Raw genomic sequence first — 124,806 nt, 5'->3', positions numbered from 1 at the left:
CCAGCCGCCGCTTTATTAAGCTCTCAGTTCCGCAGCAGCATTGCTAGAAAGGAGAGGCCCTCTGCACACTGAAGAGGTCAACGGCACGCAGACGGGCCCGGGACCAAACACAATGGCACTTACCTTCTAAACTATGCAGCATCTACGCAAGGAACTCCCCTGAGACATTAGGTTTTGGCACAACTCATTAGTGTATTGAATAGTGCTAGCACTAACATAATACCCCATACGCAGCGAGGAATCTCCCCGACTCGACAGGAATTCTCGAGCTCAGGAGCCGAACAATAGGACTCCGAGAGGGACATGTGGGCGGGGCGGACTGGCCTCGACTTCTGACGTTCGATCGACGCTCGACTCTACCTCCAGTTACGCCCTGTTATCCAACCAGCACTCCCAGCTGTGCCAAAGCATGTCACGAATCCCTTTTGCTCCACCAGTGAGGGATTAATTCAGGTGGCAGGCTGAGTCGAACTCACAGGAAACTTGACATGAGGGGGTTTACCTGAGGAGGGGGGGGGGGGGTTGCTCTTTTAGTGTCGAGCTTTGCAAGAGAAAGTCAAGACTGGCAACGTGAGACTCTCCTTTGTGGTTGAGTTTGACTTGTCATCACATCTGGGCGAGAGGGGATGACACACTTCTCAGAGGGCTGATTATGGGAATCTGCAGGTATCTCTCAGCACTCTGTCTGCCTGTAATCCCGCTCTCAGTCTAACCCAGCCCAGTAACTCCCTGCCAGGAGCACAACAAATACTGAAAAGCATTACCCGAATTATCCCCGAGATATTTAAAAAATGCTTTGCTGGCAGACATGAATGTCAGGATGAGTCGTGTTCGCGGTTATGTGCTCCTGCTCTTCCCTGGCTTTATTTAACTTCACTGTTTGTAGTGTGGAGTCAAAGAGAGTGGGGGGGGCCCCCGTCACACGTTGCTCATGTGCACGTTTTGGAGGGAATGTTCAGAATGCAAGGAATTATACACCAAGTTTCAGGAACAGGTCGCAGTTTGAACTCTGTGGTCCAAAATTAGCTCGGTCAAACGTATACAAGTTACATAACAACTATATACACTTGATGCACACGGATAATAAATGCATGGGGAAATATGTATTTATTTGGCACTTGACGTAATTATTTGCATTTTTGTTGAAGAGCCTAACAGGTGTTAGTCTTAGAGCATTCCAGATGGAGTAATTCCGCCTGTCGAACATTCATCAACGTCTGACAAGAGAAAGCCTGCGGGTGTGCTATGTAGGAGTACAGTTTAACCTCAGTGAAAGCTTTAAAACAGCATCATTAGAAGGAATAAATAGAAAGATATCTCAACATCTACTCCATGGATTGGCTAAAAATGTGAGAGTCATTCATGGTTCCCAGACGACCTATCCTAGTGACTTTGATCCTGACTTTTCCTCTAGCGCCACCAGCAAGTTGACAATTTAATGGAAATATCTCGACAAGAATTGCATGGAACACATGTTAATACGAATGTTTGTGTCTGTTTTGCTCTCCTTTATCACTGTGTTTGTGTACATTGCTAGGAGATTAAGCTCTTATTCTGTCTCTTTTTGTCTTGCTCGGCCTCTCTCAACACAGGATGAAAATCCTTTCTAAAGAATGCATAAGGTCAACGTTGATAGACATTGATGGTGTGTATGAAGCTGTGAAGTCTTTTCTTTTATGTGCAAGCCACTTAAAAAAAAAGGACATTTCATCAGAGATCAATGCCATTATCTCAGTTTTCATTTGTTAATGCAGGTAAAATATCAAAGCAACGCACCAGTCTTTAGAATGAGTTTGAAATAACGTTTTTTTGGAGTTTTAAATGTTTGAGTTATTCAAGCAATTTTCATCTGGCGCAGCTCATCCATCAGCACACAAACCGTTTCATAACACATCCTGACTGTCAAAGCCAACGCTCTTTTAAAATGCTATAGGTTACTGTGCAGTTAATAGCTTCGGTTTCCAACATGTTGGTAAGAAAGAAAAAAAAGCCTCGTTATTTACTTGATGGGTAACTCATTTTGAAATGATCCAATAGGTTCAACACAGCATTTAACATGTAACTGTTGAACTAAAATCAAAACTTGAAAATGCACCAGAATCTGAGTTACACAACTTTGAAACTAATGCAACTTAAAATACAGTAGTAGTTTTAAAGTAATATTTATACATTTGATAAGTACACTTACTTCTTTCTTGATATCAATCTTATTACCGTGCAATAAGGAAGTGAACATTTTGGAGAAATAAGTAGTAAGTGTTATTGTTGGGAAATACACTTATTCCCTTTCTTGTCTGGAGTTAGATGAGAAGATAAATACCTGTACGTTAAGTATGAAGCTGGGGATGATTGGTGACAGCTTAGCTCCCGGCCAAGAAAGAGTCCACATTGTAATTTTACATTTAAATACAGTCAAGGCCATAAGTAACTGGACGGTGACACATGTTTTCTAAATTTGCCTTTTTACATGACTTCAATGGATTTACATTACATTACATTACAGTCATTTTTATCCAAAGCGACTTACAATTCAGAGTCTATCACATTTCTACACCGTAGGCACAACTACGGGAGCAATTTTGGGGTTAAGTGTCTTGCTCAAGGACACATCGACATGTGACTAGCAGAGCCGGAGCCGGGGATTGAACCGCCGACCGTCTGATTGAAAGACGGCCCTGCTATCCATTTAGCCACAGTCGCCCCATTGATTTGAAATCAATATCACATTAACCGTTTAGGATTTACGGTCATTTTTACACAATCAACCACATTTTCAGAGGCTCAAAACTAATTGTGTTACAAACAGTTTCATGGCCAGGTGCGCTCACTATTTCATGACAAATTAAGCAGATAAAAGGTCTGGAGTTAAGTCAAAATGTTAAAATTGCATTTGGTAGCTGCTCCTTGGAACTCACAGCATGCACCAAATAAACACTTTGGTACATTCTTAAAAATAAGGAATGCACTGGCAAGCTCACCAACACACACATCGAAAGTGGATGGTTGCACATTTCTTTCCTTAGTGAAGAAAATCCCTTCATAACATCTACTGAAGTCAAGAACACTCTGGAGGAGGTAGGCGTGCCATTGTTAAAGTCTACAGTCTAGAGACGCCTTCATGAATCTACATACAGAGGGTTTACAACAAGGTGCAAACCACTGGTTACACTGAAGAACAGGAAGGCCCGATTAGACTTTAACAGAAAAAGCCGGACCAGTTTCGGGAAAAGATTCTTTGGACATGAAACCAAGATGAACTTGTACCAGAATGATGGAAGAGAAAAGAGTGGAGAAGGAAAGGAACGGCTCATGATCCAAAGCAAACCACATCATCTGTCTAACATGGTGGAAGCAGTGCTTTGGATGGGCATGTATGGCTGCCAATGGAACTGGGTCACTGGTGTTTGTTGATGATGTCACAGCTGAAGGAAGTTGCAGGATGAGTTCTGAGGTGCTTAGGGCTAAACTATCTGCTCAGATTCAGCCTGATGCTACAAAACTGATTGGATGGAGCTTCACAGTTCAGATGGATAATAAAAAAGAGGCAAAATGAATGTTGTATGTATGATATAACATGTTAATAAGTAAACTTGTGCATTTTTTTACCCTTGGACAGAGCCAACAGTTTCCCATTGTTTCTAATCTTTATGCTAAGCTAAGATAACCATCTGCTCGCTCCAGCTTCTCACTCAAAGTAAAAATATGTGAGTGGTACCGAAATTCTCATCAAACTTGACAAGAAAGGGAATAAGTAAATTTCCCAAAATGTCAAACTACTGCTTTAAGCACGGAGTTTGAGTCAGGAGATGGTTAGCTTAGCTTAGCATGAAGACTGGGTACAGGGGGAAACAACTAGCATGGCTCTGTTTAAAGTGAAAGAATACACCTACCGATACCCTTTAAAGCTCACTAATTCACACATTGTTTCTTTGCTTAATCTGTAATGTAACACAAATGTATTAATTCGTTTTTGGTGTATTTTCTTTACGAACCAGGCAAACGGTTTCCCGCTGCTTCCAGTCTTGATGCTAGGCTTGCCTAAACACAACCTGATTTAAGCTCCACACACAGCAAACAGCCTTGACAATGATATGTTCTCATCTTACTCTCAGAAAAAAAGCACACTTGTTTGAAGTGTTGTGGGTTTCTGTTTTTGGCATACTGTTTTGTTTACTTTGGACAGAGCGAGTTTCCACCTGTTTCCAGTTTTAATGCTAAGCTAGGCTAAACACGTCCTGACTTTCGCAATGCACCCACAGACATTGACATAATTGGATCTCCTAAAATGTTGGGAGTATTCCTTCAACAACAACCTCACACCCTAAACACACCTAACCCCGTCTGTTAAGACCTGAATGATCTGAGCGAGTATCAAGCGCCTCTCTGCCGTCTAGCTTCCAGTCAGCAGCCAACCCCGGCTGGGACACCAGCACCAAGAGTCCGGGTTGCTGTTTTGACAGGACGACTGCCAAGTAATAAACTTCTGGGTTTGACTCATTGTGTCAAGTCTTTTTATATGCTCCATCATCGTCCTCTTTAGCTCAGCCTTTCATTGTATACGGTTGTGCCAAGACAATTGTTCATTCCCCTCTATTGTCAACACCAAAAGAAAAAAATGTGGCTTGATCCGACAGCAGTCACAGCCGAAACAATAACATGCTGCTGCCCACTATGATTCACTCTGCACTCATATCACTAATATCTCTGGAGATATTTTTATATCCTCATGACTAGAGTCGCGTTTTTTTTGTGTTGATACAGTCTCATGGAAATCAGTTAAAATGGAAACAATCATCATTCAATCATTTTTCAAGGAGTAACTGGGCCGATCAGATTACATAACATACTGACATTTTTGCTTGTAATTAATGTTGTTTGAAAGAGTCTGAAGTTTCCCCAAGCCTTTGTTGCAACAGGTACTCACTTTGTTATACTATCACAGGTTAGCTGCCGTGTTTGAAATAGAATTAACGGAACACATCAGCTGGTTGCTGCAGCCTTCAACATGTATCGTATTTCTTGTGTTAAATTGGATTGATGTAGTTCAGTGGAAGTTCAGAGATTTAATCCCATCCCGAGGCGGGAAATAAGGGAGTAACAACCATACGGGGCGAGCTGCAGAATGTGCTCTATAAATACGGGAGCGCACAGGAATGAGAAGACTGTTGACATGTGTGCACTGATACTACATGGATGCAACCCGGGATGTAAACATTGTGATTCTTTGAAGTGCAGAGCCGTGCAGGCCGACAGGTCTGTGCAAAGAGCCATGGCTGACACTCAGATGGGTAGTTACCAAGGTGATCTGGTGTACATGATGGATTTCTGGGCCTATTTGGAGAGTATTCTAAAAACTTATAAAAGTCATGTAATCATAAGGTCTCCTACACCAGTCATTCCCAACCCTTTTAGCTTGTAACCCCCCTTAATGCAAATAACCCATAGAGAGATTTACATAAGAAGACCCCTCTCATACCTGTCTAAATGAAAGGCAACAGTCCAGCAGCCAGTTAGCTTAGTTTAGCATAAAGACTGGAAAACAGGGAGGAAACCGCTATCCTGGATCTATCCAAAGTTAACAAAAACAGCTTACTCGCACCTCTAAAGATCACTAGTTAACAAACATACATTGTTTAGTCTGTATAAGTGAAAAAACAACAACAATTTGTGGTTTTATAGGGCTGATGTGCAGGACTGTTTCCTGCGAACTGACTTCCTCTGCTAGTCACCTGGCAACCTCAAGGCCATCACACGTAGTACATTCACGTAGTCACTGCATCCGGCCAAAACATAGTCCTGCATATAAACACCTGGAAAAAAACAACTTGCCGTTTATTTACACTTTAGAGGTGCTGGTAGACGCACTTCTTACGTTTATCTTCCCCTAAGACTAAGACAGGCTTGCTGTTTCCCCATTGTTATTTAAGATAAGCTTACATAATTCACATAATTCTCCACCACATATGAGGATTTGAAGTAGCACAAACCAGAGAATGAGCTGCATTATAAAGAAGACATGACCCACAACCTTGATCCCAGTTACCTGACGTAAATTACTAAACTAAATTACCGCACATACTGATGTCAATGATATCCAGAGCTTGGCCAATATCCTTGAAAATTATCTCCAAGGCTGAGGGGTCAAAGTGGGAGATTACCGCGCTGTTACCGTTACCTTCATTTGGTTTGGTTATTAAAGTTATGGCTCTTTTTTTCTCTCTCTCTCTCCTTGTTGCAGCATTCCAGACATATCTCCTGCAAGACTTTGTCCCATTTCCCAAAGCATCTGTCAGTCTGCACCGAGGCCCCACTCAACACTGAACACCACGCTCAGACCGCGGGCCCCCAGTGCAGCTGCACCGTCTGCACCGGTGCTCCGACAGGTCCGGAGGCCCCATCACGTGAGAGATTGTGCATCACAGACTGTGTTTGGTACAGTGTGGAGCAATTATAGCAAAGACTAAAACTTATAAGGGCTTATAAGGTGCTTTTATTGTGAAGGAGTCACAGGAAAAACAATGTTTGATTCATTGATCAATGATTCTTTTATTGATCTAGAACTGTCATTTTGGTATCTTTTGACAATTGATGTGATTCATAAATTTTTTTATAATCTCACCACCTTTAATTTTCACTGTGATGCATTTAACAGGACATAACAGCTGTTTTTCATTGTAGCTTAATGTGCAAATGCAACATTATTACATTCATTCATTCTTCAGTGCATACTTCATACTACTTTTGATTGTTTTACGTTTTAAACATTAATTAATCCCCATAATACATCTCCATGCACTTTCCTGTTGTTTGCACTTCCTGCTTCGATGCCAAACTGTACTTTGTTGCTCTGGGATGTCGGCTAAACCACTGGACAAAACAAAAGGACGAGTAGAGGTATTTATTTTGCTTCTCTCTGCAGTTTTGTGGTCAGAGCTGTTCTTCTCGCCTTAATTTGTGTAAACATCCCAGTTCCAGCCAGCTAATTTGATTATGTGACTTTCTGCATGCGTTGGCTGTGACCTGTCATCAGAGACCATCACTCCATCCTCCTCCTTTATAACCGGGCTGCTGCCGTCCATGCGCGGCTCTGAACGCGTCGCTTTGCCCCGTCGTTGAACGTACCTTCTCCCTCACTTCTTTGGCGCTAGCTCCCTGAGGCTAAACAACATTGGGTGCACCTGCGGCATGTTGAGGCAGCCGTTCCAAAACAAACCTCTGACTCTGTCAACAACGGGTGAGCCAGCTGCCACCCAACACACAGGCATCTCTAACCCAAATAACATGGATTATCTCAGCCCAGAGTGAACCTCCGCCTAAACCCATGTATCTAACAGAACATTATTTACAGTATCATCAGTGAGGGATATTACATAATGTGCTAACAATGAAGCTAGGATGATAATATAGAAATCTTTTGTCTACAACTGTCTTTAAAGGGAAAAGCTTATTCCTGGAAGACTTGACGTTGCAGTAAGGTTGGCGAGCAACCATGGGCATTCCAGGAAGTCACTGCTACCGGACAACAAATGTTGTGAAACAGCAACGTGTCGTGTCTGTACATCCCTTTTTGAATGGATTCAAAAAATTGGATATAATGTGTTATTAATGAGCTTTATTGGTTTTGGTAGGTAGCCAGGCTAGCGATTCCAATCTTTTCTAGTCTTTATGCTAAGCTAAGCTAACCCGCTGCAGCTTCATATTTGCCTTACAGACATGACAGTGGTTCAAATCTTCTCATTTTCTTGACAAGAAAGCATATTTTCACAACACCTAACTAAGTATTTTAGCAGGTTCATGTAGTGAAGTCTGAATTAATGTTTAGTTAGTTCTCTCCGCAAGACGACAAGCAAATCACTTTTAAAATACTTGTTTTCTCAATGGAGCTCGGATCGATCAGTGCTAGGCTAGGCTAACATTGTAGCAGCTCCATCAACACTCAAAATAACGTTATCTAGGCGTAATAACGGCAGCGTTGTTTTCATTGTTTGTACCATATGGTTTACACACATACATTTATAATCCGGTCACTCCTAATGAGATATCGTAGAGCTCCTGGTGCCCACCTACAGCTACAATATAGGTACGACAGAACCTCAGCGATGACAGGAGGAGCATCTTAACGCTGATAGGCTATCGCGACACAGCCCAACTTAATTTTGCGTTTACTCACGTCCATTCACGTCTTTGCATTGACTTTGCATGTAATCTGGGAGCGACTGTGGCTAAGTGGAGAGCAGGGCCATCCTTCAATCAGAGGATCGGCGGTTCGATCCCCGGCTCTGGCTCCGCTAGTTGCTTGTTGATGTGTCCTTGAGCAAGACACTTAACCCCAAAAATTGCTCCCGTAGCTGTGCTTACGGTGTAGAAATGTGATAGAATCTGAATTGTAAGTCGCTTTGGATAACAGCGTCTGCTAAATGACTAATGTAAATGTAATGTAATCTACTGGTGAAAAATTCCCACCACGTTTGGTGTGGACACAGCATAAAGCTGTTAGCCAGGCCTGAAAAGTAGCATTTTCATCCTCAAAATGTATCACAACTTAATGAAAGAAGATAAAGAAAAATAAATATAACATAAATTAGTCCTACATATATTTGGTCTGAAAAAACAACCCTTACGGCACCAGTTTCCTGCTGGAGTGAAGAAAGATTTAAACGTTATTAACATTCTTGTGACTCCAGCGATCGCAATGATAGAAGTTCTCGTGTCGCCAATGCAAGAGTGGTAAACCCTTGTTTGTTTTTTTAACTACATGTAGTGATTGCCAAAGACATTATGATACATTTCAAACCTATTTATTTTTCAATTTAAAACATGTCTAAGTATTAGCATTATACTTGTGTCAGTCTTGTAAATGCCTACGACTGTGCTGATTAAGCAGTTCCATGTGAAGCTTTGAGCCCCACATTTAACTAACATAAGGTTTCCTCATTTGGGTCGGGGCCGAATTCCTTGACCATGAACAACAGTAGGCTAGGTTTAGAATACGACATTTACATAACAATGCCACATTAGTAATGCAACTATAAATGTACCTTTCTATTGTTTAAAAAAAGATATTGTTTTATTCATTACTTGTGTTTAGGTTGGCGATTGTGAGGCCTTTTTATTCACTGTTTGGGGATAATTTGAGCAGGGGAGATTCTCTGTTCGTATAAAAAAAATGCGAAATTTTAAGACAAACAGACCAGACAGGCAATTCAAAGATGTCACATTGAGTATTGCGATACTCTGTTTGGGCTTGGTACTCAACAGATAACCACATTTGGCTCGGCTTAACCTCCGGTTTCCTATCGAGTGTGACCATTGGAGGGTCAGATCTCACCCTCCTCTCCTGCCAAATGTGCTGAGCCCCGCCTCGTCTGTGGGACCCCCAATGTTCTACCTGATCCTCACAGAGGTCTTGCACCCACTAAGCCTTTATGAGGGCTATTTGGGACGCCATTCAGGCCGTGATGACCCTCCCTGCGGGGATACGGCCTCGGGGGCAGAGAGGGAGTGGCAGGGGAACACTGAATGGCCTCCATTTGAGCAGGCTGCAGAAAAATACAGCGGCCACCCACTGGCAACGGCTATATATAAAAGACAAGGATAACTTCTAATGGATTCCAACAGGGCGAACTAGACTCAAGTCTCACTGTATGTTGAATTCAAACTGCTTAGCACTGCTTAGCACCCGGCAGCTGCAATATGCAGAAACTATTATTGTACAACCTGCACATCCACAGATGGACTAGTAATGGTTAGCAGGTGTGACCCCGAACAACAGAAGATGTAATCTTGTTTGGGTGCTGTAATAAAAATCGAATATTGAAAAAGCACACTGCTTTCTAGTAACCGTCTGACATCGCACGCCGTACCAAAAACACGGCTCTTTTTGATGAAATAAAACTCATTGTCAGCTTGAAAACACTAGGCAGCATGTTCCATAATATTTAACTCAGTACACAGTTGTAAAAGTGTAAATAAGAAAAGTGAAAGACCAAGTCAAAGAAGCTCCGATAGCGGCCCCATGAGGCCACGGGGATAATTCTAACCCACAATACAAACCTGAGTCCTAATTTCAAACTACAGAGTACACAGTAAATAATATTCATATTAAAAGGTTAAGGTGAAGCAAACAACAAATCAATTTACTTTTCCGGCTTGTACAATCAGGAAAATACTACATAACGCATGGAACAAATGTCGAACTGCAACTTTGGAGCAGCTGCTCATTAAACTCCACAAAAATATATATATGTATATATTTTTTTCTAAGGATGTATTTTTTTGTTGCCGTTCTTCCTTGGGCTGTCTCAACATCATCTGAAATGTTTGTTTCTGCAGCGATATGTAGGCTCGTCACTTTATTTGATACGGTCGTGGTAATCTACCTGCTAGATTCTGAGATGGATCATTTGAATTCAAGGTGAATGATACAGGAAAGATGTCAAATGGAGAGGAGACCATCCTCAGGGAAACTTGAATGAAATCTGCTTATTTGATTTAGAGAGAAAATTTGGCCTGAAAGACTAAAAACAAGAAAAAAAACTGCTTCTTCCAGTTTTGATCAGATTTCAGATTCAAGATGCCAAGTCATGGACAAATGTGTTTTAAAAAGCCGAGGGATTTCTCACCTGATTCTGAACATCGTGAACAACAAAATGGTCAGAGGTCACCAAAATCATTTTGGTTCTTGTGGTCTTGTAAAATAGATAAGTAGAAGTAGAAACAAGTGTGGAAAATTAAATTCGGTCCATTGTGTGTGGCTCAACACTGTTTTTGTTGGCTCTGTGTCAGACAGTTTATTTACTGATAACAGCACAGACAACTGGCACTGCTCGTTGTCTTCCTTTCAGTCTCTGTACTTTGCTGAGTGACACCAAGAGATAAGTAGTAGCTCAGCCACTGATCAACACTGATATTCACCTCTGAGTGAGACATTGAAAAACGGTCACAACAGAGTGCTTCCTCTTTTTTTTACTTCCAGATACCGACACCTGAACTTGCATGTCGGCGGACACCGAGTACCGATCCGATACCAGTGCATTAAAAACAAAAACAGTTATTAAACAGGTCATTTCATTCCTCTCTAATATGTATTTTATATTGCTGTGAAAACATTGCCTTCAAACAACTATCTATTCAAGTTCTTCGCCCAAAACGTACAAAAAAGATTACATTTGAACACGTCATGATAATGTTAGAATTTACTTAATACTAATTGTTACTATATTTTTTTAGAGCTTGAACGCATCGTAATGTAACTCAATGCAACCTCTGCACGTTCGCTGTTAGCTCCGTTATTTAGCCAAGCAGGGCTGTGCTGCTAACCTTAACTAGCTTGCCTCCTTCCGAGTTCAAGACAGATTTCTTGATCACAATGGAGCATTATCAGGGAAAAATAGGATGCACAAGAGTGTTTGACCACAGGTCTGACAGTGTGTATGGTTCGGGTAGCGAGTGGCACGTGTTGTTGTTTCTGTGTAGCGTAAATGAGGTGATAAATTACATGAAGTTGTAACTGATCGGTGTAACGTACTCGCCGATACCCGATCCAGCATTTTAGGCCGTATCGGAGGCATTTCCGATACTGTTATCGAAACAACTCGAACATAAGACAAATTAGTCAAGGAGGAAGATCCTTTTGCCTCACCCAACATAAAAGGTTATTAAAGTACAATGCCCACACACTTCTTATAAAAAGATGTTACCAAACTTGTTTAGCTGGTTATAAATGATCATTTAATTAGGACCAATGTGTCATATCACTGACACTGTCTGCAAATTGCACATTTAACTGTGTTGCTTTGCTCTCAGACAAGTGACTCAGCAGTTTTCTCACAGTGCGACCCGCTGAGTCTCTATTTCAACCCCTTTTCCCTCCGTTTGCTTGACTTCTCCGAGTTTCTCCCCTTGGATCCTAACTGGCTGTATAAATCCTTAAGACTTTATGGTTTCCCCTGACCCCGACATTTCAGACCGCACAGGTCATCACCAGCATCACCAGACCACCAACAACGAGGGAGTGAGAAACCAATAGAGGCTGAGTAGAGGCAGTAGTTTAAAGATTTCCCACATTTACCGGTATGTCGGATTTTGTTTTCCAAATGAGGTGGGTCATATAGAAGGCTAATTAAGATCGATCACAACCTTGTGCTGTTGTATTCTTAAGTTGCCACACCGAACATTTCAATCAGATTTGAATATGAAGAACCGTACAGGAGAGGTACATGCTGTACTGGAGACGTGAATGAAAATGCCTAATCCTAATTTTAGGATTATTGATCAGATGAAAAGAAGCAACCACACACTTACCTCCATTGCTAACACCCAGTTTATTGTCACGCAAACCTTTGTGCACGAAGAGCATCTCTTCTTTGGGATTCTTTTAAATATGGCTCTGCTCTACATTAATTGATCTTTGAACCATGCATCTGAACATTTGTCCCTCCTCTGAAGCATGCGACCACTAATGACTACCGGTTGCACCTGATAGAAACTAGGTGTTTAAACCACGTTTACGGCTGACAAAAGATAAAATTGCACCAATTAAAAGCTGAATTGTAACTCAGCTCACCAGTTCCAGTCTTCCTTATGCATTACTAAATAGCCTAAAGGTGTGGTCAAAATGATTGCGAAAGCATATTTCTGAGGTGTGGTGGCTGCTTACAGAGTCAAGGAAAAGACTATAGTGGACAAGAAAGGACATGTTTTCACATCCACCATATTTGTTACAACAAACGGTGGGGCATACAGCAAAAATGACTCGACTTAAACTAAAGATTTGCACTCGTTTGTGGCACAAAAACATGGAGTCTCATCCCAGACCTGCATGATCATGTGCCTTTTATTGACCGTAACCAGGGATGGACTGGCCATCTGGCAGATTGGGTAGTTTCCAGACAACTGTCTTTCTTTTTTGTTCCATAAAACAGGTAGTTCAGCGCCTGTTATTTTTCTTCTAAATTGGTGATGATGGTAGAAAATGTGCCTGTCTGTTTGAGGTGTGTTATCAATGCCACAGAACATACATAAACAGCGGTACGGCCCTTCAATGCCTTTGTTTGTCATTCCGAGATTGTAAAAAGGGAAAAATGGTGTGTTGTCCATCAGAGTGAGCGGAAGTGATAATAGCTTAGTGACACATCTCTCAATGCGCAGGTCATATTTGTTCAGCAGAGTGTATCCTGCCCGATGCTGCCCTCCAGTCCTGTTGCGTGGCCGCTGGTCCGGCGCTTTTATCTCCTCAGTAAAAGCCCCTCATATCAACGTTCTGGCCGGTGCAATGCAGACATCCGGACAAATCTATGTAAATTTCCCTTTCATGCTCACTTGCCAAAAGCCACAGACAGGAGGACGCAAACTGGGCGAGTGTTTGTGTGAAGTGAATAAAGCAGAAGGACAGCTTGCTTTCTACACCCTCTTAGTCTCTTGACCCTTTATCTGCTCAAAGAAAGGCACTGCGAGGATGACAGCAGTATGATGAAATGGCAGCCTTTAGAATGGCGAGTAAGGAAAACATGGCATGATTTATCTTGGCAGCTTGTTTGTTATTCCTAACAAGGCATTTAGGGACCACGGAGTAAAAAAATAAAGAAATCTAATGTCCCTTTGTAGATGGGAGCGATTTCACCGCCAGAAATCCAAACAACCACTTTTCAAAAGGGACTGCTGGGAGATCTGCTGCTGCACGTCGGCGTCTCGCCTCACCTGAGTGACTTGTGTTGTTTTTGGAGAGGCGGGAAGTAAAAGACTGATGTTTGGGGGGCAAAGGAGGACTGGTGGTTCAGTGGAAGAGCTCGAGCCCCTTAATGTCGCTGAAGCTTTCCACATCTGTCTGCCTCGTGGCTGCTTCCCAGGGAGGAATTGTTTAAATGTATTAGCTTTTTAATCAGACAAACTTCTATTTTGTTACAATGGATTCATTCAGCCAGACATCTCAAGACTTTATTTCGTTACAGGAATTTGTTGTTGCAAGAGGAAGTTCTTCTATACTGGTTAGCCTTCAACAATCATTAGCTAGTGACATCTTTGAACTGCAGTTGTGATTTCTACAAGGAAGCGGTGGAAGAAATATGCCAATTTAACAGCTGTTATTTCCGTAGGCTATAATTGTTTTTCCAACCGAGGAAACTGCTTCACTGAGCACAACGCCAGAGCGATATGAATCTCGTCACGAATCAAAGATTTGGCCGTTTGGAACCGGGTAGGTCTATAGAGCGCCGCAAGAATGAGTCCTAAAACTGTGAAATAAGTCAGCATTGTTGCACTTCTGGTTACCTCCCTTTGAAGTCAGTTTTTTGCATTGTCTCGTTAGTGAGATGACTGACATAAGGTCTGTGGCTAAGACAAGCTTCAGACATAAAATACTTATTGGATGTAAAGAGAGTAGCAAGCCTGCAATGGTAGAGCTTTGAATGGGTTGATTGGGTCTGGAGGTGTGGTTGGTGTGGCCTGTGGTGGTGGGGCCCAATGCGATACCTTTTTATGGGGCCCAAAGTCTGCAACTCGCATTAAAATGTTTCAAAATTGCGGTGAAAATATAACTTGCAATAATTCGACAACATGTACGTGTGCATATTAGCTATACATTTCCTTTTGAATTCAGAACCGGATTAGAATAAATATTGAATTATAGCGAGCTAAAATGTTTCTAGAGCAGCAACAGTAACGTTTAAAGCAAAGTCACTGTATAAACTCTAAATATAAGTCACTGAAAACAAATCTAAAATGTCAATAAAATAAACAAAATTCCTGAGGGGATTTATAAAGAACACAAACATGAATCGGTATCAGTCATTCCTCCTGTCCTCTGTCCTCCCTCTACTAATTCACGGCCTGCAGGCGCGAGAAAGAGGAGGGGTGCTGTCTCTCAGCAAGGAGACAAATATAGAAGGATTTGCTAAATTTGGGTTAGAAATTAAGTTGATTTAGCCAGGCCGGCCTCGCTTGCTTTTAGTGCGTGTTAGGTCATGTGAACGTGCCCCATTAGCTAGCTCACGGTTGCTGCTGTGCACTGCTCTAATACGGCAGTTACAGCTGATAATGCCGTCCCAACCAGGCGACAACCTCCGGGTTCTGTAAAGTGAAGCAAAGGCGGATAAACGTGCATTCTCTCTAATGGCCATCGGGGGGCGACTCCTCTGGTTGCACAAATAGGTCAGATTATATGGATTATATGAGAAAATGACTACTTCTCACTTGATTTATTACCTCAGTAAACATTGTAAACATGAGTTTATGGTCTCAATCGCCAGTTTCAAGTCTTCTTCAACACAGCATGTTCATTTATTAAATTATGGTCCCATTTAGTGAACAATAGACAATAAGGCAGGGCATGCTTTAGGGCATAGCTACATTGTGTTCACAATTATATATTTTATACTCACTTAGTTCTAAAAGGCTAAGTAATTGTCTAAAACATCTTGGCACTATAGTTTTTAGCAAACTTTAGTCAAACCGGATTCAACAGAGCATTTGTTGGGGACTATTTTCAGACACGGATTAGTGAGTATTTCCAGCAGCAGGGCGGTGTATATGGGATTGACTCAAAATAAACTACTTTGGTGATTGTTCATTGTATTGAAGGAACATGTCACCCAGTGCAACGGTGTGGCTCATTCATGTGTTTTTGGACAACAATGGAGCAATATGGCACAGATAAATAAGCTGCACAGGCGATACTTGTTAGGTGGAACAAATCATTATAGGCTTTGAACTCTTCATGGGATTTATTGACAATAAGAACAACGCAGGATAACACCAGACTTATCCCTTAATAATTGGGTTGCCACCCCAATGACATTATACAACGCTGTTAAGAAAACAATGTCTATTTTCTGTCATTTACAAACTGGAAAGAACCGGGTTGCTCTGCACAAGAGCCAAGTCGAACCCGATTTTTCAGACTCAAAACTGTTGTGTTAAATGCTTGTTGATCACTGAACCTGAAAGGAACACGCTCTCCTGAAAGGCCAGAGGAAGACAAGAGTCAGGGACAAAAGGCTGAAAGGAAGAGATGAATGAAGAGTAGAAAGAAAAAAAGAAACTTGTCCAGGAAGGACAGAGCACAAAGTGGCGACATGGGGTAAAGTAGACTCAAGTGGGCTCAAAGCAGAACTACAGCGCCTTAATATGGCGTTACAGCTACATATTGCTAATTATGAGTGAATATACAGTGAGCATGCTGTGGTGTGAGTTTAACACCTGACATGCTTCACTTTCTAAATACTTGTGTGTGGTGAGATCACACCAGTGCCCTGTTGTTTTTTCCAGCACATTTCACCACGTTGATGTTATCGCATTGCTTACGATATACCAGAGTGAGGTCCCACCTGATCTTGAGATACTCGAAGGCCTCAGAATTCACTGTAATCGTAGCAAAAGACAAATAGGGGCGATAGAGACGAGAAGATATAGATAGTATCAGATGAGGCGGATACCTTGAATTCTTTCTTTTATCCTAACACGCCTACAGAAAACACATTTAAAATAAACATGACTAACAGTCCTTCCACTCATGTCCCACTCATCGTAATAACGGGCATGTCCAATGATGCAACCTTCACCGAATACATGAATATACCGTAAACTAATCCAACTTAATTGAGTCGCTGAGCTTCACTTCTTCCAGCTCATTTGATTTGGTGAATAGAAGCTGATGCAGTGTTTGTTCAATACAGTTCACCTGTGGAAGAAGAGAACAGTTCTGTTGCTATCGCCACTGCTAACAAGTTTTGTTTATTAGATACCGGGTAGTCCTTCAAAAGTAGTTGATTAGCTTAGCATAGTACAAAGATTTGAAACAGGAGGAGACCAAAGGGGGCATTTGTCCATCAGAGCCTCTAAAGCTCACTCGTTAGCAACGTCATATCTAGTTTGTTAAATCTGTACAAATATGGAAGTGCAAAAACAACACATTGCCATTCATTTGGGGTTATGAGCCAGACTATGTCTTGGCTGGTAACAGTCTGGAGAGTGGTGCTCTGAATATCAGAACTCAAGAGTGACTATTTATGAACAAACCCAGAACCATACACACTAGGAAGAAACTTGAGATATGAGCAACTTATGATCATGATCTTTATCCTTGTTAGTATTTTTGGAATTATATTTGTATGTGTATATTTTGGATATCTTTTTATTTTATATTTGCACTCTTTCCTACGTTGTACTGCAACTGCTGCACAACAATTTCCACAACAACAAGTTCAGTCTTATCTTAAAAGTGAATTCACTATACACATATATCATTTTATATCAGGGTCATGAAGGAGAAAAGCTCAGAAAAACTGAGCTTTGGACAAACTTCTGCTGATGAAATCTGTGTGATACGACTGAAAGCACTAAACAGCTACTAAAGGGAGTTGAGATGGTTGTCAAGTAAAAAATAGCATGTTGATAAAATCAGATTCTTGTCCATATTTCCTCCTAATTCTGCTCTAACAACAATTATAAACCAAAATACATGCGTGTCTATAAAATATTGATGCCTGGAGATAGAATGTTTTCACCCGACAGCATCGTCATGTCAGTGTGTTGTTATTGGCGACAGGAGGAATCAGCAAATCCCCGTTAACACCTGTCGAAAGACTTAATAACTCCATTTGGACATTCGTTATTTTAAATTCCGTATGCAGGCAGATCCTCACAAACAGCGTTATCCACATTCTCCATCTTGGCCTGATGCTGGTGTCACTGGCAGCACCCCCCCCACCCCCCCACCCCCACCTCGCCTTACTTAGGTAATGAGCTTCGGGGGAAAGCCTGGCGAAGCGTGAAATATTTTGGCAAAGTGCTGGTGACACCGCCTGTTTGTAGAAGGATCCTAACTCTCTCCTAATTCCTGACCCGTCCCTCAGAGAGCCCGGGCAACAACACCATGGATCAAAGCTGGACCCCAGGGGTCACAGAGTTCAGGCCCCTGGTGGGCCGATTAGAGCCATCAAAAGACGCAGCGGAAACAATGGCTGCACGAACAAATGCAATAAACTTCACGGTTTCTTGCTCTCTGACATACCGTGAGATATTTGCTCGTGCTGCCGCGGCGAACGGGAAGGCTGACGGTATGCAACGTGTCTCCTGCGGACAATGAGGTCACCCAGTCAACTCAAATACGAAGGAAACAGAACCTTCTCCCCTCTGTCACGCTAATCCCAGAGCCATGGGCCTGCAGCATCCAGCGCCGCCTGACAGATACACGCCTCTTAACTGCTCCATTACCTCGCCGCCACAGGCCGCAGGCGTCGACAGACAGCTTCTCACTGGGCTAATCCTGCAGTGGGTTCAGGGGGATGAGGGGCATGTGGGCCTGTGGGGGGGGGGAGGTTTAGGGTGAAAGAAGTTAAAGCACCAGCGTTGCCCAGAGGGAGCAGGGATGACTGACGCCACTGAGCTTCTGACAAGTTTCACCCAGCATTGTACATGACCTCTTTAATACTAATTATAAAATAAGTCTCAATTCATTAAGCACATTTGGGAACAAGTTTTGTTGAACTTGCAACAGAAAACAACGCTCAATATTAAGCAGAGCCTAAAGTAATGTGATTGATATGACTTGAGGCTTAACTGTCCCATTTTGTCCATTTCTGTCCAGATAAAATCTTTGGTTGTAAAAAAAACAAAAAAAAGGATGTCCTGGATGTGGTCCGATGTTTAATCTGATACAAAATGAGCAGGATTTTGTTCAACCCATCTCCCACATGCAATGAACTTGTGGGATTGTTTTTATTGCACCATTAGACACCCGACACCGTTAGCTGCTCTGACACTGGACTTGAAAACCATTAGAGCCTCACAGTTTTGGCCCAGTGAAATCCTTAAATAATTAAGAAATACATACGACAGCTGCACGCACTGAGGACACTGAGGAAATGCAGAAAACACGGTTGATACAGCTTTAGAAGTAAATCGTTATGGTCAGCATTCAGTCTATTTTGATTGAAGCAGACTACAGACTACCTCCCAGTACTGATCCCAAAGAAAAGTTGGCGGAACACGAGGAAGAGAAGCAGGAGGAGGAGAGAGAGAGAGAGAGAGAGAGAGAGAGGTGCCATTAAACAACAGGAACTGTGGCGGTAATGCCTCAGTCACATAAACAAGCTGAATGTGAGGACAGAAAAGAGTGGGAAACTTGTGGGGGTCTGTCCAGTGCAGGTGGCACCTGGCATCATTCATTCACCACCACCACACTGTGAGCAGCATCCCCTTCCTCAGCTCTCAGCATCATCTTAATGCATCCCAGTTTGTCTGTTCGCTGGTCTGACAGCTGACAGACCTCCCTGTAGTTCTGCAAACTTTCCAAAAACCGCCGTGAAATCAGCTGAAAAACGTGGACGGCTTTGCTCGCATGACTCTTTTTAAAGTGTCACACCGATCGTTGTGAACATCTTATGCTTCGGCTTCAGTCCCAAAAAAACGGCTCCTCTGGAACATTTTCCACGTGGCAGGTCGATGTGATGGCCGAGCTGTTTTTCCATATTTCAGGACTCCCAGGTGGCGCCTGGAGAGTTGAATATAAGACAGAGTTGTACAAGTCATCCTGAGGTTTAGTGTTTTGCACGAAGGTAGAGCAGACCCAGACTGATGTGACTAAGAAGTCGCACGGAGACCTGCGTGATATCGGGGGCGCCACGGTTCCCTCAGGGAAGATTACATGTAGCTACAGTAAAGTGTGCTTGCAGGCACCTGTTAAGGATTTTGGAAAAATAAATTCCTCACATTCATGTTCTGCGTGCTCCGCAGTGACCCCTCGGTTCACACAACCAGCATTCCTGAGGTACTGGAGGAAGGAATGATAATTTCTTTCCAGCTTCGCTAATGCAACAAGCACCTTTGTGCTGCACACATTCCTCTGACACATGGAGCAGATTTGGCTGAGCGACGGCCTGACAGCTGACGTTCGGAGACGCGGGCGAGTGTTGCAAGTCAAGAGAAAGGTTGATAGACTGTCAATGTTCTGCAGCCACGAGCGGCACAGTTTGTGATGGAAAAAAAGATAAAATCAACTGAAACGTCATGCAGAACTCACTTTGATCAGCTCTTTTGCCATGTACGAGACAAATGAGCTGCCGGGCGGTACGGTTACGTCACGGCAAAAAAGGTCCCCGAGTAGGAACCTGAGCCGGCCGGCTGCAGCTTCTACCATGAGGAGACTGCAGAGTCAACTGTCCAGAGACATATGGCTGACCAAGACGATCTGAATCGCCCAGAGATGTGAATGTCTGTCTTGGGGTTACCTATATATGACAGTGAAGACAAATAGGAAGAATACCCTTCCACAGCCAGAAATCTAACTCTGGATGTTGCAGTAAAATGGGACGTTTCCTCGATCACAGAGGAAACCCCATGTTTATCTGTTTTTTAACTCCAGGTTGCACCCTGCCTCTCGCCCTGGGATTGGCTTCAGGACAGCATAACTTCGTATAGAAAAGTTGAATGGATTGTAGAGTACTGAGGCAGTGACCATAATTTACGGTAATTCGCTGTGCTTAAGAATTTCTACAAATACATACTTGTCCTCACGTAACACATGACAGGACCTCCATTTAAAAGTATTCATGGGAAAGACTGCAAATCTTTGGCAGCAGAATATGATTTTGTTTCTTTCTTTACAGGGAGTATTTTTAAAAGCCTGCTGTGCATATTTGGCAAGATTGATCCAGAAGGGATTTTATATGTAGCTCTTTTACACCGACTCAGCAATGCGTCGTACCACATATCCTTCCTGGATGCATGGTCACAGATCCTGGACATTTAAATATTCATACGATTCATTACAGGAATGTGAATAGCGTTTTTTTTTTTTTTTGTGACCTCTCAGGTGGAAGCAACGTACATCAGTCAGTAGAGGTTTCATGGTGCATTGTTGTAGACTAACCTTTTATCTGTGGTTCGGTGCCAGCCTGTCCAAATGAGCTTTGCGCCACCCCCAAATTCTCTAAATCAGTTATATTATAATAATGAAAATGGCATTGTTTTCCGTGCTCAGATCGAAAAAGGGCTGAGCGGAAGCCTCCGGAGGCTGCGTTAGGCATGGGGTGACAGAGGAAATGTGCTACTTATGATACGAGTAATAGAGCTGGATTACGGCTATAGATAATCCAATTGCTACATATTTATCTAAATTAGAAAAGTAATGTCTTCGAGTTAAAACAGCCTCGTCCAGAGAGGTCCTTTCTTATTTTTGCATGTCAGTCTGTGAGTGACTGAGCTGGCATGTTCACGGAGATCACGCGACATTTCTGAGCGGTCAGATCACTGTTTGTTTAGGGTTGAAATATCTGTGTGTAGCTGCAGGAGGTCTGCGCTCGGTGTCGGGGCGAGACCAGAGAGGGCCCACCTGGAAGTACTTCTCAAAGGTCAAAAGGTCCATGCTATTGAACCTGAGTGACAACATCTGTATGTAAACAAAAAACACTGAGCGTAATGAGAGAAATGTTGGGTTCACAGGAACAAAAGGAAAATGTAGTCTTTCTTTGGCACATTACTCTTTCACTCTACAGTCAGTGTCTTAACAGCACGAATAACATGGAATCTGATCTATTCAATTCTGATTTGGACCACTTTCACGTGTGAATCTAAATCGGACACAGATTAGATTTTTTTTCAATGCAACCTCAGTTTGAACAGTCATATCAGAATTCATGTATTTTCCGTCACAGAACGACATTCGTCACAATTCCGTGCAGACAGGAGTCACTCTGTAAAAAGACATGGAAGACAGCCGCGATGGAGGAAGTCAGTGGAGGGACAGGGAGGTGTTACACCTCATAAGTATTTGGGTAACCCTTCGCTGGCTTCCACTGAAAAATGTACTTTTAAATGAAACCAAAAACAAGACTTCAATGGCCTAAATGTTTATTTCTGCGTGTGACGTCCATAGACTGTATAGAAGAAGTGGACGGAGTCATCAAGACCCATTGGTTTGTGGACTGCCGTCTTGAAGCCGCCGTTATTTTGTTACTTAAAGCCAACCCTAAATCAGGGGACGTTGGCTTTTCATCAGCAGTAACTCAACAGCACTCAGACAGCAGGTCTCAGCTGGGCTCCAGGCCCGGTTTTCCTCCTGTCTTCCCTTTGCTCTCCTCAGGAGAGGAACTCTCGTGTGGGGGGGGGAGATGATGGAGACCTACGTTTGATAATTTGTCTAGATTTTGCCCACATGCTGTCCACACCTCACTGAGATCTGAGTTTAATGTGAGCCAGGCCACCTCAGCATGTGGTCTGACCGATCGGATCCCAATGCGAACCAGATCCGACCTTGTCTTGTAGACTTGACAGTCAATGTGTCCTGGGATGATCGGATGACAAAAGTTGCATTGAAAAGACAAGTGTAACCACGGCCTTTGTTATTGATCTTCTGAGCATGTGTCAGGACCGGGACCAGTTCACACTGGAATCGGATAATGGCCACATTAAAAAAATGATGTGAACAGACAAACAAAAAAATCAGATCTGAGCAATAATTCAGAATTGAGCACTAAGGCTTGCAGTGTGAACGTAGCCTCGTTTTCTTTGACATCTATATCTATTGGCTGATTAATGTAGTCCAAAGAAAACTATTCAGGCATGAACCCGATATCAGCGCAATTCTTTCGATTCAGTTTTTTGCGGTGGGATTCCACTGAAAGATTATTATTAAATATTTCAACATGTCTCCCAGTAGCCAGGTGTCATGCAATGAAATAAATGATCTGTTCCCTTTATAAACAACATGAGACTTTCCATTAGGAGTTTGCATATTGTGACAGAGAAAATAGGAAGTTTGATTGATGGTTCACTTGAATTGAAACAATCGATGTATCAATCACAGGCGAACATTTTATCTTTTTGTCTGCGCTTTGACCTTAATGTAGCCGAATTCTTTCACACAATAATAGGAAGCATTAAAGCTCTAATATCAGGAGAGGCATCTCTTCAGAGGTTGTTTATCACGAGGGCAGGAGCAAAGAAGCTGACAGCCACAGGAAGGCATCTGCAGGAGGGGTTCCCTCGCATGAGCAGAGAAGAATAGGTGTCACTTTGTTTGGTCGCTCTGTTGTCAGGGTGTAGAGGATGCCAGCTAACCTCAGCAGTAGAAAGTACCCGACTGACACACACACACAGCTGCACGCTGATGCCAACTGTGCCGAAACAATGTGATGCCACAGGGAGTGCAGGAAAACCTCCAACTAGGAACAACATCAACAGGATTTCTTTCACAACAACAACGGCGCACATTGCCGCAGATCAAAACTTTCTTATTGTCTGTTGGAGGTGATAAGATCACTTCCAAGAATCCATCCTCTGTCTAATTCCCAAAGCAAAAAAGGCAGATAAAACTCCAGGACCTGTGTATGTGAAAAAGGTCATGATGGTTTTTCCTTTTAGTCAAAATCATGAAGACGCAAGCAGCACTTTGGCCCACAAAGAACATGAGTCCAGATTTGGACCAAGGTCACAGAACCATCTCAGCGGGTATTTAGTCTATTCAGCGACTGCTCTTCATAACATCCACAGGGGGAGGGGGGGGGAGCTGGGTAAGTGGGGGGGGTTTTGTAGCCTTTGTGGGTCTTGCTTATTGAGGCATGTCAGACATTCCCCTCCGCTGTGTGCGATCGTGGATGTGTTTGTGTTTGCATGTGTGCATGCTCTGACCTGAGCACGGACGTGAACACAACATGTGAATTCACCTCCGCCAAATTCCAAACACTTGTAGCGACCACGAGCCAAAACAACGGGATGGCTTCCTGTTTTGTTCTCGGTCCCTTTTGAAAGGGGAGACTCCCACCTTTCCACCGCCCACCTACAGCCCCCCCCCCCCCCACACCCTCAAACAGACACACAGAGTGTTCAGTTTCATAAGAAAAGGATGGAACGTCTGGAGAGGAAAGCTGAAAGGCTTTTTAAGTCTCAATCAGTAAGTAGTTTTCCATTTTAGACGGTGTCTCTGCGGAGTGATTGAGTTCACAGCTTTTCTGTGACAAAAGGCTCCGTAACATCTGTAAGTTACCTGCTCCATAAACATGCAGCTCAGCTTCCTGTTGTTCGCTCCAGACTTTCCTAAGTGGCGCTAACCCCAATGAAAGAGCTAGTTGTTAAAAAAACACAGTACACTGTGAGGCGACGGTATCAATCTTTTCATACTGTGCACACCAGCAGTGTCTTTTTGTCAGTTGCCATTGGTAATTTCTTAACACAGAGTAAATGGCTGTAAACAGGACTGAAGGTGCACTTGAATGTATTTTGAGTCAGAAGAGGCCATCTCCACCGAAGACGTTGGGTTGAGGGTGCCAGAAGTAGGGGCTCCAAGGGGCCATTGCCCCCCCTCTTTACACCCCTGCTCAGCATTGAGAATGAGAGTAGATGAAGAAACCAACGTTATATTTTATTATATTACATTGAGAGCAGATCAGCTCTTCGGTGATCGATCGAAGCAGAGAGGACATTGGCAGTAAAGTTGTCTTGTGTTATTATTACCCTTCTGAAATGAATCCAGCACCTCTGGTCAGGATTGGGCATCTTACCAGAGAGACGGGTGGTGGAGTGATTATCTCTGACGCTGGCATGGCATCTCAGGGACAGGTGGAACGTGTGCTGCAGCATTTCTCTTGACGAAAACACGTCAACAGTTCCTCTTCATTTTGAATTACCGCAATGTTGAAAAGGTTGCGATGTCGCCCCGAGGAAGAACACAGGGCGCAGTTTCACACGTACACCAATGAAGACGGGTTATAATCTGCAGTTCAGGTTGTGATTCAACTGTATGATTATTTTGGAGGCTGCGGTTTGAGACCTGCCTGTAATTTAGCCTACCCTCATTTATATAAATGATTAAAAAAAGGTAACGTTAGTCAGACAGCTAGCTGGAGCTACATTTGCCAGCAACAGCTGTCATTTAAGCCAGCAAATTAACGACCACCGGCTACAAATTAGAAGTCTGCTTTTGTCTACTTCTTTCTGGAATCAAGGACTCCCACGAATTTGCACGGATAATCTGTCAGTTAACATTGGAAACTGCATACGCACCGTCCATGCACAACACAAAGCATGCAAAGTGTGGCAACAGCAACAAACGGGGCGGGGCTTAGACAACCGTCATTGAAGGGAGGTTTAAAAATAAAGCAGTCACCAAATGAGGACAGTCAACTACAATACAATTACAACGAATGTATGACGTGCTGAGAGTCCCATCCGCATGACAGCCTTCCAGGACGTTGCTATTCAACACACTTGTGGTTTGATGATGCCTTTCCTTCCAGGCTTACGCAAGACGCCTATAAATCATTATCTAATTAATTAAGACCTACTGTTGACAGTTGTCAACACAAGAGGAAAGTCCTTCTTTGAAAAGTAAGAAGAAAAGTAAAGAATAAGGACGGTGACATTTTTAGAGCAACCCGTGCTGTAAATAAACAGGGAAGGGAAAGGGGGGTTCAGAGGGGAGCTGCGCGGGGGAGGCTCTTTTATTGCAACAGTTGATTGTTCTCAGAGTCAAAACAACGCACGCTCCAGCCACTGTAGACTGGCATTGTGATAACAAACAAGCCTCATTTTCTGCTTTTATACAATCCGAAATTGTCGGGCGGTGGAAAAGGCGAGCGCTCCGGCCGCAGCCAGACTTGGGTGCAAGTATCTGCCTGCACACCGCGGGATCGCAATAACAGGAACCTCAGAGTGGCTCCTGCAGAGCTGCAGATAAGAGCCCCGCCAACGGAGGGACCGAGGCTGCTCGAGCTGCCTCGTTAGAAGAAGTACCAGTAATGAGTAACGTGGACAATATGCTGCCTGGAATCTGAGAGGACGACGCCAAAATGTTGACACATCAATACACCGTCCCATGTGCATCATGGAATCCCTGCTCGTTCTTTAAAAAGACAAGGCCCTTGTCTCGCTAAGTGACAGCAATTCTCTCCCCTTTATGCCCGTCAGACAGCTCTGATGTAATCGAAAATGTAAAGCCACTTCTGGAATGCTGCTCACTTTAAATCCCACGCCCTCGCACACTCAACAGGAAGTCGTTGTGAATGTAAAAAGGTGAAAGGATCGAACGCGCTGATTTGGCAGCGTCCGCTGTTTTGGACGAGAGTCCAGGACGCCTTCGAATTAATGTCAAATGTCTCGGCGGTCGGTCTCTCCGGTTAAAAATATTATGAAAATACTAACCAGTATCTCCAAAACAAACTTATCGTCTTTTATCATCAGCGAGCAGAAGAGGCCCGAGGAAAGAGCCTCCCACTGTGTTATGCAATTAAAATGTTTTTTAGGTGAAACGAGGTTAGGCGTTGCATTTATTGAATACCGTGTTCACCAAATGATATGCTCTGGGCGTGCTCCTGCTCACAAACTGCAGAGCTGCATGTAGACACAACACACTGTGATTACGAGAAGCAAAATGAACCTGTTCCTTTGAAGGATATAGCCCACTTGTCATAAACAAGCCTGCGGTTTGCGCCGACTTGCGCTGCAAGGCCCCGCAATCATCTGCCGTTTAAGATTAATCATTTTAAATACAGATACCGGCTCTTGCATGAAAAGCCTCTTCTCGCTGCATAGAAATGACATGATATGAGTAAAAGGAGGATACAGCAGCTATATCTGGAAATTGCTGGAACGTAAATGTAAACATCAATTAACGCATCATCGCAGCCGAATTTGAGATTTGCGGTGTAAATGCTAAAATTGTGGAGATATGGACAAAATTTTTTAATTATATGATACTAAATGATTTTGCGATAAACATTTTGAAGGAAATGTAATTGCTCCCGGGATTATGCTCACTGACAACATTCTTACCAGTCTTTTGCAATGTCAGTTTGTCCCGTTTGTGGTTAAATACACTTTTACTGAGTGATTTAAATCACTCTCAACTGAGTGTCAGTCTACCCTGTTTAATGCAACAGAAATTATCTGCCTTTTTACAAAAATAATCCAGTCATTTCGTGCATTAGACCAAAACATAATCTGTGAAATGACGTGTTAATCCACACCTCAAACTGTACGAGGAAACAGGAAACTACTGTGAGTAAATGTCCTTTTGCCTCTTTATTCCAAAAAGTAATACTTTGACATTTTTGGAAACATTCTTTTACACTTTTATATTTGCCAAGAGTGAGATGAGAGGATTGACACCACTCTCAGTGAGTGTGCATTAAAGCAGTTATCTTAGATTTAGAAAACTTGAATGTCCCCAAAGGGGTCATTTGTGGTACAGCACATAACGATGAACATAATGCAGACGCAATCAAAACACAGAACAACAACAAAAGTCTGTGATCATGATCTATCAATAAATAAGATACATCTTGCACATCTCTATGTATTGCACGCCCCCCAGTCTGTGAGTTAACATAACATCCTACTGAGCCCTCGCCGTCAGCCTGGTCATGTACAGGTGGTGCAGATCAGACTGCTGCACGTCCATGATCGTCCCACAGGAAGATAAGCCCTGAGGAAATACATGCGCTGTCGGGCATGGGCACATTGATCCCAGGAAAGCTTGGTGTCCAATGTTCTTATCTCAATCGCCTCTGATCTGATCTTGGATAGAGTGGGTGGGAGGGGGATCACGTCTAAAACCAAAGATCAGTTCTTTGGTCTTGGATATGTTCAGATTCAGATGTGGCTCCAACTCCAGAGTGTCTACTCATCATTACACAGGATCCTTCAGATCCCAGACCTGTCGCTCGGCTGATATCCACACCTCTCTCCTTGAGACAATCCACAACGTTATTGTAAATGTTAATGCACAGTGCTGTCCCCTAGTGAACGTCATAGCTGCCCAGGAAACATGCATCGGTCCTCCCCTCTTTATCCAATTGTATTTATGAGCTTTTTGTCTACTGTAATGTGCACAGTTTCATCAATTATTTGACCGAGACAGTCACTCCTCTTGAGTTTGTCATCTAGCTCCTCAAGTGCAGTTTTCTACAGGAAGATTTACATGTTGGTTACTGAAACATTTGTCGCTTTCGAAATCAGGTTTTTTTTCCGAGAAATCAATAAATCTATCACTCTGACGACTGACGGCATGGGATGTAGTTTTTTTGGTCAAGTTTCAAACGACTTTCAGCAAAGAGACAAGCTTGGTTGCGTTATCACCGTCCACCTTTGTTTTTGTTTTTTTTACGTCTTAACCATTTTAGTTTTGTTTGTGTCTATTGCCCCATCCCTACTTCCTATCCCCCTACTTGCGAGGCCTTTCCTCAGACCAGATCCATCTCTGAACTCAACCTCCAGAGACGGACACACACACAGAGACTCCTGAGGGGAAAACGATGGTGCTGCCCCCTCTTAGTCGATTAGTCGACTCATCGGTTGTTTTGGTCTTAGTTGTCGAAGATTTTTCACGCTGAATGACTTATTTCCAAGAAACTTATGGTTGGTAAACACAAGATTTAAAGTGGTGCTTTTGTTTGAATCTTTGTGGAGAAACGCAGTTTTACAGATGTGTTGATTAAATCAACTAGTCGATTAGATGAGAAAATTGTAGGATTTTTACTCGACTAAGCATTTCTTTGGCCAAAGACGGTGCTAAAAGTGTCGCAGTGCCACAGTGCCACAGTGCAGCGCCTGTTAGCTTAGCATAAAAACAGGAAGTAAGGAGAATCGGCAAGCCTGGTTCTGTCTTAACGCCCAAAACTCGTCGCTAGCGCACAAATCTGGGAGTTGTATCAATTTCCTCATCTAATTCTTGGCAAGAAAGTTAATAAGTGTGATTTCCAAAATGTCGAATAATTCTATCAACATAACCCTAAAAACTTAAATAATGGTATTTTTCTACAAACAACGAGCAGACGAGCCGGTCACTGCGATCACTCCGAGCAGCATGCATGGGAATGAATGACATGATAAGTGTCTGATTAAGTTAGTTGTTCCAAATGATTTTAAGGTTCTTCCTCCACAGCTTATTTTGGACATGCTGGCATTACAATTTGCAAACTTAATGTCTACGTCACTGAAGAACTCAGTCACCAACGACATGTTTTGTGTGCGTGTGTGTGTGTGTGTGTGTCGTTGAGTCATCATCATTTCCCTTTATGCCTCTTGGCATGTAGGGCAGCAACAAAAGTCTTCCACTCCTGTCTGCCCTGGGCAGACAGGAGTGAGTGGTTTAGGCTCTGCATCTCCTTCCCCACAGTTCTTCTCCATGTGTTTCTTGGTCGGCCTCTTTTTCTTTTCCCTTCTGGTGTCCAATGTAAGGCTGTTCTTGTAATATCAGCAAGATCTTTTCTCAACACATGTCCTATCCATCCCCATCTTCTTCTCATTAGGATGGTCTCCATGCATTCTTGTTGGCATTTGTCATACAGTTCTTTATTTGAAATGGTGTTTGGCCAGAAAATGTGCAGTATTCGTCTTAAACTCTTGGTGTGGAAGGTTGATAGTCTGTTGAGGTCTTCTTGTGTCATTCTCCAGCGTTTCGTTCAGTACCGACGTAAAACTATCACGAGACACACAGGTGTAAATGTGATCCGGGGGAAAAAAACTGAAATATGAGACTGATCCGCTGAAAATGATTGCTGGCCGATTGATTGGTGCATCTCTACAGTCTTCCTTAATCCAGGCAGTGTTACATTTCCCTCAAAACATGTTTGCTGCAAATGATCTGAAGACATTACAAATGTTTCTAGGATGTGGGTTGGGACTTAACAACAACTTTAAAGTCATTTCTTCTTGAACAGATTCCAGAGAGGAGATTTCTTTCTCCTGAACAATGCCAGCACGTTGCAACGTGTTCATTGAATACCTCTTAATATGAATGTTTTCCACAGAAGCATCTATTTTAATCCTGAACAAAGCCGGTCAATCATTAAGCTGGTGAGAACCTCTCTGAACTATGGATGCCCTCAGGAGTTTGGCATTGGAGCCAGAGCCACATTCTCACCACTCCTCACGGAGGAGTTCCCAACCATGCAAAACAAGCTAATGTGCTCAGAGGGAAGAGGGCTTCAAATGAAGGGGCCTTCGAAGAATTTAGGTAAAAAAAAAAAAAAAGAAATAGGAACCCAATCATTGTGACTCAGAAACACAAAAGGTCTTCCTAACACTCGAAAACAATGAGCATTTCCACCACTTTCCTGCTGCCTCGCTCTCACTCTCTGGCTTTGCTGCTGTTTTGCCGTTCGCTGGTTATTCAGGTCCGACTGGAACACTCGCACGAGTTCCTCATCGCCGACTCTGCAATAAGGAGGCCGGGTTGTTGTGATCGGCAGACAGGTTCTGTTGTGTTTGACGTACACGGCCTTTGATCTGACTGCTACTGTATTTCTCATTTGGATTGTGTGAAAATGTGTTGCTATGGGCGAAAAGGTTTTCACAACAAAACACTCCCTCTTAGCGCCGTCGCTGAGCAGCTACGGTCTTAGTTCAAGTTGCGTTCCAGTGTAAGTTCAGGTGTGATTCAACGCTTAGATCGTCGCTGAAGATAAACCTCAAAGCGAGAATGTAGACTCGGTGATGCATCGGTTGTCTGAATGCTTTGAACCGAAGGACTTTTACCACAAACCAATAATTGCTCAATTTCACTGCAATACTGCTTGCATGTCATCTTGTCAGTTAGCTTTACACATACAGATGCATAAGCTCCGAGTGCAATGAAAGTCTTACTGCCCATTTCTTTTTTATTAGCAAATACAGATGTGCAAATCATGCAGGTAATCATTGAGCTACATAGCAAATACATATTCTATCTGCTAAAACCTTTAGTTCTCTAAAAAGCTATATTTTACTTACAGTTCCCAAATATTTGTTTTTTTCTTCTTCTTTTCTCAGTTTATTGGGTGTTTTGTTGCTTCAAATTATTGAAAGCTAAACCTAAATGGCCGGCATTGGGATTCGTCAAGCAAATTCAACACTAATTTTAGATTTGATAAAATGCTTTCAAACCCCGATCCTACTCACAGCAGTAAATACATTTGAATTTAACTTAAAATTAATGTTGACTAGTATTTATTACTTATAAAGTTGTAGAGAATAAAAAGCCCTACATTTAATTTTGGTAATCAATGCAGTGGAAAACTACATATTAACCTTAACTAAATGGATATATACTCCAGAATACCTTCACACCAAATATAAGCAGTTTTATTTAAAATGTTAACTGATAAAGCTTTTGGACCTTGATGATTTGTCTCTTACACGTCGTCTTTTTCATATTTTGTTGCATCTTCGACCTGAAGAATCATACAGCTCATGTAAATCCATAAAGACGAAGCCCACAATATGTGGTGGAGCCATCTTCATCGAGGTTCTCACCTGATGAGCAGCTCTCCTTACTCCACATGTAGGCCTGTACAGCGATGGTAGCCAGGTGCAAACCATTACCTAAATCTAATATAAAGTATGCAGTGTGTGAGAATCTAAATACTGTATATAATAATATATCACTGTTAACATAACAGTGCCTCATCAAGTGCTCCGTCCACGTCAGCTACAACAACTTTATAGGGTGATAACATGTCAGTGTTTTGTTTACAGATTTTTACTCTGAAAAAAATTATTTAATTTAAAAAAAGACCAACGATAATAATGTATCACGGTCATCCTTCACGAAAGCATCGCCCAGATATTGTGGTGTTTATACTCAGTTTCAGGTCAAATATATCTAGATATCACTGAAACTTGTCTTGTCATTTAGTATTTAATAAAGGCTTATCTTATCTGAGAAAGAATTGGAGAGCTTGTAGTCATGACTGTGATTGACGCTGGCGATGTGATGCAGTAATTGTTGACAATTCAACTTAATATCAGTTGACAAAAATCTCACCACAAGGTCCATATAGTAGCTGTTATTGATCTTTCAATCATATTACATGATCTTCATGAGCAGATTGAGTTTGCTTATGGAATATCAAGAGTATTTTCCTGATGAAGATTGTGTGATATGATTGAAAGCTCCAGACCAAGATACTAAAGGGACCTTGTGAGGCGATTATTTTGTTAACCGCTGGATCCGAAGTCAAGAATTGACTCTGAATCACGGTTTGATTTTAGGTTTCGGACAATTTAAAAGCAAACTGCCCACAAACCAAAGCACAGCGGTTACATTTAAAAACTCAGTACCGACTCACAGCAACAAGAGAAGATTCCTTCACGAGTTCTTACAAACACTTCTTAATCTGCATTGATCTCGACACACATCTGCACCTCTAATAAAATACCTTCGGGAGCTCTCAGACAAATCTGTTCCATGTCTGCTCTCGCACCCTCACACACACAGTACACATGCACACTCACGCCGCTTCATTAACAACATCGCGTGCCGGCAGTTTTCCTTTCCCCGACTCTCACGCCATGACATCACAGGGTTTAACATATTCGCAGTGTTACAGAGCGGCTGGCTTTAAGTCCGACTGACAGCCGGTGACATTAAGCAGCATTCCTTACATGCTGCCCTGTTGGTGGAAAGCAGTTAGAAGATCATAGCATATTTGTGTGAAGTTTGATGAGGGCTGAGGGGGAAGAGGCTTAGACGGGATTTCGGTGATCACGTTAGAGCCAATAAACAGCGCGGAGCACATTAAATAATATGCAACATCGAAAACATGCATCAATTTTATCTGTTTCAACACGTCAGCCTGGTGTTCAGTTCTTTGCCCTCCTCTGGCGTGATTCCATCTAATTTTACAGCAGCTTGACTCATGTCTAATTGCTGAAACTAAAAGGTATGTAAAGGTAATAACACTTCTGACTACAATGGATGCGTGCCAGAGATGATTTTCATTGTGAGAACGGTCCCACACTCAAAAGATTCAGAGTAAAAAGTACTCGTCACTAGTACAATTTAAATTCACTTTAATAACTTTAAACTCCATTGAAAATGTTCATATTTTTATTTTTGTTTATTGTTCTGCACAAATGAAAAGTCATATTCCTTGTATGTGCAAACACACTTGGCATTGAACTGATCCCTTTTCTGACTCATAACTGGACTACAACTATGTCTGCTCGAAAAAGATCTTGTCCTGAATCCTTTAATCAACAGTATATATAATATTCTTCATTACACTGAAGCATGCATGAAGAAAGCTTATGAGAACATTTGTAAGTGATGCTCATCTGTTTGACTATTTAACTATATGCTTAAATTGTGTCGGTTTTTTCCAAAATAGAGAGCTCGCAACCTCAAAATTAAACATTTATATCAAAGGTTTACCTGGAATACATAATTACAGTTTTCGTAAATCATCATTTCTATGTTTTTGTTATTTGGGACTCGAGACCCTACATCGATACATTCCTGTTGCTGCGTTAAAACGTTGTTTGTGACTGTTTGGGATCGGTCGTGTAGGGGCATTTCAGATAACAACCCGATCTCGAGAATATCCGTGCGTAACTTCGCCCTCGTCGAGACGCGTGCATCCGGTATGCCATCCGATACGGCGAATCCAAAAAGGCGTGAAAACTGCTCGGCATGACGAGATACGGGGATGAATCGTGAGGAAAAGTGTACGGTCACGAATACCCTCATCGTCGCCTCAACGTTACGGCTTTCTCCGCCAAACGTCACAATCTGCTCCACTCAAATGTCAGCAGTGTGGTGACATAAGTGAAGAAGCAACTGTGTGAAATGAGGGAGCAAAGAATTCACTGTAAGAGGTAAAGGTTCATTCCTCAATCCCAGCTGCCTGCTTGATAAAACAGATTCTGCACATTCCTGTGCTAATGCACGGAGAGCCGGTGTCAGCCATCATGTTCACAGGCAGCAGGCGGAGGCGTGGCCTTTAGACTGCTGGTATACGGGCGGGTGGAGGCCTTCCTGACGGATGATGTCATGGACCGCCACCTCAGTCCGCTATCTCTGTCGTCTCTTATTCGGCGGCTCATCCTCATCCCATCGGGGTATGAGGGCTTGTAACATCCCTCCTCTGCTTTCAAAGCTAACGTAAGGTGTCAAGATATTTGCACGTAGGGTTTATGTGGAGAGACGATAAAAAAAAGAAAAACAAGGCAAAGAAATCATCTAAATATGATGCAAACGAAATCTCCGACAAGTCCTTTGACCTGCTAAACTTCCCTTCAAAAGGACCGTAGCCAGTCTGATTTGGAGGCAGTGCAGGAAGCAGAATTGAATGCATCCCTCCAGGGTCAGTCTATACCCAGGAGAGCCTGCTTGCTTTCCTTCTTTCTAACAAAGCAGGATGAAAGTCTGGCCAGGACTGTCGAGCTGGAAGCTGACAAATGAACGCTGTTCTGGCAGCGAGAACGTGATTATGAAACACACCAAGCTCTCATCCAAAAAATAAATACACAGTATGCAGCTTTTACAGGCTTCATAATAGTGAGCATACGGTCAACGTGCCTCTGTGTGTTACTGCAGGCAGGCAGTATTTCAGTCAAATTGGCCAGGTATAGGTCTGCTATTATACTTTTTTCCTCCTGTGAGTTCAGTGTTTCCAGCTAAGCAACACAACAAGAGAAGTTCATATCACAACCGAACACTACGCAGATGTACTATGATGATGACTAAGATGATTTTAACAACAGTAAACTTGTAAAGGGAATCGAACAAGAAAAGGGATGTCAGGGGGTTAAAAGACAACAACTAGAACCACTATTAGTGGTCTGACTTATATTCACAAAGACTGCAATCATCATGCAAACATGTACCGTACTTTTAATTACCCACATTACAACGAATTTGCAAACTGATGCCAACATGATCCAACTGATGCCACATCTCTTTACCCCACAATTATCCAACCATTACCTGCTAGCGTGCCAGCTAAGCATGAGCACGGTGTTTGAGTGGCCATGGCAACGCGGAATGACTGATTGAGCCGCAGGAAGTGCCGCGAGGACAACAGGATGTGCCCTGGCTCCGCCGTCGACGGTCGAAGAATTCAAGGAAGTTATTGTACTTTGTGGAATGGGTTTAGGAATGCAAGATGTCTGCCACTTTTTTTTCTTTTTGAGGTCTCAGCCGTATCACATGTTGGAGGCGACAGGCTTCGAAGATAACGTGAGGCCGTGCGATACGTGTGTAGCACTGTGCTGGCACACGGATGTTTGTGGTCACCCACCTCGACTTTCTCCTCCGGCAGCCTGAAGGTCTCACAGGCGGGAATGAAAAGACGCCCTCGGCAGTTATTCAGGCGGAAGACTCCAGACGTTTGGTCACATCAGTAAAGGTAGATGGGAAGCTTGTCACCTGAAAAAAAAAAAATCAGATGACCAATGTGGACCTCATAACCTCACTGGAAGGTAGTTATCAGCAAAAACAGTAATAAATTCAGTGAGCCATCAAAAGCTGGTGGATGCAGAGCTCCAGATAAAATAAACAGCAATGTAGAAGCAGGAACCTTGACCACTTCAACCCCAATGTTCCCCTGAAGCAGCTTGAGCTTTGGCCTCAACGTTCTTTCCATATATGCTCTAAAGAAACAATTAACATGCAATGTTTCCCCAAAACAAATCCAGGAAAAAGGCGGCACTTCAGTGACAGGCAAAATAATCACCTCACGTCTTGAACTTGAACTCAATCTACTGCAAGCTTAAACTGATTAAATGGCATAATGGTAAATGGTTTTGTGTGTAATTTCATGAATGTTTTCCAGTAAGCGCAGAATATTTGGCCTCTCTAGAAAGTCTGCAATATGAACAGCTTTGGGGACGTTCGTGTGCTGTTGAGCTTTAGGCTGAGAGAGTTTATGACCCAGCCGCCATGTTGAAAACAGTCGCCCCACCGGCCGGAGCCATAAAGGATGGATTTAACTGTTTGTGCATTGGGTATCGTTGCAGCTGGTTTATACAACTTGAGGAATAAATGTGCGACACAGTTTTTCCGAAGATTGAAGAATTATTATTGTATTACATTTTGAATTATTGCCTTTTATGTACCCATCATTTCTTTAATTACCTGTTTTGAGGCAGATCCTAACCCATCAGCCTCGAGTGGAAAGCCCTTTGGGTCAACCCCTGTTGTCTTTAAATGTGCTACAATAATAAACTTAAGACAATTAATGCCAACTTTTACTGTCAAACATATTGCAGGTGGCATACTACAAAAATAGCAAGCTGTATTTTCTTCTACCCAGCACTTGACCCAGTGATCTCTTGTGGATGTGTACATAACTACCTCGGCTCTGCACTGCAAAGTTAATCAGTCATTCAATCTGCTCACTGCTCACATCACTTGCTGAGCTCTTAATCCCGACTCTCCTCTCCAGCCTGTGGCATCTTTTTACACTTTTCCTGCAGACAGATTATGTATCCGGTAGCCCGACACTCCCGGTGGTTTTGATCCTGTGTTAGCCACACCAACCCCCTAATTGTCCCTCCCTCCCCATCAGCCCTGCCCGTGCTCTGGATGTTTCCGTTATGTGACAGCCCCTCTCCCAGACGCGTGGATGGAGCTGTCGTCCCATAGGTCAGAGGTCAGCGGGGTCATGGGTTAACACCACAGGCTGCGCTCCAACAACAAACAAGTAGTCCCAAAATCCCAAAACAGGGGCTGAAAGGCTTCACTTTCTGGTCCTATAAATCCCGTCGCACCCTAAACACACAGCTAATATCTCAATTTCAACACCGAAGTCACCGCCATGAATGTCTCTTCTGAAGCGGTGTTGTTGTGGCTGTGTGTGTGTGTGTGTCATCTTTCAGGAGATAAATCTCACCTCCATGTTGCCATCTACTCTATTGAATCCGCACACCGTAAAAAACAAGCAATGGAGTGAAACACGTCGAGCCAATAGGGGGGGGTTAGTGTGCTGATCCGCTGTCGGATCAAATGTTTGCTCAGTGCTGAAAGCTACGTTCTGCCTGTGGGATCAGGGTGTCTGTTTGTGTGCCTGAAGGTGTAGTAGTTGTACATCGTCCCCCGCTGATGATGTGTTCTTCAATGGAGAGGTTAACAGGTTTGACCCTGCATCCACCCCCTCCCCCTCTCCCTCCCCCTCCAAGGCAGGATGGTCAAAGACAGAAAGGTGGGCCAACACATAAACATACAAGACGCCAGGAGGGAAAACATGCAGCAACTTTAGCTGTGATACAAAAAAGAAAAATTCAGCTTGAGTTTAATAAAACCGTTGATTTATAGAGAAATTATGTAAAAAGATAACGATGCAGTCAAACATTCCATCACATCAGCATGTCAGTCATACCGGTCTCATTTTATCGGTTATTTCCTCCATTATTTCATTAAATGGTTGGTTTTTAAAATGTCAGAATAAGTGACGATGTTAATTACAATTTTTCCAGAACCAAAGGTGACATATTCAGGCAGTTTTGTCCCACTAACAGTCCAAAACCCAAAAGTATTGAGATTAATGACAAAGAAGAAAACCAGCAACTTGGTTTGGGGTGGAACTATAGAAGTTTCGGCATAATTGCCAAAAAAATAACTTCAATTAGTTATGAATTATCAAAAAAGATGCAGATTTTTTTTCGTCAACCGATTAATCGACTAACTGTTTGAGCTCTAGGAAGGACCGCCCTTTGATAAAACGGTTTATCTGACTTATTGTGAACTTATAAAACACTTCTCAGTATAGATGCAGTGCAGACAAACATGACTGCAGTAGGGATACATTCTTGTTATTTGTCATGTCGCTGGGGGACCTCCTGACTTCCCCCAAAGGCCCCTGAGGGCCCGGGACCCTAGTTTAGTTCCACTTGATTAACATATCAGTCACTCTGGTCAGTCACTTCCCGGGATTTGTGAGAATGTATTTGGCCTCTACTGCTGTTCATTTGTGATCCCAACTGTAATATTTATGAACAACCAGCTCATCTAGTGTTGACCTTTTGGTACTGACAGGCCTATGCTTAATGTGGGACATTCAGTTGAGTTCTACTACTGCTGCCGGGTCCAGTGCTACTTTAAAAAGCATTTAGCACCCTGCCAACACAGGTTAGGTCCTTACTACACTGTCACTCAAGGATTTAACATCAGTCAATGTACAGAGAAGCAAAGGATTGCAGCAAAGGGGATAACAACAAAACCACGTGGATCGACTGCCCTCTGCTGGAGAGTAACTGTCAAAGACATCAGGTGTTCAAATTCTCCACATTTCAGTTTTATAAAGCCTTTGAAGACAATTCTACATCTTATTTAGTAATTATAATAACAATATGCTACATTAAAGCCCTTTCCACACTGAAATTCTGGTGGAGAAAAAAAGCCTCCTTTGTTTAAAAGAAGTCAAATTTAAATAGAATGAATCTAAAATGTGCAAACTGCACCATCAGGATCTGATCTAATGCTCATTGACACACACTCACATATATGTGGCACTGCCTTCTGGAGCAATATGGAGGTTCAGCATCATGCCCAAAGACACTTCGACAAGCCGACAGGAGGAGCTGGGGATCAAACTGATTTCCAATTCTAGGAAGACGCACTGTACCTCCTGAGCCACAGCCACCTGGAACACACAGCAGTCAAATGATATATTAACCATCAAGTGGTGTTAGTTTACAACAGTTAGTTTGCATGATGTTGCAGAAACCACCATAGTACAGGAAAAACAGAAGGTCCAGTACTTTCATAATTCGTTAATCCGTCAAATATTATCTGGATTAATCAAGTAATTGTTTTGTCTATAAGTCATCGGAAAAAATGTGGGAAATGCACATCACAAATTAAAATGTGTTGTTTTGACTGACCAACAGTCCAAAAACCACAGACATCCAGTTTAATGTAATGTTATGGTAAAAGAAAGAGGCAATTATCAAATTTGAGAAGCTGGAACCATCAAATGTTTGAAAAATAAATGATGCCATTATTATATCTTGAAAGAAGTTGCCCATTGAGCATCAGTCATTCGATTAATCGATCAATTAACTAATAGCTGCAGCTCAACCTCGATGCTACTCTGTCTCTGATCTCTTATTATGTGCAACACCATCAAAAGAGCACATTCCTGTTAGGATCTTGAGCCACAATATAACATAAATGTAGTTTCTGGTCATAGTTATACAACGTAAAGTATGATACAATACCGTAAAGATCCAATAGAGCAGGCATGTCCAAAGTCCGGCCCGCGGGCCAATCACGGCCCGAGGTCAGATTTTATATGGCCCGCACCTTCTGTCTTAAAATGCATTATTTATGGCCCGCCAGCACAGTCAAAACGGAATGAATAAATCATACAAATTCAACATGCAATTCCTCTTTTTACCTCATGGTGGCAGCACCACTCTGTAATTGTCTGGCTGTTTGAAATTGGCTCTGACCCTTGACCTGTCATGTTACGGCAAGTAAAAAAAGGAAAGTCGATAATGAGAGGAGAGGTGGAGATCGCAATATTTTTTTCACCGAAAACCGAAACAACTGTGTCTGCCTAATTAGTCATGAGACTGTTGCCTTGTTTAAGGAATATAATGTAAAGAGACACTACGAGGCCAAACATGCTAATGCTACAACAAGCTATCAGAGCGACCGAGCTAGAAAAGTGAAGCAACTCCAAGATAACTTGGCCTCACAGCAGCGGTCCTTTTCACATGAAAACATCATCAAAGTAAGCTACCAAGTGGCCATGGTAGTTGCTAAACATGACAAACCTTTTACGGAAGGTGAGTTTATCAAAGACTGTGTTATGAAAATAGCAGAAAACATAATTGCCCCGAGAAGAAGAGAGTTTGCTAATGTTTGCCTGGCTCGTAACACTGAAGAGCTATCATCAGATACTAAGAGACAACTTGATTTGTTTCGTTAGCCTGTTTCATGTGTGTTGAACTTAAATGTGAGACAACTTTTCATTACCCTCACTAATCATATTTAAGATTGTCTTAAGGTGAGAATATTGATCGGTTTCTATGTAATGAGCTTTTAGATGGCTTGTTCTTTGTGTTATCTGACTTTCAAGATGTGAAAGAAAGGCAGAATAGTTGTTGAGATGTGTTCATACATGAATGCTTACATTTGGTTACATTGCTATTTGCTGTCATTGAAAATAAAATGATTAAATAACAATGTATGTATAGGCTACTTGTATTGTTTAAAATAATGTCAGCAGGGACTGTTGGCCCTTGGGCATTTTCACATTATCAAATCTGGCCCTCTATGAAAGAAGTTTGGACACCCCTGTGGTAAAATAACTGTCAGGAAGTAAAGTGACATTTTTTATCAACCTGACAAAATTACGTTCTTGTGGGAAGAAAAGGCAACAATGTAACTTCTTTACATTCTAATAGAATGTAAAGAAGCTACATTGTATCATAATGTAACTGCTTTACATTCTAATAGAATGTAAAGAAGCTACAGTGTATAGAATGATTCTATTGAAGTTATTCCTTTTTTAAATGTTTTAGACGAGTCACTAATCACTTTAAAATAGTGATTATAGCTGCTTACATTTGGTTACATTGCTATTTGCTGTCATTGAAAATAAAATGATTAAATAACAATGTATGTATAGGCTACTTGTATTGTTTAAAATAATGTCAGCAGGGACTGTTGGCCCTTGGGCATTTTCACATTATCAAATCTGGCCCTCTTTGAAAAAAGTTTGGACACCCCTGCAATAGAGGTAGTAAAACGGCTGCAGTTCAGTTGGACTTTAAGAGGTGCAAGAGTTGCAGTTAAATGCCTCCAGCACACCAAAACCACCCAACAGTGTAATGACTTAGATTTAGTGTTTTGAGGTACATTTTACTTAAGCACATTTTAAAGGTGTGAAATATGTAAACCAATGAAGCTAGCAGCAACAGTTAGCAAAACTAGCTTAAAGCTCTGTTACCTGGATGAACTCTCCTCCTCCTGTGAGCGACAGGTGGGCACGAAGAGTTAATTCATTACATCTCACGAGCTCTTCCGTTTAGCTGTGGGTTGCTTTGGTTAATTGCTCTCGCAACGAAGCGGTTATGTTTTTAGTCCGCCGTGTTTGTTTGTTTGTTTGTTTGTATGTCAGTTAGCACATTGTTTTACAAAGAACGCCACGAGATACCCCCACCATGCTAAACACACGGGTCTCGTGCTTAGGGAGTTGGCTGATAGTGCACCCCTGGCAGCGGGAGCGCGCGTGCGTTCAGTGAAGTTGGAACTACTTTACTACGCTTCGTTTTAGTATTATTTCATCAACGAGGTTCTGCTATTTTTCAGTAGCCTTCGTGTTGTCAAACTTCGTATTGTTCAGTGCAATGTTATACATGCCCCCCTCCTTAAAAGGTAAATAATAATCATAATTCAATAAAGTTATAGTCATTCTTTCACACTGCATTTTAAACCTGCCACAAAAAAAATGAATGCAGTCTCTTCCAGCACAGACAACGTAGACTTTAATTGTCCACTAGAGGGCAGTATTGCCACATGTATGCAGAACGATATTAGGCCACAAAGTAGAGTGAAATGTAGTTCTAATTTATTCAAACAGATGCAACGAGTCTTAAATCATTCATAAATGTGTGCACTTGTATACTTCTTTGTTTGTACCTTGTAAACTCTGTATAGTCCATCAAATGTAATTGTCTGGACAAACAACTGATTGTCAAATGAGTCAGCATCCCTGCAACAGTGCTGATCAGTGCATCAGGGACGTCCGTCAAGTCAGCAGTGGACAATAAATCAGGTCATTATTTGATACCTGATAAAAGCCTGAAACTGGCCTGAATCCTCATCATGTAATCCCACGGTGGTGTGCGTTGTCTCTCCCCTCTGTGTCGTCCCTGCAGGTCTTTATGAGTGAGATTATGATTCTGGGTGAGTCAGACAGACAGATGTGTCATCAGGTGAACCTGCCTGACTCCAGCAGCAGCCACAGCTGAGCTTATTGTCCCTCCCCGCCCCGTCCCGTGGCCTCGATATTGTCTCGTCCCTCTCACTCGTTCCCCTTTTCCCCGCAATTTCTCTCCCCCTGCATCTCTGTTCCCCTCTCTGTCTGAGTCCTCCTTTCACCAAGACCTCTTTCTTTCCCTCTGTGAAGTCACTGCCCTGGTTTTCTCTCATCTCTGATGTCTGACATCCTGTTTCTTGCTCTTTGTTTTCTTGTCTTCTTCTTGATGCAGTTCATCATTTTCGTTTTGATGCTTCAATTAACCACAACACTGTCACTTTACCTGGTCATTTTGTTTTAAATTGCTCTTGTCTGGTTCATATTTTGAGGATCAATAAAGGCACATCTTGTCTTATATTTAATATGTATACAAAGCAACAATGTCCATATGCTTGTCAAGTGTTTCTGTAAATTGTAAACAAATAGTGTGAAGAAACAAATATAGAATTTATATATATATATATATATATATATGAAGTAGCTCATGTACAAGTATATGCATGTATACTGGATGATAATTATGTATCAAAAATGTCAAAATCACTCTGAATGATTCTAAACTGTAAATAAACAACATATAATGTGTGGCTGTTTCAGTGTTACAGGGATACTGACACCATTCATAAACTGTCCAATTTAAGGCAAACAAGACAAGTAAAGCTCCATTACAGCAGCTACTGCATATTCATGAAGGCATTACAAATAGAAGCCATAATTACACCATAGATAAACAAACATGAATCAGCTGAGGAATCAGGAGCTTCTTCTTTCAATTCAGTGCATTCATGCTGATCTGTTTTCAAAAAAAGAAAGAAAGAAATAAAATGGGATTCGTGGGTGTGTGACAGAAAGGCAAGACGGATCCACTGTGCGTTTTGGATGTTGATGAAAGTGATGAGAGCAGAAAAAAAAAGAAAATGCAGCTGCCGGGCCTCATTTGTAAGCCCTGGTTTAAAAAACAAAAACAAAGCAGGAAACAATTTGTTTTATCGACTGCACCAGTCATCTTCTCTTGCTGCTGAATGTGGGACATGACGGTACAAATCGCAATTACATAATGCAACTAGGTCAAACAACAGCAAACAATACCAAAAGAAGATTTATGAGCCAAAATTAGGAGCTGAAAACCAGAGGTTGTGGGCCAAAGAATTCAGATCCTTCATAAAAGTAAAGTGGTTATTATACCTATATTATACAGGATCATTAGATTATTATTATTATTATTATTATTATCTCCGCCGGGAGATAATGAGATTGGTCATGTGTGCGTGAGTGAGTGAGTGTGGCTCTCTGTGTCTCTGCATCTGTACAAGACGTTTGGGACACTATGAGCAGCTTTAAATATCAGTTGACTCAGTTTAACAAACGCTCAGAAGTAGTTTCATTCATCCACTTTTAATCTCAGGATTTAAAAAATAAAATGTCAAGATGGGGATTATGAAGACACCAACAGCCATCAGTGCTCCTGTTTCCTGCTTCAGGTCTGTTGCTGCAAAGTGGTGATGTGCATAATGTGTGTGTCTGTGTGTGTGTGTGTGGGGGGGGGGGGGGGGGGGGGGGGGTACAACAGCTCTTTTGATAGGCGACAGTGTATCCGGATCAGCTGTGCAGGAGATGCTGGGAGTCCTGCAGCTGTTGGTAGGAAGACCAGCAGAGAGAGTGTGTGTGTGTGTGTGTGTGTGTGTGTGTGTGTGTGTGTGTGCGTGTGTGCGTGTGTGTGTGTGTGTGATGAATGAGGAGATCTCCCCTATACAGCTCGGCCGGCCAATCAGCCAGCTCACGCTGACGTAAAATCACCTAAACAGAGGAGAGAAACAAAGATGGTTTATGCCAGAAGAAGAGTGCCTCAGCTTGTTGTGTCTGCATCTTCTCTGCTCAAGCTGGAACTAGTCATTCAGTGTTCTAGTCGGGTTCAAACGAGAGAGTTTAAACATGTCACTCGAGTAATCCACACAGTGTAACACCGGACGAGTAAATCATTTGCATTTCACAAGATTTAGGGCAACTGTCATACAAATACAAAAATTAAACTAGAACTTTGTTGGGCCAAGCGACTTGTCATTTTGTATACTATGCTATGCTTGTTAGCAATTGACATACAGTATGCTCGTATCTTGTCTTTATTTGATCACCAGCACGTATAATCCATCAGTCTTTTGTTTCTTTTCTTCTTTGTTTTTTCTTCATTGATGAATTTTGATTTTAGATGTTTTTTTGGTGAGATTACTTTATATGGCCTTTGAGCACGTTTGATCCTTCTTACTCACGTCATGCATTACTACGTCAGTCGTGCAAATAAAAACACTAAACTTAAAGAGAGTCTCTTAACTCCCTGAATTTATTTTTGTAGCTCATACGTTCATCAGTTGAAGAATAATGTGGACACAGTGTCACACACGGTCAAACTATTATTGTTGTTGTTGTTGCTTCTGGAGGATGACACACTGATAAAACATGCATGCAGCTGAGTCTGACAGCTTTTTTTGAGAAGCCGCCAAACAAGCTTTTAGTTGTATTCTGTGAGGGAATACAGTGATTCGTGACCAACCAGATGATTGGTTTTAATCAAAAAGGCTCCTGATAAAGACACTCTTGAGAAGTCCTTTGTTGTGATTCTTATATTTGATAAGATATAAGAATCTTATTTCATCTCGTATTTTATTTTGGAAAATATCGTCGTAATCTTTTAGAGTTTTACTGCATAGAGAGATCGAGACAGGCGTGATGAGTACATCTTCCTCCTCTTCTGTCTCAGGGGTTTTTCTGTCCTTCACATTTCTGTGGGAGGCGTATGACACAGAGACTCTCTGACACGTGTCAATGTCTGAGTTCTTTGATCAGGATTCCTTTAGACGCTGCTTGCTGATCTTTCACAAACAGGAGAAACCGTTTCTGGCGTGTTTGCACAAGTTTACAATCTGTCTGCCTTTAGATGGATGATACCACGGACTCTGCGGCTAGATTTACTGGAGTTAAGTTTATTTTTGGACCTTCTTCGAAGAAGAACCAGATCAAGAGTCAAAGGTATCGATTGGACCTCTTGCAGCCAGAAGACTGGAATTTTATTATTCTGAATTTACTAACAATTGGCGCTGTTGAACAAGTAATGTGCTCTGTTCGTGTTTCATTTTTTGAATAATACATACTTTGTCAAAAATGAAACTTTCACATTTATTTACACATTTCTCTCTATATGTTTATGTCTTCTATTTGCCATTCTCTGCACACCACCACCCTCCTTATCTCATCCGTCTGCTCTCCTGTGTTTATTCTCTGGTTTCCCACAATTTACCATCTTAGGGGAATTCTTGAGACGCAATCAAACAGCTTGTCCTCTTTTCCCTGACAGTCAAAGTGCCGGTGAAGACCACAGAGTCTTTCTAATGATCAGTTATAAGGTTGGCTCTTCCTACTTGACAATAATTCAGTTATAAATGTTTATATGAGGTAAATTTGTCGCATATAGTTGCTAATACTGTTTTTTTGTATGTCATATGTGGATTTTTCATCTGGCAACCCAAAAGTTCTTCTTATTAATAGATGATCTAATGATGGATGAAGCATTAGTAGATCATTCATTGAGCGTTAATTAAGCCATTCGTTTAACTTATGAACTTATAAACCACAACAACTTTGGTTTAACAACACTTATGCTCAATGACAGATGGAGCACATGGCCAGGACACATGTATTCATGCTAATATACTGTCCACATCAGTACACTGAATACCAGAATAAGTCCCACAGACAGATCTAAAGCTGTAATGGACAGAAGACGGGACGACCTACAACACAGGATGGACGTATGAAGACTGCTGTATGATAAGACCCACGTGACGAAGGCTCACTCACTCCGACCTGCAGTGAAACCCTCCCAGGTGTGGGTCACTCACCATCACTTCCTCATAAATACATATTTCCCTTTTCAATTGGATTTGATTCATCAAGTTTTATCAGTCCCTAAGTGGTGTTACAGACACAAAAGCTTGCTGCTTACTTGGCCATACAGCAGCACAGGGACGGCACAGCAACAGTGAGTATAATAAAGATATCAGGGAGGCGTATGGGCAGCTCATGAGTCTTACAGGACATTTAATGTGACATTTGCGTGTTAATGTTCTTATAAATCAACCTGAAGCTTGGTTCTACCTCCCCGTGTGCTTCTGAGACAATATTGCACAGCTTCTTTCAAGCCATCATCGCCGTCATCGTGCCACATGCATTCTGCACCATGTGCAGTTTATGTTGCTGAGAGCGTTCATCAGACAAGTTTGTGCAGAGCTGGTGTAAAGATTCGTGCAACAGTTTTTACTCGGCAAACAACAGATACTGTTCTGCTGCCAGTGCACTTAGCAGCTTCTCACTGGTTTTAACAGACGACATCACAAAAACCCCCAATCCTGACTTCTCTCCACTGGCTCCCTGTTCGTTTTACAATAGATTTTAAGATTTTACTCATCACTTTTAAAGCACATATGGGTCTGGCCAAAATATGTAGAAGAAATGTTGACCGCCTTATGAGCCAGCTTGGAGCCTTCGATCCTCAGGTGGGGCCCTCCTGGCTGTTCCAAAGTCGAGGCTGAAAACTAAAGGTGACCGTGCTTTCTCCATCAGGGCCCCTCGGCTCTGGAACCACCTGCCTGAGGAGATGAGGCTCTTTTATTTAATCTTGTTTATTTATTAGTCGATTTTTTTTTTTTCCGTTTCATCTATTGTAATGTTTTATCCGGGTCTAACCTTAGTTGTCTTGCTTTGTTAGGCCTCACTGTTGAGCTTTCTGTTATTGTTATTGTCCCAGTGGGAAGTTTGTCTTGATAATGAATGTCTGCAGTATAAAAATCACTGCAAAAACGACAACAAATACATTCATCCATCAACTAAACGAGCCCATGTTCATCAGGAAAAAGTGCACACATAGTACAATATATAACAGTCATTTGTGACAAGAAGACAGATAGGGCATTCACATATTTCATCCGTTCTGTTCCCTCTTGGCAACACTTAATGATGAATGAGTTGACGTTGAGCTGATTCAGTGTGTTCAGTGATATGTGGGGCTGCAAGGTGTTAAATGCGGGACAGAAATGAACAAACCACAGTCTTAATTCATTACACTGGTGCATCGTCACTGCCTCTGTGGTGTCTGTATGCAAATTGGTATGGGTCTAACTGTGGGCCCTCCTCAGCCTGCTCACCATAATTCTTTCCATACATTTCATCACCACAAGGGTCAAAGCAACCGCTCTGAAATCATTATGTTCTTTAGAGCAGGGTTTTTTTGTGAGGGGGGGGGGGGGGGGGGGGGGGGCAGGAGTGATGTCTGCATTTGAGAGAGTGAGAGTGTGCAGACCTCTGGAAGGGGCAGGTGTTAATTCTTCTTCATATCTTTGATACAAATGTTGTTAACGGGGACATTTTAAAAAACAGTCTGTACCTCTTTGGAGTCGATTAAGAGCCTTTCGCCCCAACAGTGGAAGTGCTTTCTCAAACGCTGCTTTATATAACCCATTCGGTTAGCAGTGTGCTACTGGTCCCGTCCACTGTTATCTATTTCTTAAAAATGTTATTTGTTTTCTCTTATTTTCAGGTTCAGCTGGAGTTTTTGCTCATATCTTCATCGGCAGGTGAGAAGACGTCTCACATTGGAGTCCTTGAGGTGCTGAGAAATAAATGAAAATATAAGTTCAATGACAATGAAGATGATGTGATGTGATCGAAAGCTCTGGAGGAGCTGGTAAATGACCTTTGTGAGTTGTGAGATGTTTTTTCTCAACATCTCATTTAATCTCATTTTTATTTATCTATTAACAAATAGATTTTGATTCAATAATTAGTTATGAATTGCATTTTCATTGCTTACTATTATTACTAGTATTGTATTAACTACTTGTTACATTTTATTCAGTTAATTTAATTTAATTTAATAAACTGAACTGAATGTATTCAAATGTGTGTGTGTGTGTGTGTGTGTGTGTGTGTGTGTGTGTGTGTGTGTGTGTATGTGTGTGTGTGTGTGTGTGTGTGTGTCAGGAGGCAGCTGAGCCCCCGTTAGGAGGAGTCAGTGTCGCGGGGAGGCGGTGTGTGAGGAGCCGCTCTGTGCGCTCACTGGCTGCTCAGCCTCTAATGTGAGGAGAGCCCGTTCAGAGGTTGGACCGCCGAGACCGATCACCGGTCAGTGGGCGACTGGAGAGCTCAGCGTGCGGATACAGAGCTGAACCTAAAACCTAGACCTGGAAACAGCAGCGGGAGAGAAGTCGGAGGAGCAGGCTGAACGCTCGCATCTGAGACCATGGAATGCATTGAAAGAACTCCGACGCAGTGAAAGTTTGCACCTCGGACATGGAGACACAAACGAAAGATCAACTAATCACAGTAATCGCCATCATTCTCGCCTGAGGGTTCGAGGTGCAGCGGAGGATGACACCTGCACCCCGCCTGGCGAGGACCGACGCGTTGTTCCGCACTTCCACGTCTCTTTGAAGAAGAGTCCAAATCTTCTGCAAGAGGGACTTTTTTTTTTTTTTGCCTCTAATTCTGCAAAACAGATCGCCATCCTGCTCGCAGCCACCTCTGGGTATATCGGCTGTGGCGCGTTTCTTTTGCGCTCCTTTATATCTTTATATCTTTGCACCACTGTGGACTGCGGCAAAAAGGAAAAAAAGAATCATCTCGTACCCGGACATCTCTTACGCACAGGTGAGAATCAGAGCAGCTCCGAGGACGACAGTGATGGAGATTGAGTATTAGATGAATGTTTGAGTGTTTTTTTTTTTTTTTTTAAATAGGGAATAATGTGCGTAAATGGCCTAAAATGTGTTGTTCACCAGCTTGGCTTCTGCATTTAGTCATTAGGCGAAAGATAAGAGTCCTAATAGTTTGAAATCCATGACACTTTACAGGTTTCAGAGAATATGATCTCGTAGATTAAATCGGACTGTTGATCAACCTCTTAAAACCCGGCTTTACCTGTTTATTTCGCCTTAAATTGTCTTACACCACACTGTCTGACAGTATCACACATGTATTTTGTCTCAAACACCAGACTGCATTCAAGTACAAATGCTTTTATACAATTGTATTTATGCACATTTGCCCAAATATTCACTCTGATGTGTTTGGCATCTTTGGAAACTTTGGGATCTCCTCTAGAATTTAATATGTAAAAAGTGGTTTATTAATAACGTTTGGCTGCACAGCATGAGCCTGTAATGGCCTTTGGGCAGCAGTGAAGAGGTTAATATGTGGCCCGTATGGATTTAAAGTGAGATTAGATGTTATTATTTCACTGTGCATTTAAATGATCTCCCCCTGTGTGTTTTAACGTTGCAGGCCTCGTTGACATGTCTGCACTCATCTCTTCTTCGTGCCGTTTCCCCGTCGAGAGTTCACATCTGCTGGATATTAAGAAATAAAAACAGAGCTTTGCTTCAACGGCGTCCCCTCTCCCACACAGCAGCAGTAAGGCAGCATAATCTGCGGAGCTCCGTCTCACCATGGGCACTGTACTGTCGCTGTCCCCCGCCTCTCGGAAGTCGGGCTACTATGACAACCGGCCGGGCTCGCTCAGCCACTACCCGAGCATCAGCAGCCGCTCCCTTAACAGCCAGAAGGACCGCGGGCTGAAGAGGGGCCAGTCCATCTTCCTCCCGGGGCTCACGTGGAAGCGGCTGGTGGCCTCCACGAAGAAGAAGGGCAACTCCAAGAAAGGCGGTCCTGTTGGCCTTGGGGACCCTCTCAACAACAACAACAACATCAACATCTACCAGAAGGACCCCCTGTTGCACCTCAACCACGAGAATGTGAAGAAGTCGCTGTCATGCGCCAACCTGTCCAGCTACGACGGCCCAGCGGGAATGGGACTGGGACTGGGCCTGGGGCTGGGCTACGGCCTGGGCATGGGCATGGGCCAGGGCCACGGATGCGGCTACGGCAAGCCCCAACAGCTCTCCTCTGTGAAAAAGGTCCCCCAGGGGACATTGACCTCGTCGTCCCCAAAGCGCGTAATCGTCCAGGCCTCCACCAGCGAGCTCCTGCGCTGCCTGGGGGAGTTCCTGTGCTGCCGCTGCTACCGCCTGAAGCACCTGTCCCCCGCCGACCCGGTGCTGTGGCTGCGGGCCGTGGACCGCTCGCTGCTGCTGCAGGGCTGGCAGGACCAGGCCTTCGTCACGCCGGCCAACGTGGTCTTCGTCTACATGCTGTGCCGCGATGTCGTGGACGGCGACCTGGTGGCGTCGGAGCACGAGCTGCAGGCCATCCTGCTCACCTGCCTCTACCTGTCCTACTCCTACATGGGCAACGAGATCTCGTACCCGCTCAAGCCCTTCCTGGTCGAGGCGGGCAAGGAGGCCTTCTGGGACCGCTGCCTCGCCATCATTGACGCCACCAGCGCCAAGATGCTGCGCATCAACGCGGACCCGCACTTTTTCACGCAAATATTTGCCGAACTGAAGAGCGAGGGCGGCTGCGGCCCTCAGGACTACAGTCGGGTGCTGGAACGGTGAGAGGAAGTTTGGCTGACCGCATGCCTTTTCGTACCCTCATGCACACGAATACTTGCGCACACATTTGTCTGATACAGATTCCTGTCCCTGTTGTCCTCCTTCTGCTGCCCTGCAGGAGCAATGAAGGCATATTTTGACGGAGTTATGTAGACATATTGAATCATTCCATCTGTGTTCATTGCCATTGTCCCGTCCATCCAGATAGAAATAAAGAGTCCCCCCCCCCCCCCCCAAGATAATTGACAAACAGAAGCTCACAGCTGTGTTTTAAAAAAGATATCCACCTGAGTTTACTTGAATTGAGGAACCATTTGGTCCACCTGTCCCTTCTGTGACTGGTCCCAATTGTCCCAGCTGCCAGGCCTCCCAGCATCTTCACCCACCTCTCGGAATTGCGATCGATCCGTGTGCACGGGACAAGAAGACGCCATCGTCGCTCCACAACAGTCTTTTTTTATTGTAAAATGTCCGAGCGGATCTACAGGAGAATAAAGCAGACAATATAATCCACCGAGGCCGAGTTACATTTTCCAGGACGACGCGAGGAGTCATGTTGACATCCGCTGCTGGCTAAACCCCCCACCCCCCGACCCCCCCACCCGATGTGACAGCAGTAAAAACTGACTCAGACTGACGGGGACAGCTGAGAGGTCCATGTTAGGTCCTGCTGGTCCTGCTGGTCCTGCTGTGCACGGTGTAATCAGTAAAGCAAAACGAACAGGCACTGCTTTTTGGAGCCATTCTCAGGGTCGTCTGGCCTGAGGGGACAGTTGCTGTTTTTTTCTTTACTCACTCAAATCTGCCTCTGTGTCTCTCCATTTGATCTCAGGAGTGCTTTCTGGTGGAAGCAGAATTTCTGATTGACGTGGTTTGTGAACGTGTGTGTGTAGGCATTGTGCAGTGGACGGCAGCCAAGGTCATCAGCTGTTTACTCCATCCTTTGTTCCCCGCGATTTGTTGACAGGGCACCCACAGGCTGTGGTATTAATGAGATTAGCAGATTACCGCAGCACCTCCCCACTCTTAACCTCTGCCCCCCCCCCTACTTGTCCACTCGGCAGCCCTGCTGAGCTAATCCAGGTCAGGCTGGACCTTGCTGGACCGTAAACACACACACACACACACACACACACACACACACTCACACATTTAAATACCTTGTCGCGTGCGCTTTATTCTCCTTGGTGCATGAATGACATGCAGAGCGACGCACGTGTTGCAGCTCAGGGGTCCAAGTTGTTCTGGTTGAATGGGGTTTCTGTCGTTGTCGCTTCTGAGTCTGTCCCACTTTCCTGCGAGGCAGCTGCGCTTCCTCATCTGCCATCAAGAGGTCTGTTTTCTCTCTCATCCCTCCCTCAACTCCCGCCTCTTGCTCAATTATTCCCTTGAATGAACCATTGGCATTTGTGCTCGAATGCCTTTAATGATCCATTTCCCGTGTGCTTTCAATGTGCGTTGGCAGAGGTGGTCACAGATGAGCCCGTGGTTCATCTTTATGGATTTTCCTTTTGGAGCAAATTAGATTAAATATATTTTCAGCTGGATTATATGTGCCCAGCCATCCAAAATTAGTTTAGATTCCTGCTGCCAGAGGTCATGGAAGTTTACGGTTCATGTTTCGAGGTTGATAGCTCAGAGAGAGTAGATAGAAAAATGCAGGGGAAACACAAATTAGTAGCTAATTATGCGCCAGAGTGGCTTAAAAAGACCATAAACAGTTAACTGCAAAGGGTATGTGGTCTTCTTTTTTTTACCCAGTTATTTAAATTAAATACGAATAAATGTATAGATTGTATACAAAGAAAAAGAGCCATACCTGTGTTATAGGGCAGTGTGTGCCAACCCTTTTGGCTTGTGACCCCTTAAAATGATACTATGACTACCTACTACCCCTCATTGTTGGTTGCATACGTTTACTAGAAGTTACTAGTTTAACCAAAGAGGGATTGCTTCCAACGGACAAGTTAAAATGAACCAGTAAATTGAATAGATTTATTTTTATTGTGAAACCCCTCAGATTATTTCCTGTGACCCCTGTTGCATGTCCCTACACCCCGTTTGGGAACCCCTGATTTATAAAAGGAAGCAGTTGGTTGAGGAAGCGTCTTCATGCCCACAGTAGCATGTGGTAAAGCCTTAATCTCATTGTGTTGGAGCATCTAGAGGTCCCCCCCCCCCCCCTCCCCTCCACGTGGCCTTCCCTCTCTCACACTTTACTACAGTATATTCTCCTCCACAAGGTCATATGATAGACAAGCGTCCCCATAAATTTGACCGTTACACACATGTGCAAACAAACGCACTCTGCTCCACATCCCCTTCCTTGGGTAATCCAGTCCTAATCCTCCCACCCAATCAAATAGAGAGAGGAAGCAAGGGATGAAAACATGAGGGAATAAGTCAACGTTTCTGGATCTGATGAGATTTAGGTGTCACACTTCCACGGCAGCCCTTCAAATCCTGCTCTAACAAACCGGAGGCCTTCAGAGACCCCAAAGCTCAACCCTGCGGCCCCACTGCAGCTCCCCCGGGGCTTATTGGAGTCAGGCCTGCCTCACTGCCCGCCTGAGGGATCTGGCATGGGCTCCAGTCAGTCAACCAGAGAGGAGTGATGGGGGTGAGTCACGCTCAGAGAGTCTCCTTTCCTGGAGCTTTGACTGGCAGCCATTTTGGGTTTGTTGTTGTGGTCAGTGCAGCGCTCTCTCTCTCTCTCTCTCTCTCTCTATCTCTCTCTCTCTCTCTCTCTCTCTCTCTCCCTGGCCTCTGCTTTGACAAGGACACTTGTGTCTTGACTCAACCCCCCCGTCCTCTTCCCATCCCTCCAACCCCATCTCCACACACACTCAACTGTTGTTCCCGGTCTGTTTCATTAGATTTGACACCCCACAGCCGCCAGCCATTGTCAGGACGAGGAAGGGCAGAATGGGACCGTTTGTTGGCCCTGGGTTGGTTGTGTTTGCGTGAGAATGTGGGTCAAAGTTAAGGGCATCTGCCTCCACCATGCGCCTCCTGTAGACCTGGACATTAATTGAATCATAAGATACAGTACAGCGTGTTCAAGCGCTAATGATATTAACTTCTGCCCTCACATCGGTGACCAATAAATCCGCTGCAGGTTTTCTTTCAGTGGCATGTTGTGACCCTTCTAATGAAAAACAACTCTTGTGGCTCTTTCTTCATGCTAATAATGGCACAGACACCGAGGAACCATGTTAATTTAGGCCTAATTGAGCTTTAACACCATTTGTCAAATGAGATGTAATCGGGTCTTTACCAAGAAGGCGACTGTCCCCTCAGTTCGGTATCTCTGTCCAATCACGAAGCTGTTCCTCCAATCGCTTCACACAGATAGCAGAGTGGCTCCCAAGCCAATTAACTTGTATCCCAACGTCGGACCTCTAATTCTGTTCATCCAATCAAACCCCTCGGGGTGAATCCCGAGCTCTATGTACCTGACTGACAGACACATGATGCCTGTGACATCGCTGTGGATGATATATGCCTCTTGTTTGCTGACTGACTCCAGCTATTTGAACAACATTAAACAGGAGTTTTAGTGCAAACTGGGCCTTTTTCTCTGTCGATGGGACATTCATTGAGGACTTCAGCTCTGCTTTGCAGAATATTTTAGATGGGCCTTGGACCGGCTCTGGATTAAGACTTTTGGGTTTGTGTGAACAATGTGAGAAAAGATTGAATGGATAAGTCTGGTGTTACTCTATTTTTCTTATTGTCAACAAGCATTAGACGGTATTTTAGTACTGTCAGACTTCTCCACCCTGTCTGTGTTTTCGGCCACCAGCCCATTCGTTCTGACTAAAGAAAAAACCTTTTAAAACAAATCATGAATGTATAATTGTGCTTTTTTTAAAAAGGTCAAGTGCTTTCCTAAAAAGCTGAGCACTGTAGATTTTAGCAAACGTTACCCAAACAGGAGTAAAAAATGCATTTGTTGGGGACTATTTTCAGCTGCGGATGAATACATATTTTGTTCCCTGAGTATTTACAGCAGTAGGACGCTCCATGCGGGATTGTTTGAAAAACAAACTAAAGTGACCAAGGAACATGTCACCCAACGCAACAGTGTAGCTCATTGATGTGTTTTGAATACTTTTTGGACAAAAGAATGAGCTATAAAGCACAGAGCATTAAGATATATCCGGCTTTGAACACACTGATAGTGTTAGTTAAGTTCTTCTCATTTGCTCTGCTGACAATAAGAAATGTAAATTATCGCAAGACTTTCCCTTTAAGTCGCCACAGCTCTATGAGTTGTGTTAAGTTATTTCAGTATGCTGCTGCTGCTGCTGGAGGTTGGTGTGAAATTGATTTCAATGGCACACCATCAACTGATGATGTAAATATGGGGGCGTGTGACAAAAAGAGCTGAAAGAAACATGAACAAAAAGAAATAGTCTTTCTGTGTAGTAGCATGCATGCAAACCAGGTAGTTTAGAACTGTTTTCTTTCTTTCTTTTTTGTCTTTTTTTGTTTCATTTTTATAATGTGATGTTTTAAATGAACGATTATTTCTTCAGTAACTTAAAACTGGATCTCATTTGAGTGTTCCTTTATAGGAAACATTTCAACAGTATTAAAGTCTCTCTTATGACGTCAGGTGTAACTATATCAACATGATGGTGGTCTGTTCATGTTTAGAAACAATAGAGACAGAAAACTAAATAAATGGTCGACTCTTAATTTCTCCGGCCTGGTCCTGAAATAGCAAAGCATGCGAATTCACACGAGCTATGACATGAAGTTATAACTTAACATCCTTTTATTTTAGACTCAACTGTCTCACACCAGACTTCATTTGCTAGTTTGCTCATTTATATGTGGCCATGGTGTGTCATCCACCGCAACGAGAATAACACCGACCAGAGTACAGTATAGAACCGATCAAGCTAGCGGCTATCAATAGCCTTTCTCATCAATGCACCAGCTGGTGACACAGAGGCAGCCATTGTTTCTGTAGCATTTCACCGTAGGCAGCTTCAGCTCAGCCTGCGTCCTCACTGATTGTAGCTTCGCCTCTCGATCTGAAAAGCGTTTCAAATTTCACAACTTTGCATTCATCACAACACCTCGTCCGTGTTTGCGTCAACACCGGACAGATGTTAATACAGAGATAAATATATAACTGTCTGGTGTCCATCACCTCCTCCTCCCCCGCCCACGTTTCCATAGTTACCTTTCTCAGCCATCATTGTAACTGTCACACCAAAATGAGGCGGCACATCACCTCGAGAGTGACTTTTGTAAAGCCACTAAAATGTGTGTGTGCGTGTGTGAGTAGCTAGTGAAATACTGTTGATGGGGAAAACTTGAAGAAAAACAAATGTGACTGTTTCATTTATTTTGTTTTTGTTTGTTTTCCTTTTTCATCATGATGATGTTTACTATGTTGATTATTTAATAAAGTATTGAGTTGAAATTGAGTTGTTTCTCTCTTTTCCTGCACGCGCAGCTTTTACATCTGCGAGGCTCACACGCTTAACTAAAAACTGCCTTTGTTCTCCACACAGTGCACATGAAATACACTCCGCCTGCTATCCCGCTAACTTAAGACTGGCAGTAAATCCATGTGGGACATAAAATAGCTTAATGCACAGTCACACAATAGACCGGGCGCTGCAGATGGCCTTTTGGCTTCCTGTCAGAGGGGGGGGTTGCGCTCCATCTGAGCATGTCTCTGCAGTCAATCACCACCCTCTCTGCCCCGACCACAGGTGGAAATATACTGTGATGCTGCCTTCTGCTCAGCTACAGTCCCCTCTGAGAGGAAAGCAGGTTTTATGTGCACATTTAGTGCCGTCTGCCTCAGGCTGCCCACCACTGTCACTGAGTGTTATCGTATTTATATGCATAAACAGTTGTGTATCTCAACTGTGCTCTTGGTTTTTCTCACAGCTCTTTTCCTCACAACGGTTTGTTCACTGCCAGTGGTGGAATGCAACAAAATACATTTGCTCAAGTACTGTACTTGTACACTGTACAAATTCAAGGTAGGCCTACTTGTAGTTTTGCTACTTCATACTACGACTACTTCACTACATTTTGGATGCCAATATTGTGCTTTTTATACACTCCATTGATTTGACAACATTAGTTACTTTGCAGATTCAGAATATTAATAGAAAATATGAATCAACTAATAAATCACAATGTAATATTATGTATTAAGCTACCCAGTTGTATATAAAGTAATTGCAACACATTGATGCATCACTAATTCTAATCCAGTAATGTTATATGTAGTCATTCTGAAAGGGGCCATTCCGCATAGTGAGTACTTTTACTTACTTAAGCAAATTTTACTTTAAGTACTTATGTACTTTCAGCAACAACTATGTCTTTAAACACAGATTGATGCATTTATTTAGTATTTTGTTGCTCTGAATGAAATGGTGTTTGGGAAAATGTGCTAAAGCAAATGAAAAAAGCTGTAGGCAACTATCTGGGTTCACACAAACAGCTGCACATCGTCTAATGCACATGTCACAAGCCTATAAAATACCACAAACACCCCAGAATGAAATCACGGGGGTTTCCAGTTTCAACAGACACATTTAGCTTTTATCATGTAACAGATGCCTGCCAGAAAACTAAGACTCAAAAAGGACTTTTCAGTCAAAGCAGCTTATTTGGCGAGTCTGTCTCTCTGTCGGATGGCATTGGAAAATGATTATTTAAATGCCATTTATAATCTGTTCACAATGCCGGAATGAGAGGACAGCCGGGTAAAAACGATATGCTGCTGGTCGGAGCCGGGGTCAGTGGCGGAGGCTGGGGACTCCTCAGAGGGCCGAGAGGTGAGGGAGGTGAGGCCTCGGGACACTTTGATTAAATGCGATGAAGAGGCATCGCTGCAGATGGCTGCCACAGCCTGACTGAGTCCTCTCCAGCTTTCTCCTGTCTTCTGAGGACACAAATCACCCAGCTCTCCGCCTCCCAGTGTCACACTTTTATACTGGTTCAGTGTGTTCCCAGTGGCTTTCTGAACGCCTCGGCTGCTGTTCGCTGCCTTTTATCAGCCCTCTGGGAGCATAAAAAAAAAAAAAACTCTGTCAACGCTTCCTGGCATCCAGAGACATCAATTCAAGCTAGCACTTTTCTAGTTCAATCTCACCACTAGTTACTGCACATGTCACCTTTAAATTTCCAAAACAGCAATATTTGGCAGCACAATCTTTAAATTGACATAGTAAAAGTGAAATTCTGGGTATATCTATTGCCTCCACAAGGCTCTCAACATGGCGGCGGCTCGCAGCTAACAGTGCTAACGGTGCAAAAAATGGCAACAGCGCTGTCAGAACTAACAGTGTATACCTGAGGGGGCACCAGACAAGCGAGCCGGCTATGTCAACAAGGCACAAAGAAGCTCGGATAACAACATACACACAGTGCGAGAATGACTTCCTTCTCTGCTCACGTAGATACTTTGCAAATAGTTGTTTGATGCTATATTAATGCTCGGAGAGTCGAGAACTTTTATATAAAAACGCAAGTGTAAGAGTGCAAGTGTAAGAAAATGGCTTAAACACTGTGTTTATCTGCTCCAACTTATACAGGAATCGTTAGCATGTACAGCTAACTAGCCTACTACCCACATTCATCGGCGAGCAACCAAGGTCAACGAGCCATTTCTTGAATACCTACATTGGTTTACGGGGTTACAAGTGTATGTTTCGAAAGTTTTGTTTCTTTGAAACAAATAAAATCATTTGATATCGGGGTCAATCTGCACTGTGTTACATGTTACAGTTTTAGGACCTTGGAGAGCAGTAGCCTGCTGTCACATCCTGGTTGAGTGGACAGATGGTTCACTCAGCCATGCACCCATAAGTACTGGGCGAAGGACACCGCCAGAGGGGACTCCAGAAGACTCTACGGGGATGACGAATTCTGTGAAGAGCAATCAGAGGTCCCATTAAAGCCTCATAAAGTGCTAAAACTAATAGTCAATCTTATTACCGCAGTAATTAAGTAAGTACTGTCGGCTACTTAACTAAAATGTTGAGCCCCTCGTACTTTAGTCCTTTACTCCTTTTCCACTCTAAAACTTCTTCTACTTTCCAGAGTAGACTAGAAGACAGCGACAGCATCAAAGTACGGATAACTAAAAATTAGTACATTTTGTTGCCAGTGCTTTTACAGAACAATGTTATATCAGCTTTAATATGTATTTTTACATTGCCATTACTGTAAGGCCTTTACTATAAAAAGCAGTAGACACCTACAACACTCACACAGAGAAACCTTTGCAGACTTTTTTGTTGCGACTGACTTTTAGTCTTAAATACAGACAAATGTCAGTGATCTATGTGATGCGGTTCCTTGGCTTAAAGGAATAGGTATACATTTTGGGTTATATTTCATTTCTTTCTAGCGCAGAGTTAGATAAGAAGTTCGACACCTGAAAATAAAGCTACAGCTAGGAGACGTTAGCTTAGCACAAACACTGGAAACAGTGGGAAACCGCTAGCCATAAAACCACAACATGTCCTTCTTACACTTCAGTTCTTGCATAAATTAAAAACGAATATATGTTAATCAGTGAGCTTTAGAGGTGTTACAATTCTTATGCTAAGCTAAGCTAACCAGCTGCTAGCTGTGGCTTCATATGTAGCATACAGACACGAGAGTGGTATCAATCTTCTCATCTAACTCAGCAAGAAAGTGAAGAAATGTACTTCCCAAAAATGTTGAACTGTTGATGTTAAGTTACATTTTGAGTGCAGGACATTTACTTGTAATTTTACTTGGAGTACTTTTAGAGTGTGATACTGCTACGTTTACTCAATTAAATGCCTGCTAACAACCCATCATTTAAAATGCCTAAAAGTGGTTTTACATGCTAAAAAAAGTCAAGTGAGTGCGCTCTGGTTCCTCAGATATTTCCTGATTAGTAAGCATTCAGGGCTGAAGGCATGTTGATTCAGAGCGAGCCAAAGTAAAAACCAATCTCCCCCCTCATGTTACTGTAATCTCCAGCATGTGACCTCCCCACGGCCTGATGACGGAGGGATGCTGGGAAAACCTGCGGCGCTCACCAAACCAGTGGCCGGGTCTGCCCTGAGAGGATTTAGAGGGGGAAAAACAACACAGCAGCTCTGGGACAGATATTATATTCCCACTGGTAAATCCTCTCCAACTCATTACCAAATCCTCGCTGCAGGGCTGCTAATCTCTAAAGAGAGGCCGACCAGGTGCCAGTCCTTTTTGTAATGGAATTGCATGTCGCTTTAAGTGATTGCATCAACAATTGCCGGTCCTGACGAATTAGATTAGAAGTACAGGAACCCTGCTTGTACAGCGCCGCGAGAAGAAACCGAGAAAAACTTCATCGCAATCCAAAACAGGCGTCAGATGAAAATAATTGATTCACATGCGTCTACGTTTTGACTACTCGACTGATTGCAATATTTACATCTGCAAGTCAGCCGTAAGTCTTTTTCACTCGCAGGCCTCTGGCAGCGAGGAGGGGATGTGATGGGAGCTGTCAGAGAAGAAAATGATTGGGAAACATTATGTGGGAGAAAAAGCCTGGCAGCGGGGAAGCGGATGTGGATGTGACGAGGAAACAATTGGGGGAATAATTGTTGCACGTGTTGCCATCAAACTAAACCCATCAAAGAATTATTTTTTTTAAAACACAGAATGATGAATACATCTTGCAGGTCTTTGAAAAAGTGTCTGCTTTGGTGAATCCAGATGTCCTCGTTTGATCCGATGATCAGCGTGTGTGTGTGTGTGTGTGTGTGTGTGTGTGTGTGTGTGTGTGTGTATCAAATGATCAGTGGTGGGAAGGATATGCTTGAATTTGCATCGATCTCGCACTTCATTTATAAATCACATCTTTTTACGTCAGTGATTAAAGGATTACAGACAAACTCTGCATTTCTGATTGATATGTGTTGGGCCAACACACCATAACTGGTGGAGCTGTAAGTGGGAGAAGAGCCGTGGCGTCCGGTTTATCACAGAGCAGCTGAAGGTGTCTGCAGAGCCTCCGCAGAGGAAGGACGAGAGGATGACACGCTGTCCGTGGCATTTAAATAAACATATCCCGGTCATTTGCTTGAGCACGAGTTCCCTCTGCAGCCGTGGTGAGCACTCAAGACTTCTGACTCGATCAGGGCCACAAAGCGATGCCAGCCCACCCCCTGACTTTAAATTAGATGCGCAATCCACTTTGTTTTGCCACTAAACACGACTTGTCAAAATGGGGCACGAGAGCGAAAGGGGCTGAGGGCGGTTATTTCTGCCGGATGTTTACTCGCACTTCACTCTCTGACTAATGAGAGCTCAGAATAAGCGAGAAAACCAAAAAGAAAAGTCGCTGCAGAATGAATGTGTTGCTGCACAGCTCCTGACTTCGGTCACCTAGTTACTAGGACATGAAGACAAAGGGCATTGTGGGTAATGCAGGGACATTTTCATAGATCAAAAACACCCTAGTGTCCTGGTTATGATCAGGTTTTTGAAGTCTCCAGTGCTGAATGATACATAAGAGGATATTTTGGCATGGAAACACTGTATGTATTTGGATTTCCGATCCTTCTTTGCCATGTGCACAGGTGTGACTTTAGCTCCAACCATGTAGTTAACCGAAATCAGACCTGGATTAAAACAACACCACAGGGCTGCAACGGTGTTCCAGTGAGACATAAAATACAATCCAGGACATCCGGCTCTGGGAATTCAAAGGCTTCTCGGGCGCAATTTCACACCAGAAACCCGCACTTCCTCTTCTCGACTACAGTATGTTATTTCTATGAACCTTTGTTTCTAGTTTCCCCCAGTATTGTCACTCATTGATGAAAATGCAATCGAGGTTTGAGGGGTTGGGATTACATTTTGCTTCCAAATGGGACAGCTGCCTCAAAGTATCGACAAGTACTCTGTCTAACATCAACTGGATTAGAAGACAGGATCTGTTCTCTGTTCATACAACCTGGCCCTTTGACTTCCTCCAGGTTGTTCACACGTCCATGTCACCTGTTTGGCGTTCACGGTCACATTGCAGCCATGTGAGAGTCGCTCAGAGTTAGAGGAATAAAAAGGTGTCAATTGGTGCCAAACCTCGTTCGGGGCCCCCAATCTGGGTGACGCTCGCACGCTAAATGGGGTGCATCATTGTGCTTAGACAGTCCCACCGCCACTTCAAAGGAGAAAAGGGAAGCTGTGTTTAAATTTGCATATGAATGGCTTTAGCTGGTTTTAAACTGTTCTTAATGTCGTATTCTTCAATTCTTTGCAAAATCAAATGTTTTAAGTTCCTACATTGAGCACAGATTTAAAACAGATACACCTGAGCCAGTGTCCATTGTCCCGAAACATGATTTTAACACATGGAAGCACATGACGAAGACATAATATTCGCATTTACTATACAGACAGAGAACCGGACCGCAGCAAATACAGAGACGAATTTCGACATTTTCACAGATCCATATTTGCCATCCATGAAAAACATGATGCACATTTATTTTTTTCTTTTGCAGTTACAGTTATTTTGAGTTGCAGGGTGTTGATTGAAGAGGTGCAGGGCTGTTACGAAGTGTTAAATTGACGCTCATAGGTGTGAATGCACTGTGTTTAAACACAGCACAGTGTCTCAGAGTTACATTAACAACGTTATGGTCTGTTTCCCTGTTATGCAGGTAGCACACATCAAAAATAAATACACACATCTGCACACGCACACTCACAGAGGTTTGGTGAATCACAGTGTGTCAGAGAGCCAAGTCACAGTGAGGGCCGGCTGTCAATAAGTCGCACTAACAGGTCACTGCGGAGAGAGATGGGAGGAAAACTGGCAGCTGACGACAGAATTAAGCTCTCAGGCTGAACGATCGAAGATACCAAGAGTTTCAGTCCTAACTGGAATATCAAGCATTTGAAAAAAACATGTTGCTGGTGTCCAGTAACTATACTTAAAGTTGAATCGATACATAATAGTGGATATCGTCTGTATTTAAAATCAAAGCGTTTGCCATGAAACAGGGAAATCCACTGACTGTACACATCAAAGTGTGTTTACTGGTGTTGGGGAGAACTAGTCCTACTGCATATGACGTGCGGAGGGATCTGTGTGAAGTCTGGTGAATTGCCTCAAGTGATGTCACTTGAGTCAGCATCAGTTAAAGACTACAAGTTTGAAAGTTAAATTACAAATCTGGGGTCGTGGAGTTGGAAAGAATCTATTTTACCAGACCTCTGTAGCCCGCTAGCGGCTCGAGGCTCCATTAGGTGCTACTAGCATAGCACATCTGTCTAGAAAGTGACCCTCAATTTGCACAATTTTTCGCAGTATGGCTGAGGTTAGGGATTGACCTCAATGGCATAAGGTTACGATAGATCATTGGGCAGCGAGTCTCGCAAATCAAAGAAAGGGAAAGTTTTCACAAATCTAGGGTTGCCATCTTGTTTTTTGTTATTATTCCCACTCAAAGTTTAAGCACTTTGTGCGAACCATGTGAACAGTGGACAAATATGGGATAGTGTAATTGCTAGGCTGTTTAGCATTTTTGCTAATGTAAAAAGAGCAACAAGTGGAAAAAAGTAATTAAGTCGGGGACTGACAAATAACCATTACACGACAGTATTCACCTTTTAGTTTGCTAACATTAGCCTCCATACACTGTTGAAATAGCTCTCCAAGCTAACAGTCAGTGAGCATGCTAGGTAACGCTAGCTCAGTTTCTAACAAAACAAATTCACACATCTTATTCAGGAAAGCATTTCTATTTGTGTTTATACCACAGCAGAGGAGGGTATGAAACTATATGTGAGTCAGGTCTTAACATCATGAACGCAACCGATATTGTATTCCACCTCCACTGTGTTGAGGTTAAAATCTCACCGGCAGATAGCAACACTTCAACATTTCTTTGACTTTCTGTTCGATCGAAACCACATTGGACATCACCCGCTCCTAATCGCAGCGACTTAAGCCCCGTAAATCCTGTGAAATGATGTCTGCTGCGTGTGTGTGTGTGTTTATCAACCCAGCTGATCTGATCCAGAGGACACCAAAGGGACAAGAGAGGAAACAGCTTTTACGTCACAGAGTCCAGTTGCTGCTGCTCAGAGGCCGGTTAGGATTGGACGTCACCTCCTGCAGGCTGGAGAAGCGTAACATACAAAACACAACAGCTTTAGCTGATGGAAAACTGACCGTATTTGCAGGAAATCCTCTCACTCACAGAACACCACAAGGCTCCTGACCTGTTCCATTTATATTTTCACGTCTTCCTTCAAACATTTTAATCGCTGTATAATGTAGATTTGTCTACAGTGTTCTGTATTTTTGCAAGGCAAAGCATTAGGCAGAAATCAACACACAGAGAGCTCGCTTAAGTAAATCTTGAATAATTTATTTTCTTCTCGTTTCCCTTTTTACTACTTCTGACATGGAATAATTGTCACAGTCTGACTTTTTTTTTTTTACATGAACAGCATGAGACAAGGCACACAAAAGACTTTTCTCATTTCATAAAAAATCAACTCAATGTACAAAAATATATCTGGAAGGTTTTCTCTTGATTTCTTTTATGCATTTCGATGTACAATTTGTCTGTTTTTGTTCCACCTTGTCTTGGAAAAATACCTTCAAATATCTTATGCAAGATTAAAAGCAAAGACAGCTTTGTGTCTCTCTGTCTACAGCAACATCATTTCTCTCTTCAACACTTTTGTATTTGTCCGGTGAACATTGTCCTCCTGCAGCTCAGGATTAAGAAAACGGACTCTGCTCTCTGGGTCGACATTTCAAATATTCAAACAATCTTTGCTGCATAACAGTTGCTTTTCAAGGCCAGGTCCCCAAATGCAGAACTGCAGCGGTCTAGTCGTGGTCCTGAGGTCAAGCTGTTAGTTAGCGGGGACGAGCAGGACGAAACCGTCTCGGCTCTTCTTGAAGTCCGCGCTGGTCTGGCCCGGTTTGGTTTCTACGGTGACACTCTTTGGTTTGCCCCGCATGTGAAGCTGCAGGGCTGAGTGGCAAACCTTCACAGGAAATTGGACTTTTCTTACACTGAAAGAGAGAAAGACAAAACATACATTTTTGTATTACTATACTTGATTAAAAAAAAAGAAGTTTATTCCCACAGACTCTGAACTACATGTGCACGCCTTTCCTTTCCTATTAACTTAATCCTCACCTTGTTTCCTAATCCCGAACCATCACTAAAGGCCCCATTCACGGGAGAATTTACCACTAAAATATTTAATGTATGTCAATGAGGTCAGTGCGCTGACGCATGACGAGTGAAAATAGTGACCTTGTTTCAACTTTTGCTGCAATTTTAGATATTTAAGTAGGTTTAAGTAAGAGCATTTTATTGGGAAATTCACCCACTTAGAAATAAGAGATAAAACCCTGTCAAAAAAACATATACTCTGTGGGTCTAATAAAAATAAAATACGTGTTTTATTTCGCCAATGCCGTTGTTCACAGAGAAGTTAAACAATGAACCAAAGCACTGCCAAACTGGAGCAGTTGTGTTGTCTTCAGGCAACCAAATTCCCCAACATTGACATCACAACATGAAACTGATTCACTGCGTCAATCATCCGTCACGTATCCACAGCATCCAGGTTCAAAGCATATTATGCATTAAACCTGACAGGTGTGTGTTTGAAAGCCTTATCCCATCTTCTCCACATGGAGCATGTTATTGATCACTTCACACTTCCCCCGTGCCTAGCGGTGATTTTGACTGATCACGGTCACGTCCAGAGTGCAGGTGCTTGTGGCGTCACACACACACACACACACACACACACACACACACACACCTTCCACCACCAACCCAATCCCTCTGCTGACAGCTGGGATAAGGAAGCGTGGCTCTGCTTGTTCGACAGGCCGGTCGCTGCACAGTCAGCTGAAGATGATCCACAGTGAAGTCACTGCTTCCTCTCGGCCCCTCTGGGATCCTGCAGCCTCGGCCTCAGCCTCGGCGACCCCGCAAACACAAGCTGGCTCTGCAGTGTGCATACAAAGAGCTTTACACCGGATCCACCTACGTCACGGCCCGAGGCCCAGGAGACCATGAGTGCATGGTTTGATATTCCCGGTTCTCTTGTGGGTGAATTCAGATTGCCGTTTGTCTCTCCGTGGATTTATTTTGTGGACGCACTTTGTATTAACTCAATTTGCCGGCGTTACAAAAGCAGACGCAGAACAATATTTGCCAAGCGGCTATTTGTGGAGGCCTCTGAATGTCGATAATGTGACTGATAAGCAGAGCTGGCTCATGCATACAGGGCCACCTTTGGCAATAGCCCCCCCCCCCCCCCCCCCCCCCTCCTTTGGCAAGAACAGACCAAGTGCACTGCCTCAAACTGCTAGTGTCCTCTTCTCCCCAGACAGACTGGTACCCTTCGAAAAACAATGGCTGGAAATCAGATGATGTCCCGCTTTTGAAAAGGTGAACTTCATTCAAGCAGATTACATAATGTTTTCGCCGTTATGCAATAGTGCTGGCAATATGATTATGAAGTAGAGAGCTACACCAGGTGAGCGCATCATACGGACAACACTGGCTACCACAAGAGGAACCCGACACCGGCAGAGTGTGTCGAGGAAGGCCTCTCGCTGCACCCCGAGGAGAGGGGACGATCAGCTGTGAAGGCCTGTGGTTCAGCAATGTGCAGCGGAAGACTGTGGAGGCCGAGATCATCCAAGGCTACGATTTAATACAGACGACCATCACTCTTTTTTCCGAGACTGTCTTCCCCCCAAAAGAAACAATAGCGTCTGTCATTTCTCCAAATCTTTCTGACATACTAATGGTACGAATCCCACAAAAAATACCTGGCTGGTTAGTAGCTTGATAGCAAGTAAGAAATCTGAGACGAACTCCGAAGCTAAATCCAATTGCCAGTGTATTGTCAGTTTTACACTTCAGCTTTTGTACGGATAAAACAAGAGAGATATAACATGTTAATTAGTGAGCTTTAAAGGTGCTGAAAGGTGGATTTTGTTAGTTTGACAGAACCAGGCTAGCTAATTACCTGTATCCAGTCTTTATGCTAAGCTAAGCAAATCGGCTGCTGACTGCAGCTTTACATTGAAGAGATAGAAATGAAAAGGGTATCTTCTCATCCAATAAGCATATTTCATAAAATGTAAATAAATTAATACATTAAGCAAAAAGAAAAAAAAATCGTTGCCATCTCACACTCACCTGTGGCTTTCCATCCATCAGAGCCCCTCCCCTCCATCCCACAGCCCCCCTATTCTTCCATCCCACCCGACTCGACACCCACTCCTCAACACAAGCCTGCAATTTCCCCTTCTCAATCTTAATTAGCACTTCCCCCGGCTGCCTGGCAACCATCTCTGGGGCAACGGCAGCATCTGCAGCGCGCCGGCAGCGGAGGGGGGGGCATAACGTGGGCCGAGGCCGCTCAAGTTTTCTGGGCGCGGGGTGACAGCAGGCGGACCATCACGGGGTCTGCTTTTGCATCACAGCGTTCATCATCCATTAAAATTACCATCACCGTCATCAGAGACCGTGCGCCTATCTCAACCAGCTGCCCCCTGCGTCTTGAGTCTCATCACGAGGGGCATTCTGGGAAAGAAAAAAGTAGTCAACAGCAGAGCTAACGCATGAAGAGTGGCTTCTGTAAAAGGTGCAAATATGCTTTATTAAGATGCAACACTGTGGTCCTGTGCACGCACATGACTTGAATCAGAGATGTGTGTCATCAAGTGTGATGTACTTTAATAGCACTGACTTCAATCATTTCCTCGGCGCTGATTAATTCTGAGGACCGCCGACACGTTTCTGAACAGCAAAAATCAGCTTACCAGTGAGGGAGCTCACAGAGGGAGAGTCGAGCGTCTCAACAAATTGATTATCAATGAGGGGGGGGGGGGGGGGGGGGGAGACGATCGATCGCTATCAGGGGGGGGAGGGGGGTTGTGCAGCAGGCTTTTGAACTCATCACCTCGCTCCAAACGTTAGCTGAATGACAACTCAAGAAAGATAAGAGATACAATCCCTTTTACCGACAAATTGCTGTGTGTTGCTCGACACTGCGGTGAGACTGTTGTGACGAATGGAAATGTTGCTGAAGAATCCATTTGTTGCACTCTTGAGGTGGATTTAAAAAAAAAGGCAGCATGTGTGTGTGTGTGAGAGAGAGAGAGAGAGAGAGAGAGAGAGAGAGAGAGAGAGAGAGAGTGTGTGTGTGTGTGTGTGTGTGTGTGTGTGTGTGTGCGTGTGAGTGTGTTTGAATCCACAAAGAGGCCTTTTTGATGCCGGTGCAGTTTCGAGGTCAGACGCCGACTCCGTGAGTGCGCCCAGGAGGCTTTGAGGCGCTCGAACAAGAAAGTCCCCGAGATTTAACAAGCGAGGCACCAGTCAGGACGTCTTCATGAAATCTGTCTTTGATGTAAACGTGTGGGAATGTGCTCATCGGGAAAATAGGATGAGTTCACTGTCGGTGCGCTTCATGCCACCCATCCCATCATGTTTTTTTTTTTTTTTTTGCTCGACTACAAAGGGTTCGTTAAACAGGGAAAAGCAGAAAATCATGTTCTGGCATATTTAATGCTTTTTTAATGGATTAACAGCATCCGTCCTGTTAGAATTGCATTTTGTGTGTAGATTTAGGCAGTGTGCCGACTGATTTGCTCAAATACAGGTTCAAATCGCAGCAGAGCATTTTGAAGCTTTACATTAATCCCTCAACAGGATCGTGGGAGCAGGCTCTTATTGATATATCTTTAAAACTAACTCACTTGTCCTCCTGTAACTTAAATCCAGTCCACAGAGACACTTTGCATTGAAACGTGTTATCATTGCATCACTAAACAAAGAGCTGCATTCACCGTTTCTGAGTTTCATCAACTTAAAAAACCCAGACAGATCTCTTGTTAAAGCTGGTGTAGGCAATTTATTGTTGGTGTCATTGGGCAGAAATGTTTGAATGTACGACTAGTATTCATTGATCGTATGAACATTTAATCCACACTCAGAAAGAGTCGTTTTTAGTTTTAGTTTGTGTTGCGGATGAAATTACAGCTAAATAGATTACCTAACTATAGTACTAATTATTGAAAACAATGCTAGGTATTGTACTATTATGAAGGTCACATGGTTTTCCATCACAGCTCCGGAAATTTGCCAGCGGATAAAATGACATCTTGAAGGACGTCTTTTATTATTTTACGACCCACTTCCCTCTCTGATATTAATCCTGTATGAATGAGGCTTTTGTAAGTCATAAGGGATAAACGTTTATTTGTGTGTACTAGATATGATGACATATTTGACATTATATCAGTCATATGACTATAAAACGTCTTTTGTGTCCACTTGAACTACTGCGTTTGAGACAAGAAAAACTTCAGAAACGGGCTGCGGTGGGTCACAAAATCTGCATTTCAGTAATTATCACGGCATTATGTTGATCTTATATATGACAATATTTACTTAATTATTATTTATTAAAAAAATACAAAGCTTCTTAAGATATGTCAGAACTTACTATGTGACTCAAACATTATTCACGTAGACATGAAAGACTAATAAGAGCATTTGGTCACGACATGAAAGACGAACACATTAAACCAGGCATGTCCAAAGTCCGGCCCGCGGGACAATCACGGCCCGAGGTCAGATTTTATATGGCCCCCACCTTCTGTCTTAAAATGCATTATTTATGGCCCGCCAGCACAGTCAAAACGGAATGAATAAATCATACAAATTCAATTCCTCTTTTTACCTCATGGTGGCAGCACCACTCTGTAACTGTCTGGCTGTTTGAAATTGGCTCTGACCCTTGACCTGTCATGTTACGGCAAGTAAAAAAAAAAAGGAAAGTCGATAATGAGGGCCGCCGCTTCCAGGAGAGGTGGAGATCGCAATATTGTTTTCACTGAAAACCGAAACAACTGTGTCTGCCTAATTAGTTATGAGACTGTTGCCTTGTTTAAGGAATATAATGTAAAGAGACACTACGAGACCAAACATGCTAATGCTACAACAAGCTATCAGAGCGACCGAGCTAGAAAAGTGAAGCAACTCCAAGATAACTTGGCCTCACAGCAGCGGTCCTTTTCACATGAAAACATCATCAAAGTAAGCTACCAAGTGGCCATGGTAATTGCTAAACATGACAAACCTTTTACGGAAGGTGAGTTTATCAAAGACTGTGTTATGAAAATAGCAGAAAACATAATTGCCCCGAGAAGAAGAGAGTTTGCTAATGTTTGCCTGGCTCGTAACACTGAAGAGCTAGCATCAGATACTAAGAGACAACTTGATTTGTTTCGTTAGCCTGTTTCATGTGTGTTGAACTTAAATGTGAGACAACTTTTCATTACCCTCACTAATCATATTTAAGATTGTCTTGAGGTGAGAACATTGATCGGTTTCTATGTAATGAGCTTTTAGATGGCTTGTTCTTTGTGTTATCTGACTTTCAAGATGTGAAAGAAAGGCAGAATAGTTGTTGAGATGTGTTCATACATGAATGCTTACATTTGGTTACATTGCTATTTGCTGTCATTGAAAATAAAATGATTAAATAACAATGTATGTATAGGCTACTTGTATTGTTTAAAATAATGTCAGCAGGGACTGTTGACCCTTGGGCATTTTCACATTATCAAATCTGGCCCTCTTTGAAAAAACTTTGGACACCCCTGCATTAAACCACTGAAACTAAATGTGGTGCCAACTCTGCTTATAGATACTGAACTCTAATGTACTCATATGTCACGGAAATTCCTGCTAAAGACCGGCTGTAATCAACTGATTCCGGCTACTCTGAGGCTAAAAGCACTGAGCCACATGATCTGCCAGCTGTACGAGACCTGAGAAGGAAATGGGTCGGTGTTAATACACCATTTACGTTCCACCTGGGTTAAAAGCTGTTGCCATAGTTACACTCAGTGGTGGAGGAAGTATTCAGATCAAAGTACTAATACCACACTGTACAAACACTATGAGAAGCAAAAGTCCTGCCTTTAAAGCGCTACTTTAGGAAAAGTATGAAGAACGATCATGAAAAAGTACTCAAAGCTGACAAATGTCCCCTGTGACTGTTATACTATTATTACTCCTGCATTCATGTAAACGCAGGATTTTCTGTTGTAGTTGGTTGAGATGGAGCTAATTTTGAACTATGTTGTACAGGACTACTACTGATTATTTTCTCCATTCATTGATCCATCGTTTGGGCTCTGGGTAATTGTGACTATTTTCTGATTTCTTTACGAATCAAAGTGACACCTTCACAATGTTTGCATTGACAGTACAAACAGTACAAACCTCAAAACTATTAAAATCATCAGAAGGAAAAGCTGCTTGACATTAGTGACGATGGAGCCGTGAAATGTTTCTACGTGAGAAACAACCAGTCAGTCGCCATTGTTTCAGAAGTGGATTTTCCTGTTTTATGTGAAAAATACTCAATTTTGTAAAGTAACTCGTAACTAAAGCTGTCGGATAACTGCAGAGAAGTAAAAACAAAGTACAGTGTGTCCTTCTTAATTGTAGTGGGGTTGAAGTATAAAGTGGCATCCTGAGAAGCAAATACTCAAGCAACATACCCCAAAGTTGTACTGAAGTAGCCTACAGTACCTGAACGTTACATTTCACCACTTGTTAGTCTCCATAAGATCAACACTGCACGAGCGCCGACCCTGAGCCGTGCATGACACCAATGCTTGAACTAATAACAAGCTGTGGAGAGGGGGGGAAAAAACTTAAGAAGAAGACAAAACGGGGGACAGGAAGTGAGCGGGCGAGAGGACGAGCTGACCGAGGAGAGCTCGGATCACAAGCTGCCTCTCCTGTTGCTTCGGCCGAGAGACGAACACATTGAGGACAGCCACTGAGGGAGGGAAAGGAAGAGGGGAGGCAGAGGAACAGAGGAGGCTATTTCGGGCTTCGGATGATGCCTTTCACGACCTAAAAAGTGAATTTAGAACAGAGACGGCCTTCCCTAACCGGCAAACTGTTGACGCCCGACGAGGTCAAACGAGAAAGTCAACAAGTCCATCATCAGTAACAGGCCATTAAAGCCACATCACAAGACCACTCGCGTGCGCTTTGAGGTTAATGAAATCATCTTGTTTTCTCGCTACTTCCCTGGGAAAGGGAGGGGGTGACCCAGAAGATCGCTATTAATGCAACACCGTCCCAGGTCTTTCCATATTCATAACAGGAAAGTGCTGATTTAGACGATGCTGGAGACGGAGAGAGAGAGAGAGGAGCTGGGAGAGGACGAGATGAGAGAAAAACAAACAAGAGGCAAGGAGGAGGGGATCATTTGCCCACGAGCTAATCAAGTGTCCTTTCATAAAATGTGAGGCGTTAGCCGGTCACCCCGAATCACATTTGTTTGGATGAGTTCACGTGTGCGCCCTCGCGGGCCGGATGATTCAACCAAAACACTTCAATGTTTTACAGGAAAAGAAAAGAGGAGTTTGGATATATATAATTGGGGCGTCACTTTTAATCTGTTATATGTGCGAACATGGAGAAAACACGGGCGTTTGTGAAATACACCATCTGACCCGCTGCATGCCGTGCAGCCCTGTTAGTAAACTAGGCTGTTGTTGCTGCCTTCAACCACGCCAAACAAACAATCATAAAACACAAACTATCTGAAAAGTGACGTCAGAAAGCTTTTAAAAACCTTATTCAAGCACAACGTTGTGAAATTTGACCTCTTTTTTTGGGGTTCAGTGTCTCAATCGAGGACGCTACGACATGCAGACAGTCACAGCCGGGTAGCGAACCGCCAACCTTGTGATTAAAGATGGATTCGACAGATGGCAGAATTGTAAATAAAGATGAGGCTGTTTGTTGACTTTGTTTGCTTCTCTGATGCAGCGGAGGCAACACAAACAAAACACAACAACATACATCCTACAGTAGAAGTCAGGATCAGCTGTGTGCTGCATTCAGGGGAATTACTATGAAACTAAGAAATACTCAAATATGCCTTTTTTTCTTTTTACATATATCTGACTTGGCAAAGAACTTTTCAAACAGAGATGTGTTTGTATTGTCAATATAAACTTTGACATGCATTATTCATTTTAGTGCGTCTTTAAAAATGGCACAAACTAGCTGCTACTGGTTTTGGTTCTGCATCACAGCTGATACAGAAACTTCGATCCAGAAAACAGTCTCTGGCCGCAGTCAATAAAAATAATAAAATCCCCAAATTGCCTTTTAAGTAAAGAATCCTCCTCAATCTTTTAAGGCCGGGGCGGATCATACCCTAAATCCTGCCTTTAGCCCACTCATACTCCCCCCCCATCTGTCCCAGCAGATGGTCTACGAGTCCAACCCCCTCCAAAACACACACACACAGTACACACAGTAAACAGACACATACCAACACACGCCGCGTTCATGCCGTCATCTCAGACCCAGGTGACAGGAAGGGAAAGCGGGAGAGAGACGGGGGAATACGTACAGGAAAGAGGAGAGAGACGGGGAGGAACGAGCCGCGCCGCGGGATGGAGAGACGGATGTGACATGACAGAAAACCAGACAGCTTGTCTCGGCTCGTCCTCGCCGACGAGGCAGCGCGGCTTTGAAGTCTGATTTCTACCTTGTGCCTCTAACGCTGCCTTCGCTGACCCACTTTTGTACAACTCACTGTGCCACCAAACACTCACAGGCTCACTCTCTCCTGTTTGATTTCCAGAGATGAGACCAAAAAATAAATAAACCACACAATCGCTCCATTGACTGTTTGCTCCCCTGACCAATCTCCAAACCTAACAAACTAAAGAATGACATGCGCATGACTCCCAGAAGTCTGGGATCTCATTTCCTGACAGAAGGAAGCACAAGAGGAGTGTGTTTGTGTGTTGTCATGCCCCCCCCCCCCCCCCCCCCCCTCACACACTTACACAGCTCACCCCTGACTTTGTCTCATGAGTAGAGGTCACGACCCCCTCCATTCACCGCAGATGGTGGCACAAAGGCAGGCGGAGAGCTGAAACTGACTCCCGATGGTCGGCTTTCCTCCGCGACGCCCGGCGTACCCCGAACAGAGACACCCAGCTGCTGTAACCCCCCCCCCCCCCCACCAAACCCAGACCAAATGTCTAAGGCTGCACCAACAAGGGTAATCTATCAACCAGATTGAATCACGGTTTAACTTGAGATCATGTTGCAAACTCCAAAACTAGCTTAAAATTTTCTCTTTCTCTTTCACTCTAAACCTAGATTCAATTTAATTGTTGTGTCAAAACTTTGAACTCCAATTTAAGCTGTGACCCAGTATTAAACTTACACTTGAGGAGGTAGAACTGTAAACAAAAATGGCTGCCTTTTTAAGATGGATCGAGTGAAATAATCAAGTTCCTCGAAGGAAGTTAAGGGACAGACTCCACCCAGTTGAGTTTATTGATTTATTTGACTTTGGGTAAGCAGGGCTCTCCATACTGATTCAACTCCATTTCATTTTGGTGTAAACTTGGATTTACTAAAGTGAGATTTGTTTTTAATTGTGCAACAGAGCTCTGCTTCATTTGAAACCCGGGTTTTACTCTTTATAAAGCTAGTTTTGCTAAACTCTGATTAGAACTGATCGTAGATTAGAGGAAATCCTTGTTGGTGCAGCCCTTGGGATCAGCTAGCTGAACATACACACAGGAAGACTCATAAAAGTGGAAACACACCAGGTGCGTCTGCCGTCTGGCCGGCCTCTGAGCTGGAAGAACATAAGAAACGCCACGCTGGTACGAGTGAGATGACAGCTCATTTGACATTTGATCTCTTATCACTTAGGCTAACCTGACTGATATAAGTGGGGCGGACAAAATATTACCACAAAAATACAAATGATCGTGTATCAACACGTCACTTCAACAATTTCAACAAAAACTGACCATCATAACTATTATAAAGGTAGGTTTCATTGCAGGACTGTTGTGTGTCACACTGCAGTTATTCTACCTACTGTAGTTGTACCTAATAAACCGGCACCTAAGTGTATGTCACCAACACTATATGCTGTTTATTTTCATTATCTGCCAATCATTTTCTTAATCGACTTTTCTGGCATTTTATAGTGAAAACAATAAATCCCTAGAGATCAAAGGATAATGAAAATAACTCTTAAACTCTTAAACGCTTTCTTAATATGGACTCTTGGGAGACAGGCCTTGAGCTAAAAGAGATCCGAATAAACAAATGAAGATATTTGTTATCATGTGACATTACTATGTCATTCTATGTAACAATAGTACTGATAATACTAATGGCAGCAGAAATCATAGTAAACACCAAGTGATTGGACCTTGTTTTCTAGGATGAACCTTCAAACTACTTTTTGACCACTACTATCAGTCTGAACTATAAAGAGAACAAAGTCTTTGGTGGATTTTGGCATCATCTTCATCCCCACAAGAGCTCCACTGTGTGTTTGTTAGTATACGTACGTCACTGCGGTCCTGGCAGGATTAATACTTTGGGAGACCAATCACGCAGACTGGGTGCTGTCTCAGCAGGCCATACTAATAACAACACACACACACACACACACACACACACACACACACACTACAACAAAAACAGTCTGCTCTGTGTGAAAACTTGTGCCATTCAAATGAAGTCTGGCAGAGGTGAATGTGGGTGGATGTGAATCAGGTTTAGAAACAGCGATGACAAATCAGGGTCCGAGTGATCAACGTGATAAATGTCAGCGTGACTGATTCATTTCGCGGCAGTCATTCAGAGCAGGGCGCCGGCGCCGACAACTATGACAGTGATAAATGCCAAGAGTATGATTTGCGTAATTGTTGTGCTGCATTAATAGACTTCGTTTCAGCCGGGGGTCTTTGACCAGCAACTCCGTCGGTCTGATGCTGTGCTGTTTATTCGTGCGACATCGAGACCCGAAAAGGCTCCATGTTTTCTCCAATTCATTCCTCCTCTCTGTTTCAGGCATTTGTTTGGTTCTTTATATTGAAAGTGGTGATGAAAAAGAAAAAGATATTAGAGGGATTCATTTAGTAGTGGTCTTGTAGGTTTTTCATGGGGGGGTTTAGCCCACAAGCTCAAACATTTTTACTCCCGACACAATGCCTCATAAAAACAGGTGGCATTACAGTGAATACACAACTATAAAACGTCCGCATGACTACAGTTATCTTACAGTTTAAACTTGTGTCAATATAGATTTGTGACGAATCAAATATCTCTTGCTAGGATTTGGAAGAATTGTTGTTCGTGGTTGAGCTTGAGTGGGAAATAGAATGAATGAAACTGGATTATTATTATATATATACTTTTCTACCTATTTTTCCATGCTTGTGTCTAAGGGACTAATGAGGACATGAAATTGATGCAGCACTGAGGGAGAACGCTGCAGACTGCAGCCGCTAAACAAGCTATAAGTCACCTCACCGTCAACGTACGTCCACTAAAAGTGCTTGTTTTTCAAGCGGACATGCTCAGACTGTTATCATAAATGTGACAACATTATGGAAAGGACCCAACAGAGAAAGAATGCTTCATCTGCACTTTGTTTGTAATTGTGTGTCTCACTCGAGGAGAACTCTTGGGACAGCGTCAGCGAAACGGTTCCGGCCGTGTGAACTGACCGTGTGAAGTGGTCCACCAACGTGCCCACCAGCTCGCCCACTCGATCCTGGTTGGCGCACAGCTCCCCGCGCTGCAGACACAGCAGGACGTCGTCCTGGGAGGACGTGTGGAACACCACCATCTGGTCGACCCCGTCGGTCACGCTCAGCCCCGTCAACTGTAGAGGGACACAAACGCCACAAAGTCAGACTCAGACACGACACCAACCCGCACTAAGTCTAGGGCCACAGCGAAGCATGTGCTCAGGGAGTCACTGTTTACCATCCTCCAGTACAGTTGCAGGTAATACTACATTAAGATTATCTTATATCTCTACCACCTTTATTCATCTACAGCAGTAAAATGCTGCTTACACATTAGAGCATCAGTAACAATATAACATAGATAAAAAATATATCTACTTTTGATACATTATGTACATTCTACTAATGATACCTCTATATTTTTACTTAATGCAGTGAAGAAGAAAGTGTTGTTTAAATGTTGCATTGCTAATTTAAGTTTAGTAGGAACCTGGATGCTTGTTCTACTACTGCTGAGGTGACTGACCATGACGTTCAAGGTGACACACTAGAGCACTGGGAATTAATTTGTATAAAATGTCAGGATTATACCGTCATTGTACAATACCTGTAAATTGAATACAGTGCGGCACAGTACATCCAGGATCAGAAATTACGCCATGAATGAAACCAGCGGATTATTTCTGCTCAGTATGTAGGGTGAGAGAAAATCTGCCCGCGGTGCACGCGTGGTTGAGGTGCAGTGAAGGGAAAGTCATGAGGTGTGACCCAGATGGAATATCGTACAGACTTACTGCGCAAGTATTCAGATACTGGAGGAAAAGTAGCAGTACTACTGAAAAATAAAAGTCCTACATTCAACATGTAACTTGTAAGAGTACTCATTATTCAGAATCACATATATTAGATTACTAGATTATAATAATCGATACATTAAGTGTTCATCACATTAATGCTGCAGCTGGTAAAGGTGGAGCTAGTTTACTTTATATACTGCTGGGTAGCATTATCTATAATACCACATCATTTATTCGTTAATTCATATTTTTTGTTTTAATATTCTGAATCTGCAAAGTAACTAAAGCAGTCAAATAAATCCAGTGGAGTAAAAAGTATAATAGTTGCCTTCAAAATGTTGTGGAATAGACATACGTATAAAGTAGCATAACATGGAGATCAGTCAGGTAAAGCATCTCAAAATGTTATCCAAGTAGAGTAGTTCAGTAAATGTAACAGAAACAGAAGAACAGTACGTATGAGATATATAAAGACAGAGAGAGATAGAGAAAGTGAGGAGTGTCACAGATTTTAGAGACGGAGTGGATTAAGCCTTTTTTACGGCCTCCAGCATACACAGGTTAATCTAGCGGGGACCCGACACCGTCAAGGCCTGATTCTGGTACAACTTGTCCCCTCAGCGTTCAGCCATTTATTGTGATGAAAAAAAACAACAAACAAGAATAGAACAAGTGCGGATTTTCTGAGCTTTGGCACCGTGAGTAAAGGTTACAACCAATCAAGTTGTGCGGAACAGACATATTCAAAATGTACACAATAGTGTACAACAACAGGGAGGCTGCGATGTCCGAACCAACACAGCAAACTTAATTACTCCTTTCAACCTTGACAAAGTCAGCGCAGACCAGATCCACTTCTTCAGTTATCACCTTTCACAATAAAAGCCTGCGACATATAATTTTGGTCGGCAAGTATTTCACATTTTCGTGTGGTTTATTCGTCATGCCCCTGTGTGTAAAGGACCTTAACTTAAGGTCCTTTAGTGTTGACTCAGGAAATTGCAAAGTTGAACCGCCATGGAGGCAGGTAACAGCAGACAGCTAGCAGGAAGCAGTTGGCAGATAGCAGGTGAATCCTGAACACTAAACACTTGAAAAACAAAACCAGTAGGAAAAACAGACTGGAACTCTAAACACAAGGTATGAAGAACAATGACAAACTGGCACAAGGAGCAGGGAGCACAGAGACTAAAGACAAAGGTAAAGGAGGGCGATAACGAGGGACATATGACAGTAACGAGGGTCAGGTGACAGTAACGAGGGTCAGGTGACAGTAGCGAGGGACAGGTGACAGTAATGAAGGACAGGTGACAGTAGCGAGGGACAGGTGACAGTAACGAGGGACAGGTGACAGTAACGAGGGACAGGTGACAGTAGCGAGGGACAGGTGACAGTAACGAGGGACAGGTGACAGTAGCGAGGGACAGGTGACAGTAACGAGGGACAGGTGACAGTAGCGAGGGACAGGTGACAGTAGCGAGGGACAGGTGACAGTAACGAGGGACAGGTGACAGTAACGAGGGACAGGTGACAGTAGCGAGGGACAGGTGACAGTAACGAGGGACAGGTGACAGTAACGAGGGACAGGTGACAGTCACAAACACATTTGAGAAGCTGAAACTAGTGATCACTCATATAGTTGCGAAGTGGAAGGAGTCGCTGGATCAGGAAGCGTTTTCCCCATTCTGTATTTACAAGCTTCGACATAATCCTCAACATTGCTTTACGCAGAACCACAGAGTTCTCCTGGATAATGTAATCATATCATCATATCGGTTTATGTTATGGACACCGGTTTTAATTACTTCAACTTTGTTTCTGAGATGTTTTTATTAATTTAATTTAATTCATTTTCTGTTGATCAATTATACAACTTAATACTTCCCCAATAGTAGTTGTATTTGGTGCTTTTTACAAAGACGTCATGTAGAAAGGACAGAGTTCAGTTGTTTTGCATGACTTTGCTCGTGACGAGTCCAATCAATTAAGGAAAACCACTGAAAACTCGTCACAGTTATGCATGATGTTGACATTGTTCCATCAGTGTGTGACCTGAGTGACATTTCAGCCTTTCAGTGCTAAAGGTCAAACTCGAGGAATCTGTTCCAAAGGGTCTGGTGACACAATGCGCTGCACTGCTTCTTCTCTTTTCCTGACCTGGATAAGATTCATATCCTTCACTCTGAGCAGCAGAGCTTAATGGCATCGGCTATCTTTAGCCGCTCCACTGCTGCATAATGATGGTTTTTAATCTCTCTCTCTCTCTCTCTCTCTCTCTCTCTCTCTCTCTCTCTCTCTCTCTCTCTCTCTCTCTCTCTCTCTCTCTGTCTCTCTCTCTCTCTCTCTCTCTCTCTCTCTCTCATCTATAGTAAATATAATAATCGGAAAAATGCTGATTTTTTTGTCTGGGATATGTAGCTTTAGCCTCAGTCTTTTATCACGATATCTTGTATGTAGCCATCCCATTTGTATTTTTTGCATATGTTCATAGCTTGAAAAATTCAGAGCCGTATACGCCGTCTCTACGTCACTCCTCTGCATTCCAAATGGTAACTTCTGTTCATTGGTTGCGAAAAAAACAACAACACGGCGGCTTAAAACGTCAGTCCACAAAAATGAATGGGTGACACTGTCTAATCCCACTTCTTATATACAGTATATGGATTTAATTCAATAAACAAACGCATACGGACCCTGGACCTCCAGCGTGATCGACAAGCCCTCGGGACAGCTCTACTTCTTTCTCCTCTCATGTTGGACTGAGGACAGACTGGACGCTACAGCAATTCACTATCACCTCTCAAAGTACATGTGGTATTGCAAGACACGCTTAAATCAAATCCCAGCTGTCCATAAGGTCCCTGCCCAACATCTCAATTCATTCAGAAATACATCAAACCACAGAAAAAAAATCCTGCTCTCAAAGCTATTTCACGAACCCCAAGCATCAGATTAAATAAAGCTGTCATCTCCTCTCTCTTCACTTTTAGAGCTAACGGCCCCTGAGAGATCCCTGATCCACTTTCTCAGATTGGGCGGTGAAATGAGCCAGGTTCGCCCCAGACGGGAGGAATCTCTAAAGCTAAGAATATATGTCAAAGCACCACCACGGCCTCACATATCAAACACAACCCCTAACAGACACACCAATGCCAACACACTCTTCTTCTTCTTCTCTTCAATCTTGACAAAACAGGTCAAAAGCTAATTTGAGTCAAAACACACTTTCTTAAAATGAAATGAAGAAATGTACGACCTTCGTCTTTATATCAGTCCAAGAGTCTTTCTATGTTTTGTGAATAAAGTGGTACACAAGTTGCTGTTGCCGAAGGTCAGAATTTGCCCAAACAGCGACTTTCAACCATGCAAACTCTGCCCTTGAAGATCCTGAACATTTCCCGGAGCAGCCTACACGTTTCTTCTGTTTTTTTTATCTGCCACTTGCAGTATATGAAATAGCCCTTTAATATTAGTGTAAGGAGTAAGGATTATGCTGGCATTATTTTATCTATATTGAACTTTTTCCCTTTTAAAGCCTTTACACACCAGGGCCTTTTTGTCCGTGCGATGAACGTCAATACGTTTTTTCCGACTGTTGTTTTTGTCTCGAATACTTTCACGCAGAACGCAAACCTTTGGTGGCGATACATTTTTCTGAGCTTCAACCAGTCACGTTGTGCCTAATACAACAGGTTGGATACTCTATGTGTTTTCATACCCGGGGTGACTGAGGAGCGCTTCGGCTTCAGATGAACGTTGTGTCAATGTGTGTCAAAGCGTGCGTATATCTCCCGTGTGAGTACTTACGGCATCCAAGGGAAACCTCTTCAGAACCTTGTACTGCTTCTTAGGCTCCAATTTGTAGACGCACTTGTCTGTGATGAGCAGGCCTCGGTCGGTGCTTTTGTTGAATCTATTCACCTGAGAGAGCAGAGGAGGGAAAAGAGACAAGGATTAAGCTCCACTTTTGCATTTTTTTTTTGCAACTCGAAGGATCTTTTGGGTTATATACTCTCAATTCAAAAACAAGTTTCCCCTGTGGAGCTGCAAGCGAGCAACACTCACGAAACAAAACACAACAAAAGGATAAATAGAAGGATCAGATACAAAGACAAAGGCTCTGGTGGGTTTGTCAGTGTTGGAGGTTGTTTTATTTCTCTTCATCAAAGTACTTTGGCTAAAGCTGCAGAATTTAGCGGAAGCCCTCTCTCTGCAATCCCTGATAAGGAAGACATGGCCATTATTATCCACAGGGAGATGATAAGAGTTAATCATAAGGTGAAATAATAAGCAGGGCCCCGGCAGCATTTGGTGGAGATCCCAACAGACTTTAAAAATGAAAAGGATATCTGAAAGGTTGAGGAAATCTTTCGTGATTAATCCTCTGATTATTTTTTATCTAACTTCTTTATATTACTTTCTGAAATCTTGAAAGACGAGCCGACACAAAAGCCGACAGCGAGGGGGTGGAATGGAGAACACAGCAGGTGAGAAAAAGAAAAATCAATCCCAAGGCTAAAAGGAAGCAGCAAAAGACAGAAACTCCTTGTACAAAACAGACATTTTCATGTCAGCATGTCGTTTCTTTTTCTTCCCCCACTTCACATACTGTACCTTCCTACAGAAGCCAGAGAAGAGGACCTGAGTGTACTCGTCTTTGTTCCTCAGCTCCTTGGAAACTCGGACGAAGCCGGAGCTGGTCTGAGGGCAGTCTCTCACCTGCAGAAATGAAAAGACCCCGTGTTATTACACAGAAGCCGGCAGCTACAGTACGGCGGTGTGGGAGTGTATCTCGTCGTTAGTCATAATGCTCTGGGCGACCTCTTCTCAGCCTCTTTTTTTATCACTTTAATTCCATAAGCAGCAGATCAAAGCTCGTGGCCTTGGGCTGCCGTTACCAGCCACGATGTTTGACGTGCCGTTGGAGGCGGAGCAGGGCGGCTGACACTGGAGCTAAACTGCCTGATCAGAAATGCGGTCGGGGGGGCCGCTAATCTCAAGCCGTGTCGCAGTCTCCCTCCTATAGACTGGAGCCGTCACTATAATGTCTTCCCTTTACAGAGCCGTTTCTAATATATTCCAGTCCCTAAATGTTGTTTTCCTGCAAGATTCCATTGAAAATGTTCCCTTGAAATATTTTCTAAAGATGTATTCATACTGAAACAACCAAAGCATGTGACCAGATGTATGAGAACATCCCTTTGTTGTGTTGACATGTTCCAAATGCTAGAGCATTCGATGATATTTTTGGTATGCCTCCAAAAAAAGAGGAAACAAAAGCCAGCTCCATAAAGAAGAATTTGTTTTTCCCGGTTTGAAGTGGAAGAACTCGCTGAGCCCCATCCCACACCAACGGGATGAACCTGAACAGGCCAGGCCTCATCGCCCAACACCAGTGGCCGACCCGAGTTATTATCAATGAACGCTCTTTTGGCTTAACGGGATCAAATCTCTGCAGCCAGTTCTCCAAAATCTTGTGGGGAGTCTTCAGAGGAGAGTGGAAGTTGTTAAAGACAAATGTTAATGTATTTAGAACTAGATGTTTAACAAATAAACCCAATATCATGGATGTATTTAAGGGCCAGTGTTGCATTTCTGGGAATCTATGAGCAGAAATGAAATAGAATATTCAGAACTACGTTTTCATTAGTTGACAATAACGTGAAACTAAGAATAGTTGTGTTTTCGCTGGCTCTAGCGAGCGCCTTTGGTGCCGTTACGTTGCCTAAAGTTCACCGACACGGTTGTAAAACTGCTGTAACGTGAGACGCCGTCTGACTACCGTTGCTGCTAAGGTAGTGTTGTTATGTAACAGATGGCTTCTGAGCGAGGCGAACAACCACACCACGTTTTTTTTTCCACTCACGGTTCACTTTACAGCATTCTTGAGAAAAGGTAGGAGTGAGCGGAGGTGGTCTCACATCACCCCCGTACTCCGATCTCTTCACTGGCTCCCTGTAGCATTTAGGATCCACTTTAAAATACTCCCTCTCACTTACAGAGCACTACACGGTCAGGCTCCTACGTATGTGGCTGAACTACCTTAGACCCGTGGTGACCGAGCTTTTGAGGCAGTAGCACCGAGGCTGTGGAATGCTCTGCCTGCACCCCCATTCACAATAATGGGGCAAACTTGCCGATCCTTGTGATCTCGTTGAAGGTTTCTGAGAACACACAACACAAACTAACTGGTCTAACTTTCCCCTTTCATGATCCCAGACAGTCGTTCCAAAGCGACTTCAGCTGCACACAAGCCACGTTTCAGGCCCCCCTGCATACCCCATTACATGCACTCCTCTGTAGGTCTTTGTGGAATTAACAACAAGCTTGTGGAGCCGGAGCCCTGAAGGAGGATGGCGAGTCACGGGCCGCCTGACAAACTAACGAGGGGAGTGACTCAGTCATGCTCTCGGCTCCCTGAAGGCGTCTCTCAAGCCTCCGGCCACCAAACGAGCTCAGATTAGCCGTTAAGTGAGCCGACTGTGGGATTCATTAAAGGAGGGCTGTGTTCACAAGCACCATCCTCCTTCGGTCATTCCGCGAGGCTTGTCGTCACATGCGCCATATGCATTGACAACCACGGATGATGTCTGTCCTCCAACACTCTGCTGGTTATTTATTTCCCAGTTATTTTTCATGCATTTTGTTGTGTGGAGAGTCACACTGAACTGGTAAGGTCCTCTCGTGGCGAGGAGTGCTTGGCAAATGTTTTCGGCAACAGCGAGTGAAGTGAAAATGAGGAGAAAACGCTACACTTAAGTAAAAGCTATTGAAACTAGAAGTGTCCGCACGGCACAGAGGATTTATTATTTTTCTTGCATGCTCACAATCTGGCAACTGGTCGGCACGGTTTTGTGGGGGTTGATGCCCAGAAACGTCCGGGACACAAAAAAAAAAATACAGGCAGGGGACGGGGTCTCTGCAGATACAGACACCGCCTCACATTATTTGGGGTCAGAGGTGACGATTGAGAGGGATTACTTTTGTACGAGTCTATACATTATTTTATTTTATTATATTTTATTTTAGGATCATTCTACCTTGAAGGGTATGTTTGTGTTTGGCTCTGTAAGGAGGTACAAGACTCCTTCTGTTGTTCTGTTTATGTATTATCTTTTGTCTTGCAAATAAAAAAACGTCATATTGTGATGGCGATAAAAATACTATTTATGGGTCAGCACTTAATCATAGTTGCTGCCCTAGAATAAATCAATCAATCAAAAAAGCTAGCTTTGTTTTCCCAAAGTCAAGAATGAATCTCCAAGCTTAACTGGAATTAGTTTTATGTAAATCTTCTTACATTGGCGAGGTAGTCCCTCTCCCAGGCTCTGCTGGCCCCCCAGTCCTTCCTCTCTCCGCTCAGAGCAGTCAGAGCCGCCACTTTGGCCCGAACCTCCGGCATGTCAGACGGAGGGATGTTCTTTACGATCTGCCTCGCCCACCACCTGACAACAAGGGATGGGAACAAGGCAGCATGTCACGTGGGCGGAATAATACATCAAAGGTGCAACCAAAAAAAAGAAAAGAAAAACAATACAGTAGGAGGAACGGCTTCAAGATTAGGTCTGTGAGGGATAAAAATAAACTCTATCCGCAGTGACAAAACATATCTGTGCTGATCCAAAACCCACACACCCAGAGAATCATTCAAGTTATTCTGCGGTTGCAGAGAATGAATTTAATATTTATTAGTTTTCAATGCAAAATAAAATTAAATGAGAGTATCGATGCCACCTTAACGTCTGTGTGTTCAATAAGAAGCTACAGCCAGGAGAGGAAGTAACACTGGTAACCAAATGTTTGTATTGTACTCTATTGTTTGTTTGGCTTGTGCACCATTTTGCATTGAAACATATACAGTTATACTGAAGGAAATTAAAGTAAGGACGCAATGAAACACAATGAAAGTACTGCCATAGTGATGCCATGATACAGTGCAAACGTACTTCCAACACTTGGACTGATTCAGTGTTTGTATGATTGAGGCGATATTTTCACATAACAGTCTTGCTTTATCACCTGCACAAACTTGTGTTTGTCTCAAAATTTTGCCTAAAATGATGTTTTCATCACTGCTGTGTTCAACACTGTGCGAGTAAATAAACTACACTAGACTAGCTCTGTCCAAATGTAACAAAGTCTGCCTAGCAGCACCTCTCGAGTTCACCAATTGACGTGTTGTATCTTGTTTATTTAATCTGTACTTAAACCAAACGGTACAAACAGCTTGTTGTACTTTTTGAGGGTCATTATGTGCTGGACTATTTCCTGGCCGACCGCAGTAACTGCCCGGAGTCTCAGGTATGAGCTTTGAACACAGCCAGGTTAGCTGTTTCCAACTATTTGCAGTCTTTATGCTAAGCTAAACTAACTGGCTGCTGTCTGTAGTTTCATCAGTCACCATCTTGGTTTTTTGCAACCACTGAATGGAAATGACCATATTTGGACTGCGGAGGAGTGATGTAGACACCGTATACGACCTGTCAATCACAAGGTAGCCCCGCCCTAAAGCATACTCTGCTTTATGGTCTGTGTGACTCTAAATGGACCATAATTTACTAAATGAACATCATGCTGTATTGAAGAAGACTTGAAACTAGAGATTGAGACCATAAACTCATGTTTACAATGTTTACTGAGGGAATAAATGAAGTGAGAAGTAGAGTCATTTTCTCATAGACTTCTATACAACCAGACTTCTCTTTGTAACCAGAGGAGCCAGTAGAGAGAATGCAAGTTTATGGCACTTCTGCATTGACTTGACTTTTCAGAACCGGAGGTTGTCGCCTGGATTTATCTCACTTTGCTGAGAGTTTGTTAAAAGTAAAATATGGTTAAAGACTCAATATTGAACAGAAATATTTCACATTGTTGTTTTTTATGGTGCATGAGTTTAATTCTTTGGGATCTGACCTGCGATGCAGATTGACTGTGTTGTTGTGAAACTGGGACAGAGCTGCAGGCGGGGTCGGCCACTCCACGCTCTTCCCGTAGTCGGCCATGGTTCTCACATTAGCGAACCTCCTCTCCACCTCCCAGAAGTGGGCCTTCACCTTGTAGCGCTTATAGCAGCCCATGATGGCGTAGATGGCCCTCATTCGCCGGCACCTCTTACGAGCCAAAGCCCCACGCCACACCTTTGGGGGAAAAGAGGGGACGTTTTGAAGACAGAAAGCGAGAGAGGAGCGATGAGAGAGTCCCACTGAGCTGCAGACGAACTCGTGCTCCAGTTAAAGAACCAGACTTCTCTGCAGTCATCAAAGTAGGTCAGGGGAGAGAGAAAGGGGAAGGGTGTTTTTCATTGAGCGAGTGAAGTAATTGACTGTAATGTAACTGTAGCTTTGGATCTCATTAATTATCCCCATTATTGTTTCAGGAAATTAGGATTCGAGCTGGCAGATGAATTTCAGTCAAACATAACCAGGAGCCACGTATTCATGAGGCTGAGGCAAACTGCGATCTCCAGTCTGAAACCCAGAGGCCCGCGTTGGGAACTGGAGAAGATAACGTGGCAGAGGAATTAACTGAGATCACATGATCGGAGCTGCTCGTGACATTAAATTAGGTCTCGGTGTCAATTAGTTGTCGGATCAATACATCCTCATCAAAGTGCATGCACGGTCTTTGAAGACATCCGTGGGGATCCGACATTTCAGACGATGAAGACAAATAAAACAGTGATGCTGATACTAATATGGCCGACCTTCTGCAGGAAGAGCACCAGGATGGGGATGAGGGCGGCTCTCTCCTGCTCCAGAGTGAAGAGAGACCGCGGCGTTCGGACAAACAGCTTGGTGTGTCCGTACGCCACATCGTCCTGGAAACCGTGCTGGGTGACGATGGCCTCCACGGCCTCTCTGTCCGAGCCCATCAGGTGGTTCGGCCAGGTGTACTCGCACGTCATTTTGTACCTGCGGACATTCATGTGCGACAACAAGAGTGCTGTTCAGCATCTACAACAATGGAACAGGTGCTCTTATAATTTACCTGGAAAAGTGTTTTTAGTCAGTGCTTGTCTTTAAAGGGGCACGTCACCAATTTCACATCTTAAGGTACATTTACTAGCCATGGGAAGTACTCCTCAGCTTGTATTATTATACTATTGTATAATATCTTCTGTGGGTTTGGAGATTTGTCAGGTCTAAGAAGATTAGATGATTATTAAATATGAACAAAAGGAGAAAGAAGCTATCAAGTTGCATTATGGGAAGTCTAGGATCTAGTGGATCGTGATCAACGTAAGGGTAACTTGGCCTCTGCTGCCTCACATCATCTAAAATCCCTGGAGTACTTTGAAAATGAAGTATTTTTCCTCAGCAATCTACAAAGACAGCTTTAGTCTCAATTGGACACAATAAAAAAATAATCTGGTTTTACTTGATTTTGTAAATGTTCTCGTCCTCTGCATTTTAGAGTTAAATGAAAAAGATTGCATGCGTCATGCTTCTCTACTGTTACATGTAATTTGGAGACTTCCATTCATATTAAGTAAGATAACTCTTATGGTATTAGTTTTAATTATCATTGTATCATAGGAGTAAGGGGTACTGCATAGTTTGGTAGATTATACACAACCCTGGTGGTAAAACGAGCTGCTTTAAGACAAAAAAGACAACTTCCTCACGGAGGAGTTTGACCGTAGGAGGACGCTGCAGAACTCTTGCTTCACAGAGCGCCACGACGTTCTCTTACCGCTGCAGGACGCGAGCGTAATGCTGCCTGTAGGCAAAGCCCGCTCGGCGCACCATCACGTTCTCCATCAGGCCGAGGTAGGCCACCTGATGCTCGCAGCGAGCGTCGTCGAACAGCACCGGGGACTTCATCTCGTTGGGCTTTACACACCGCACATAGTAAGGCTCCTGAAAGACAAAGACAAAAGGGATGCGGGCAATCCTCTAAAGAAACGAGCAGAGAGAGGTCCTCTTTCGATAGGAAGACACCAAATTCCTTTTTTTCTTTGTTATTTCCCAGCTGGGTTCGATGAAATATCCCATAACCACATCGCTGCAACTAACTTCTGTATACATTTACAGAAATGTGTACTGAAAATACAATACTGAAGGAAATTAAAGTAAGGATGCAATGGACCACGATAAAAGTACTGCCATAGCAGGACACAGTGTACACATACTTCCAACGCTTTTCAGTGTTTGTATGATTGAGGCAATATTCTTTCATAACATTCTTGTTTTATCATCTGCACAAACTTGTGCTCGTCTTTGAATTATTTTTTTTTTGCATGTTTTTCCATCACTGCTGTGTTCATCACTGTGCGTGTCAATAAACGACACTTTCTGAACTGTGACAGCCAAGCCGCAACACCGGCAAACCGAGTCCACTGACCTTAACCACACTTTCAACGGCTGCTACAGTGAGCAGCTGAGCCTCGCGACACACACACTTATTAACAGTGCGTTTAACTGCGCATCACATCTGCGAAGGTGATAAAGCCTCCAGTGCGGAGCTGACGGCTGGGCGCCTGCACCTTGACAGGGACCTCTGAGGGGACACGCTGTCCTGTCACAGAACAGAGACGTCTCTCACTCGCCGTCCGTGAAAGACGGCAGAACAAAGTGAACACTTTCTGCTCCCCAACACTGTCATCCATCATATCGATGATCATGTGGACTGTGTGCCCCCAGTTCAGTTAATGAGGGGGGGGGGGGGGGTTGGGAGCAGACTAGATGGGCAGAATGGGCACAGGTGCTTCTGTTCGGCGGTAGAAGAAAACATCCGCTCATTTGACGTGACCTGAAGGTTGCCAGGGGAGCCGCCTTTCATTTTACCTCAGCCGCACCGAGACGAGATGCTGCGAGCAGCCTGACAGCAGGCCGTCCCAAAATAACAGCAGGAAATATCAGACTTCAGTCGGTGAGATGAGGCCAGGAGAGGTGAGCTTCACATCTTGTGGTCCAGCACCACCTCCCCCTTTACCGCCCCCCCATCAACACCACACGCAGCCAGACGGGACGAGGACGAGCGACCTACAAAAACTGTTACTATCTGACACCGAAAACAGCACATTGCCATATATATGTACGTTCCCTGCTGGGCGGCTGTGCGTTGCATCTCATTCCACATTTTTGTCATGCATGTTGACGAGCCGTCCTCCCAAAAGAGACATCGCACACAGACGCACTGGCAGCCTCAGAATAGCCTGTGACTCATTGAGGCTTTACAGGGACCAGAACAGGCACACTGGTGCAGAGCATCTTCCTGATGATGGCAGCAACGTAAACTGGGGGAGAAGATGTCTGTCTGGGCTAAATACTCCAACTCCAACGTGAACATATGATCACAAAATCAAACCTGGCTTTGATTTGATGCAAATTCTGCCCTTCAGACCCAAACACAGCTACATATTTGGTCAAAATCGACTGACATTTTGGCATCTGTATTGCCATATGAAAATGATGAAGCCATAGAAAGGCATAAAGTCAAACCACGGTAACTGGCTGAGTAGCTAACTCAAAGCAAGACAGCTGTAGCCGCGGCTAGCCTAAAGCTAAACAACATTTAGATTTTTCTGTAATTGAAAACATGGCCATTTTGATGAATCTTCACTTTCTTATTCCACATAACAAAATAAGGCAGACAACTCCATTATTGATAGAGACAAAACAACTGTAATTTGAGAAATTAAAGCAATTAATTTACGGTAGTTATTTCACATAACTAAATGAGATGAAGAAAAAAAACTCCTGCCAAGCTAACTAGCTTAGCAGAACTCTTAGGAGAACTGCCATCTCAGCTAGCCATCTGTCGCGCAGTTTTCCGACCAGCCTGAAAATGTAAGAACCTCAGAGTGTCCATAGTTACTGCACTCCTTGTCTTTATTTTATATTTGTCAGAATCACGTATCTTTAATCAGTCTAAAAACTGCCAATGCCAACCTCAGCTTCCCCAAATGGTTAAAGGGAAGGGAACAGGAAGTCCATCGTAAGCCGAAACCACTGACCTTGCAGCCCAGTTTATCCACCAAGGCCACAATGGAGTTTTTGAAGAGGGTGGCCGCAGTCAGAGGTCGCTTGGTGACCTCCGTGATGCTCAGATGACCATCTGGCCACATCTCCTTCAGGACTGGGTTGGCACTACGAGAGAGAGAGGGAGAGAGGGGGGGGGGGGGGGCAATAAAGGGCGTCATTAACTGGGTTAGCAGAGGAGTGATGGGCAAAGAACTCATTATACACTTAACCCAGATTCTGAACTGTCAAGACCATCATGATATTTGTCACCTGTTGTACATGAGACGCTTGAAATCTTGGAAAAGCAGGTCCTTGTTTTTGTCCAAAAAGCCCTCGACGGAGTATCTGTGATGGATGTAGAGGGAGAAAGGGAGAGTAATTGAAGTATCTCCAAAGAAGGAGGGATGTCCCACTTAAGAGCACTTGGAGTGAAGAGGTGTGTCTAAAACAAAGTTACAAGGTAGTCACAGTTCTAACAGTCGCCGTCTGTCACTAAAAGGGTCACTATCACTATGTTAAGGGACTCCACTCTATTTCAAATGTTTCACAGTCGTCAGGCTAGACGATTTATAAATTAGGAACGTGCTCAAATTCCCCCTGCGGCTAACGTTTTGGAGAAGAAGAAAAAAAAACGTCTACAAACTAATCCGTCTGCCTTTTCTTTAAAACGGCTCAGTTGGTTTTGGTGAAGTGTCAGCGGGAGGTCGCGGTCTTACCGTTACATAAGCCGTACAGCCCGGGGCTAAGAGAGTAGTGTAAGTGTTGCCTCAAATAAACCTCTCCCTCTCCTCTCTTGTTCACAATGTAACAATAAATTACACGGTGTGGATGCTTTCTGAAGAAAATGCATCCTGCATTCAAAATCTTACTTTGTAGTGAAGTATTATAAGCTAAATATGCTTTAAAAAAGTACTTCTTCCACAGAAAAATAGCCAGTTTGAGTGATACTTTTAACTACTGTATACAGTTAGGTGGTTGCATCCAGTGGTTCCCAAACATGGGATCCAGCCCCCACCAGAGTGAAGACACATTTGGGTGAGGTGATGAATGTGAGGGGAAAGAAGAAAAAACTAAGTTCTGCAACACAGTTTTGTGTACTCTTCTCTAGTCTTTTACATCTTTTAGTGAAATCTAAGCTCTTTAGGACTCAAACTGTTATTTAAATGAAATCAGGTCACAAGTTAAAAAGCTTGGAAGACACTGGCTAACAACAAATCAGTGGTGGATGAAGTATTCAGATCCTTTGCTCATGTAAAAGTCCTGCACGACAAATTCTACTGAGGTAAAAGTACAGATGTATAGCAGCGAAATGTACTTCAAGTATTACAGTAGAACTAGTATGTCCTGTGTGTAGCGTAGTTACTGTTGTAGCTGGTCAAGGTGAGGCTAGTTTAAATTGTTTTTTATATATATTTTAGGGGTCGAGACCCCTACAAAGGGTCACGAGATACATTTGGTGAGTCATAAGAGGATTATTTGGGAGAAGAAAGATGAAAAACAAAGCTTGCTAAACTCATTTGTATTCATTTTTGTACGGATGCTGTGCTTTGTTTTGGGAAACAACAATTAGGCGTTGGTTATTGAAATAAGACCACGTGAGAAGGTTAGAGTGTAAATGGCTTACAATACAGTGTATTTCATATTTTAGCATATATTTTAATGTAAAAATCAATCTGTAAACTGCAAAGCAACTACAGATAAATGTATAAAGTAACTTAAGTACAGCACTTGAGTAAAAGTACTTCCACCACTGCAGTAGTTCACACTCTCTTCCACACACACACACACACATTTCTTCTACACATTCTCTCTGCACCCTTCCCTCTCTAACAAACAAACAAACACACACACACACACACACGAACGAAACCACGGACACACTCAGCATGTCACATGTCGCCTGTGTGGCCCTGTCTGCGGCTGTGTCCTACAATGTCACATCTGGATGCAAAGAAGCGGAGGCTGGCTATGACAGATGTGTCCCCTTGACTCACGGGCGGCGAAAACCACCTGACCAAATCCCGGGAAAGCTCACCGGAGAGAGACGAGAGAGTGCGAGAGGAAAAGAGAGAGAAAGAGCAGTCAGCACAACAAAATTACAAGGACAGGACAGGACAGTGCTGGGAGAGGACAGGACAGGAGAAAAAGGCAGCGGTCCCTCCAGAGACGTGAGGATGATTTAGAGGGAAGTATATCAAAGTGTGAATGTCAAGGCTGGTGCGAGGAGAGGTGCCGTGTTGCAGAAGGTTAAAGGGAGCTCACGCCGAGAGCGCCATGGTAACAAAGACGTGAGATTTCTGGCACTGTAAAGTTGTGCAGTGGGGGAATATGATATATCTTACGGCTGCTCGAAGTGCTGCATGTGCAGGCGGAAATACTGCAGGGAATTAAGATGTGGATGGCAAAGAGAGTCAGGTGAGTGTTGCAGTACAGAGGGAGGAGAAGAAGAAAAGAGGAAACAGGAAAGAGGAGGAGGAGGAAGCGAAGTAGGTCAAAGCTTGTGATAGTGGTGGTGCGCTGAGAGTGGTGGTGCCGGTGGGGGGCAAGGATCAGGGTATATTTAGCCATCGTAGACTCAGATGTGGTGGGGTGGGACCGGGGATGGTGGGGGACCAGTGCCACCAGGGAGCGATATACCAGGGGTGACAGCTCAGAGAGAGCGGCCCTCCGACATGAGGCGGGGTGACGGGGACACGCAGTGACAGGGACGGCCATCTGTCATCAGCGCTGCAGGTCGGTCACGCATGCTATTTAGTCCCCCGCCTTGTTAACGCCAGCAGGAAAGTACATTTACTCCAGTACTGTACTTAAATATATGTGTTTTGTATAACATAAAATGTTCATCACTAAATCAAGTGTTTTTACACACGTAAAATGTATTTGCAACTTTACTTAAAGTTACTGTGAGGAACTTTTAACTGGTTATGAAACAGCTTCAGTTTAATCCCGATGCCTCTTTATGACCTACATAAGTAAACGAGACCATCAGAGAAAAGATATTTCTCTATAGCGATTGTTAATGCTTGTCATCGGTGTCAGATTCCACAGGAAATCTGATGAAATCATGCAGGTTCACCAGAAACTCCTTCAGCTCAGACTCCAGCGGGGCCTCCAGCAGAGACCGGCCCACGGCGGACAGACCCTGACCCGGCTTTGCTGCCGCCTTTGACCTGTAGTCGGAGCTCCGGCGGGAGGAGGAGAGCTCAGCCGCCGACAGCAGCGTCTCCGCCTCCGGCCAGGAGCAGAGCCTCGCTGCTACACTGGGAGCAAAGGCCGTACTGCTGGGCCCGCTGGGAGGCACGGGAGAACCAGAACCGGGTAGACTGTCAGCCCCTGATGCAGTAATATGAGAGGTTTTCCAAAGGGACTCTGGTGCTCTGAAACACTACCGCTTTTGTCCTCAGGGACCGCCAAAATCATCACAGAATGAAAGTTCCTTCTAGTAGCTTTAACTTGACTCATAACTGATTAATCCTTTTATTTATTTTTCATAGAAAAAATACATTTCATGGTTTCAAATGTTGTGATTTGCTGATTCTGTCTGTCTTGAATTACAGTGATGTGGATCGTTTGGGGTTTGGGTAATTGTGATGGGCATTTCTCACTAATTTCAGGTTCACAAACCGAACAATGAATGGACCGATCAAGAAAACATTTGCGTGAAGTGAACTCAGAAGAGTGCAAGATGGCCAGTAATGTATTCCATTATCGCATCCCTTTATAGTTGTTCTTTATGGTACTATAATATAGTGTTTTATTTTATTTTTATTGTCCTTACATATTTAAATTGTGCTTTTTTTACCATTTTTATTTGCTCTGATTTTTGAATCTTATTTGTTTATATACGTATTATTTCTCCTTCTTAATCTTCACCTGTTTTATATGATCTTTTTTTCCCCTATCCACATCTTACTCACATGAACGAGTGCACCTCCATCTGGTTAGCTTTGGGCTCAGTGCTGCTTGATGTGCTCTCTTTTTAGTATGACTTTTTAGGGCTTTTTAATTTTCATTCTTTAAATCTTTTAATCTGGAAAGCACTTTGTGCTTAAGCTTGAAAAGTGCTATATAAATAAAAGTAGTATTATTATGATGCCCTGGCGGTAATCATGAACTCTACAACAGTGAAATGCTGCTTACAATGCATCGGTAATAGTAATAATAGTATAACCCTCACGCTGGTCGTCCTTATGCTGGTACCTTCACTGAAGTGAAGTGGATCTGAATGCTGCTGAACGCTGACAGTGCAGTAATTGTCTGTGAGAGCTGTCTTGAGCTCCAGAGACGGATGAAATTGCTCTGTGTTCCGGTGTGTGTTCGACATCGTGTTAGCCCGGATTTCCCCGTGTCAAAGACCTTCAATAAACCCGACTCCACTTCTCCTTGATTACTGCTGCTGCTACCCCCCCCCCCCCCCCCCCCTTTCGTGCTCCCTTGACATATTAATGTCCTCCCCCTCTCTAGATTGAGGGCAGTACACGTGAGCGGCGGGGATCTTTCTGAAACCAAAGCCCCGTCGGGTGACCACTGTGACGTTTGAATCCAGTGGGCACTTTAATAAGTGGAGCAGTGATGGAGAAGGAAACCCAACAAACCCTCTCTAGTCTGTGAATGATAAACTAAATGACCACTAACTTAAACAAAAATGTATTGCGCTTTCGGAATAGGATCAAAACTAAAAAAGGCCTTAATATGCATCTGTTTTAAAGGGTCACATGTGATTTATGGTAGAATTAATCATATTGATTCTGTTTTGTGTTTGAATGTGGTGCAGGGCTGTTTTGCAAGTCACCAACTTTTTCCAAAGGCAAAATTATTTACGAAAAGGATCTTTATAAATTAGGACTAAAGGGGGAGGGATGGTTTAAATTACAAAATGAAAGCCCTAACAAGTGACCAAAACACATTGTGGAGAACATCAGATACTCATCTTTCATTTGCATCCTCGATCAGATCTCTCCTATAACAGCGACATGCCGATTCTAATTTGATCCCGTATGGTGCAAAATGTGCACGTGCAACCCTGGAAAATACTTCAAGGTGTCACCAGCCTTTACAAGTCAAAGCTGCACGTTTTGAACATTGGCGACCACTGATTCTGTGCAGTCAACAGTCACCTCCTCTCCTGTACATGGTTGAATGTGCAGCTTAGTGAATGCACTTTACTGTGCGTGTGTGTGTGTGTGTGTGTGTGTGTGTGTGGCTGAGGAGTGTTCTTCATGTGTTTCCACATGAACAGATTTGTACAGTAGGTCACAACTCACATGTACGCATCAACGTTCGGTGACTACATTTCCCGTTTGTATACTTCAATATGTGGACACACTCGGTCAATATTGCAGTTTAAATTTACTGTATGGTCCGTGCGGATCTTTCATCGAGTAACTATATTACATAGTTGGATATTTGGAACCTCTCGGTATACATTTTGTGATGTGAGATCAGAAGTGGGGCTGCAAAAATAAACCTGAATTTGATCGAAATCGCAATAATGTCGACTGCAATATTCAAATCGCAGGAGGAGCGGTATTTGTTAAAGGCAATAAATGTAATATTGTCGTGGTTAAATGTACGAACATCTTAGTTTGGCACAGATCCCTGCAAAAGTCCCACCATAATTATTTTTAAGCTTTTTAATGAAAATGAGAACAATGATCATTCCCTCTAATCTCGCAAATCATATCGCAATCGTAATATCAGTCAAAAATACTTGCAATTAGATATTTTTTCAAAATCGTGCGGCCCTAATCAGAAGGATTGTGGTTTTAAGTCCAGACACAAATCAATTGTTTTCCATAATTGCTAATATGGGAATTTACAATAACTTCTTCACTTTGAGCGCAACACCACTCATTGGAATGCCTCTATGAATTCACCCACTGCTGACCTCTCTTGATAGGTTGTTTTTTTTTGCCTCACACTCCTGAACTCTGCACAGTCACTTATTCATGCATGGGCTGGAACGCCTGGGGGGTGGGGGGGGGGGTGTAATGTGTGAGCAACTCACGTGACGTCTCCGGCGTAGTGGCGGATACGGAAGTCTTTCTGAAAGTCCATGGTTTTGTCGGTGGGAATGAGCTGGAAATGAAGAGGAGACGCTGTGAGTGCAAATATTACATACAACATATTATATAAACGTTTGCTGTGTGCAGATGAATGACGGCTGCATTTCAGAGCCCCGGCTGTTTAAAAAAAAAAAATCTCATGATGTCTCTTAAGGCAAAATCCCCTACTGACTGCAATGCAGAACCGCACCTGCGTTATAGTCAATATTACAGTCGCACTGCAGTGTGGACCCCCGTTGTTCTTGCTTGTTAATTTCAAGTCAAAAGTCGAAACAAAAAACACACAAGAAATACTAAAATACTTTATTTCTATCCTGCAATTCAACAGAAATTAAGATCTCGTCATTTTTTATTTTTCAGAGTAAAGTCTGAGGAGAACATGTCGACAACACTTCCTACTAACTAAGTGAAGTTACAGCCACGCTTTCAGAGATCCCTTTTCAAACAGCGTCTCGGTTTCATGTTGTTTCACGTTTCTGATCTGTTCTCACCTTGCGGGAGGTGTAGTGGGGGTGCTGGGCCAGTTTGGTGTCCATGCTCTCCAGGCAGACCGTGTCAGTGACTTTGCCCACAGTGAGGCACGCTTCGTCCAGGATGGAGATGATGCCCTTGTGGGGCTGCTCCACCAGGTCCACGATGATCTGGTTGTTGAAGTAGTCGATCTGCGTGTGGTTGTTAAGTGAGAGGGGGAAAATACAGTGATGTTTATGAGTCATGTTAGTGCGTGTGTGTAGGGGGGGGGGGGTATTTCTCAACCTGGACCCTATATTCCCATTTTTTGTGTCTAAGAGGACATGAAATGTATCCAGTATTGAGGGAGAACTGCTAAAAGGGCTGAAATGTTATCACCTTTGTGGCAACTCCTCACCGTCAACGTCCACTAGAAATGCTTGTTTCTGCCGCTGACAGGCTCAGATAGTTATTATAAGTGTCTGACAATATTATGGAGAGAACCCTTCAGAGAAACAGCGCTTGTTCCGCTCTGTTCATTATTGTGTCATGTGACTTGTTGCTGGAAGACAGGGAACACCCCTGTGAGCCCAACAGGGTCAGGAAGTATCCATGGATGCTTTCATGAAAGTGGTGCCTTCGGACTGATGTTTATGTGGCGAAGGCTTCTATTCTCCTTCTGTTTAGTTAAACAGCGGTTTGAATCCATAAATACTGCATTAGTGTCACCTACTGGAGAGCGCCGGGTCTTCCCTTTAACTTGTGAACGGTATGACAGACACAACAGCTCGGTGAGCGGCCTCAAAAGCATCCACGCCAATCGGCTGAGATCAGTGAACAACACATTTCCATTTTAAAATATGTTAAGTTGACAATTTGCAAATAGATATAAGGATGCAAATGTCATTCAGTCATGCAAATGTAGACGTTTAAGTACAAATATGACAACGTGTTTATGCATATAACATATAACTGTTTGTGTTTATTCACAAATGATGATACACGAGTTGTAAATTAGAGGCAGGGATACAGATTTACAGATGCAAATCCGTTTCACGAGTTACGTAACTTGGCATTTGTTTGTGAATACTTATAAGACTGTTTTGAGCACCGTGGCTGTCTGTTCTACTTCAATACTGGACCAGTTTCAAAAATAGTTGTTCCTATTAGTCACTTAGACACAAACACATGGGAGAAAAGTGTGCGAGTGTTGCCGCTCGTGCGCGCGTGCTTCTCACGTGTTGCCAGGTGATGCCCTCTCGCTGGTATTCTCCTTGCTCCTGTCTGAGGATCAGCTCGATGAAGAGCTGCTGCAGCTTCTCGTTGCAGTAGTTGATGCAGAACTGTTCGAAACTGGCCGACAAGCAGAGGAACAAACGCCTGAGCAACGGCATCAGCAGTTTCTTTGCACAAAGTGACACAGAGATAGGGCAGCAGCACCAACCTGTTGTTGTCAAAGATCTCAAAGCCGTAGATATCCAATACGCCAATGACTGTGTTCTTCCCATGAAGCACCGGGTCGTAGTTTTTGACTTCAATGACACTGTTGATGCGGCTCACGATCCAGCCGAAAAGTCTCTCGTATAGCGCCTAGAGCGGGGAAATAAGAGTGTGTTTGACAGTGTTAGAAATAAAGTGACAACTGTGAAAATGAGCTATAAGCAGAGTGTGTCACCGTGATGATGTCGACATCGTCGACAATTTCATTCTGACGAGCTGCTTTTGTTAAAGTAAAATTGAGCAGCATGATTTGCATTACAGCACCTTGGCGAAAGCGTCCCGTCCGAAGCAGGCGTCCTGCTCCGTGTGTCCCTTCTCGATGACCTCGCCGCCCCCAGTGGCCACGGTGCGGAACAGCAGGCTCTTGCAGACGTCGTCCGCCTCCGTGGTCGTCAGCTCGGAGATGTGGCCGACGGCTTCGAGCCCCAGGATCTGAACGCTCTCGCCGTCGCTCTCGAACTGCAAGTTGCCCTGAAAGAAAGACCGACCGCGGTTCATTACAGAGCCGTGACCCTGATCACTACTGGATGCTTTAAATGTTGGTGATCTCAAGAACCAGGGGTGCAAAATCTATCATTTTAATCCTAGATTATAGGCATGAACTTTTCCTATTTTGAGCAATCCATGCTATAATTTACCAACAGAAGAATGGAGGCCAGGATCTGATAAATTGAGGTAATCTCCTCTGCTGAGAAGCCGATCACTTCCAGGGCGCTCATCACCGCTTTGTGGCTCGAGCGATCGTTGTTGGAGGTCTTAAGAAAGAAAAAAAGGATTTGGGATTATCACCATCAGTCAAAAGAATATGAGGTGCAGTTCAGAGGGGGCAATCTGGATGGGTTTTTGCAATTTTTGCCAATGACTTATTTCAAATGTGTTTATTGAGAAGTTGGTTTAATTTCATACAAACAGCCGTTTCTCAAATAGCTCATTCTGTTTGCAGCTAAAAGTGTAAAGGTGACAAACTCACAGAAGTTGCTCCCTCTTTGGTATGAATATAAGCAGCGGGATCATTCTGTAGATGCAACGACTCCAGCGTCTCATCTGAGCCTCCACGCAGTAACTGTGATAAAGACCCACCAAACAGGCAACTTCAGATCCAATTTACCAAATTCATTTGAGTTCATATCGTGCAGGAACTGCCGGAGCGGCAATCCACAATATCTTTGATTACATTTGTTTTTTATCGCTCGGTGTATGCTTTGCAGCGCAGATTAGAGTTTACCTGGTAGAACGAGTGGAAGTTCCTCTCCCCGTTTTGCTGGTGGACCACCCTGGACTTAAACAGGAGAACAGATTATTGCAGTAAAACCAGCGTCCATCCTCCTAACACACTCTTACGCTGTCATGAGTGTTGTTTTGTTGGACCAGGTCCTGCGTTGGCTGTTCTTACTTTAGTTTTCTCTCTAAATTGCTTTCAACTACCCCAAGAGGAACTCTCGGGGTTACAACTACAACTGAATTTATATTAAGCTAAACAATATCAGATAGCACCACAGGTAACAAACGACAAATAACGAGAGCTCTTAAAGGGGTCAACGCAAGTTTTCTAGTCTAAAAGAAAAAGAAACACTCTGAACTCAAAGTGCAACATGTCATGTGGCCAAATGTCAAAGGTTTGCTGTACTTTGGTAGCAAATGGCACATCTTAAAAGAAGTTCTTTGCTCTGTTTAGACAGCTGGAAATGCATCCAATCTTCACAACAACTCTGACTACCTGAAACAGTGTGGTTATTCCTGCCCTCTGTAAATGAAGCATGGCACCACCATTCACACCATCATTCACACCAGCTCTGAGTGCCAGACGGTTCTTTAACACAGTGGATAAATACAGCAGCATCACGTAACCCCAGGCGAGCCGTTTATTAACGCGCAACAGCAGCGCCACATTGGCTTCACAGATACATCTATTCGTGGATGTTCTCTCTCACCTCTTTGTCATCACCTCATGAAACATTCATGTTCGGGAGAGAAGACGTAATTTGGAAACTAAATGAGCGGAACTTTCCTGTACTTTACTTCAGAAGTGGGATCATTAAGTCCCCGACGACATACAACTAGTTTGTTTCTCTGTTTCTTGGACCCGTGAAGGGTCCCCCATCTGCCCCTCCATCACCCTGCCCACCCACCTTCTCCAGCAGGTAGTTGTTGATGTGCCCTCCGGTGGGTTCTCCGTTGAAGTTGAAGTTGATGTCCATGTACTTGCCGAAGCGGCTAGAATTGTCGTTGCGATTCGTCTTGGCATTCCCGAAGGCCTCCAACACACAGTTGGATTTGAGCAGCACGTTCTTCACACTGATTTGTCACATCGTGGTAACCATTGATGGGGAGCGTGTGAGACAGCCATCAGGGAGGCGAAAATGGAGTCAGAGGAAAAGAAAAAAGGGAGATGATAAATGTTAACATCACGTTCTCATGATCCAATTATTTACTTGAGTTTGATTTAAGGATAAAACCCTTCTGAATCTACGTTTGAGATTACAGCACTGACTCAATGAGTTTTTAGTTCTATAATTAACCTGTAAACAACACTCACCTCTCAACCTCTTCCCTCTGGCTTGGATTCGTGATGGCTGCAATGTACTGCATGATGTATTTACTAGCTTCTGTTTTTCCTGCCCCACTTTCACCTAAAATACAAAACGCACACACAGGTTTCACAGCAATGATGAACAGATCAGTACAGCTGCAAAATGTAATGATACTTTGCACAATGTGTCTTTAGGCTCTCGAGGTGGAAGCATAGGAGTGTGAAAGAGACGGACCTGATATGACGATGCAGGTATCTTTGGCCCGTCGCTTCATGGCCTTGTAGGCAGCATCAGACACTGCGTACAGGTGAGGAGGGTTTTCATACAGCTCCCGGCCCCGGTACGCATCAATGGTGTCTTTGCCATAAATGTCCATCTGTCTGTACGGGTTAACGGCGACGACTACTTCTCCGATGTAGGTGTAGATACGGCCCTTCTCAAACCTGTCCGAATAAAAGAAAATACACACTGATGGCATACTTCACATGTACAGGTATCATGTAGGTGTACTGGATGCCTGAACAATAAAGATACTGTGTGTGCATCTCTATATATGTAGTGTGTATTTAACTATTTAATTTATTCAATCTTTAATTGAAGTGGGAAACGAGGCGTAAAGCCTCATGACATTTTCACACCACCCATGAAAAAATAAAACCTTGAGCTGTAAGCTCCATAAAAGATCATGCACCTTTATGTGACACGTAACTTCCTGACAGGAAGTGACACAAGTGTGTGGACACACCGAGAGCAGGAAATGAAACTTGCGGTTCAAAGGGTGTCACAGCATTGTGCCACCTCGTGCAGCTCTGTTCAGCTGGGAGAGGTAAAACTGACGTGTCACGAGGGTTAGTGGAGCGAAATGGAATACTGTTTTTATGACACATGAGCTCTGTCCCAGCACAGGGTCGATCCTCTGAAGGTTCACATTTGAATACCAAATTCTTCATAACGGGGCTGAACAAGGCCGAAACCTTCAGAGGACACAACCAGTACAGTATACTGGTCAGCTGTTTACTAGATCACTTATGTGGTTCTTGTTAGCTAGCAGAGTTTGAAAATCTCATGCGATCACGGAGTTGTAATCCAGAGAGGATTACAGTCGCAGTTTGAAGCACAGGGTTAACTTTGTAAAACAGAACAAGACAAAAAACGCTACAAAACTACTTGGTTAGGTTAAGTACAAAAAACAGCATGGTTTGGCTTAAAATGACTGAGAAATTGTAACTAAACAAAACTACTTGGCTATGTTTCGACCACCAAAGTACATACTATACACGGGACATGGACAGCAGTCTCCTGGGTGAAAGTCGTTTTTGACCCACCCACCACCCAGACCTCCTTTGATGGACTCATTTGAAGGAACGTAATTTCTAGGAGACAGGGCTGAAAATGGGATGCATGGTGTTGCTCAAACTACACGTACAGTATGTAAAGTAGTTGGTGTTGTCATGTTACTTAAACGTCACTTTTTTATCACCTGTATACTTTTAATTTTGAATTTTTTAATGTAGGGATTTAAACTTTTTACTTTAGTAAAGGAATTTTAAATACTTCGGAAACCAGTGGAGATGTCACAACTCTAATTGTAAACTAATCCCAATTTCCCACCGGTATTTACCATAGACTGTATATGGTATATGCCAGTGGTGGGCCGTCAGGGCCAGCAAGGCCTTCTCTGCTGGCCTAAACAGAATCACAAAGTTATAGCTATTTTATAATTTAATAATTTATCTTAAATACACTACGTGTATTGTAATTTATAAAAATATTTTCCCATTATCTTATTTTCTCATTGCACAGCTACTGTGTTCCTCAGTTGCTCTGCTTCCAGTGCAGCTTGTTTTAAGTAGAGCTTTTATCCAATCAGATTTCACCTCTATGTCTCTAGGTAAGAAGAGAGGCCCGAGGCCTGCAGACTCACAAGTGAATCCATGTGCAGTTTAAGTGAATGGGGACAATATTGTTGATTGTCATAGTGTTCAACCAATCAGATCTCTAGTTTGACATGTTGGGTGTATTCTTTGACGTGTCAGAGCCTGCTAGCTGGCCTACAAGTATGTCAGCATTAACGTGCAGCTCAGTTTTCAGGTGCAGCTCTGCAGTGAGGTGCAGCGTGTGCTGTGATTGGTCAGTGGGCGAGCACGTGACTATCGTGAAACGAAACTTAACAGCAGAGGCTTAGTCAGAGTAGTAAGAATTCAAATTGAAAGATATGTAAGAAATTATGACATTTTTTGCATTTTGCTTTGTGTAGATTATTATTTTTTTACCTAGCTTTGTTTTTTTAACACTCAATGGCTGAAGGAGGAGAAACGGATTTGTGAGTTGGGATTTAACCGTGGGATGAAACTCTTTGTCAACAAAGAAAGGAGGATGGAGTTTGGTAAGTCAACTGCGTTTGTTTTTTTACATCTAATATCTGAATGGCCCTTGAATGTGTAGCAGAATGCGTGTTGCTGCTGTTGTTTTCCCGTTAAGCTAGTTAGCGTAGCCTCCCAGAACACTTGCGGAGCCCCCAGCTGTTTTTTGTTGTGTTTTTTTTTGTTCCGGTTCAGAGGTCACACAGACCGTTGTCTCCTACATGAGCGCAGAAAACATTATATTTCCCACAATTTAAGCTTCTGTATTTTCCAAATGCACTAGTGTTATTCAAACGTATTGTTCGGTTTGTAAGCCTCGTACCGAACGGTTTAATATGAATACGTGTATAGTTACAGCCCTAGAAACGAATAATAACCGTAGCTGTGGCGCCATCGTGAGGTTATAAGGTGGTATTTCAGCTGCAGGACAGCAGTGAAGGCCCAGGTATAAAATGCACGGCCCGCCACTGGCATATACACGTAGTTGACCACTGTCCCCGTTTATGAACTTGAATTTTTTTTTTCTTGTTTGAGCTGACAAGAAGAATCAGACAGTACTGTTACTTTTGGTCCGTAGGAATCTAGACTTTGTCATTAGGAAAGCAAAAGTTGCTTCAGTCTAGAGTTCAGCTTCACCGCCTGTGTGGGCAGAGTCCTTGAGGGTCCCGCCCCTCAACTGAGACACAGCTACAGATTATTATAGCTGCACTGAGTCACAGAGAAGGTTGTTCATATGTTATACATATCTTTTCTGAAAGCAGAAATTGCTCTACCACTGCCATAGCTAATATTGTTTTCCTCTTTGTAACGGTTTGGTGCCAGACAAATAAAGAGAAGTCCCTCCAGTCTTCTTCCTGGTAATCTATTGACCAATCAAGTAACAAGTGGCTGAGTCCATGTGAGAATACATCTGATACGAGTCAGAGGGAAATCTAAGAGCACAAATCCTCTGTTGCCTTTTTTTTCTTCAATTTACTGTTACATTGAAGATGTCAGTTTTACCACTTCACAACATTTTAAACTTTCCAATCAAGTCTTAATCTCTGGTAGTTAAGGCAACAAATCACCACCGAGTCTTCATGTTTTGGGGATATCATGCTGACAGAGAGCCCGACATGGGACAAAAACGGTAGTGGTGTAAAATAAGTAAATGAAAACACTGCTAAAATGCAAAAAACAAAATGCAAACACCTGAACTTACAGGTAGAAAAGGAAAAGTCAGCGCAAATCATTAAAGTCGACACACAACAGCACAAACTTAAGTGTCGGCTGACAAGTCTGATCAAGCTGCGTGATGAAACTAAGCGTCATACATTATTGGCCAATTAATAGACTTCAAGTCAGGGCAACTGTTGTCTCTAAATCTACAGTTTATTTGATATTGTTTGACATATTCGTCCTCAGGTGACTGTGTGATTTCTGATAGTCTGAACTGAGGACATGATGCCCCATGCTGAAAGACACAGAGGAAGTGAGACTGGACATGGACTCTGAGACAGTCAAGTGTAAAGTCCCCAAAGAATTACACCGAAAGAGAGAGACAGAGAGAGAGAGTGGAAAGGTCACAAAACAAGACAGAAGAAAAGCGACATACACTCATTAACTGAACCTGGGGTTCGGTGAGAGCAGCTGTGTGAGGTTTGCCATGTGCTCCATTGGCTTCACATGACAGCCGGCGTGTAGTGCGCTGATGATCGCATCAACCACAAGTTTACAGCCGAACTTCCAAAAGGGGTGAGCGGGAAAGCTAGAAGTGGCTGTTGCTCGTCTCTTTTTCCCCTTCATGTCTCATCTTCATGTCCTCTCTTACTTCAGCCAAGTCGCCAAGATAATCTCAATTTGGTAGTTTAGTGCTATTATAGAATAGGCATATTTATCTTACTTATGTTTAATCTCATACGTTAAGGACTGTTATTCCTTCATATATGAGGTATGTATGAAGCGTTACCCTGTGACACCCGGCTGCTTCCCCTCCCTTCCTCCTCTCTAACAGTACCTCAGGCCTCTTACCTCAGCTTCAGATTCTCCATGAACTGCTCCATCGTCACCTCATCCAGCAGCACAAAGTCTGACTTCCCAAACTCCAGGCCCTCCAGCTCCGCCATCCCTGTCTGTCTTCAACAAACACACCAAAAACAGAAAATAGAAGACGGACAAGACGCAGAGGAACAGAAAGACGCTAAAGGAGGAAGAAAGACTTCTGGGGCCCCGGTAGTGTAGACAGTATGTGTGTGTGTGTGTACTGTGGGCGTGGCGAGCTCTATGGTGGATTTGAGGGTGTGCTTGAGAGCTGCGGTCTACAAGCTACAGCACGTCACCCTGTCAGTCAGCCCGTGCCCTCATGCAGATCTATATAAATAGCAGGAGGCTATCTTTAAGAGCTCGTACAACTTCTGCATCCTCCTCCGTCTCGCTCTTCCTGCCGCAAAAGGCCTTCCCATTTCTAAACAGACCGTCATCTCTCACTGCGATTGCAAAAGTTGGGGGTAGAAAATGGCCTTTATCTCCTGGGACGGATCGTGGCATTTCCTTTCTTGACTTCACATTGGCAGTACAACGTGTCCCTTAGGGTTCCCGACTCCCAGAGTCAAGCTGCAGCGTGAGAAACCTTTTTTTGGGGGGGGGTGGAGCCAAATGGTTTAGCTGTATTGTTTGTCATGTAAGACAAATGTGTGTAGGTGTGTGTGTGTGTGAGTGTACGGGAATGCGTGACCTTTTTCTTGACCTTTTAAAGAAAAGTCAACAGGATTTTTACTTTGGATTATTGAAGAAAATAAGCTGTGGCAAACAGAATTGTATGATGTTTACACATTTTGTTCAGCAACATAATCTTCACAAATGAACAGCACTTTTATGGTTTTTGAAGTGTGAATGCAATCGGCAGAAGTAAAAAGCTAACGCTAGGCTATAAACGAACTACACCGCGGTCACATGACCTCACCTCACCACCACTAAGCAAAGGCGGACTAGTGTTTGGCGTGATGACTAGATTAGTCGTCTCAATAAGCCACTATTTTAAGACACGTAAAAACGTCAGCTTCATATTTTATATCGCGGAACAAAAGGTTAAAATATCTTGAACTTGTGTTAGGCCCTGTCCACACTACTCCGTTTTTACTCCGTATTTGCTACGTTTACACTGAGCGGCCACACTACGCCGGAGTTTTGGAGCACCCTAAACGGAGGAATCTGAAAACTCCGCCGAGGTTGGAGGTATTTGAGAACTCCGGGGTTGCGTTTGCGTGTGGACGGTCGGATACGGATGTGCTTAGAAAAAATTACGCCCACACCCGTGTTCGCTACTGGATTGGTTCTTGGCAACCATGTCCCTGATTCGTCACACTCACTATCACGTGACCCGTACCCGGAAGAAAACAAACTGGGCTACCAGCGATTCATTTCAATAACTAATTGCAAGCGTTGCTGCTAGCACAACAGCTACATGATGTTGCTGCTAGCACAACAGCTAGCAGCAGCTAGCAGCTGTTGTGCAGTAAAAGTCTGCATGTCTGTGGAGGAAGCAGCTGTTATTGGAGTGATTAGCGAGCGGCGTGACCGGCATCAGCCCTATGGAGCAGCTCGTTGTTTTTAGATTCTAATGAGAAGACACGCTGCACTAACGTTTTACTTCTTCCGTTTGGTAGCCTTGAGAGACCTTAGTCTGTAAGTATCTCTTTATGAAGCATGAAAAGATGTACGTAGATATATTCTATTCGCGTGTTTAGTATAACATTTGTGTTGTATTAAATGCTAATCGCGGTTAGCATTTCTCCATTGGCGGTAATGTAGCTTAGAAGCTAGCTAGGCGGACATGTTACATGCTGGCTATATCATGGATTGTTGTTTTGTATTCATGTAATGTGTATACGGACAGTTTGTAAAGCCATATTTCATATTGTGTTTCCACAGTTTTACAAATAAGAAAGATTCACACTGAAGTCTTGAAACTCTTCTATGGATTCCATGGTCTTTATTTCACGGATCTACTGTTAGCGATCTGCTAAGCTTTCCTGCACGAAGCAAGAGCAGAATAGAGTGAGAGACGTGTGTTGACCACATTTATGGACCCATATTCTAGTAAACGTTTACGTGTAAGTGTTGATGTTAAAGTAAATTTGATGTGAGAGAGAGAGAGAGAGAGAGAGAGACCCGCAGCGCTGTAACTAAGTCTGAAAAATAAAACTTCTAAAACTTTCCACGAACTGTCTGTTTGAGTTTATAGAGGGAGATTTTAGAGGAAGATCTTAAGTATCAAATACAACCTTTCATTATTAAAGACTTTATTACTCTTTTTTTTTTTTTTAACTAAGCAACCAATCCACTTCCTGTTTACACCGTCACGCGCATGCCCCGTGTACGTTAATGGTCACGTGCTGTCCGCCTTCGAAGGCTGCCGTGTGGACGCAGATCAACTCGAGAATGATGCTGAAACTCCCGTGTGGACGGAGATCGTTTCTATTTGACAAATCTGCATCCAAGGAGAAACGGAGTAATGTGGACAGGGCCGTCACAGACCTTATTTCAGGCATCTAACCAAAACCCATTCAGTTTGGGGAAACAGAAGTCAGCAGGTTAACTGACATTGTTACATCCACCAATTTGTTAATGTTGACAGTCATCCTTAATCCTCTCAAAGGCCATTGTTCCTCTTAACTCTTAGTTTTGTGATTGTTGATTTGTTTCCTGGTAACCAAGCGTAGCTGTCTGAGGCTAATGTTTTGCTAATGCAACATAGCGACTGTTAATTCTGTTGGGCTTCTGTGTTTCCTCTTTTTACTCTTTACTCTTGGGGACTATGTGTAAGTTAAAGCAATTATTTATTCGAAAAGAAGAAAAAATGAGAAGTACAAACTGAACTTGCGTGTGATTCATCTCCGTGACAAATAAACAAACTCAATCCGGTGATGGAGACCATGTGATGGGGGGGGGGGGGGGGGGGTAATGCTTTGCTTTAAGTAATTTGGGTTAGCAGACCTTTAATTGGTCGCTAAATCCTCCAAATAAACCGTCATCTTTATGTTCCCTGGCTTTGACTCAAAGACAATATTGCAAAGATGAAAATCTCAGGTCCAAATAATTTATTGTTGAACAGGTTTGGTTTTTGAGATACCATGGTGACAGGCAAACACTAAGAGGGGAAACCCACAGCACTGAGCTCTGTGGGGGTGGAGAGATTTCAGATCAGACTCAGTGTTTTAGTTATTACGGTTAAAAGAAAGGCCTCTGAGTCATAGTTACAGTCACCAGTGCAGCCCTGGTAGAATGCTCTCTTTAATGCATGCTAGATGCATGCAATGGTTGGAAACTCATGAGTAATGGGACTTTACTATCTAGCTGAAAACATTTGCCAGAAATACAATACACCTACCTACTGTAGAGCATCTGTGTCTTGACAGTCCGTTGTTATTCTGATGTTTAATCTAAAGTTCAGTTTATATTGTATTAAAGCAACAATATCCAGTCCAACATGCAGCTACTCTTCCTGTAATTACACTTGCCTGTTAGATCCTCCTCTGCCGTAAGCACTTCCCCTCCCTGGATGAGTTCCGTCGACTGGTCCTGCTCTCACGTCTGATTCTGTCTCCATCTAGATTCTAGATGATGCGTACAGGTGTTACAGCGACAAACTCAAAGTTTAACTTAGTAGAGGGCAGTTCTCTGCCAGGTGTGTCTGCAACGACCTGTCTGCACTCTGCTTTGTTATTCTTAGCGGCCTCTATCGGCCGGGGGTCGATTCAGAGTAGTGAGTGAGGAGTCGGCAGGAAGTCAAGGGCTGTATAAAACAGGCAATAAAAGTTGTTTTAAGAAAATGTGAGTAACCGCAACCACAAGGGGGTCCTTGAGCATCCAGCCATAACTGGCCAGCCAACATATTGTACAGTTCGCTGAAGAAGTATGCAAGATTAGCCGTGGACAGACACAGAGGTGCACACTTACTCATTCACAGACTCACTCACGCACCCACTCACAGAGGGTTGCACACACGCGACTGATGTCATGATCACCCTGGCAGAAATAATAACGACATTAACACGCACACTGTGACAACAGCCCCAGATGCTCGATGTCACTACAGTAGAGCCGAACACATAAATCTCATTATCACATTAACACCCAAAGATCCTTAAAATCACCCACGCTATTTTATTGTTAACGTTAGTGTTTTTTTAATGCCCATTTGTTTGATTAATTACCATATTTATTCTTCAGTTTTTCCAATTTACATAAATATTTTAGCCATTTCAGTTCATCAGTAACATTTACAGTCAGAGCAACCATCAATAACAAAACACAATTGTGCGAGAGATGTCAGTGAAAGACTTAAAATAACTGACTGTTATCAGGACAAAATAAGTTGAATAAAGTTGTGCACGGGTTATTGTTGCTTGATTAGAATAACAAGTTTGACATCAGAAGAATACAATGTGTCAGAGTCTATATATCAACATATTGCACCGCATAACGACAACAATCTGAGTGAGTCAACACTAAACAACACGGCCCAATCGATATATGTGCATGGCTGAGATTATTTGCGTATTTTGGTTTATTACAGATACAGTATATTGGCGCTGTAACTGTGTACCAATATACAGACACAGTGGGCTACCACTGGAAACTGCTAACCTCGCTCTCAAGATACGACATGTTGAAGCTTTAGATGGTGCTGGTGGGCGGGGTTTGGACCGAGCCAGACCACCTGATACCCCCTGATCCAGGCTTTGTGCTAAGCTAAGCTAACCAGCTGCTGACGATAGCTACATATTTAGTGTCAGTTTTCTCTGAAAGCAATAAACCGCAATTCCCCAAAAAGTCAAACTTTTCCTTTAACGCTCAAATAAATATCAGTATTGTTATTGTCCTCAAGAGTCCAGTGTCAATCAGGCTCTACTGTACAACCCATGTGAGTGCAACAGACTAATAACAGGTCTTAAGGTACATTACATGGTCAAACAATAGTACTAACAATGAAAACTGAGACCAAAGTTCTGTCTCTGCCTTCATGAACAGAACTTCATGTTCATTTTCTCAAAGATTTAAATTTTTTCCCTATATCCGCTGGAACCTTCATTAACTGCTTGAGGAGTTTCTTGCCTGGTTTAGGAGACGGACGTTTGTTTTCCGTCTCTTGCACATAAATGCTTTCTGCCCGGGTGTTTTCACGGTACCCGGAGCGGCTCCTTCCCCTCAAGGAGCCGACAGGAGCCGGCGTAGCGATGGCGCCGCTATCCCTCTCGGTGTTCTTGCGACTGATTGGCGGCAGAGAGCTGCTCCTCCTCCTGGAGCTTTTGTCCGACGTCCTCCCCGTACGGTCGACGGGCCTACCCAGCAGCCTCTGCTTTAACTCGTAGCTCGCGGCGGACGGGCCTATCAGGTGAAGCGTGTCGTTCATCGGCCACACGACCACTGAAAGGTGAATGTTTCTCTCTTTCTGAATCCTCTTCAAAAGAGCCTTGCCGTCCCGATCCATGTCCTTCAGAGGAACCTCCTGTGTGCGCAGTGATTTGCTGAGATCATCCATGAGGCTCTGCAGTTTACCGGCAGCTGTTCTCGCGCTCTTCCCCAGTAAAGTGACGTCGCAGCTTTCGCCGACTTCAAGCACTTCCATTTCCACATGATGGCTGACCCGAATGTCTTCAATGTCCTTTTTCCGGAGCTGCTCTGCGTACCTCCACACATCTACATCAACGACAAAGGACTCTCTTCCAGGCCTGAAGGAGCCCCGCTGGTCTGGTGGTGGAGAAAACAAAGCTCGGGACTCTGGAGAGGATGGATGTGTGTAAGGTGAGGAGGCGTTGGCTGAAGACTGAGAAGCCCACGGAGACTTGCTTTGGGCTCTGTTACCACCTGACACCGAGCTGTTGCCGGCGGGGCGTTTGGAAATGGCTCCAGAGGAAGCCTTTGGGACCGCCGGGATGGTTTTTGAGCTAAGAAGCGGCTCCAAAGAGGCCTTCGCGGCCTTGAGATCCAAAAAGGACCCCTTCACACGCACCTGATCGCCGCTCAGATCCATCAGCGCGAAGCCATGCGACCTGAGGATGTCTCGCACCTTCGCTTTATCGGGGAAAACGTCCAAGTGCACCGTTGCCTCCACCGGTAAATCCATCTGAGAATGACAGGTGGAGGAAAAACACGCCAACAGGGTGGTGCATGAGAGCCTGCAGACAAACAATTCTGAATGGGCAAAGGATCAATCTGACCTAACACGATGTGTGAGCTCAGCTACCTCAACACTCTCAGGTGCTTCCAATGTTAAATGCTGTTGTTGATGATTGACCTGTTGTTGATGATTCACCTCCAACACATGGGAGCTCTTTGGTGAGACTGTAACCAAATATTAACTCGATTTTTTTGTATTCTATTAAATTCTCATTTTGATTCTATAATGATTAAAGACTGCACTGCTACTGAAACCCAAGAGCCTCTATAATATATACAGTCTACGGTACCACTAGTAACATTATTTGCAACTCCTACTGACGCCCAGTAGATGGCGTTAAAGAGCACAGATGTGGAATTTATTTAGTGTGTAGACTGGAACTTTGAGGAACACGCTTGTTGTTTAAATGGCTGTTGGGCTTTTAATGACTTTAATGTTCCTCACTGTGACTTCCTGTCGGGCTCCTCAAATGTGACGCTTCCCCCTCAGCACCTCCTCCTCCTCCTCCTCCGTGTTTGGCTGTGAGGAAACAAGGAGACACTGTGACAGCAGAGATAAAACACTTTGTATTCTTCACATTGTCCGGTTTGTTCATGCGAGGTAAAGGCATTTCAAGGCTGCATGAAACTTTAATGTTGGGGCGTTTCATCGAAACAGAAAGTGATTATTTTCTCAGCTGCGGCTTCTAATTAAACTTCTGTACATTTAAAACAAGTTCATTGCCTGTAAAAACAGTGACTTCGCTTTGAAAAGTGATGAGAAGTTACACTCTTTGCAAAGGAAAAGTACTAGGTAGCTTAACTAGGTAGCGCGTGAACTTCACTAGCTAGTGTTCACCTTAAAGCGAACATACCGCAGTGAATACTACATGAGTAAATACTACATGACTCGATACGCGGAAGGTCTGTTACATTCATAACTTACTTTACACCTCATTCCTGTCAACTTCCATGACTTCACTATATTTTGTATCAGTGCGGATGAAACCGAAAGTAATTTCGTCATTTCCGCTACATATTTAGTTTCCTGCATTTCAAAATAAAACAAAAGCCTTGACTTTTTTTTTTTTTTTTTTTTGAAAGTAAAATAAATCGACATACATTGTCCCATGATCCATCAATGAGTAACCACCAATAAGCCCAAAGAATGAAAACAAACCAAGTAAAAAAATACCAAGGAGGATTCTTCTGTTTACCTCAAGTGATCCTGCTCTACAGTACACACATGGTGCAATATCACCCTCACGTGGGTCTGTAAGTGAATTACAACTTTCAGAATATTCTAAACTCAGTATTTCAAACCAAGATGTCCTCAAATGTTTTGCTTTTTTTAAGTGAGGAATTTACAGGATATTATCTTCAAGGCTTGTTGCACTCAGATTTGACGCGATTACATTTGGATTTCTGCAAATTAAAATATGAATGCAACTGTTCCCCATACATTCATTATATATATATATATATATATGAATGACAGGTCTGTTGAAACCACTTCAGTCTTGACAGTCAGCAGGAAGATCAGTAATAAAGACTAAAAAGCTGCATTTGTCATCTAATTGGAAGACGACGTTAATGCATCGTGTTCGCATTAAACCGTTTTCCAGTTTCAGGATTATACTTTTAAACTAAATCATTACTACAAATAGTATAGCCAAAATGACAGTGCATGGTTGCATTTGTTTAATTTGACACACTATCCAAGAATTATTGAAACAGTTTGACCCATAAAGAACACAGACAACACATGCTAAGCACCAAGTCATTTGACCCGAATGTTCTTTAATAACTTGTGCCCACCCCCCCACCATCGTGCTGTACGGTGTTCTACGACGGTAATAGGGCCTGTGACCCACTCGTCTTTCTCCCGTACCATCGTCACAGTTAGTCTGTTAATCTGGTTGGATAAGTGAACCCCGGTGGAACTCAACTCAGCCTCGACCTTGCTGCGTTGCTCTGGTCCAAAATGCCGTCCGACACCACCAGCGACCAGTCAGGAGACAACCAGCAACCACAATCAATACAGAAATAATCATCCTGGCCAGAGACTGGATACTCTAACGAAAGAGACACCAATTCCATTCTTCAGACCACTCAAACATGAACTCTTCAGTAGCTAAACTAACCCACTAATTACACAAAACGGTGCACAAGATCTAACTTTTATAGAAGACCAGGTGAGACATTCTGAGAATATGTCCCTTTATTGTTTTTGGACTAATACATTTTAGTTATAGAGCACTTTTCAGGATACTCAGACACTTTATAAACATTTTAAAAAAAAATAATAAAAAGATATACACTAAAAACATAGAACACATTAAAAGCAGTTGTGAAAAGGTGAGTTTTGATTTGATTTGAACATGGAAAGATCGGTGCTGTCTGGGATGCGTTTGGTGAGAGAGTTCCAGAGGGAGAGGGCAGCTATGGAGAAGGGTCTGTCGCCCCATGTCCGGTGCTCGAGTAGAACAGAAATTAACTTTACTGCAAATGTACAAGTACAAGTGTGACCTCAGCAGATGAACTGGTTCTCCAACTCAGATGAAATCTGCAAATAAAGAAAACATTCTATCAAATTCTTCATTGTAAAACAAATATTCAGCCTGTTGGGAGGAATACTGTATCCTCACCTGCTTCAAAGTCCCGTCATGTTTGTGACCGCTCTTTAGTTTGCAGGTTCAATGAGGAGCCACAACATGGGTCCACATGGTCACTGGTAAACTCTGCTCAGTGAGGCCGGCTGGAAGCTGTGAAACTCTCTGAATCTCCCGCTCCTGTAAAAGCAAAGAAATGGCTTTAATTCGAGTCAATAGACACTGAAGCAGCACGCCAAACACGTCGTCCAGCTCGAAAACCCAAGACGACAAATGTTGGAAGTTTACCTATAACCCCGCCGTGAAGAATCACAGCCAGGCCTCAAACAACCTCACGTCTCTCTAGCAGACACTAAAGGAAAGAACAGAGCCACTGCAGGCTGAGCCTCGCTGGATAAGGTCTGCACGCATCCAAGGCAATGTCGCAGTAACATGACTAACGGCTCAATTCAGGCCAGGTGTTGTCTGTACATTATATAAACTAAACTTACTTTTTCAGCTCAAAGTCATCCTTGAGCAGCAGATGTCCAGTCAGGAGGTCTGAGCTTCATCTCTGCAGTGGGAATTCTCCCATCAAGGTGTTCACAACTAAGAAAACAGCAAACAGAATGAAAACAGAATCAAACGTGTGATAGCTCACTTTAAACAATAACCGGATGCTTCCAGTGAACAGGTTGTCTGAGGTTTACCTATAACCCTGCCGTGAGGAGCCACAGCAGGGCCTCAAACGGCCTCAGGTCTCTCTAGCAGACACTACAGGAAAGGACATAGCCACTGCAGGCTGGGCCTCGCTGGATAAGGTCTGCATGCGTCCAAGGCAATGTAGCGGTATTGCAAGTACGCAACATGACTAACAGCTATTTCAGGCCAGGTGTCATCTTTACATTTAAAAAAAAAATAAACTTACTTTTTTCAGCTCAAAGTCATCCTTGAGCAGCAGATGTCAAGTCAGGAGGTCTGAGCAGGTCTTCATCTCTGCAGTCCTGTTAAAAAAAAAGAGTCTTACTCCAAGTACTGGGCATTGTTACACAATGTACAATAAAAAGGACACATCAACTATTATGTGGCATGAAGTGATGAAACTTTAACAGCCTACATTAGGCAATTATGAGCGGAACTTGATGCACAAATTTGTAGTTTGTCTTGACATTATGAAGTAATCTATGTTGCTGACAGAATTGTGTTAAACTGTTGAGGAAAAGATGCTCATTTTGCAAACAAACATTTGTAATGTCTTCCCACTAAGATGATGTATTGAAAATATACACATGTCAAAGTAGTACATTCACATTCTGATCTTAACCTCATCAGCATTCTATAGATCAGTGCTGACCAGCTGAAAACAGCTTTCGTGTGACTTCTTAACCCGAGATTGATTTCCACACAAACGGTCACAAATGTCAACATGCCTTCTAAATAGTGTGCCATTTATTTTTGCCTCACCAAAGTTGCAAATGTAAACAGATAAAGTAGTGAAATCTGCCGATACAAACTTAAGCAAATCTGGATACCTGCAGACTCGTCTCCTCGTGGCACATGGTGTCCTCACATGGTCTCCTCGCCGCTTCATGGAATTCTCCCATCAAGGTGTTCACAACTAAGAAAACAGAATTAACACAGAATCAAACGTGTGATAGTTTACTTTAAACAATAACCGGATGCTTCCAGTGAACAGGTTGCAGGTTGTCTGAGGTTTACCTATAACCCTGCTGTGAGGAGCCACAGCAGGGCCTCAAACGGCCTCAGGTCTCTCTAGCAGACACTACAGGAAAGGACATAGCCACTGCAGGCTGGGCCTCGCTGGATAAGGTCTGCACAGTTCACATTACACAGAAAACTGTCGAAAGTTTAGAACTAAGCGTTTGCATGTTTCCTGTGAGAGCACACGTGCCGTGCTCATCACAACGCAATGCATTCCTACGGGCTGGGAGATGCATTAGTACCAAGTGGTCAAAATATCTCTACATTTTAAAATGTATATATATTTGTCTACCTCGACATCTTGATGTTTGACGTTAAAAACACGTCTTCGTTCTATTAAACAGAAAATAAGTAACAGCTGTTTAAAAACTGGCGTTTGTGATAAAGCTAGCAGAAGTAGCACCGCCCGACTTTAGACGATTAGAAATACAATTTCATCAACAATACCGCCATTTCATCACAACTTTACGCTTCAAATAACATTTCAAGAGGTCAGAAACTTTATACATTTTAAAATTTAGTTCGGATGGAGACGGATCATTTTCATGTATGTTACCTGTCTATACGTCCGCTGTTTTCTCAACTGAACGAACTACCCGGATGTGACGTCTTTTAAGTCAACGCATGAGGTTTCCTTCTTCTTCTTCTTTTGCTTTTAATGGCGGTTGGCAAACAGCTTTCGGGTGCATTACCGCCACCCTCTGGAGCGTGGACTAAGGACCCTAAAATAATGAACCAAACGAAAGGAAACTAATTATATTAATTAGTTTTGTTGACCCTAAATACTCTAAAAGAAGTTTCCCACATGTGTCACTTTTCTTTAGTACGTTACTGATATTTTCCTCTTTCCGCTTTCCACTAACATAGAGGGAAGTGTTTAGACCAGTATGACCATTCCTTAGTCTAGAATCCTCTTCTCTTTCCTATTTCGTCCACTAGATCCTGCACACCCCAACGCAAACCAATTTTATTTTTGGATTTGTCCCTTAATCAATACTTTAGCTTCTGACTTACTTATATTTACATTAATGTTATTCCTCCCACTCTTCAGAGCCTTTTTCGCTGCTTTATCCGCCTTCTCATTCCCATCAACTCCAACATGGGCAGCCAGGGGCCCACACTAAATTAACAAACAGCCGCATTTGATGGAAGGAGGAATAGCTGGCAGAACCACAGTGGGAGAATACTATCCAGTAAACCCAATTCACTATAGCCTTGTTCTTAACAACACAACCAAAGCTCTTAGTTGGCCTTTGTTTCATGTTCCAGCACGGCTCAATAGAACTTATCGTCTGATGGTTGTTATGTGCTTGTAAATTGACCCCATATGTCATGCATGATCTTCAGTCTTCTCAACTAGTTGCATTTTCCCTCATTTCTACCTACAATTCAGGCACAGATGTTGTTTTAAAAGCCCCACTACATATCGTAATGCTTGTGCTTATATTACATCAAGTTTTCCCAACAAGGTTTTATATATGTAGCTTTCAAAGCAGACCTGTCAGCTCCGCACTCTGTTCCAAGCATCTCATGAGATTTAAAACCTTTCTACGAGGTTTTCCTTCTTCGTTTCCTCCTTCTTGTATACGGTCTATGGTTTTCTCTGAGGTTTTACGGCAGTTCACATGGTCTCCCAGCAGGGGGCAATACAATTCCAAAGATGTTTGAATCTGAGTTTTACATCTTTGACGTTGTGGTGAAGATCCGTCTATAAACTGAGCTTTGACAATACATATTTGTCCGGTTTTTTTCAATACAGGGGGGGGGGGGGGGATTTGTTACAGAATCTGGTAAGAAAAGTTGAACTAAAAAAACAAATTGATAATTCTAAAACAGTCTCACTCACTTCCTCATACTAGACATTTCACAATGAGAACAAATGGGAAAAAATAAATCTTCACTTTTAACATGAAGTACAAAACAAAGGGCGGAATAGATATTTCATAAATTATGATCACATGGTTTAAAAAGTACTTCTCATTTCCCCATGTGGACTGATAAAATATAGATTTCTCTTTTGGGGGGTCAAAGTTGTTGTCTTTTTCAAATATTATTGACAGGTTTAATTGAGCAACAATTTCCCAAATTGGTTATACAGGATACATAGTGTGTATATAAAGTGGTTAGAAGCACCCACAGAGCATCTCAACTGCACGTGGGAGGGCTGTCATAACCCAGCGGACAGCCGATGCTGGTGGGAGTCGGGAGCGTCCACGAGGAGGGCGCTCGTGGTGGATGACTCAGACCGCAGTTGCCGTACAACAATACGAGCCATAGAGGAGCAGACTCTTGCCTGGGCCGCACCATCGGCAGACGTCCGCGATGAATTTCAGCTTTGTTTGCCCGCAGCTGACGTGTGTGTCGCATGCAGATGAAGAAAACGCACAATCCCAATCTGTGTTTGGACCCAAACATGAGCCGGTTCAGCTGCTCCTCGGAAGCTTATAGGGAAAAGTCTGTGTCTCTTATCAAAGCAAAAGTGGCGCCATCGCAGATCTGGGCTCTGTTGGAGCATTCAAATAAGAAAAGGCCCGGTTGTGCCGTCCAGATTTGATCTCTTCCAATAACTCTATTTCCACCATGTGCCTGGATTCGTCCTATCAGAAAAACCGAAACAGAGACCTACAAATCAAAACAAGCATGAACAAATGAGATCATCCGCACATCTCAGCCTCCGGACAGATTGTTAAAATAGCTCAAAGACCAAAAAGCTTCTCCAAAAATGAGATTACTTTCATATCAGTGGTTATGTCACAACAAGGCAGAGGCTGCTGAGAACACCGAGGTCAGGCCCTCTGTAGTTTGGGGGTGGAACCCTGATCTAATTCAGCATTTTAATTCATCCTAAATCTCGAGGCCAACTAAATTAAAGCTGCACCATATCAATGTGTTTACATGAATAATCTATGAATAACAGCTACATAATGTGAGACTGAGTCCGATTTGGAATAAAAGCGGAGCCACAGCTAGAGGCATTGCTGAAGGGCGACAGAGAGGTTAATCAAACTAGTGTCAGAGAGAGAGAGAGAGAGATACAGAGAGAGAGATACAGAGAGAGAGAGAGAGAGAGAGAGAGATAGAGAGAGAGAGAGAGAGAGTTTTCTCTCAAGTAATGCACCTTTTATTCCAGCTACAAGTAACAAGAGGGTTGGTTTTAACACTTAAAGACTTTAAGTAAGCGGCATTAGATTGCACTGAGTCGGAATGTGAATAATGCCTTTGTGTGTGTGTGTGTGTGTGTGTGTGTGTGTGTGTGTGTGTGTGTGTATCAGCTGACTGACATCTCCACACTCTAGGTCCTATGCCACCTCGTCTGAGAGATGCTGTAGTGAATAGTTACCTTTTTTAAAAACAATTTAGTCTAAAAAAGTGTCACAAGTTGCCAGACCTCTGGAAGAAGTCTTCAATTAGCTGTTTTTTTGTCCAATTTACAGTTCAAAACACAAAAAATATTGAATGTACAACAAAAAAAACCAGACAAAAGCAAGAAATCCTCACATTTGAGAAGCGGGAACTTGCAAATATTTGATACTTCTGCTTGACAAATGAATTCAACTATTAAGCAATCATCACACATGCACACAATTTGTGTTAATATTTCATTAATATGTGTATTTTGATCCATTCAGGAGGCAGAGATGTTTCAGATTCTGGTAAGAAAAGTTGAACTATTAAAAAAACAAATGATGCCACATCTTCTAATCTAACAACGTGCAGGCTCTGTCTCTGTTCTGACTTTAATGTTTTCTGGCGGGGCCCCTTCTGTTTGAGTCTCCGTGTGCCGGGGAGGTCTGACGAGGACCCTTCAGTCCAGTGCGGTCCGGTCCCGACTCGGATGGCGGGAACACAAGCTGAGGCTCCAGCTGCTTCGGGAGCAGGACGGCCTCTCTTACGAAACCCCGCGGCGGCCCGAGAGGCTTTGTTTGAGGATAATTGAGGATTTGATTCGGACTTCGGGAGTTTTAATGAGCCCGTAATCCTTTTCACCTGATCCCTGAAACAAGGTGAAATACCTCACGCGGTGGAGAAAAAGGAGGATCATAATGCCAGTGACCAAAATGAGCTCCACCTCTACTAGCTATCACTAATTATAATCCAGTAATATAATATACTGTTGTATTGATTCTGAATAATGAGTCGGCAGAATAAGTACTTCTACTCTCAGTATATTTTAATGCTGATTATTTTTAGCAACATCTTGACTACAGGAGTTTTACTTGAGTATTTCTACAATGTAGTACGTATTGCTACTTTTTATATAATATTAGTACTTTTTCCAGCCCTGTAGTAAATGCAGTGTCAGTCAGAGTGTTAGTTACATCTTTGAATTTTGATGCATTAATAAAATGGCGGCCACTTTAATGTCCTCTCTAAAATTCTTCAGGCTAGCAGAGGTTTTCGGGAAAACAAGATGGGAACAAGGATTTAGCAGTTTTTGCTAAAAGTGAATATAAGAGTATATTCATCAGGTGAATAATACTGCTCCTCTGGAACAGCTGGATGTGTAAATAAGCAGCTGTTTGCTAACACGCTCCTCAAGCTATAGGATCTCCGCTACGCCCTATGATGAAGATCTTCTGAACTGTGCGTTCCAATACTCATACTAGCATACTATTTAGTATGCAGGAACAATATTTAGTGTGTCCCATTACATAGTATGTCAAATGCAGTAGGCCAAAAACACCAGAATGTCCTACTGCCTCTGGTGGCATTTTGCAGTACGCAAGCCAGCACGCTTTCCTGGCTACTCGCAGCAGATATATGAGCACGAGGGTCAAAGTTCAAGGAAGTAGTTTGTCCCATTTAAATGCATACCACATGCAACAGTACATACTTTGTAGTATGTACTAAAAGTAAAAAGAAAAAGTACGAGATTTGGAACACAGCTAGAGTTCAGGAGGTTAAAATCTGTAAATAAGTACATTTACTAAAGCACTGCACTTAACTACACATTTGAGGTACTTGTACTATACTTGTTTACTTACATAAAAACAAACATGTGGTATATGATAAGAAGCAGTACTATACCACTAATCTACCCAATAGTATACACAAATATCTTAAAGTGGCTCCACATTGAGAAGCTACAATATCATTGTTCATACTTTTGTTTGCTCATGATGAGAGCAGAATAATTTAACATTATATCTAACACAACACCACGAGAGGAGCCATTCTGCATAATGAGGACTTTTTACTTTTGATACTTTAAGATAAAACTTTATTTATCCGGAGGGAAAGTGCTGTGCAGCAGTTGCGGTACAACGTGGGCAGAGAGTGGAGGATAACGGTCGTACATTCTGCTGACAACACTTCTCGATTCTAAATGAAGGACTTTTACTGGTAGCAGAGTATTTTCAGAGCGGTTTTGCATCTTTTACTTAAGTAAAAATATATCTGTGTACTTCCTCCGCCACTGGAAACAACAACATGGAATGAAAAATGGACACGAAGAACAGAGCGTCCTCGTGTGTGTGTGTGTGTGTGTGTGTGTGTGTGTAGTCATACTCCAGCGGATGAATTATACTGTACTGTTAAGAAGTTTTCCAGTACACAATTTCCCCACCGGCCTGAGTCAGCCTCTTAACGCCTCACTGCGTTCGTCGCACGCAGGATGTTCTCCCCGTGACTCAGCCTCTCGGCTTTCTTTGTCACTGCCCCCCCCCTCCCCTCCCCTCCCCTCCCCTCCCCTCCCCTCCCCTCCTCCTCATGTGTGCCGCCATATCACCTCATGCGACCCCCCTCCAGGGGCCTCTGTGTCTCTTTCACCCTCAATGGCACGGGGGATTACATCCAGATTATTTAGGGACTTTAGGCTCTCTAACAGCCTTATCACATGACACAGTGTCCCGGCTTCATGACTCTGCAAACACTCTCCATCGCATCTCCACGTCAGCTCTTTTTTTTTTTTTAGGGGCCACGAGATAAATCCACTCTTATCTCAGAGTCTTGTTGTTCCCAGCAGCATTACTCATGAGCGTTTCTCAGCACAAGTGGATCACAGTGTTTTGTTCTCGAGCTAACGAAGCGAGAAAAAGGTATTTCAGCAACAGCATTAGCGATAAGAGCATTTTTATGATCGGCAACCGGAGTTATATTGTGGTTTACTCAAACATGTTTGGCAACAGGCGTTGATTGTTTAGTGGTTCCAACTCATAAAGATTCCAGGGACACATGAAGAGTTTACGATGAGAGTTAGTTATCACCTTTGGGTTTTTTCCACTTTCAGGGCCAAACTGTTTATTCTGCAAACAAATAAGATTTCATGGTTTTTTTTCGTTCCTTGGCAGTAGTAATAAGATTGCATCTCAACTGATGGAAAATTACTTCGATACACGCTGGAAAAAGAGCCTTTTTGTGGTTTGTATTACTGTGGACAGATTTTGTCACCACGATGGCGTCTTAATCGGTCAAGATGCAGTCGTGACACTTAACAGGTGTATAGTTGAGATCCAAATGAAGGGTGGGTTTGAGGACAGGTGTGGCTCCAACAAGGGCGCCAGAAGTACGGGGGTCTGAAGAAGGAAGGGGCCATTGGTCTTTGAACTACATTCATATGGCAACTGTTGTTTGAATACTTTTCAGGATTTTACAAACATGTGATCAATTTATAAAAAAACATGATGCTGCGTTTTAGATTTTAACGACGCGGAAATTTATAAAGCATTTGGGATGAGCTCCGCCTCAAACCGCTGTGGCATTAACAGTACTGCTGTACATATTAATGCATCAATAATGATGGTGGTGTGGTGATATAACGCTGATAACACGTTTGTACTTGTAACATTTTGAATGCAGCACTTTTAAAGGTATAGCATTCCTGTTCTGTGGATCTGACCACAGTGTGGACAGGCCTTCAACCTTTCCCAGCGGTGTGTATCTGCCGTATGGGTGACGGAGCAGCAGAGGGAGGAGGAGATAGATGAGGCCCTTGAAACAGACTTGAACATCCCGTTCTGATCTCGTGCCCCTCATCAGAGCAGCAGCAGCAGCAGCCGGCCAGGTACTGAGCAGAGACACGGGAGCGGATCTGGAGACTGATTTGATTGCAGCAGTGATTATCGCTCCACCAGACAGCCAGTAATTGTGAAGTAGATGCGAGGAGGCAGACAGGGGGGGGGGGGGCTGAGCACGAGCAGCTTGACAGCAGGCCAGGTTAGAGGGAGGAGGTCCGGGGACAGAACATGCTGATCTGCCGCTCATAATTGCCGGTTTGTTTCCCGGCCTACCTGTGGGTGGTGTCGTTCCTACTGAAGCCACGGAGTCCAGCTGCTAATGGCGCCCGTGCAGGGACATTTTTCTGATCTACACAGGGGCTCCACTCGGGGGGAAATCAATTAACAACGCCTAATGGCAACAGAGATTTTCTTTTTTTTTTCTCTCTGACGGATTTAATCCTTTTACACGTTTTAGGGAGACTTGAGAGGGAGGAGGGATGTTTCCAGCAGCTCTCCACATGACTGAATGCACCAGTGACTTCATCAGATTATCTTAACACGTTTGTCCCCTCTCTGATTAAAAAGAAAGAAATGTCCTGACTGAGTACTTCTTACTGTAAATGAGCTGCTGAAGATAATGCTGACTCATTCGCTTGTCATCAGGAAATAGGTTAGAAAGACAGAAACTACTTCAGCGGAGCAGAATTACAAAACAAAGCTAATACGACAGTTACCTCAATATAGCGCTCTCTAAATGTGTATAAATACAAGACCTGACCTAAGACCTGCTCTGCCGTGCTCCGTCAGCCCGACAATGATGGACTTATTTGCATCGTTGTCTCGGGTAAAGTAGTAGTAGCTAAACTAACATCACTTTGACTCGAAACTTATAAACTTCAAGTTTCCTTCCAACAAACAATATCTGATGAAATCTGCCACAATTTTCAGAAAAAAATATTGTTATATATATGTGTGTGTGTGTGTGTGTGTGTGCGTGTATCTGGTAAGACATATAAGTTAAAAGCATTAAAAGCTGTCTTGTGCTGTAACATAAGTCAGTAAACGAGGGTGAGAAGAAATCAGAGATATTCACAGCGGACACTCTACACACTAATGTTCTTCTTACATTATTTTCTCTTTATTAAATAATTGGCAACAGTCCCGGATGTTTTTGAGCCCTGCCTTCCTCAGCATGTTCTGCATATATAGCCTACAGTGTTATATATTCCTATTAATGATGCTTTCACCTCATAAATCATGACGCGTGGCTCCCCCCCCCCCCCATGATGTCGGTACTGTTATTAGTGATTCTGGCCACGGAGAAACTCATACCCAAACCAAATTTTGTGTGGCCCACCCCCAATAAAAGATGTCTAAGGACTTACCAGGTTCACGGTCAGACACTCTGTGAATGCAGTGATTTAATATACTTTGCCTTAATATAGCAGGAGCCCTTTTTTAGATATTCTACATGATCATCTTCTCCGTGGTTGGCGGGCTGAAATGTGGTTTGCCCACATTTGACCCTTGAGGGATTTCATTTCACTCCAACCTGAGAAGTGTTGTAATTGATCACCTCTAACTGACTCGCCCCCATCCCTCTGTTTTCTTCCCAGAGTCAGTCCTGTTATTCTTGACTTCTAACCAAACAGCGGTGTGAGACCAAGGCCGGGTGAACGGCTCGTAACCACGGTAACGTGTCATTTTGTGGCCTCCTCATCGTCCGTCACCACGAGCTAAATCAAATAAACTATTACATTACATAAGGTGGTTCACGTTGGACCCCATGCCGCTCATTGTACGGGTTGTATTTCGAACCGCTGTGTGGAAACGCCGGGTGGAAATTTTCCACCACGGACTAATCAGCTGACAGCAGCGGATCAATGAGGAGCATCACAGTCCGGCGCCGCTCACTAACTCTGATCTCCTGGCAGGTTTCCACGTCAGCGGGCTCGGTGATTACAGCGCTCATTGAGAAAAGAGGGGCCAGGCTGCAGGGATCTGTCCTTAGGCTATTATCTGTTGCCCGAATCCAACAGCATCCATCCGCCGGTCCCAGCTGAACTGCGGCCCCCATTTCGTCTCCCAACACCACCCAGCTGCTCTGCTACAAGCTTCATGTGCACAGTTGTGGTGTTTTTTTTGCAGACACACTCCACACTCTCTTTGCAAACTTTCATGACTTTTAAACTCCAAAACACCGGATCACCCATAATGCAGCTCAACAGCTGAGCTTCATTTGTAAAATCAGCGGAATGGTCCTTTCAACAACGGATCAATCATCACAACAACGAAAGGCTGTTTGAGCACTAAAACACACAAACGACTCGTACAAATGTCCACAGCTCAGAGATACCATGGCTTTTTCATTACTCAGCATTAAATTGAGAGTAAGCTGCGTGACCTTCTGCCACATTCCATTGCAAAAACAGCGGAGGGCCCGGACTGAATAACAAAAAACAAGGTGTTGTCGCTTCGTGAACTTTGTTCAGCGGGATCCCGTCAGAAGCGGAGGAGTGACAAAAGCACACAGCACCAGATATGTGAAGCCGTCCTGGGCGGCCAGCGGCTATAATTAGCCAGACCCACTTGAGTCACAGTCAGGGAAAGAGCCTATATCTGCAGGAGACATCCACGGTGCTGCCGGGAAGCGCTCGGCTCACTTTTGATGTTTATGTCGGAAACACTTGTGACATAAAAACACTCGCTGGTCCCCGAGGGGCCGTCACCCACTGTTAAACACACACCCAGGCCCTGAAGTCTGTCCCTAAGGCAGCCTCGTTTATAAAGACAACCTCCATTGTGGCTCTTTTTTTCTGCATTAGGCCTTTATGCGCTGCAAAGAGCTTACATTCTACACCATCAGTACAGACTGTGTCAGTACACTCAGTACAGTCGCTACAAATCAGTGTTTAATCTCTTTAAGATTTATATCT

The 124,806-nt window shown here is 43.3% G+C and overlaps 3 protein-coding genes and 3 non-coding genes across 9 annotated transcripts; 1 reads left to right on the top strand and 5 right to left on the bottom strand.

The window, feature by feature from the left end:
• Nucleotides 1-49,174: 49,174 nt before the first annotated feature.
• Nucleotides 49,175-50,182, top strand: LOC142965458 (cyclin-dependent kinase 5 activator 1). 2 transcript variants are annotated; one of them, XM_076106389.1, is made up of 2 exons: nt 49,175-49,528; nt 49,616-50,182. In XM_076106389.1, exons 1-2 carry the CDS (start codon nt 49,175-49,177, stop codon nt 50,180-50,182), a joined length of 921 nt encoding a protein of 306 aa, XP_075962504.1. The 2 variants fall into 2 exon arrangements, with proteins under 2 accessions (XP_075962504.1, XP_075962503.1); XM_076106388.1 differs by having other exon boundaries at nt 49,175-50,182.
• A 13,364-nt stretch (nt 50,183-63,546) lies between these two features.
• Nucleotides 63,547-104,705, bottom strand: myo1g (myosin IG). 2 transcript variants are annotated; one of them, XM_076106472.1, is made up of 22 exons: nt 104,491-104,705; nt 100,352-100,560; nt 100,123-100,216; nt 99,716-99,881; nt 98,812-98,865; nt 98,557-98,649; nt 98,225-98,341; nt 97,851-98,057; nt 97,531-97,676; nt 97,325-97,439; nt 96,128-96,298; nt 95,579-95,649; nt 89,842-89,916; nt 89,565-89,697; nt 87,299-87,465; nt 86,310-86,517; nt 85,520-85,743; nt 83,907-84,051; nt 81,221-81,325; nt 80,414-80,527; nt 75,786-75,943; nt 63,547-64,226 (listed from the first exon to the last, which is right to left on the bottom strand). In XM_076106472.1, exons 1-22 carry the CDS (start codon nt 104,583-104,585, stop codon nt 64,064-64,066), a joined length of 3,030 nt encoding a protein of 1,009 aa, XP_075962587.1. In that variant the 5' UTR covers nt 104,586-104,705; the 3' UTR covers nt 63,547-64,063. The 2 variants fall into 2 exon arrangements, with proteins under 2 accessions (XP_075962587.1, XP_075962588.1); XM_076106473.1 differs by lacking the exons at nt 100,352-100,560; nt 104,491-104,705 and having other exon boundaries at nt 98,812-98,860.
• Nucleotides 104,706-107,543: 2,838 nt separating this feature from the next.
• On the bottom strand, nt 107,544-111,640 carry rbm43 (RNA binding motif protein 43). 2 transcript variants are annotated; one of them, XM_076106474.1, is made up of 3 exons: nt 111,566-111,640; nt 111,086-111,160; nt 107,544-110,587 (listed from the first exon to the last, which is right to left on the bottom strand). In XM_076106474.1, the coding sequence occupies exon 3, from the start codon at nt 110,585-110,587 to the stop codon at nt 109,502-109,504; it is 1,086 nt and encodes a 361-aa protein (XP_075962589.1). In that variant the 5' UTR covers nt 111,086-111,160; nt 111,566-111,640; the 3' UTR covers nt 107,544-109,501. The 2 variants fall into 2 exon arrangements, with proteins under 2 accessions (XP_075962589.1, XP_075962591.1); XM_076106476.1 differs by lacking the exon at nt 111,566-111,640 and having other exon boundaries at nt 111,086-111,556.
• A 1,862-nt stretch (nt 111,641-113,502) lies between these two features.
• Nucleotides 113,503-113,638, bottom strand: LOC142965543 (small nucleolar RNA SNORA9). Its single transcript, XR_012957695.1, has one exon. It is a non-coding gene; the product is annotated as a small nucleolar RNA SNORA9 (small nucleolar RNA).
• Nucleotides 113,639-113,903: 265 nt separating this feature from the next.
• On the bottom strand, nt 113,904-114,039 carry LOC142965542 (small nucleolar RNA SNORA9). The gene has a single exon (XR_012957694.1). It is a non-coding gene; the product is annotated as a small nucleolar RNA SNORA9 (small nucleolar RNA).
• An 873-nt stretch (nt 114,040-114,912) lies between these two features.
• On the bottom strand, nt 114,913-115,048 carry LOC142965541 (small nucleolar RNA SNORA9). Its single transcript, XR_012957693.1, has one exon. It is a non-coding gene; the product is annotated as a small nucleolar RNA SNORA9 (small nucleolar RNA).
• Between the last annotated feature and the right edge of the window lie 9,758 nt (nt 115,049-124,806).

The sequence above is a fragment of the Anarhichas minor genome, unplaced genomic scaffold (genome assembly GCF_050575085.1).
Source record: "Anarhichas minor isolate MPS153535 unplaced genomic scaffold, ASM5057508v1 ptg000033l, whole genome shotgun sequence".
Taxonomy (NCBI): domain Eukaryota; kingdom Metazoa; phylum Chordata; class Actinopteri; order Perciformes; family Anarhichadidae; genus Anarhichas; species Anarhichas minor.
Note: the sequence above shows the minus strand (reverse complement) of the source record. Positions and strands in the feature narration are given on the sequence as shown.

What these genes read in the sequence shown, in the direction of transcription:
- LOC142965458 (XM_076106388.1), top strand. Translation starts at nt 49,175, where the DNA reads ATGGGCACTGTACTGTCGCTGTCCCCCGCCTCTCGGAAGTCGGGCTAC.
- myo1g (XM_076106472.1), bottom strand. Translation starts at nt 104,585, where the DNA reads ATGGCGGAGCTGGAGGGCCTGGAGTTTGGGAAGTCAGACTTTGTGCTG. An exon ending in ACAACTACCTGCTGGAGAAG is followed by an intron (nt 98,866 to 99,715) that starts GTGGGTGGGCAG and finishes CTCCTGTTTAAG; the next exon opens with TCCAGGGTGGTCCACCAGCA. An exon ending in CACTACGCCGGAGACGTCAC is followed by an intron (nt 89,917 to 95,578) that starts GTGAGTTGCTCA and finishes CATCCATCACAG; the next exon opens with ATACTCCGTCGAGGGCTTTT.
- rbm43 (XM_076106474.1), bottom strand. Translation starts at nt 110,587, where the DNA reads ATGGATTTACCGGTGGAGGCAACGGTGCACTTGGACGTTTTCCCCGAT.